This window comes from Mustela nigripes, chromosome 8 (genome assembly GCF_022355385.1).
Source record: "Mustela nigripes isolate SB6536 chromosome 8, MUSNIG.SB6536, whole genome shotgun sequence".
Lineage (NCBI taxonomy): Eukaryota > Metazoa > Chordata > Mammalia > Carnivora > Mustelidae > Mustela > Mustela nigripes.
In genome coordinates this window covers 68165696-68272586 of record NC_081564.1, presented here as the reverse complement: position 1 = coordinate 68272586, position 106891 = coordinate 68165696, and the positions used below count along the sequence as shown (strand labels likewise).

General features: G+C 40.5%; 1 protein-coding gene across 1 annotated transcript; it reads right to left on the bottom strand.

Annotated features, from left to right (window-relative positions):
- Positions 1–8655: 8655 nt before the first annotated feature.
- On the bottom strand, positions 8656–65216 carry ME2 (malic enzyme 2). The gene is made up of 16 exons (XM_059409687.1): positions 64914–65216; positions 57090–57209; positions 47243–47376; positions 41842–41991; positions 39446–39521; positions 38185–38346; positions 37765–37868; positions 36609–36718; positions 36197–36294; positions 35564–35677; positions 33050–33164; positions 30109–30251; positions 23456–23558; positions 15410–15480; positions 14650–14748; positions 8656–9553 (listed from the first exon to the last, which is right to left on the bottom strand). Exons 2-16 carry the CDS (start codon positions 57195–57197, stop codon positions 9371–9373), a joined length of 1770 nt encoding a protein of 589 aa, XP_059265670.1. The 5' UTR covers positions 57198–57209; positions 64914–65216; the 3' UTR covers positions 8656–9370.
- Positions 65217–106891: the final 41675 nt, after the last annotated feature.

Genomic DNA, 106891 nt, shown 5'->3' with positions numbered 1-106891 from the left:
CTTTCTTTCTTTCTTTCTTTCTTTCTTTCTTTCTTTCTTTCTTTCTTTCTTTCTCTTTTTTAAAGGATTTTATTTATTTATTTGACAGAGAGAGAGCACAAGCAGGGGGAGCAGAAGGCAAATGGAGAGGGAAAAGCAGGTTCCCAGCTGACGTGGGAGCACGTCCATGTCCTGCCTTGATCACAGGATTCTGGGATCATGAACTGAGCCAAAGGCAGACGCTTAACTGTCTGAGCCACCCAGGTGCCCCTCATTCTGTCTTTTGTTAGCAACTTACCAGAGGACATTTTTCTTCAGAGCCTCACTACCACTAATGTTGTCAAACTCTGGGATTTTTCTTTTCTTTTCTTTTTTTTCTTTTGCCAATCTACCATCTTAGTGGAGTTCAAATGTGCATTTATCTTTCATAACTGAAATATGTTGAGTATCTGTTCATAAGTTTAAGGATCATTTGACTTTCTTTCTGTGCACTTTTTGTGCATAACTTTTGCCTAACTTTTCATTGTAATGGTGGTCTTTTTCTTATGAATTCTTAGCTGCTTTATATATATTAGGGATAATAACTCTTTAACTATGATGGAAGGTGCAAATATTTTCCAGATTTGTCATTTTTCTTTTTACATTGCTTAACAACACAAACTTTTGAGCCAAAAGATTGTTTGAGTCCTGATTTTGCTCCTTTGTATTTGGGTGACCTTGGCCAGGTTATTTAACTTTCCTGAGCCCCTGTTTTTCCTTTGGTGAAATGAGGATAATAATTGCTCTTCTTGCCTCAAACTTTCGTTATAAAGACTAAATGGTGTTTGTTGAAATGGTTTGTAAAGTGTTATTCAAATATGAGTCATTCCAGAGTGATACTTAGCACATCTAATAATATAATTTATACAGGTATGAGAAAGCTGGCCTCTCTTTTCTCTCCCATTCTCATTTTAGATGTGACCTAGATATAATACACTGGTGGTCTTCTCAAATCAGTAAATGAACCAACCTATCATTACATCTATAATAGTAACCAACCTGGAATAAGAGAGAAGGATAATGGCTCTAATCACAAATTAGTAAAACCGGTGGGTAAATTTCAGGCCCCAAAAAGCAATAACAGGGCAGACTCCATGACTTTATTTTTCTCATTCAAATTATACTCAGAAACTTTTTTGTTAATCATTCAATTATTTGGAATCAATCACTGCTTAAACCTATATAGAGAAAGAGCGCTGAACGGGGTGAGGAAGAGATTTTGAAACTATACAAAATAAACAGAAAACATGACCCAGTCCTTGATTTGCTCAAAGTATTGTTGGACAGGCTAATATTTACATACTTATAAGTAACTGACATCTTAATTCAATATCAATCAGAATTCTTGGTTATAGCATAGAAATCAATTTTAGCTAATTTAAGTTGCAGATTGAAAGGAGATTAGAGAGCCCACAGAACGGACAGAAAACATGAACTAATGGAGGTAGCACAGCCAAGGTCTTGCCTCTGTATCTTCTTAGGGCACCATCTTTTTCAAACTACCACTTGATACTTGCTGCTGTTTAGGGCAGCCACGAAGTAGGGAGATAGAAGCTTTCCCCTCACTAGCTTTGGCTTCCACAAAGGAAAGGAGAACATTCTATTCCCTGCAACGCTCTACACAGAGGGGAGGTGATAAGTTCAATGGAGAAAAATAGGGAGGAGAGAGAATGCTGGGGACTCTGGGTTGCAGGCTTGAAAAGGGTGAGTTAGAGAAAACCTCGCTGAGAAGTGACATCTGTGCTAAGACCTTAAAAAGGTGAAGCAAGCAGCAGAGATCCTAGGAATGTCCCTGCAGAGGGTACCACAAATGCCAAGTCCTGTCTGGAGTTTGCCTGGTGTGCTCAGGACAAGTAGGGCTGAAATAGAGCAAGAGAGCAGGGACAGCAGCAGATGAAGGCAGAGAAGTAAGTGGTGGCAGTGGTGGCGGAGCATGTCAGGGCTTTTGTGGCCCTCTAAGGACATTGGCTCAGCTAGTTAGGGTTTTGAACAGAGGGACTTGTTCCGTTTTAGATTGAAAAGGATCGCTCTGGCTCCTCTGCTGAAAATAGCCTGTAGGTGGCCGGGAAGGGGGATGGGGAGAGACCAGGTGACCATGATTCTGGCTAGGTCTAGGGAGTCAGCAGGGGAGACGTTAGAAATAGTCCTGTTCTCAATATACTTGAAGGTAGAGCCCACAAGAATTGCGGATGGATTTGATGTGAGGTGTCAGAGGAGATGGAGTCAAGGATTGACTGGAGGTATTTCTTTATGTACACTGGGATCCTAAAAGAGAAGGCTTGGGGAGGAGGCACTGACGTTCAGAATGGCCCTGGTGGATGCTGGTGCTCTGCGAGATGGTTTCCATTCCACAGGAGAACACCAAGGCCGAGCGTCGAGTTCCTAGTCCCCGCGAGGCTGGCCAATGGTGTCAGGCCAGCTGCTCTAGTCGCTGCATCTCACTTTCCCACTTTCTCACGGAACCTGGGGGGATGGGGCGAGGGGAGCTTGAAGACATCCTCTTGTGACTGTTCTATTTTCCTATGAAACAGGAAGCAGGACTGTCTGCCCAAAGTGGGGATGCAGGAGGATGTCCGAGGTCGGATGCAGGGAAGGCGTCAGAGTCCTGGGGCCCGCAATGCCGGCAGCGTTACAGGTTTCCTCCAAGTTAGTGATTATGGCGAGTGAGATGGGCCGCAGCCACGCTCTGCTGCACAGGCTGTGCTCACTGTAGGGAGAAGGTAGTTTAAACAGCATCAGAAGCAAGAGGTCTGAATCCTCACTTTGCTGGTTTGGGTAGCTTCATGACTTGAAGGGCTCTGCACCTCACAATCTGCAAAATGGGGGAAATGTTAGCACGTACACCTTAGAAAGTCGTTGTGAAGGTGAAATGAGAAATGAGCAAATAGACCTCAGGGCCTTAGAACAGAGCCTGGCTTGAAGCAAGCACTCGGTAGGTATTAGCTGTTGTACCATTTTGTCCATTTACCACAAACTCAACATACAGTCTTTCCTGACTTAGTGTTCTAGCATTCGGGTGGAATGTGTATGTGGTGAGAAGAGGTGAGGAATAGCTCCTTTACTGCTAGGATTAAACTAAATGAGAAGAGAAATAAAGTAGGAAGCTGAACAAAAGGAAAGGAAAAGATGGGGAGCATGAGTAGTGCTGCACATCTTGGTCTAACCACAGAGCACTTCCAAGGGAGCAGGTGCTCTGGGTGGGGGCTAGGGGCCGGGCTGTTTTAAGGATTGAGATAATACTGAATTTTATTTTTTAAAAAAGATTTTATTTATTTGACAGAGAGAAATCACAAGTAGACGGAGAGGCAGGCAGAGAGAGAGAGAGAGAGGGAAGCAGACTCCCTGCTGAGCAGAGAGCCCGACTCGGGACTCCATCCCAGGACCCTGAGATCAGGACCTGAGCCGAAGGCAGCAGCTTAACCCACTGAGCCACCCAGGTGCCCGAGATAATACTGAATTTTAAAAGTGCCCTTTATACAGCACCCTCTAAAAACAAGGTCATAACACATTTTTATATGCATGGGAAATTTTACTAAGAAAATATACACATCTCATTACAACTTATATATCACAAGAGAAAAAAACAATTCACATCATTATGGAGCATTTAGACAGATTCCTGGAACTATCTATGGTAAGTTGATCTAGTATAATACACTCTATGCAAGGCACTTCCCCTTATACTGGCATTCCCATAAGCAATTATCACAAGTCTGTTTATTCCATAATTTAATCTTAAATGCACAGGTGAGAAAGGCTAAGCAGTGATTTTGCAATCTGTGGTTTCCTCGAAGTTAATAATTACTGCTGGGATATTATCAAAAGGAACACAATATCCATTGCAAAAATATGGTTTTCATTTCAGTTAATTTTAAAGGTCATTAGGCAGGAGTGCCTGGGTGGCTCAGTTGGTTAAGTGTCTGCCTTTGACTCAGGTCATGATCTCAGGGTCCTGGGATGGTGCACTGCATCAGGCTTCCTGCTCAGTGGGGAGCCTGCTTCCCCCTCTCCCTCTTCCTGATGATCCCCCTGCTTGTGCTTGCTCTCTGTCAAATAAAATCTTTTTTTTTTTTTTAAGGGTCATTAGACAAAGTATAATAAAACATTAAGCAAAAATATTTGTCAAATAGCTAAAATGTGTCTCAGAAATTCCTTATTCCACATATACATTTTGTATTTTTTAACTGTTCTCACCATTTTTTTTTTTTTTTTTTTAAATAAGCTCCAGACCCAACTTAGGACTTGAACTCACAATTTGAGATCAAGAATTGCATGCTCTATCACCAAGCCAGCCAGGCACCCCAGCTCTTCTACTTTTTAATGGAAGAAGTTATATGCATGCATACAATACAAAAGCTATCATTGTATCAGAATATCATTGTATCAAGATAGGGAAATACATCTTACAATTCACATTGACATTGGCAGAGTCACAAAGTATACAAGCATTATTGAAACTGGTTTGGATAGAAGTGATAGCAGTAAGTAGTTCTGGAAAGATTACCAAATCTAAAGATGTTAGGCAGCTGGCTATTAAGAATCGTTGGTGTAATTTACCAAATTCAAAACCAAGTCTTTTATGTTTACATCCAGCACTTAAAATGCTGAAGACTAATGAATAAAATACATTGATATTCTATTTGAATTACAAATGGGAACAAAGTAAAAAAAAAAAATCAAATAAACTGCTAAAACACATTAAAAAGGACCTACGCCTTATAAGAATAGTTGAAGACTTTTCATCTGAAATAACCTTTCTTTATTTACGATCCAAGTAAAATCACCTGTCACCGAGGCCCTTCTTCCTCGAGAAGAGCTAAGGTTAAGAGCACTGGCTTTGCTACTCACCAGCTAAGATCTTGGGCAAGGCACCTAACCTCCCTGTGCCTTTGGTCTTCTGTAAAACAGGTGCAGTGACAGGAGGGGATCTGAGAATTAATTATGATGATGCATAAGAGGTGCTTAGAATAAGGCCTCATTCTTGTCTATAAAGTTTACTTCAGCATCATTTGCTAACTGTACATACCTAGTACATTAGTGACCATTCAGTGACTCTCCAGGAATCCATTTGCTAGAATATACACTTAAAATTGGGAGAGGGAAAATAATTTTTCTAGGGCATAAAAGGACATACTGAAAACTGGGGAATAGATATCCACAAATTTTCCCTAGTCATAAAACTTTAAAAAGTGTTCTGAAGTAAGGATGACTTCCCACAGAAGTGGCAAATAAGCTTTTATTTGGGGAAAAAAAAAACCCAAGATTAATTAGTCATATGAAAAAGTGTTTATTGGTAAAAACCAGTTACATATACAAACCATCCAAAGTCATCTGACTTAATTTGTATATTGTACACAACTAAACTATGAACATATTTCTATATTATAGCATATGTTACTTTTCTCTTTGAGAGACACAATTTTACTTTTCCAAGAAAGGGGGGAAATTATTATTTTAAAATCTAATCACCAGTTTACCAGAGAAGTTCCTGGCAATAATTATGCAATAAGTAAGTGTCTTATCCTAATTAGGCCCTGTTTAATTTATTCAAATTTGAAACAAAGCATTGAGCTTTTTCTCTGCTAATATTAAAACATCCTCATTTCAGATTGGGGGGGAAGGTGTCTGTAGTTAAATTATCTTGAATATTTAAAATATCAAATGTTACTTCATTCAGCTTGGTGTAGAGAATTCATTTCAACATTTAGATGCACATTAAAGTACAAATCACACATCAGTTGAGAATCAAAATAGATAATGAATCTGTGTTTTCTATAAAGTCAGCAATATGCCTGCACATGAACATGTGTGGTCTTATTTTGAGTGGACATATGACGTTGGTGCTATTTCATTTTTTACGGTAGTTTCTGTAAAGGGAATCCCAGTAAAGAGCTTTGTTACTTACACTAATGTTCTCAATTGTCATTTGGGCTCAGCAGAGCTGATTCCATTTTGGTGAATCCAATAGAACCCTGGAAATGTTCAAGAATATAAATTTCTCTTTGAGGGACACCGAATGGGCTTGGGAAAAAAGCTACAGAACATCTGAGGAAGGCACAACTTTTCCACTCCCCTCACCCCCTGGGCTCTCAGTTATCTGAGAGCAAGCAGTAGATAATGCTCCACACCCCTTAATAATTATGCTTTCATCTTAACTCATTAGCAACTCCTTCGCAAAGGAAAATGTAGAGTCATCTTTCTCCAGAAGCTGGTAATTTTAGAGAAAGAAAAGACAAAAGATAGGGTAAGTCATATTAAAAGACAACCAATAGAGAAGAAACAAGTATCCATTTGATAGCTAACCTTTTCAAAAATGAAAACTGGTTGCTAGGTTTTACTAATATGTGAATTTAAAAACAATACTTGAAAATTGAACAGTATTCTAGTTACATATTTTCAGAGAAATCTGTTTAAAAGCTCTGTATTTTTGTGCCTATGACCATCCCATAAAAACCAGATATAACAAAGGCAGATGAAACCAGTTCCATGTAAGAAGATACTTTCAGTTATCTTTTTCATATTAAAGTACATACTATATGAGCACTAGACAAGCTGCACACCACGCTCAGTCCTCGGTGCCTTCTGTGTGCAAGCAACCTGCGCAAAACCCAGGAACGGGTAAGAAATACAGCCTCTGCAGCCCTACCCCAGACCCACTGCTCTCCAGAGGAGTAATCAGCTCTCCAGATGATTCGGATATCCACTTTAGGGCAGCCAGTGAGAGGCAGGGGAATAGTCCCCTGGGAACCTGCTGAAAATTCAGCTGCCAGCGCTCTGCCCCTGCTGGTCCAGGGGGCCTGGAGGAGGAGGCAGAGGCATAAGCATGTTAAAGAAGCTTCAGGGGGATTCTGAAGCAACTTCCTGGTTAAGAAACCATCCTTTAAAACGATTTTAAAATCTTTAACATGGTTGCCAAGTTAAAGTCAATAAACCTTACCCCACAATTCACCCAGTTTCTTTTCACACCATGGGTGCTGGTGCCAGATTAGAACATGTGTTCTCACTTCTCCCTACTAAGCAATTTCTGACAGACTAAACCTACAGATTTTCTTCCCTATTCAAAAGAATGAAAATGACTCTCCATTCTGTCTTTAAAAATAATTACCTTCTTGCTCAGTAAAATTTCCATAGAAGATCTGAATGTTTCTTTTCCAGTCTGATACGGTCATGCCACCAACCTCTTCCCACCATGCTGGTAGCTCCTGCCTGTATTCCTGTTTTGTTTTGTTTTGTTTTTTCAATTTATATCCAACAGTCATTTCTTGTTTGGTGAAATACTGGTTGGTAAATAGCACACCAGAGCAGGTGGATTTCAATAAATACACATTATATATATATATATATTCTAATATATTTGTTATATATCTCATACAGTATGTGTAAATGTATCTTACTTCTCCAGATAAATATGTGCTCATTAAAACCACCTATTCGCATGTGTTATTTACCAACCAGTACATTACTGGTTATATAAATAAGCAGGCTAAATGCCAGTTGGCTTTGTTTCTTTCTTTAAAATATAATTTCCATGAAGACTGTACTAGGCATATTTACTAAGCAAACATCTTAGTAAAATTACATTAACTCAGCATGTGATCCTGCCTTCAGTAAGCACAAAGCAAAAAACAGGATTTGTAATTATTATACTTGTAATGTTAAACTAAAATCAAGAGAGTATTTTGGGGGGCTATTTTTGTTTTGACAAAGGTAACATGAAAAACATAAAACATGCATTTTTAATTAAAAGAAACAAATAGTGACCCGATTGCTTATATTATATAATAGGTTTATATAACAGACTTCTGACTTTACTCATCTGTTAAATGGATTAATCAATTGCATTTTAAAATACTCCAAATGGCAATGCCATTTCAAGCATTCTTAAAATGTTAAATTATATCCCAAATTAGTATGAATCAATCTCTACCTCTACATAGGACATATGAACATACAAATGATGTCCTTTTCCCCCTATAGAATATCACATCTAACATATCAAGGATTGTGGAGAGAAATATAAAATAATGTTACACCCTTACATGTAGCTAAGAATAACTTTTTGTAGTTGATCTTCTAGAAGGAGCACTTAAAGTAAGATTTTGTTCCTTCGAAGCGATTGTGTTAGGCACATAAAAAGGAATACGACTAACCCTCCAAAGGCTTTTGTGTTTCCCTTTAGAACCCTCCAATCCACAAGCCACATAAGAAAACCAGTCTTACTTGCCAATTGTTACCCATTTTACTGGTATTAAAAATGGCATTTCCTGGTCTGTATACCTACCTCACTCATCCCCCTTAGCCCTAAATTAATTTTAGTGGTTTCAAAAAATTAAATCCATCTTCAGGGGGAAGAGTTATCACTAATGGTATTCAAAGGAATAAAGACATTCCAAAATTATCCAAACAATAAAGAGCACCACTATTGGAATAAGGGGTATAGCATCTCCAGTTAAATATGCTTCATTCAAATGTGCAACAGGACTCATGGGTTAAAAGTCACATGATGTCAGTTATAATTTATGCATTATATCCCCTCCTTCGAATTATCTAGAAATAAGTAAAACGAAAATAGGTGTTTTTCATAATAAGCAAACCTAAATTTCTACTTGGGCAATAAAATCACATTAATTGAAGCAATTAAATTTAAGATAATACCTTTATTAAATAAAAAAGTTACACTATGATTTTTATACACTGTTGAAACAATGACTATTTTGTTTATCTCTCTAAAGACAGCGGTACTTCCCATTTCTCTCTCCTGATGTTATAGTTGGGCCTCAATTTAGGTCCAGAAAATAAATAACAGGGTAGATTTTTCACATTTCTCTAGATTTATCAGCTGGAAAGGAATTTCAGAGCATGAAGATAAAATAAGGCTGAAATAAAAGAACTTTTAGACACTGACAGTTTTCCTTATAATCTGGTTAAATTTGGCTTCTTAAAACTCTATACTCATATCCACAGAAGTAAAATTTCTTAGTAGCCCTAGAAGAGCTGGGGAGAGAAGATGATTACTGTTAATAGTAAATAGCAAATACTCTGGCAAGCATGAACAATAGCACAAGTGAAGACATTTACAACTACATCTGTGACATCTCTTTGATGTGCTATGAGCTAGAATCAGAAGAAAAGCATCATGGTTATTTTGACTGCAGGGTGCTGGTGGGCATTCACAATTATAGCCAACATGTTGATCCTCTAAGGAAGTACAGATTCATGGAAAAAAAATAAAAAGTCAAGCAAAGCAGTGGGGGAGAATAAAACACATGAAAAAACTCATACATTTGAGATTATCTCTTTTTCTCTGGAAAAAAAAAATAAGGGGTGTTCCCTGAAGCATTGAAAGTATTTTTCAGTGGGTGTGCTTCTCTTCCGTTATCAAGGGAGGGCTTAGTGGGGATTCTGGCCAGTCATAGACATCTGGCAGCAGGGAATCGTATTCACTTCGCCAGATTCTTTCTCTAATGTATTTGGCCTTGTCTTCAGGTTCTGGGTATCGGAAGGCCATTTTGTTAGCGTACAGGTATTCTGTGACCTGAAAAATAAATAAGATTGCTGTGTATGTAGAGTCTGATAGTAACCGGAGAGAAAAAGTACTATTAAAACACAGTGGAATGAATGTATGATGTTTTTCTTTCTTCAAAATAAAAAAAAAATAACATTACTTTGACTCATTTCAAAACATTTGGAAGCTATTAAAAACTTGAAAGATGAAATAAAAATAATCTGCCATCTCAATGTGTGTTTTAAAGTTAACCCCCCCCCCCCATTATAGACATTTCCTTAATACTTCAAGCTAACAAACAATTTTAAGCTCTGCTTTGTGTCAGTCAGGCAGTCCTACCTGGGTGACCCGCCCAGCCCCTGTCCTTCTCCCACTTTCTTTTCTTTTCTTTTTTTAACCTTTTATTTATTTATTTGACAGACAGAGATCACAAGTAGGCAGAGAGACAGAGGAAGCAGGCTCCCCGCAGAGCAGAGAGCCTGATGCAGGGCTCGATCCCAGGACCCTGGGATCATGACCTGAGCCGAAGGCAGAGGCTTTAACTCACTGAGCCACCAAGGCTTCCCTTTCCCCACTTTCAAACAGCATGTAAGAGAGTCTGCGTCCTGTCCATAGCTGACTGGACTGGGGTGAAAACCTAACCTAAATACGAGCCAGGTGTTTGTGCTCTAGAATTCAGATTAAGAGACAGAGAGATTACTATAAATCAGGTGTTGGACACAAGAACTCTAAGGTCAAGTAAAGTGAGGGCCGGGACCTACACATGGCAACTCACCACCACCATCATGGAGTGCCAGGCATGTTCCATGTGCTTTACATGTACAGCTTATTTACTCTTCACAACAATCCTATGAGGTTAAGTATTGGTAGTATTATCCTCATTTTACGTAGGAGGACGCTAAAGTATGAGGAATAAGTAAGTAATAATAGTAAGTAACAAGTTACAAGTAAGTAACTTGCCCAAGGTAGTTAAGTGAGAGCTGTGTCTCAAACCTAAAGCATTCAGACTACAGATCCCAGGCCCTACACAGTGAAGCCAGATTACTTCCCATCTCATTTGGCTTGAATGGATTTCTGATATTTGTAACCAAGCCACACACCATGACTGGTGATGAGGATAAGCCCTGAGTTTTGAGGTGAAATGAGGTAGTAGGAAAAGTTTCCTCACAGGATAGCACAGTGTTTACTATATAGTAAATTCTCAAGTTATGGTTTCATTTTAACTTAAAAAAATATTATAAAACATGATTAAAGAATTTCAATTTTGTCTTTCTCCTCCTACTCTAATTCCCATTTAAACGGTGACCACTATTCAAGTTTATTTCAGCTTTCTAAGAAAAAAATTTAACAAAGAAATGAAGGTCATTAAAAATAGCACTCCATTCCAGGGGCTCAACCTTACTGTATTTTGTGATGAACATGTAATTCAATTATTTTCTAGCCTATTATAAGAAACATATTTGTACCCACAGAAAAGGCTGAGGCAAAGCAAGAGAGATCGGAGATGCTCAGTGGCCGTGGGATGGGGTGAGGGACAGAAACAGAGCACTGCTAGTCTCCTGATCCCTTGCTCTTAAAAAGGCAAGTCTTAAGATAATAAAGGAGCAAATTCTCTACCCTGGGGAAGGGAGAAGAGGCATCAACCTGGGGCTACTCTCCTGTACCAGCCCATAAGCACAGGTCTCTCTTTCACATGACCTTTCAGCTTGACACACTGGTAATGTGACTGATAAGTTCCAAAATACGTCCCAAATATAGTATCATTCTATAAATTCCAAAACCGAGCACTGTTCATCCTAGTTCTTGGGCTCTAAAATTCTTGGCTGTTTTGCAACAGTAAGGTATTTAGACTCCTTAGCCTGGCATTTGTGTATCTGGATAAGCTGGCCTCAAGAAAACTTGCAAATCCTCTCTTGTGCCTTTTCCTATTCATACTTTAGTCCAGCTCAAGTGGACTGGCTGTTATTTATTTTTTAAGATGTTATTTATTTTTAATTTTTTTTCAACTTTACTGAGATAGGATTGACAAATAATCCTGTACAATGAGATGTTCTGATGTATGTGTACACTGTGAAATAATTCCCCCAACCAAGCCAATTGGCCTCTTCATCACTGCACATACTTACTTCTTGTGTGTGTGGCAAGAGTATTTAAGATCTACTCTGTTAGCAAATTTCATTAAACCATGCTGTACATTGAGATTTCTAGAACTTAATCAACTTATTATAGAAAGTTGCACCCTTTGATCAGCATTTCCCCTTTTCCTCTAGTTCCTTCTTTTTTAAGGCTGAATAATATTAGTGTGTGTGTATGTACATGTATTTGTGTATATATGCCACTTTGAGTGTTGATGGACTTTGATTTGTTTCTGTGTCTTGGCTATTGTGGATAATGCTGTAGTGAACATGGGAGTGCTCTTCAAGATTATGATTTAATTTCTTTGGGATATATACCCAGAAATGGGGTTACTGGATTATGTGGTAGTTCTAATTTTTGGGTTTTGAGGAACAGCCATACAGCTTTCCATAATGGCTGCACTAATTTATATTCCCACCAACCATGCACAAGGAGGAATCCATTTACGTTTAATAGCTTAGTATAGCCCATAATCGAAAAACCAACTTTGGGGCACATGGGTGGCTCAGTCATTAAGTGCCTGCCTTCAGCTCCCAGGGTCCTGGAATCAAGCCCCACATCAGGCTCCTTCCTCGGCAGGAAGCCTGCTTTCCCTCTTCCACTCCCCCTGCTCATGTTTCTGCTCTCGCTGTTTCTCTGTCAAATAAATAAATAAAATCTTTAAAAAAAACAAAAACAAAAACAAAATCAATTTTGAAGCCAAAACTTAAAACTAAAGTAATCTCTACACTCATCATGGGGCTTGAACTCGTTACTCCAAGAAGAGTCGTCACATCCTCCATTGACTGAGCCAGGCAGGTGCCCCTGGATTGGCTGTTCTTTATTTTTTTTTTAAAGAATATTTTTAAAGATTATTTATGTGAGTGAGAGGGAGAGCACGTGAGAGCATGCATGCGTAGGGGGAGGGACAGAGGGAGAGATCTCAAGCAGACGCCTCATCAAGTGTGGATTCTGATATGGAGCTTGATTTCATGACTTGAGCTGAAATTAAGACTCTTGATGCTCAAATGACTGAGCCACGTAGGCACCTCTGGCTGTTATTTCTTAAACACATCACCCTCTAATTTCCAATCTTTAGTTTATGAGTGTTAAAATAATCCAATAACATTTATAGTCAGAGGAGTAAAAATTTTACGATCATCAGTATACAGTTGAAAATATTATTAATAAATTCTAAATCTAATCCTGATGTTTACTAAGAAAATCTTAGTAAACTAGGGATGAAGATTATTTCTTTAAAAAGATAAAAGAAAATTTATTTCAGCCAAAAGCTAGTATCACATTTAGTATTAAAATACAAGGATGCCCTTATCTACTAAGTTGCTTAAAACTGGTCTTAAGGGGTGGGGCGCCTGGGTGGCTCAGTGGTTGAGCCGCTGCCTTTGGCTCAGGTCATGATCTCAGGGTCCTGGGATGGAGTCCTGCATCGGGTTCTCTGCTCAGCAGGGAGCCTGCTTCCTCCTCTCTCTCTCTCTCTGCCTGCCTCTCTGCCTACTTGTGATTTCTCTCTGTCAAATAAATAAATAAAATCTTAAAAAAAAAATGGTCTTAAGGGGGAAAAAAAGTAATACATAAAAAATGAAGAAAAAGGGACACCTGGGTGGCTCTGTTAGTTAAGCAGCTGCCTTCACCTCAGGTCATGATCCCAGTGTCCGGAGATCGAGTCCCACATCGGGCTCCTTGCTCTGCAGGGAGCCTGCTTCTCCCTCTGACTCTGCCTGCCACTCTGTCTGCCTGTGCTCGCTCTCACTCTCTCTCTTTCTGACAAATAAATAAAATAAATAAAATCTTTAAAAAAAAATGAAGAAAAAAATTACTTGCAAATGATTTAAAACTCAAAATTCCCAAAGAGGTAATTTAAAGAGTTAAGATTACTCAACAAATTAGTTACCAAGTAAACTCACAAAAATTAATACCTTCCCTATATGCCAGAAATGACAAGCGAGGATATGGAAAGAAAAATCTTCACTTATTTAAAAGAACAAAAATTTTAAAATCTAGGAAAATAAGTATAAGTAACATACCATGTTTAAGGAAGAAAACAAAAAAATTATATTAAAAGACTTAAGAAAAAAAACAGACAGCTGATTGGGAAGAGGTAGCTAGGGAGGGAAGAGCGAGTACCAAAGAATCATTTTCACTAATTTAATTTATAAGTCTGATAGCTTCATTCATAGATGCAGGGTTTTCTTTGAATTCAAAAAATTGATAGAAAAATTCCTCCAAAACAATACATAGTTTGAACAGATAAGAAAATACTGAAAAACCATAGTAATGGGAAACATAGTATCAAATAATATACATTATATATACCACAATAATTATTATGTAAGATTTTACTTTTGAGAATCTTTATACCCAACTCATAACTCCCAGATCAAATTGCACTTTCTGACTGAGCCAGCCAGGTACCCCCATACCACAATAATTTTAAAGGTACATGGGTGTCCCCAGGGGCACCTGGGTGGCTCAGTGGGTTAAGCCTCTGCCTTTCGCTCAGGTCATGATCTCAGAGTCCTGGGATCTAGCCCTACCTCAGCCTCCCTGCTTAGCAGGGGAGTCTGGCTGAGATTCTCTCCCTCCCCCTGCTCTTTTTCTCTCTCAAATAAATAAATCTTTAAAAAAATATAACGTGGGTTATATTCTGGTAGTAAGAAAATGTGTGATTTAAAGTTTCTTCTTTGCACCCTTGAAATGTTTCAAAATTTTCTCTAATAAACTTGTGCTACTTAAGAAAACATCATTAAGGGGCACCTGGATGGCTCAGTGGGTTAAAGCCTCTGCCTTCAGTGTAGGTCGTGTTCCCAGGGTCCTGGGATCTAGCCCCACGTTGGGCTCTCTGCTCAGCAGGGAGCCTGCTTCCCTTCCTCTCTCTCTGCCTGCCTCTCTACCTACATGTGATCTCTGTCAAATAAATAAATAAAATCTTAAAAGAAAAAAAAAGAAAACATCATTAAAATCTATGTGAAGAGGTATACATTAATACTTACTTTAATAGCAATGTTAATAGAAACTTCCTGAATGTTAGCAAGTGGTGGGTAAAGTCTCCCTTGAGCTAGCTCTTTATCTGTCAGCTGATTTGTCAGAGCCTGAAGAGAAAAACAGCATTTTATTTTTAAGTAACACAGAATAAGGACCTAATAAAATGGAAAAGGAGTTTGGGGAGCAGAAAATAATATAGGTAAGATAATTCTTCTTATTTTTAGCAGGAATATGCACCACAGAGATTAAAACTCTTCACCACTAAATAAGAAATAACCAGATTGAAAGGTTTATTGACATATTCTACTTAACACATACAAAGTGTGGCATAATTACATTAGTTACTATGAAAATAAGCATGAAAATCTGTATTAATTTGAGTTCTTCAAAACTCATATTACAGTTTGGCACTCTAACAGACCAGCGCACTCCAAATAAACCAGTATTTGTCCATTAAAAAATGAAGGTGTTACATTTTATCTATGCCGTCACAATATAGTACCTTCAGATACAGATACACAACAGGTACAGTATGTGTTATAAATATGAAAGGATTCATAGCTTAACATTCAAACATTTGAAAAATCACGATATAAAATTAATCTTATGCAAAAGTAGAGAGCCAAATCAAAAAAGCAACAGATGAATAACTTCCTTTCCATTCATAAAGCAGATTTAACCCATTTTCTTTCTCTGCTTTTAATTAAGATCCATTCATCTTTATAATTCATACTAATAAAAGAGCCAAACAATATTTAAAACATTTACCTTTGCAGCTTCTAGGAAAACATGATCACTGATATGCCGGGTGTTACAGAGAATAACAGCTAAAGCCACGCCTAAAAAACATTTTAAATAGTTTATTTAGTAAGATCACTTTTCAAATTACGAAAGGAACCAAATTCCAGACTTGAAGCAAGTTAATGGTGACGGCTAGCCCCAGATGGCCGCCCCCCCCCAAATTAGCAGCCAAGGGAAAACAGAAACCTGAGAGTTAAAATCAAATGATCTTTGTTAACTGTTAGAATTTTTACCTCCTAGAATAACTTGAGAAATATCAAATGGCTTTTCTCAATTTAGCTTTTTACAATTAGCAAAATAACAATGCATACAATTCATCAACACTTGCTATAAGAAACTTGCTATAAGAAACATCAGCCCACCTCTAACCCTGCCACTTCTTGCCCTATAAAGGCAGCTACATTCAATTCTTTTAGCTGATTATTTTTATATTTCTTTCTCTCAAACAGCTTGCTTGTATTTCTCCTGACTGAATTCTGAGTTTTAAATATCACCCACTCCTTCCTGTAGGAATTAAGTACTTGGCTTTCCTTCCCATTTCCAGCCTTGTCCCTTTGCCGGTATGGTTAGGGCACCATTTTGGTTGAGTCAATCAGTAGTCAATGTTTATATTATTCTGACTTCATGAGTGTTACTTCCAGCAGAGCCATTATTAACACTGTGTCGTGTCGTGATTATTTCTCCTCTTCTGCAAAACTTCTGGTTTTCCCTGAAGTTACTATCCTATTCTCCTTATCTTACTTTTTCAGTACTTAAAATTATTTCACATTGGAACAGTCATTCGTTTGCCTGAATCATCCAGTAACTCAGTCACCTCATGTACTCTCTTCCTTCATCCTCTAGAAGAATCCTCTGCCGCTGCGACCATCTGCTTTCCACCCAGATCCTGCTGTCCGTCCCAGATCTGGAGCAGTCATCCTGCAAAATCCCTTATCTTCATAGGGATTCCCTTTCTTTCTTTGAGTTCACGTCCTAAATCCCACTTTTTCCTAGTTTTTTGTTACTCCCTCTTTTTGGTCAGACATGTTTTCCAAAGATGCCCCTCCCCCCCATTTTTTTTTTAAACTACTGTCCACTTATTTTTGATAGTTTGTTTGGGTTTAGAATTCTAGTTTGGAAATAATTTCCCTTCAAAATTGTGAGTCATGACTTCAATACCTTTTAGCTGTTGGCACTGTTGGTGAGAAACCAGTGCCAATTTGATTCCAGATCCTTTTTGGTGATTATCTTTTTACTGCATTTCTGGAAATATTAGGAACTTTTCTCGTCCCGAATGTTCTGCAGTTTCCCAGGGATGGGCTTTGAGGTGCATGACTTTCACATATCATATCACATACGGCACTCAGTGGGAGCCCCTTCCTATCTAGAAACTTGGGTCTTTCAGTTTGGGGAAATGTTCATGAAATCTTCGATAATATTCTTCCTTCCACTTACCTATTCTCTCTCTCTCCAGTTCTTTTTTCTGATATTGTACTTTCTGGACTAGTCTTCTAATTTTCTTCTTTTGTTTTCCATCCCTTGTTCTCTGCTTGTTTTTTAGGTGATTTCCTCAGCTTTTTTTTAAATCCTTCTGCTATCAAACTTTTCATTTTCAAGAGCTCATTTTTGTTTTCTAATTAAAAAAAAAATTCTGTCCTGTTTCTGGAACATATTATTTTCATCTCCATGTGGTTACTGATAATTTTTAATCTTTCCTTTTCCCCACCTAATCAATCCCTGCTTCTTCCTAAACAACTTTTTTATTTCCTGTCTATTTTAGTCTCTCATGAGATAAATTGTTTATATAAGAAATTTCCTTAGTTAACGAGTAACATTTGAGTGTTTTTCATATGTAAGGGTTAGGAACCAAAAGAATGATTGGTAGCCATGAGGACGAGGATGGGGCTTGCCCACTCTGAACATCACTGTGGTGATTTGGCTGTGGTGACAATGACCCTACTTTCTGACACCTCCTTCCTCAACTCTGTCTGGTGTCTTCCAGTCCAGAAATTCTGTTTTACAGTATTCAAAGAGTATCCCAATAGTCCTTGGCCAGGTGGGGCACTACAGTTATCCAATTAATCAAGGATGAGAAGAAAAACAGATGGTTAATAGATTCCTTATTTTAATCTAGCCTCTAGATAATAGATACATTTCAGAAAGTAGAGCATTTATTTGTTCCATCTATAGTTAATATAGTCGCTTAAATGATTGGAGCAAAATCTATTGTCCTCTTATATTTGTCTTGTCTATTCCATGTTCCTTCCTTTCCTCTTCATTCTTGACTGTCAAATTTTTTTTTTTTTTTAAATCATTTCATTTCCTCCCTTAACAGTCTCTAACCATAGTTGGGAAGTTCTTCTAGCCTTCTAATGATTATCTTAAAATTTATAACCTGTACCCTATGAAAACTCCATGGCAATCTCTAATGTACTCTCCTGCCAGACAATGCATGTCCCTTTAACAGTTTCAATCTGCTTAACTGATAAACTGTTATAGTTGCTCCTTTCAAGGAAATCCTTTTGCTCTGCCTGCATTCATAGTCTTCTCTTTGTTATTGTTTGCTGAAGGCTCACAACAATGTTCCTAGATGTGGCCTTTTATTTATCCCACAGAGGTTTCACTGGTTTCATGTCAATATTGAGTACTGACTTCATCCTTCAGGTTCTAAGACATTCTCAGCCATCGAGACACAAATATTGCCTCTGCTTCATTCTCATGTTCATCTTCTGGGACCATATAATAAAGTATATCAATTAAAGGTATATATCTGTTTTTCTGTATTTTTCTTTTTTTTGGTCTCTTGATCATCTCTTCTGACTTTACAGTTTAATTCTCTTTAGTCTAATCTGCCATAAGCCTCATTAACTGAATTCTTAAATTTATTTTATTTTTCAATTCTACAATTTAGTGTTACTTGGCTGAATCTTTCAAGCTTGGCTTTTATCTCCATAAACACAACAAGCATATTTGTTTCACAGCACCTGTTTGATAGCCAGAATTCCAGTTTTCCTGTTGTTTCTGATACTTTTGGCTTCTGCTGTCTTGTCTCTGTACGTGTGTCTTTATCTTTAATTTTTTAACTGGAGGTTTATTTCAAAATTTGTGGAAGTAACCTGAAGAAAAGGATAGTGTTTATCTTGTTCCGTAGAAGATTTCTGTTTGCTTCTGCCAGTCACTTGTGGATGCTGGTAAGCCAGAACAAAGGCTTGAGGTTTTCTAGATCATCCACACGACAGTGCAAACTAGACCCATATTCCACGGTACAGCCTTTAGGGCTACAGCATGAGAGGTTCACAAAGAATCCCACTCTTGGCAGATGCCAGACTCTGACGCTTGTCCTCCTTCTACCAAAAGCACTGTTGTTGGACTGCTCAGCCCCCTCTTGCTGATGAGAAAACACTTCATGGCGAAAAGCCTTCACATACTGGTTTTTGAAGCTCAAGTTCTCCCCCTACTCTTGATCCAGAATTCCCGAGTATTTTATTAGTCAGTATCTTATTAGCCTTGTGACCCTGTTAAGATTTTACTTTTGTTGTTACTTCATCCAGTTATAACTGCTGGACCAGGTAATTCAAACATTATCAGAGCCTTAACTTTTTTTATCAACAGACTTTGGTCACCTGCTTTAAAGTCCATTTTTACTTCTACTACCAAGTCATTTTTACATCTGTATTTATAGTGCTGGTAATGGTTAATAATAAAGTTAGGATTTTGTGGTGTTGTATAAAAATAATCGATTGCCAAATTCCTTGTTAGTCAAATAAGATACAGAAGATGACTTTGTTAAAATGAGCAGAAAAGTATTCTTTTCCATACTCTTATGCCTTTATGCCACAGGAATACTGCTGGATAGAATGGATGGATGGATTCTGAACATTATCAAGTTCTAGAAAGAGATCATGGGTGATGAGAGAGTTTCTATTACAGACACTAGGTCTCAAGAGCCAAGCATGGTACAATTCTAGACATGAAACAGCTACCCAGGAGGAAAAGGAGGAAAATTCACACACAAAAGCACTGGGGTATTCACAGGCTAGAAGTCGTCTTTACTTTGACAACAGTTAAAATGCGCTTGTTTGATGCTAACCTATGTACTCTAAAAGTCTACCTGTCATGAAATCGTAGCGCCTACTGTCAGCTCCTCAGGAAGAGGCCCACAAGAAGACAAAGGAAATTCAGGTCAAATCCAACAGTCTTTCATTAAAATGAATGAACAATTAAGGATCACCAGAAATTTATAGAAAATGAACAGCAAAAAGGAAGAAATATTTAAAAGAATCTAAGTTCTCAGAAGAAATTCAAAAAGATCCTGCAACCTTAAAAAAAAAAAAGTGGCTATTAAAAAAAGAGTAATTTTAGGATAAGATAAAGGTATTGGGAATAAAAAAAAATATTTGAGCCTACTGAACTGATGATATGTGATATCAAACAAATGTTCATTTTATGTGGTATGATACGAGTTTTACATTTAATTAAAAAAATTACTGAAAAAATAAAATTAAAAAAAATTTCTATCAACAGTAAAAAAAATTACTTTTTAAGAGATACATACTGTAGTAGTTATGAATGAAATTATATGATCGCTCTGATTTGCTTTAAAATAACGCAGTGAGGAAGGAATGGGTAGGGTTACATGTTAGTAACTGCTGAAATGCGGGAGACAGGAACATGGGCCTTCATTCTTTTCTCTGCTTTTGTGTATGTTTGAAAATTTTTATAATTAAAAAAAAAAAAAAGACATTTTTTGTTGTTGTTTTAGGTTTTATTTAAAGTAGGCTCCACACCCACACATGCGGCTTGAATTCACAGCCCTGAAATCAAGAGTTACATGAACAGAACTCCCCCACATTACAGAATTTAAAAAGGCAGAGTTGAAAATGTAAAATAAAAATTACAAGTCAAGGACAACAGAAGTATTTGACCATGGTCTAATATAAGTTCTGAAAGAGAAAAACAAATAATGGAAGGAAGGAAATAAGAAAGAAAAAAAAAGTTAAAAAAATCATTTGGAAAAAGAATATATAGTGACCTGGCCCCCACACAGATAGGCATAATAAATGGAAATAAGCCCAAACGTGGATGCATCCCAGTAACCCTCAGAAATCTAAAGATAAAGATAAAATTTTAAGTATTTTTAGAGAGAAAAAGCTAGTATGGATAAAGAAATGAGAATCTCAATGACATCAGATTTCTCACAGCAACACTAAAAGTGGAGAAATATTTTCAAAGATCTGAGGGAATGGGCTTTCTCAAACCTCTACCCCACCAAACTATCAAGTGAGAAGACAAAATAAAGACATTTTTAAGATATGTAAAAACTCAGGAGGTTTTCATCCATGCTTAATGAAAACATTTCTTCAAAAGATGTACTCCTGAAAAATGAGATCAAGATAGAGAGGAACAGTAGCAAGACAGAAATAGCACATGCATGAGAGGGAGAACAACACGGGTTACAAGAAGTAGTCTGCTGTGCGGGGCACCTGGGGGCTCAGTCGGTTGAGCATCTGATTTTTGGTTTCAGCTCAGGTCACGATCTCGGGGTTTTAAGATTGAGCCCCCCATTAGGCTCCCTGCTCAGAGGGGAGTCTGCCTGGGATCCTCTCCCTCCGCCCCTCCCCTGATGCACATGCACACTCTCCCTTTCAAATAAATAAATCTTAAAAAAAGAAAAAGAGAAAGTAGTCTGCTGTGGAGCAGGATCCAGAAGAAATGAAGAAATGAAATGATTGATTCATGATACTTGATACTTGAAAGACTTTTACTTTGAGTTTCAAAAATTTTGTAATATAGAATTACATATTGTACTATATTTATCAAATCATACCGCTTAGACATAAATAGTCATGTAATTTCAGAATCAATCCACAAAGCACAGAAAATAACAGAGCACAACCTACATGTCCAAAACCCCTCTCTACAATGTAGAAATTTTTTTTAAAGATTTTATTTATTTATGACAGAGATAGCATGAGGGAACACAAGCATGGTGGAGCTGGAGAGGGAGAATCAGGCTCCCCACTGACCAGGGAGCCCAATGCGGGGCTCGATCCCAGGACCCTGGGATCACGACCTGAGCCAAAGGCAGATGCTTAACCGACTGAGCTGCACAGGAGCCCTACAATGTAGAAACATTAACTAACCAAAATTGAGAGATGGAATAAGAACAGATACAGCTAAATACCAGATTTTTCAACAGTGGCAAACTAATAAAAACTGTCGTAAGTTGCTAACAAAAGTTTTTTAGATGTGTTATATAAAAATAAAGGTAACTACTAGGAAAGCTAAAAATAGTAACACAAATTGAAAGGTAGAGAAGCAAAGTATTAGGAGGTATGTGTACACTATTATATTTAACAGTGGGAAGTTCATACATACAGTCCATGGCTAGAATCAAGGTAAGGGAAGATAAGGGTATTAGTCGTGATGGTAACCATCAGAAAAACTCAAAGCAAACCACTGACAGTGGTTATAGCTGAGAAGTACAATAAGGAGGTACCAAGGGGACACTTGGGCTGCTTACACACTTTGGCTATTGTAGATAATGCTGCTATAAACATTGGGGTGCATGTATCCCTTTGCATTAAAATTTTTGTATTCTTTGGGTAAATACCTAGCAGTGCAATTGCTAGATCATAGGGCAGTTCTAGTTTTAACATTTTGAGGACCCTCCATACTGTTCTCCAGACTGGCTGCACCCGCTTGCATTCTCACCAGCAGTGCAAGATGGTTCCCCTTTCTCTACTTCCTCACTGACACCTGCTGTTTCTTGTGTTGTTGATTTTAGCCATTCTGATGGGTGTGAGGTGATTATCTCATTGTAGTTTTGACTGTTTGTCCCTGATGACCAGTGAGGATGAGCATCTTTCCATGTATCTATTGGCCATCTGTATATCCTCTTTGGAAAAATGACTATGCATGTCTTTTGCTAATATTTTAGTTGGATTATTTGGGTTTTGGGTGTTGAGTTTTATAAGTTCTTTATATATTTTGGATACTAACACTCTATCAGGTATGTAATTTGCAAATATCTTCTCCCATTACATAGGCTGCCTATCAACTGGTGAATGGATAAAGAAAGTGTAGGCCAAGGGCGCCTGGGTGGCTCCATGGTTAAGAGTCTGCCTTCAGCTTGGGTCATGATCCCAGTACCCTGAGATTCAGCCCCACATTGGGCTTCCTGCTCAGTGGAGAGCCTGCTTCTCCCTCTCTAGGTCCCCCGTGCTTGTGTTCCCTCTCTTTCTCTGTCAAATAAATAAATAAAATCTTAAAAAAAAAAAAAAGAAGATGTGGTATATATATATACAATGTACTATTACTCAGCCCTTAAGAAAAAAAAAAAAAGGAATGAAACCTTGCCAGTTACAATAACATGGATGGAGCTAGAAAGTATTAACCTAAGCAACATAAGTCAGTCAGAGAAAGACAAAGATTATTTGATTTCACTCATATGTGGAATTTATGAAATAAAGCAAATGAGCAATAGGAAAAAAGAGAGGCAAACAAAGAAACGGACTCTTTCTATAGAGAACAAACTGATGGTTCCCAGGGGAGGGGTGCGGGGGTGGGTTAAACAGACGGTGGGATTAAGGAGCACTTGTCCTGATGAGCACTGGGTGATGGATGGAAGTCCTGAATCACTATATTGTACACCTGAAACTAATACTGCACTGTATAACTAACTGGAATTTATTTTTTGGAATTATTTTACTAACTGGAATTTAAATAAAAACTTAGGAAAAAAAGAGGTACTGAAGGCAGAGACTAAATAATTTTATAACATTCTGTTCTGTTTGCATTTTTATATACCACGTACTACATTATTTCTATAATAAGAACAAGCTTAATGGAAAAGATGAATAAGTACATTTACAGGGAAAATAAAGCAACCTGGATTTGCTGAATTCCTTGAGTTTCCCTGTACAAAATTCTATAAATACTATCATTCTTTTAATCTTAAATTCTATGTAATTTTGTTAAGTATTTTAATTTAATTACCTATTGCTCTTTAATATAAATCATGGTGGCACTTACCTGGGAAAATATACACATTGTTGCCTTGGCCTGGTGTAAAGACTTGCCCATCATTGAGTTTCACTGGCTCAAAAGGACTGCCACTGGCAAACAAACACCTTCCCTGGTAAGAAATGAAGTAACCTCAATTTGTAACTTAATGTGGACCAACACTGAGGTGAGTCAAAACACAATTAAATCCCGTACTAAAACAGACCAACGTATTACTTGCAAACAGTCATAATTAACAATATAATATCATCTTTCATTAGAATTCTTATCAGAATGAGTTTTTATGCAGAGCACACATTCAAATAAAATTGAAAATTGTCCATCAGTAAACTAAAAAAACTCACACTTCTACTTCCTTTATTTTATTTTTTTAAAAGATTTTTATTTATTTATTTGACAGAGATCACAAGTAGGCAGAGAGGCAGGCAGAGAGAGAGGAGGAAGCAGGATCCCTGAGGAGCAGAGAGCCCGATGTGGGGCTCGATGTGGGCTCAATCCCAGAACCCCGGGATCATGACCTGAGCTGAAAGCAGAGGCTTTAACCCACTGACCCACCCAGGTGCCCCTTCCACTTCCTTTAAAAAGTTTAAAATGTAGATGGGCCAACAAATACCATCCTGAATAATAAAGATTGCTATAAACATCTGTGAATGAAGGGGAACATACCAAAGGTTAAACTGTGGTCACTGACCATACATCTATTAATTTTGGCTCTGTACCAGGTGTTTTGTATGTGTTCTCTCAGTTTAGCCTGCATAAAAAGCCTTATGAGATTATCATTATCTCCACCTCACTGATATAAAAAAAAAAATCTCAAAAAACTAGAGCTTAGATTTCCAAGTACTTCGTAAAAAGTCACATGTTACAATTGTAGTAGAAATAATTGACCTGAGCCAAAGGCAGATGCTTAACTGATTAAGCCACCCAGGTGTCCCCATGTTCAATATTTCTAGGAGAATTAGATACCTGTGAAATTGAAAAGTACCTGAAAGTAAATATTTGAATCTCTTCTTTTCTTTAAAGACTTTATTTGAGAGAGAAATAAAGAGAGAGAAAGTGAGAAAGAGAGAGCATAGCCCTGGGAGGCAGCAGAGGGAGAGGAAGGAGGCGGCTCCCAGCTAAGGAGGAACCTAGGGCTCAATCCCAGGACCCTGGGATCATGACCTGAGCCCTGAGCCCAAGACAGACGCTTAACCAACTGAGCCACCCAGGTGCCCCCATAAATCCTTTAAATATCATTTCCCCACCACAAATCCCATCTGCTCCACTCCTCTTTGGCAAAAAACCACAAAGAGCAAGAAAACAGTAGTTCTCAAACAGGATAATCTATCTTGGAATGCTTGAGGTATGACTAAAGTAAGTATGTTTATTTCTTTTATTTTTTAATTTTTATTTATTTTTTAAAGATTTATGTATTTTAGCAAAAAAAATTTTTTTTTAGAATTTTATTTATTTATTTGACAGACAGAGATCACAAGTAGGCAGAGAGGAGGCAGGTAGAGAGAGAGGAAGAAGTAGGCTCCCCACGGAGCAGAGAGCCTGATGTGGGGTTTCGAACCCAGGACCCTGGGATCATGACCTAAGCCAAAGGCAGAGGCTTCAACCCACTGAGCCATCCAGGTGCCCCAGATTTATGTATTTTAGAGAGAGAAAGAGAGTGAGCGAGCGCACAGCGGGGAAGGGCAGAGGGAGAGGGAAAGCCAACCCTAAGCGGACTCCATACTAAGTACAGAGCCTGACACCGGGCTCGATCCCACAACCCCAAGATCATGAGCCAAACTGAAATCAAGCTTAACCGACTGAGCCAAAAGTCAGGCATGTTTGAACAGCTACCTGGATTAAGTAAGAGATGGTTTACAGAAAACTGAACTATCTCCACACAGAAGATGGACAAACTGACATGGTACCTGAACACTGGACAGAATAATAAGTGTTTAGACATTATTTTGTCTTCTTTTTTCTAGATCTAAAAATGTGTATTCTATAAAGGCTGATTATTCTCTGAAGTATAGTGAATCCTTGGCATTGGTGGATTTAACACTCAACAGTTTGAACCTTTGGACCACCTGAAGGTCTACGATATATATTAATTTTTACTTTTACAAGACATACTTTCAGTTTCAAAATGAACACAAAGTATAGAAGCTATCTAACTATGCTAGTGTTGGCCCCAGGTGACTACCCTGACGCTACAATGTCAGGCAGCTGGATCATTTTCTACAGAGAGCTATGATCATTCTCTACCTGTTCTAAGCACAGAGACTGTGATGAAATTGTGTTTCTTTTTTTTTTTTTTTAAGATTTTATTTATTTATTTGTAAGAGAGAGAGAGTGAGAGCGAGCACAGGCAGACAGAGTGGAAGGCAGAGTCAGAGGGAGAAGCAGGCTCCCTGCGGAGCAAGGAGCCCGATGTGGGACTCGATCCCAGGACGCTGGGATCATGACCTGAGCCGAAGGCAGCTGCTTAACCAACTGAGCCACCCAGGCGTCCCTGAAATTGTGTTTCTTTGAAGATTAAAGTCAGTTCATGGTTAATGTCATCTAACATTACAATGATAATGCATATAATAATTACTTTTGTAATACCACTAATTTTAATAGCTTTATAAAATGGCCTATATGATATAAGCTCTTTATAGGAAAAATGTTACATTCTCATCATATTAGTAAATTTTTAGATTTAGAAAGATCTTGGGTATTTTCTCTAGAATGGCAAGATTCTACAGCAGTTCTTCAGGATATTTTTTGTCTTTCACGATCAATCAAATATGGCTGGATCTTTAATGATAACCAAGTTGTTCTCATTCTGAAGCTCAAGAATTAAAAAGAAGTATTTTTCTCACTAAGCAGCAGAGGGTGTTAGAGTAACACTAAGACTTCTCTCTACTGAAAACAAAAGGACACTAAAAATTTAAGAGGTGACTACAAATATGTAATTTATGCCATTATTTTATGTAAGACTAAGAAGGAATTTATGTAAAATTAAACTATGACACAATGCTTTTTTATCATTTTTAGGAGGTAATACAATATTGAGAAAAAATTTGCAGCTCAGAACTGATAGACAATATATCAAACTAGTCTCCTTGTTGGATTTTTATTTTTATTCATTCTAGTAATACACAGCTCTCATGACAGTATTTATTCAAAAAATAAAATTCTTAAATGTTTGGGCCATCTTCCAGTGAAATGCTACCACTGCCCAAAACATTGACGTATTTTGTATTTCTAAAATGCCAAAACCTACTGACAAATTGAGTATATTCTTCAGTCATTGTATCAGACTAAGACTTAATCTTGGGGGCAATAACCATTAATTTTAAGTAGTAAAGACTGGTAAATAGGATACCATACTTTGGTAAAAAGATAAGGCAGTATAATAAAAGAGACTGATTTTCATTTATTTATTATTTTGGTATCTGGAGGCTGATTTTGTGGATGATTTCAAAGAAAAAGATTTCAGTAACTAGAAGTTTAGAAGTTTCAGTGATTACTATAACTTGGAAACCAGTAGTCAGAATTCATTTTGACTAAACTGAGCGGCACTATGAAGCAAAAGAAATTTAGAGGGGATGTATGTATCAAAATAAATACTTTGGCAATGAGAAAAAAAGAATGCTGAAGACTTAAGGAGCATGAATATTAAGTCTGGAAAATTCTGAGAAGGTTCTGCTTTGGCAATGATCTAGGCTGTTTCACATCCAGTCTCCCTCTGATAACAATGAGAGAAACTGGATAAAATACATTAAAAATATCCGTTAAGAAAGCAGCAGTGCAGGGTGCCTGGGTGACTTATTGGGTTAAGCTTCTGCCTTCAGCTCAGGTCATGATCCTGGGAGTCCTGGAATAGAGCCCTGCATCGGGCTCTCTGCTCAGCAGGGAGCCTGCTTCCCTTCCTCTCTCTGCCTGCCTCTCTGCCTACTTGTGATAAAATCTTAAAAAAAAAGAAAGAAAGAAAGAAAGAAAGAAAGAAAGCAGCAGTGCTATCGAAATCATGAGAGCTTGGGTGTGGGGGATGCAGAAGAGGAGGAAAACAAGATACATGTGATTCCAGCACTTGAAGCTTTCCCCCTTCATGAGGATTGCGGATTTCAAAAGAAGCGGTATCTGTGGCTGAGAACCCAAGCAACAAAGCTATCAGGAGCCTCAAGATGACAGAGGAAGAAAAGTTCAGGGCCTGCGGGGGATGATGGCTGCTAATAAATAGCCCAGGACTTGTGATTCATGTGAAAGGGTAAACCGTGGAAAGACAGCAGGCACCCCATGGACCGCATCCTGATTAGATTAAGGTGAGCTGCTCCAGACCAACCCCCACCACAGGAAAAGGGAAGACCCCCTCCTCTAGAGCCTCAAATTACCGCTACAATAGTTTACCCACACCATCTAGCACTCAAGAAGGAACCAAAAAACAAAAATAAAACGAGGCTTACAAAAATACAAGACTGCATAACCAAGAAAAAGAAAGAGGATAGAAATGGATTCACAGAGAGTAAGGTATTTCCTGCTATCAGACATTAACTTTCATCATGATTCATATATTTCAGAAATTAAATAACAAGATAGACTATTTTAGCAGAGAACTATAAGCTACGTAGAAAGATGAAATAAGTATTTGAAAAATACTGTTAAAAATTGTGAGGTGTGGTAATGATCCCATGATTATATCTTTAAAAGAACTCTTAACTTTTGAGAGGTTTACAATGAAGCGATGCGATGTCTTGAGATCTGTTTAGGGTGGGAAGGATGTAGAAGAAACAAGATTGAGAAGGAGGTGGTATTTCCACAGCTGGTACTGGCATATGGGAGTTGACTAGACTATTCTACCTCTGTATATGTTTGAAATTTTCCGTAATAAAAGACATTTTTAATAGAGTGCAGAAAAAAGCATTCGTCACAGATTGGTTACCTATTCTGAAGTATATGACCTAATAATTTCCTGTTGGGTGTCACTGTAAACAAGCCTTTAAATACTACTTCCTGGGGCGCCTGGGTGGCTCAGTGGGTTAAAGCCTCTGCTTCCCAGGGTCCTGGGATCGAGCTCTACATCAGGCTCTCTGCTCAGCAGGGAACCTGCTTCCTCCCCTTCTCTCTCTGCCTGCCTCTCTGCCTACTTGAGATCTCTTTCTGTCAAATAAATAAAATCTTTAAAAAATAAACAAACAAATAAATAAATAAATACTACTTCCTGGGGTCACTTAAAGACCACTTACAAGAACAATACAGAACGTGATTACATTGTGGAGATTAAAAATATATCACTACAGAACAGTGCGGAAAACCTAACTGTCCTAATGGTATATGAGCAGACACCTGTAATTGGGATATAGTCCTGCGGCAGTGTCAAAGAATTCAGAAGTACTAAACCTTAAATGATTTGGATGAAAGTAAAAACTTCCTGACAGCTGTCAGATGACTGAAAACAATGGCTTTCATGAAGACAAATACCAACAGTGAAGCTATGTTGGAAGAGTAAAAAGAATTGTTTTATTAAATGTGACGGCAAGGAAGTAGAATTTATTTATGAATTGATTATTTCTATAATATGCCATTGTAAGTCTGTTTCACTAATTAGAAAAACAGTCAAACTGAAATTCTACAAATGAAAAATACAATAAAATTAAGAGCCTAGCAATAGATTAGCATAGCTAAAAAGAGTGCATGCAACCGGAAGATACACCCAAAGAAAATATTAAAATACAGCATGCAGGGGTGCTGGTGTGGCTCAGTGGGTTAAGCATCTACCTCTTGATTTCAGCTCTGGTCATGATCTTAGAGTCATGGGATCAAGCCCTGCATTGGGCTCTGCACTCAGCACGGAGTCTGCTTATCCCTTTCCCTCTGCCCTTTTAAAAGATAAAAATCTTTAAAAAAAAAAAAAAGAAAGAAAGAAAGACTACACAGTATGCCAACAGGATGGAATATGCAGAAAGCTGTATAAGAGATACCTGAGATAGGAGAACAAGTCTGACACTCTCCAACCGGAGACCCACAAGAGCAGACAGAGAATGCAGCCAACCCAGATATTTCCAACATGGGCCACAAAAGAGGGCATCAAGATACAGAGTTCTACAGTCCCAGCTGGAATAAATACAAACTCAACTACGTCCATTATAGCAAAACCCAAGACAAAATAATGTATCAAAAGGAAAACAGACGTCAGGAAATAATAGCATACTATCTCCACTGACTTTTACTTCTATACATAGTAAAAACTATCCTTCAAAATGAAGGCAAAATAAAGAGATTATTAAGAGAAATTCATCAGACCCATACTCAAGGGAAGTCCTTCTGGTAGAAGGAAAACGACCCAAGATAAAAGCACAGACATACACGTCAGACAGAATGGCAAGAGAAGACATTAAAATGTATCGAAATATATCAAAATCAATTATTTTGTGTTTAGAACAAGACTGTCTTTGGGGATTTAAAATATAATTAAAATGTACAACAACAGCCCACAAGACAGAAAGGTGTTAAAATGGAGATGTATGGTAATTATGTTCCAGAATTCATACACACAATAGTTTATACAGAACTTGATTCAAGGGTGCATACTGTAATCTCTACAGTTAACTATGAAAAGAATTATGCAAGAATGTATAACTAAGGCCAATGGAAGGAAAATAATGGACATAACCAAGTCAGACAATTATGAGTAGTACCTCTGTAAGTGTATATGCTTCTTCAGCCGTGCACTCAGCCATTGCTGTAGGATTGCTTAATGCAAATATTACAGGTCTTTCATTGATTTCAGCCATGGCTTTGATTACACTAGGAGTGAAAAGTCGGCCAGCTCCTGCAACTCCTATAATACATAAGGAGGGGGAAAGCAACTTCCTTACATGTAACATAAAACAATTCTTATCAACAGCATTTCTGCAATAGGTTTAATACAACAAAACACATATTTTGTATTGCTGAGATAATGCCATAGGAACACAGTCTCGAATCTGAAAACAATAAAATGCTGAAAGTTTTTACTAAAATATTGTTTACCCCAAACATAGTAAATTCTAGGAAATTAAAAAAAAAAAGAGTATGACTATCTCCATCACTGTCTAATTAAGATAAAACTTGCTACAACATGAATGAACCTTAAGGATATTATGCTAGGTAAAATAAGCCAGTCACAAAAGGACAAATACAAATACAAATACTATGTGATTCCACTTATATGAGATACCTAGAGTAGTCAAATCCATAAACACAAAAAGTAGAAAGGTGGCAACAGGGGGCTAGGAAAAGTATTTGTTTAAGTGGTATGGAGTTTCAGTTTTGCAAAATGAGTTTTGGAAACCAGCTGCACAACAATGTGAACGCACTTAACAACTACCTAATCATACACTTAAAAAGGGTTATGATATATACAATTCATGAATTACTGAACTCTACATCTGAAACTAATGATGTACTTACTATATGTTGGCTATATGTTGAATTTAAATTTAAAAAATGGTTATGATGGGTGCCTGGGTGGCTCAGTGGGTTAAGCCGCTGCCTTCGGCTCAGGTCATGATCTCAGGGTCCTGGGATCGAGTCCCACATCGGGCTCTCTGCTCGGCGGGGAGCCTGCTTCCTCCTCTCTCTCTCTGCCTGCCTCTCTGCCTACTTGTGATTTCTCTCTGTCAAATAAATAAATAAAATCTTTAAAAAAAAAATGGTTATGATGCAGGGCACCTGGGTGGCTCAGTGAGTTAAGCCGCTGCCTTTGGCTCAGGTCATGATCTCAGGGTACAGGGATTGAACCTCGCATCGGGCTCTCTGCCTGCCTCTCTGCCTACTTGTGATCTTTCTCTCGGTCAAATAAATAAATAAAATCTTTAAAAAAAATGGTTATGATGGCAAATTTTATGTTATGTGTATTTTACCACAATTAAAAATGAATTTTAAAAAGTTAGAAACTTGCATTTCAAATGTTAAATTGTTAAACTCGGGTTTAATTAAACAAATAATAGGAATTCAGAAGGGATAAAAAATCATCTGACTAAAGCAATCTACTTTCTTGATGCAATTTAATGACCTTTTCTTTAGTCCTTAGAATGTCTCAGACACTGCATTAGGCCACTGGGATATAAACATGAACACAATGCAACTTACAGTGGAGAGAAAAACAAAGTAGGCAGAAAATGAGAAAACCTGTAACAGGTGCCAAGTATGCAGTGTTACAGAAGCATAAAGAGTACTCAGCCTATGATAGGAATCTGGCGATGACCAAGCAAAACCTCAGCTGAGTCCTTTTCCAGTTAATCTAGTAAGATGACTTATATTTAACAATCAAAATAGTTAATTTTCAATTCTACTTTAAAAACTGGTATGTAACAAAGAATACTAGTCTGGAGACTAGAGTTCTGGTGTTCTCTGTCAGTCCTGGCTATATGAAATATTCACAAATCTTGGGCAAGTTGTTTAACATCTCAGTGCTTGTTTTTCTTATGTAAAAAAGGAATTTATAATCAGTGTTTCTCTATAGGGAAATGTATGGACATATTTTTAGGAGTCTATGAGTTCTAAAGGAATTAAACTTTTTCAATTTTTGTTTCCTTGACCCTCCAGAGAGAAAACTGGTGGACAGATTCTTAGGTTTTCATATTGAATTTTGAGAGAAATTGGGTGATCTTCAAGATGTCCTCTTGCTCTAAGAAATTGTGTGTTCTAATCAAAGAAGAAGCTAACCACCACAGAAACTTACGTTTGTGACTGTTTTCTATTTAACATTCAATAGGGGTTCTACAAGAAAGTGATAAAACTATTAAAAACGTATGGATTCAAATCTCACACCTATATAGGAAATGAAATAGCTCCTCTTTTAAAGACTTTTACATTTTCTGGGGCACCTGGGTGGCTTAGTTGGTTAAGCATCTGACTCTTGGTTTCAGCTCAGGTCATGATCTCAGGGTCCTGGGATTGAGCCCTGTGTCGGGCTCTGTCCAGGCACAGAGTCTGCTTGTCCTTCTGCTCTTCCCACCCCTCCTCCCCGCCCTACACCCTGCTCTCATCCTCTCTCTGTCTCTAAAATAAATAAATAAAATCATTAAAAAAAATAAAGACTTTTTGATGGACTTTGGGGAGGGTATAAGCTATGGTGAGTGCTGTGAATTGTATAAGAGTAATGAATTACAGACCTGTACCCATGAAACAAATAATACATTATATGTCAATAAAAAAATAAAAAACAAAATAAAGACTTTTACATTTTCAGGGGTGAACCCAATACCATTGTGGCATACTCTGAAGTCAGCTATGCAATGCTTTACTCTCAAAACATAACAATGCTTTCTGCTTTGTTGCCACTGCAAAGATTTGACCCTGCACAGGACTTCTTGGTTTAGTCTATCATATGACCTTGGTCTTTTTCAGGTTTTGAGCACAGCAGTCACACCAAGTCTAAAAGCAAAGCATGATCAATTGTACAGCTTCCCACACTTAAGATCACAGGCAACATCTGTTAACTGAACTTTACACATAAAGGCTATCACAGAAAAACACATTAGATGCTGAAAGTTAGATAAAATAGGTCATTTCATTTTTAGTACTCCTGCATGGTACTGATGACCAGCAACATATTGTAAAGTGATATGACGACATGTCAACAATTCTACTTACCAATTATAGCTGAAGGCCTGAGAATATTTACTGCATCTTCAAAAGTATCAGGTATATTCCCTGGGGCTGAGTGAGCAAATGGTTCCTGATGACTGTCTATTTTAGCTTTCCGCCCCTGAATTTTTGAGAAAAAATACAGTATTTTTTAGTAAATGCTTACTGAGGATTAAGGAAAAGACATCATTATGAGTCATATATTCTTTCTACAATAGAAATGCCTTTTCATTCTCATTTACTTTCCTCTTCAGCCACTATCTTCCACTGTCCACAAAACCCAGATATAAAACAAAAATCCCACCTTAACCAGAGACTTTCTAGTCCCTGTCAAAAACTCATTTACTTAGTGAAGTGCTTCTAAATCCAATAAGGCACAAAGGCTTAAAATCCCTTATCTAGGCTAGATGTAAAATATTTTCATACTTTAGAAATGTATTGTGGTAATATATCAAATATTAAAATCCCCCAACATGGCACCCTAAACTGAAGAAAATTTAGTATACTAAGTACAAAAGGTCAAGACTACAAATACCTCTCTGGTTTTGCTATCAGATAAGTCCAAGTCAATCAGATTTGTTATCAATTTCAAAAAAACTTTGAGATTTCAGAGCTCTTAGGATTTTAGAATTGCAGAGAGACATCATGGACTTGTACTAGCAAGAGTTCTGAAACAAGAGGAACAGGGAATTCTGGTCCAAGATAGCTGAATGGAGAAACATGCTTTCCTCCCTAAATCCCAAGCCAAAAACTATAAAAATTAAATCCTTAGTGGTGTTATAAGGCCAGAAGACATACCACTGACAAACTAGAACAATGGAGAATTTTTCAACAATTTAAAGCAGTCAAAAATATATCAAATGCAAAATCCAAGCAGGCTGAGAAATCCGTATCCTTATTTTGGCAAAAGAAGAGAACCCACTGCAGAGGTGAATTTTTCTATCAGAACTCCAGAATACCCCCAGATAAGAACTAGCAGGGTCTGGGAAAAGCAGCAGGCCATAATCAGTTAGATGGGAAGTTAATTAAAGAACTGATATATAGCCTCAACAGATTCAGGTTCTCAGAACAGTGGCTTCTTATACTTGCCCCCTGAAGGACCACAGCTCTCCAATATGTAGGTTCAACAGGAAACTCTCAGAGTCTCAAAAAGGAGGGCAGAGTTTGGGTCAGCAGGGGAGTCCAGGCGCCTAAAACCCATAAGTCATGCTATTCACACACCCTAAAAGAAAAATATTCCCCGAACTAGCAGATATTCAGGGATTCACATTTATGCTAACCAACAGCATATTCATTCTAGACTTGACTTGCCACAAATATAAAAAAGAAACACAAAACATATGTGAAAACCAACACCACAAAAAGAAGCACCAAACTGTGTATGTATGTATGTGTATAAATATGTATTCTGCCAATGGCCTTCTAAAAGTACAAAGTTTCTAATCCTTGTATCTTAGATACAAGGAAATACAGTGGTGACAGCTCACTTGGAAGGCAGCACAGCTTCATGGTCAAGAGCACAGGCTTCATAGTCGGCTTGGATGTGTCTCTCACATCCACTACTTATGCTAATGACCTTGGAAAAGTCACCTGCCCTTTTAAATCCTAAATTTCCTTATTTGTAAAACTTCACAGAAGATTAAACAAGATAATACCTGCAGAATCTTATCATAAGGTCTGGTACATTTTAAACTACTATTTTAAATTATGTATAATTTAAGCACTCAAGATTTTTCATTCAAACACTTTTTCATTTTATTTTCTGTGTCAACAGTTGTGAGTACTAGTTAAGAAGAAAAGATTTCAGAACTGAAACAAAGTATGTTCAAATAAGCTGTGTCTGAAGAGGTATATTTCAAGTTATTGCTGTATGTCATTATATAGAGCAAAAATACAACAGCACTGTGTACTGTAGGTTCAACTGCGAAATAGTTTACCTAATGTGTTACACAGTGTAAGATATAATGCATTCCTTAAGCTACTAAAAATGGTAATCAGTGCTAGGAAAGCAGGCAAAGGATACTAAATTAATCTGGGTTGGAAGCTCTTCCTTATCCATGAACTGGCCTCAGGAAAGGATGCATGGATTGCTCTCAGACTGTTACAATGGACTATGATCTCTAAATGGCTAAGGAACTTCTGCTCAAATGTCAGATGTCCTGCTAACAATTTAATTAGGAACTTCTGAGTTCCAATAAAAAACCTAGTTTTAGAAAGGCCAAGTACAATCTTATTTGTATGGTTACTTGATTTCTTAAGAATCAGAGAACAAAGCAAGAAATAATATGTCTGGTGCCAACATGGAGATTATGACTTGAATATGAAGCAAGAGTCTTTATAAAAGACAGAAAGGAGACTGGAGGATTTCTGTTGAGAAGACACTGGAAGGTCTCCAGTGGTACAATCTGGACAGTCCAGTGCGATACAGTATTTTAGGAATTGATAATATTTTAAAGAAGTCAAACTAAAAGTATCATTTTAACAACATTCTTTTGCTTCTCCAAGATTTAAATACCTTACCTTAAATAACAAACCAAACTTGTCAAACATCCAAATTTTCTTTTGTGCCTCTTCTTCTGAGAGGCCATTTTCAACCATAGCCATAACTATGAGATTTGCAATTCCAAGAGCAGCCTGTCCAACAAAACATAAATTTAAAAAATAAAGACCAGGGTATAATACAATGCTTGAATTACTTTATATATGAGGATTATGCATTATGAGGAATATTTGGTTTATTCTCTAACAAATTACATAAAAACTCTTTTTTTTTTTAAGATTTTACTTATTTATTTGACAGAGAAAGACACAGCAAGAGAGGGAACACAAGCAGAGGGAGTGGGAGAGGGAGAAGCAGGCCTCCTGCCAAGCAGAGAGCCCGATGCAGGGCCGGATCCCAGGACCCTGGGATCATGATCTGAGCCAAAGGCAAACCCGTAATGACTGAGCCACCTGGGCACCCCGCAAAAGTTGATTCTTTGTGATATTCTCTCTAAACATAGTATTTCTAAACATATGTTAAATTACCTACTTTACAACAGAGATCTCCTATTCATACAAGATCACAACAAAATTCGAAGCTCATTATGTCCCATTTTTCCAATTTTAAAGGAGAGTTTTAGTTTTAAATGCTCAAAGCGCACAAAAACATACCTCTCCTGCTCCAAGGAATAGGACTCTGTGATCTGACAGTGGTTTACCTATAACTTTCTGTGCGGCGAGAAGACCCGCTAGGGCTACTGCAGCCGTCCCTGTAAGATGAAGAAGGATGTTTTGTGAATGATTTATTTATTTTGGGGAGAGAGAGTGCTGGCGAACAGGGTAGGGGGCAAGGGCCGAGGGAAAGAATCTCCAGAAGACTTCCCACTGAGTGCAGAGCCCACGTGGGGCTCCATCTCACAGCCCAGAGACCATGATCTGGAGTCAAGATCAAGAGTCAGACGCTCAATTGACTATGCCTCCCAGGCGCCCCCACAAATAAAGATTTTCTAAGATAACAAAAGGGAAGATTAAACAGGTTTAAAGAAGGTAGGGCTCAAAACCCGAGGTTTTCTTTTTGCTTTACCTTGAATATCATCATTGAAGGTACAATACTTTTCTCGATATTTTCTCAAGAACCTGAATGCATTATGATTTCCAAAGTCTTCAAACTGAATAAGTGTGTTCTGTCCATATCTAAAACAGCAAAATCCATAACGGTGGTATTGAAAATATCATTATTAAAAAGCTTTCCTGTCTAATATTCCTTATGATTCCATTTTGAAATAATGTCTCAAGTCAGTCCATTTAAGGCCACCGGGATATTTTTAGAGCCTCTGAAAACTGGAGTTGAAATGCAGAAATCTATTACTCATTCAGAAAAATATGAGGGGGAATCTATGTGATATTAATCAGTATAAACTATTTCCAAGTGCCTACAAGGTTGCCCAGCACATAAAAGCATGAAGTAACTTCCTAAAAAGAGATTTTTATCTGAGTCTCATAAAGTATATATCTGATATGTGTATTCTCACCATATTAGCAGTTAAACAGCAACACAGGAAAGTATATATTAAATAAGAGGTTAAAAAGTAATTTTGTAAGAGTTCACTGGCATTCAAAAAAAGACCCCAATCACCCTGGTGAGCTGAGGTAAGGGAAGGCTTGAAAAGGAGGTAAGACCTTATTTGGGCCCTCAAAGAACAAAAAGTAAAGAGACAAGAAGAAAAACAAGGTATATTTTGGTGACCCTGAATTTTCAACAGTCAGGCTATATATTTCAGGGTTTATGTGAGAAGATAAGAAGTTGGTTATGGTAGGTTGGGGCCAGATAAGGGAGACTCTTGAATGCAAAAGTAGGGAATGGGGCCTTTATTCTGATCAGATGCTGCAGAAGTGGAGAGAGAAGAGGATCTAAGGTCAGTGAATCTGAAACATGAAAGCTGCCCAAGAGTCCCAGGAACGGTGGACGTGAGCCCGGCCGCCAAGGGCGGGGAGAGATGAGCAGTGAGGCTCTGGTAGGAGCGGGGAGTACAGACTTCCCGCAGCAGGTCAGACAACTCAGGAGAGCAAGGCAGAATGCGAAGGGTCTCGCCAGTATCAGCACACCTAAGCAGGCAGGACAGAACCCAAGCTCTCAGAAATGTATCTCTTTCCATGCATCTTTTCCAAGAAAAAACTGTGGTTCCTTTCTTTTATTAATTAAAGATGTTTTCATTTATTCCAACTTAACAAAAAAATACCTGTCAGTAATGGCTTTCATAAACTCATCAATCAGGTCATCATAACGTTGCGATCGATCTCTTTTCTGATACAAGCCCATGTAAAATGGATCTTTTAAGAGTGCCTATAACATAGAACAAACGCAAAAATAAAATCATTTTGTTACACAACCAGCTTAACCATATTCTATAAAACAAAAACTGCAAAACAAAAAATATTTACTACGGTAACTTTTAAAACCTTACTACATTTTTTCAAGAAACTCTTAATAGATTTAATTTACTGTTATTTGTATAAATATTAAAAGCACAGTTTAAGAAAAGATTAACTTTAATCATGAAATTTTCCCATCTTATATTATCTTCAAGAGAAGAATGTTGTAAAGCTTTTGTTTTTTAAATATGGGAGGAAGATCAAAGGCAGAAAATGGTTTTACTCACTGGATTATCAGTTCCTACATCAATACACACAGGCAGGCATCTATCAGGCCGTATTCCTGCACACGCTGTATACAAACAAAGTTTTCCTACTGGAATTCCCATTCCATAGACACCCAGATCTCCAAGACCCAGAATTCTCTCTCCATCAGTCACCACAACAGCCTTAATTACAAAAAATATATATAAATTAAAAGTTGTCAAAAGTGGGGTACTAAAAAGCATTTGAAAAAAGATTCTCTTTGTGTATTTTCACTCTCACTTTTAAAAATAAAATTATTTCTTGACTAACTTCCAAAGTAAACCAACCAAGCGTATTTAAAATTCTAGGATTTCTAGAATCTAGGTGTGAAACAAAGATGAACTAGATCTGATTTCCCTTTGTCTTTGGTTTAGAACCAGAATGTTTCTGACTGGAGGCTCAGTGATGTATCTTCCCAAAAACTAAACTGGGGAGAGGCAGGCAGACTTCTGATCGAGAGTCACCAGAAGAGAAAAACAAGGTTAGAATGGAACCATATGCTATTCCCACATAATGACCTAGGCCAAACAAGAAACACCTTAACAACAGTGGGGGGAAGAAGACCTAAAATAAAAAATATACCTATCTACAAGGTCTAAAGATCATATTAACAGTTTAATTATCTGGCCAAAATTTTTCTAGATTATTAGAGCTCATGATTATTCATCAAAGATTATTTTGGTGAGGAAGACATGTTATAAAGGCAAGTAAGATTACTGCCTATAACAAGAACTAAAGCCTGCCAAAAGACCTTAAGTAAATCACTGGATTTTATTTTATGAAAGACAGCCACATGGACCAAGATTTATATTTATTAAATTTGAAACTCTACAGTGTTTTATATTTGCTTAAGGATCTAAATCCATCTGAGATTTAGAAGAATAAAGTGTCATCAATCCTCTCACCACCCACAAAAATGAAAGTTTTTATGGCATTTTAATGTGTTTTCTCTACCTAGAATAATATTAAAAAGGAATAAAGAGAAGGCAAGAAATACCATGGTATCAACAGTGACAGGTTCACCTTGTGAACTAACCCCATTTCGTTCCCAGAGTCCAGCTCTGTACTGGGGACCCATTTTGCAATTATTACTGTCATGATCTCCTCAGAGCACTAAATCTGCATATATGCAAGTGCAAAATAAATCAGAGCAACAATGAAAACTATTCTTGGAAATTCAGAGGCAACTTACAAAGAAGGAAAAAAAGATTATGAAGAGGAAGGTTGTGCTATTAGTAGTACCTTAACATGATTTTCTGGCCAGTTATCCACAATTGATCTAACATGACCTCTGTCTGAGATTGAAATAAATAATCCCCTGCAACAGAACAAAAACACCTTTGCATTTCACAACAGTTTTTTCTTTTCTCCTAAGTTTTGTTCATAACTGGAATATTTAGGTATTTTAATAAAACATCAAGAGACAGTTATCATTTCCAAGCAGATTTAGCTAAATCACACTGGATTATTTTCAAACATTTTCAACTACTCCAAACTGTAACTGCATCGCGCACACAGTAGCTGCAACAAAGATCATTATTAAATGACATGACTGTTTTACCCAAGAAGAAACTCGATACACCTGCGGTAAAAAGCAGTATAAAAATAAACCACCAATGCAGGACAGCATGATAAAGCTATATAAACTACTATTAAAATTCACCAAAACTGAAAATGTGAAATTTGAAGGAGCAGGAAAGGAAAGAAGAAAAGTACAGTAACTTCGCACAAAAGAGGATGTCTCTGAAGCATTAGGAAAAAGTGAAAAGTTATTTTAAATACACTGCATATTGTTATCCAACTGAGATAAATCTAGATTTTTAAAAAGGAAAAGAGGAAGAAAGAAGGGGACGGGGTAGGGGAGAAACACAGGTTGTAGACACGTGTTTAGAAACACAGGGTTAGGTAGGGATGAAGGCCAACAGGTCCCCAGTGCCTTCAAACTGACTCTTACACTTGACTTTCTCACTAGCGTCTTAGCTTTGGCACTGCTCTCCTAACTCAAATCAGTTTGAACAGTTCCTCAGCTGTAGCTGCATAATAGAATCATCTATTATGGGCTTAAAAAAAAAAAAAATGCCAGGGGTCCCAACCCCAGAGATTCTGATTAAACTGACCTGGAGTTGAGATCAAGATTTACTGACCATCTCCTATGCAAAAAACACAGTATCTGTGTCGCCCCAAAGCCCGGCTCTTTTTGCTTCATGTCGGTTCTGAGAGCAGGGTACACATCAGAATGACACAGGAACTTTCCTGAAACACCTACTTGGGGGCCCAGCTCCAGACTGACTGAATCAGAACTTCTACAGGTGGGGCCCAAGCATAAATATATTTTTAGGTTTTTCCTTGTTCTTTAATATGGATTGAGAACCACTATTCTGAATGAAAAAGAAACTATAAGAGAACTAAACAGTCGGGTTAACTTAAGGAATGTTTAACACACATTAACTGATGGTAGCACACAGGACAGAGACTGCTCTCAAAGTGTCTTCCAGGGAACACCTGCCATACTGTCACCAACCGCGTTCATTAAAATCCAGACCTCCACATCTTTCTCTTCTTCATTAGAATCTTAGGAATGGGAAGGACAGGAAGGTTGGCTCCGATCAGCATTTTAAGTCCCATGGGTGTTTTGTACACACATTAACATCGGAAAGCCACGAGGCTGGATGAAGGGAGACTGGAGACCGATGCTATCATGCATTGCCTGAATGTCTCCACCATTTGCATCAATATCTAAGCAGGACATGGGAAAGGGGTGAGGACTGTTGAAAATGCTAATAGGTTAGAGGAACACGACAAGAAAACACAAACTAATCGTAAAATTTACAAAGAACAGTTCCCATCAGTTCTTCATCTGACCTTCTCTGCTGCTCTTTAACAGGCACTAGCATCCCTATTTTACAAGAAAACAGATTCAGAGGCAGAAAGTAACTTATGGAAAGACTTAAGTAGATGCCCATTCTCCTACTCTTTGTTTAAAATACTGAGGCACTAGGGACGCCTGGGTGGCTCAGTTGGTTGGACAACTGCCTTCGGCTCAGGTCATGATCCTGGAGTCCCGGGATCAAGTCCCGCATCGGACTCCCAGCTCCATGGGGAGTCTGCTTCTCTCTCTGACCTTCTCCTCGTTCATGCTCTCTCTCACCTTCTCTCTCTCAAGTAAATAAATAAAATCTTTAAAAAAAAAAAAATACTGAGGCACTAGAACTATTTGATATTAAAATTTGGAGAAGCTCATAAAAAAGAACAAACAATAGAAATTAAAGCCAAAAAAAAAATGAGAATCTTTAAATTTGGGCAGATTGTCAAACTGTTATTAATGATAATTCTGGAGAACCTACCACCAAAATCAAGAGTAACCCCCCCTTTTTTGTACAGAAATGCATGGTTCTTCTACTAATCATAATAACTTGCAGAAGGTTAGGAATGAACATTGCCATTTCTACTACAACAAGATATGAACACGCTGGGTTTTTATTAACCCCTTCTTGTCCAAATTAAGCTTTGATGAGGAGGGAACGGTGATTGACATAAGACGGCAATATATAAAAGAGAAATGTAAGAGCTGTTAGGGAGTGCCATTCTTCCCATATGATAATCATTTACAAATTTATGTCTTTAAAAATAAGCCTTACTTAGGTCTCCTAAAGATGTGTCCATATTGGGAGCAGGCAAGACCCACTGTTGGTGTGTATACAATTGGCATCAGACTTTCAATATCATCTTGCAGAATTCTATAAAACAACTTCTCATTTCTTTCTTGTATTCCCATTATATAGATGTATCTGAAATTAAGCACAGTAAATAATGTCTACATCAGTAAGCATTTACACTCAAAGTTTTGGCTTTTAGAATAAGAAGTTATATGTAAACATCTAAAACAGGACTCCCCTCCCTACCAGAAAACAAAACTCTAAATTATCATTATTTGACACCAAGGACAAAAATTAACAAAAATAAAAATGTACTTAAACAGTCGATGATGATAACGAAGAAGAGGGGAAGAAGGAGAAGAGCAGAAACAGCAGCTAACATTCACCGAGCCCTCACTGTGAGGCAGGCTCTATACCAGGCACCAGAAATGCAAAGACCACCATGACACCACCCTACTCTTAAGAAAATAACCTTTGGGCACCTGGGTGGCTCAGTGGGTTAAGCGACTGCCTTCGGCTCAGGTCATGATCCCGGGGTCCTGGGATCGAGCCCCGCATCGGGCTGTCCCTGCTGCAGGGAGCCTGCTTTTCCTCTCCCTCTGCCTGCTTGTGCACGCTCTCTCTCTCTCTTCCTGTCAAATAAGTAAATAAAATCTTAAAAAAAAAAAAAAAAAGAAAAGAACCTTCAAGGTTATTGACATGGAAATATGGAAGCAAAATAAAGTGGCATTCATTCAAATATTTACTAAATACTATGTGCCAGGCACTATTTTGGGCTCCCAGGTTGTAAGAAGTGACCCCTGTCCTTGTGCAGTCAGAATCCAGTAGGTTTGAGGCATTAGAGGGTCTATACAGAGTGCAGAGGTACCACAAAGGCAATGGTCAATTAGCACACATATATAAATAATGCCTTTTCAAGAATAAAGTTTAGAAAACTGGGAAATGTTCACTCGAAAAAACCAGTGACTGGGCACCTGGCTGGCTCAGTCAGAAAAGTGTGTGACTCTTGATCTGGGGGGTTTAAGTATGATGTTGGGTAGAGAGATAACTAAAATAAATAAATAAATAAAATAAATCAACTTAAAAAAATAAAAAGTCGTAAGGGGCACCTGGGTGGCTCAGTCTGCTAAGTGCCTGCCTTCAGCTCAGGTCACGATCCCAGGGTCCTGGGATCTAGTTCCACATCGGGCTCCCTGCTGAGTGGGAAGCCTGCTTCTCCCACTGCCTGCCACTCCCCTGCTTCTGCTCATGCAGTCTCTCTCTGACAAACAAATAAAGTCTTTTAAAAAATAAATAAAAATCCGTAGATGATTCTCCTATTAGAAAACAAAGAAAAAGAAAAAAAGCCACCAATCATCTTGAATTAAATATGTGTAAAACAGACTTACTACTTTTTACTCAAACTTGTCTGTCCTCCTGTTATCATCTGACCGAATTTGAATCTGAGATCCCATTCCTGATTTCTCGCTCACCCACTCTGTCTTACCCTAGTCTAATAAATCAACAAGACCTACAGTGTCCATCAGCTAAATAGCTTTCAAATATATCTATACCCCCCTTCTGCCCTCACCCTGTCCAAGCCAGCATCATTTCTCACCTGGGCTACCTCAAGAACTTTCTTTTTTTTTCTTTAGAGGTGGGGGCAGAGGGAGGAGAGAGGATCTTAAGCAGGCTCCACACCAGCACGGAGTCCAACTCAGGGCTCAATTTCACAACCCTGAGATCATGATCTGAGGTGAAATCAAGAGTCGGACACTAATGACTGAGCCATGTAGGTGCCCCACCTCAAGAACTTTCTAACTAGTTTTTATATACACAATTTTGCACCCCCCTGCTCAAATTTATTCTTCTCTTAAAAAATAAATGCTAATCGGGGCACCTGGGTGGCTCAGTGGGTTAAGCCGCTGCCTTCGGCTCAGGTCATGATCTCAGGGTCCTGGGATCGAGTCCCGCATTGGGCTCTCTGCTCAGCAGGGAGCCTGCTTCCCTCTCTCTCTCTCTCTCTGCCTGCCTCTCCGACTACTTGTGATTTCTCTCTGTCAAATAAATAAATAAAATCTTTAAAAAAAAATAAATAAACGCTAACCATTTCTATTCTCCTTGAATGTCTTCCAAACACCCATTAAATAGGCTTCTGCTTCTAAAATAGTTACCAAGATCTCTGCCTACTTCCTAGCTTCATCCTCCTACTGAACTTAACATCAGTTTCTCAAACGCCCCACATCTCTTACCTTGGTGTCACTGTACACAAGACACCCTTTGCCTGGCTCACCCTCTACCCATGCACAGTCCCATACTTACACCCCCTGAGTGCAACACAGGTGGCATGCTCTCCCTTTCTGCCCGTTTCGGTCCCCCACCACGCATACATACACAGATTTTCCTGTTTTCAGGTCCCTCAACACCCTAGTCCTATTTCTGCAATTCTCAGTCCACTTTCTGACTTTGTCTTCCCCTCAGCCTGGATGAGATTATGAGCTAGGGACTACTGCCTTATATAAATCCATTATTTCCAGTAATTAACAAAGTAAGTGCAATGTAAGTGGTGTGCAAATATTTGGCGAATAAATAGGGAGAAGTGATTCCCTTCATAAAAGGAATAATATTTTCTATGTAGCTAGTGCAGGCAGAACTAACAGCAGCAGGTAGCAGACGGAAGGAGACGGCTCCTCAGGCTAGGGAAGAAAACAAACTATGACGACGGACTAGCTTTATGACACAGCAGAGACGTCAAGAACAGATGACTTACCAGGCACATGTGATTCACTTTCACCTTCCTTTCACTTTGGTCACTCCTCTGCATGCTTCCCACTGGATCTTGTCCTCACTGAGGACTGCTACAGCTCAGCAATCCTGAACGCCACGGACGCAGTCCTCTGATCGCAACCCTCCCCTCTTCAGCTAGCTCTACGATGCCGTGCCTCACAGTTCTGACGGAGAGCCCCGGCTCCTGGATCGCTTCATTTTCTCTGGTTCTATTAGGCTCCCTGCTGGCATCTCTTCTTTCCCCACTCTAGATCCCGATCAAGCCTCTCCCCCTCAACAAACCCTGACCATTGTGGAACACCCCCACACCTTTATCACGGCACCACCCTGCCATGAACTTTTCCAGCCATGAACTCCCTGAAGGCAAGGGCTGGAATTTCTCATTTCTGTAGTTCTAGAGCTTAAAACAATGCCTGGCACATAGGAGCCTGGAATGAATATGAGCTGAATGAGTGAATGAGTTAATGTAGCATTGTTGTCAGCCCAGCAAACCCCATTACATTTCATCTTTTCTGAGGAAAAAATAACATTGCTGGGCAGTTTTATTTTTTTATCAATAAAAATAAGATTATGCTATTAGGCCTTCTGGGCTTACCCAGGCCTTTAATCTGTCCTTGTTCAGCTTCACTTTTGGCTAAATGGCTATTCTAAACATTTATCATGGTCCTCACCAATTCTGTTTAACCTTGACCCTTACAACTCTTAGCCAAGACCTTCATATTCTACATCATCGAAAATCCAGGTCCTCAGGTGGGGTGGGAGCTCACAGGCTCTGCCGCACCACCTGCAGGGTTACCCCTACCTGTGCCTGTATTTCATCTCTGCTCTTGCCTCAGAGAAAGAGCTTTTCTTTTTTCTTGTTCAAGGCCACCCTCTACCTCTGCACTTGACCCTACGCCCTCTATCTTTGCCTTTGACCCTATGCGCTCTACTTTGCACTTGTCCCTCTGTCCCTTTCCATTCTCTGGGATCTTGTTCTATCAGTTACCCTTTCTTCTGGGCTCATTCCTCACAGCGTGAGCACCTTAAACCTCCTTCTGGCCTGAAATATACACCCCCAAATATAGTCCCCAAGCAGGACTAGAAACCCAAGTCTTGCTTTACTTAGTGCTCAGTGTCCTTCCTATCCCCTTATCTAACTTCTTGAAATAGTCTGGATTTCCTTTCGTCTCAATCATTTCTCAGTCTACTGTTCTCTTCCTTTTGCCCCAACAGATCAAAGAAACTACTCTTACTTTTCATCAAAAAATAATCTCCTGTACTTAATAAACCCCAAAGATATATTTTTCAAAGATTTTATTCATTTATCTAACAGAGAGAGAGAGAGAGAGAAAATAAGCAGGGGGAGACGGAGAAGCAGGCTCCCCACTGAGCAGGGAGCCATTGCAGGGGGCTCAATCCCAGGACCCTGGGGTCATGACCCGAGCGGAAGGCAGACACCTAACAACTGAGCCACCCAGGTGCTGACCCCCAAAAGATTTTTAGGATTTTATTTATTTGTTTATTTATTTGACAGAGAGAGAGATCACAAGTAGGCAGAGAGGCAGGCAGAGAGAGAGGGGGAAGTAGGCTTCCCACTGAGCAGAGAGCCGGATGCGGGGCTGGATCCCAGGACCCTGAGATCATGACCTGAGCTGAAGGCAGAGGCTTAACCCCCTGAGGCACCCAGGCATTTCCCAAAAGATATTTTAAACTCTGCCTTCAGACTGGTCTCTCTACACAGAATACCCTGCCCTTCTTTCTCATGTTACCTGTCTCTTGTAACGTACTGCTTAAAACTCAGCTCAGGCATCACTTCTCTAGGAAGCTTTAATGTACTCTTTAAACTCGGTTAGTTACTCTTTAAGTTCAGAATATCCTCTGCATGTACCTTTTCTCTGCTGCACACTGCAGTATAGGGTATGATGATGATAACAGTATAACTACTGATGAACCCCTAGAATGCAGGGCTGTGTGCTATGGGGTGGCATACACTCTGTTTCACCTGGGACAGTTTCAGTTACTTCTCTTTTTCACTCCCCTGGATTGGATGACATATTAACTGATCACCTATCTTTTAACTTACTTTACAACCTCAGTGACTAGTATAGTGACACACACAAAGTAGAGGATTAATAAAAGTTGTTGAAGAGAAAGGGTACAAATCAGATGACAGCTTTTGCTTCTAATATTCCAATCAAGGCTGAAATGTTCTGTGATTTTAGGCTTAAAAAAATAGATTTCTGGGGCGCCTAGGTGGCTTGGTGAGTTAAGCCTCTGTCTTTGGCTCAGGTCATAATTTCAGGGTCCTGGGATTGAGCCCTTGCATGGGGGGGGGGTCTCTGCTCAGCGGGGAGCCTGCTCCCTGTCCCCCTGCCCCCGGCCGGCTGCCTCTCTGCCTACTTGTGATTTCTGTCAAATAAATAAATAAATAAATGGATTTCTGCTAAATTTTACAATAGTGAACACAATATTCAGTGAAATAAAGGAAACGTAATCATTATAAAAATAACAGTCAACTGCCTAAAACACAAACTTCATTATAAGACTGCACATTTCTTATACACAATAACCATAATGTTCCCAATTTTACTGATCAGAGCATCAATAGAGAACTAAACATTTAATTGATTCTTACTTTTCCAAAGGGCCATTCAATTTTTTTAAGTTTCTATGAAATCGTAAAGCTTGAATATCTTGTGTCTCTATTTTGGGAGGTAGAAGTCCTTGAAGACCAAGCATTTGTCGTTCTTGTAATGTAAATGCCATTCCCTAAAAAGGAGAAAAGGATGAAAAATTATTGCTTAATGAGGTTGCAAGGGTGCTATTCTACAAAATGTAATTTAAATGTAAAAAAATCAGTATGATACCATTTTGCCCACACTGTCAAAAATCTGTAAGACTGTTCATGTCTAATAATGGTAAGGGTGTGGTAAAAGAGTTACTCTTACATATCATTGCTGGAAATGTAAACAGATTTAAGTTTTTTAAAAGACAACTTAAAAATATTTTTAAAATCTAATGCACATACACTATATCTAGACAGCCTTCTTAGAGAAATATTCATACATAAAATAAAGACAAGTATACATAAAGACTATAGTACTGTTTCTAGTTTTCTTGACTATTACAAACTTACTAAAAGCCCATTAATTATGGAACGGTTAAGGAACCTATGGTATTTCCATACCATGAAATACCATACACTTAAACACAGATCTCCAGTTATGTACAATTACCTCCCAGACATATAGTTAAGGAAAAAAAGCAAGTTGCAAATCAAACACTCACTGTTGACTGTGATGTTCAGAAAACCCACATAAAGTACATATACACAGATACGTCCATATGTTAGAAATGAAATTAACAGAATACAGCTTGAAAGAACATAGTCCAAACTGATGATAGAGTTACCCTCACTAGAAAGAGAGGCTGAGTTAAAGAGGGCAAAGGAAGCAATGGTACTTAGGAAGAAATTCATAGGAAAATTCATAAGAAAATCTATGTCATAAAATCTTTTTCAATTTCTGATATTCAGTTGTATGTTAAATTCTTTTCATCGAAGTGATGTCAGTGAAAATGCCAGAGTAAGGATTTCCCAAATCTTTTCCTCTATAAAAACGGTAAGAACATTGGCCAAGTGATCAGAATAAACTTCTTTGGAATTCTGGAAACTAACCAAAGGCTTCAGCAATCAGGGAACATTTTACTCAAGAAAAATAGCTGAATTCTCATAAGAACAGCAAGCTTCTTGACGTTTTTATTTGCCTTATTCCTATGCTTCCCTCCCCAGCTCCACAGTAGCCTAGAAAACAGCAATCATTATGAAACAATAAGCTTTGAAAAACAGAGCCTGGCAGCTACTAAAGAGAGGTTGGAGATAATTCTACAGTCCCATACTCAGGAAATTTGTCATTATTTGGCCTGTCTGGTGATTTAGTGGATGACCCCATTTGCAAGGCTTTATTAAATATGATCTAGAGTTCACACAGTGTGAACAGGTTTTTCTCCAGAAGAGCTTGTTGAAAACAATCAGAAGTAATTATTTAACATGACAGCTGTGGCAGTGGATAACAGCTGAGGCAAACAATAGGCTAACCAAAAAGCTGAAAAGGAAAAGCCGAGGAACAAAATGTCCACAGGGTGGGTGGGAATTTGAAAAGCTTCAAATATTCCCAAGAATCTAGATGATCACTGGGAGCTATAGGCAATCCAGGAAAGACTTGGGAAGGCCCTTCGCTCCCATCTCTGGCTAATCTTGAGGCTCTGTGTAAGCAGGAGGTGAAGGCTGATGTGTAGTTGTAAACTGCTTAAGTACGAAAGGCACGCCCCACAATGTACACATTGCCCTTAGGTATTTAAGTCTCTGTCTAATTACTAGTTGATGACTAAGCCAACAAAGCAGACTTTAGTGGGCATATCAAAACAAGACAAAGATTTTAAATAGTTCAAGTATACTTTACACACCTTAAAAGCATTAGTTCAGAAATGTCACTAAATAGACAATAGCAATAGAAGAAACCCTGGGAGGAATATCCGGTTTCCAGAGAAGTCACATTATTGAGTATGTCCAGTTTTCAACAAAAAATTGTAAAACATGCAAAAAGACAAAGTCTGGCTCATACTCAGGAAAAAGAGTAGTTAGTTAATAGAAACTGTCCCTAAGGAAGCTCAAACATTATACTAACTAAAGACTTCAGTTATTTTGAATATATTCAAAGACCTAGAGGATACCACATCTAAAGAACTAAAGGAAAGTACAAGAATGATATCCCACTAACTACAGAATATCCATGAAGGGATACAAAAAAAGAACCAAATATAGAAATTCTGGAACTCAAAGTACAATAACTGAAATAAAAAGATTCAGAGGGATTAAACAGCAGATTTGAGCAGGTGGAAGAAAGGATCAGCAAACATAAAGAAAAATCAATTGAGATAATCCAGTCTGAGAAGAGAGAAAAAGCAATGAGTAAATATGAACAGAGCCTCAGAGACCTCTGGGACACCATCAAGTGTGCCAACGTGTGTGTAATAGAAGTCCCAGAAGGCAAGAAGAGAAAAGGACAAAAGAATATTTGAAGAACTAATGCCCCCAAACTTCTCAAATTAGGTGAGAAATATTACCCCTAGAAGAAACACACATCCTAGAAACTCAACAGTTCCAATCAGGGAAAAAACTCAAAGAGAACTACATCTAGAAATATCATGTTCAAACTGTTAAAAGCCAAAAGAAGAAACTTGAAAGCAGGGAGAAGTCACTCAACATGCACAGGTGACCTTCAAAAAGAAGAGCAGCTAATTTCTTTCTTTCTTTTTTTTTTAATTAATTTATTTTTTTCAGCGTAACAGTATTCATTGTTTTTGCACCACACCCAGTGCTCCATGCAATCCGTGCCCTCTCTAATACCCATCACCTGGTTCCCCCAACCTCCCACCCCCCCACCCCTTCAAAACCCTCAGGTTGTTTTTCGGAGTCCATAGTGTCTCATGTTTCACCTCCCCTTCCAATTTCCCTCAACTCCCTTCTCCTCTCCATCTCCTTATGTCCTCCATGTTATTTGTTATGCTCCACAAATTTCTTAACATAAACTACAGAGGCCATAACACAGTAGGATGACATATTAAAAGTGCTGAAAGGAAAAAAAAGCTGTCAATCAAGAATTTCTAAATCCTTACAAAGTTATCTAAAAACAAAGAAGAAATTTAGATGTTTTCAAATAAAGATAGAGTACTCATTGTTGGCAGGCCAGTTTCACAAGGAATATCAAAGGGGGTCCTTTAGGGTGAAAGAAAGACACTGGAGAGTAACTCAAATCTACACAAAGAAATAAAGAACACAGGTAAGATCACCATATAGGTAAATATAAAAGTCAGTATGAATGTATTTTGTTTGTTTTTTTGTAGCTCTTTGTCTCTCCTACCTGACTTAAAAGACAACTGCATAAAAAAATAATTATAAATCTGTACTGATGATCAAACAATGTACAAACATGTAATTTTTATGACAAAGCAGACAAAAGGAAAGGATGGAACTATACAAGAACGGTTTTTATGTACTATTAAAATTAAGTTGGAATCAGTCTGAATTAAATTGTTATGAAAATGGTAATTTTCATTCCCTGAGCAAACCACTAAGACAATAATTCAGAAAAAGGCAGTAGAAGAAATGACAAGGGAATTAAAATGGTTTACTAGAAAATATGGTTTAACAGAAAGGAAGGGAACAATGGAGAAATAGAGGAACAAAAAAAGACAAGACATTTAGAAAACCAACAGCAAAATGACAGCCATAACTTATATCCTATCAACCACTATATAATGTAAATGGATAAAAATCTAAAATAATAAGGCATGGATTGGGGCACCTGGGTGGCTCAGAGGGTTAAGTCTCTACCTTTGGCTCAGGTCATGGTCTCGGGGTCCTGAGATCAAGCCCCGCATTGGGCTCTCTGCTCAGCAGGGAGCCTGCTTCCCTCTCTCTGCCTCTCTGCCTACTTGTGATCTCTCTCTCTGTGTCAAATAAATAAATAAAATCTTTCAAAAAAAAAAAAAAGGTATGGATTGGCAAGATGGAGAACACAATCCAATTTTATGCTGTCTACAGGAGACACAGTTTGATTCAAAACACAATTAGGTAGAAAGTAAAAGGATGGGAAAAGATACACCATGTAAATAGTAACCCAAAGAGAGCTGGAATGGCTAAATTAATAACAAACAAAATGATTGTGAAATACACATTGTTCATAGAGAAGAACATTCTATAATGATAAAAAGGTCAATCTATTAAAAAGATGTAACAATTATAAATATATATGCATCTGTGAAAAAAGCCCAGAATACATGAAACAAAAACTGACAGAATCCGAGGAAGAAAGACAAGTTGGAGACTTCTATACCTCATTTCCAATACTGGAGAAAACAATTACACAGAAAATCAAAAGGAAACAGAAGACCTGAGCAACACTATAAAGCAACTAAACCTGACAGACTCGTATGGCACATTTCACTCAAGAGCAGCAGGAAATGCATCCTTCAAACCGAGTGTCCATGGAATTAAACAGAAAAATTACCCATTTATTTAAGTAAACCATAAAACAAGTCTCAATAAATTTAAAAGGATTTAAATCCAAATATGATCTCCTACCATAATGCAATGAGATTAAAAATCAGTAATAGAAGGAAATTTGGGGAATTCACAAATATGTGGATTTCAAACAACACACTCCAAAATGACCAACTGACCAAAGAAGAAATCACAAAGGAAATTAGAGATACTTGGAGATGAATTAATACACACATACCAAAACTTATGGGGATGCAGTGAAAGCAATGCCTACAGGGAAATTCATAGGTATAAATGCCCACACTAAAAAGGTTGAAAGATCTCGAATCAATAATCTAAACTTATACCTTAAGAAACTACCAGGGGAGGGCACCTGGTTGGCTCAGTCAGTTAAGTATCTGCCTTCAGCTCAAGTCATTATCCTGGAGTCCCAGGAACGAGTCCGGCATTGAGCCCCTTGCTCAGCAGGGAGTCTGCTTCTCCCTTTGCCCTTCACCTTGCTCATGCTCTCTCTTTCTCTCTCTCTCAAAATAAATAAATAAAAATCTTTTTTAAAAAATGGAAGAAAGAAAAGAAACCAGCAGGAGAGAGAAAGAGCAAACTTAACCTGAAGTAAAAAGGAAGGAAATACAAAAGATCGGAGTGAAAATAAATGAAATAGATAACAGAAAAAAACAACTGGAAAAATAAATCAGTGAACCCAAAAGTTGGTTCTTTGAAAGGATGTACAAAATTGACAAACCTTTAGCTATACTGGAAAAAGGAGAAAGGGAGAAGACTGAAATCTCTAAATCTTTGCAACTCATGTTTCTCGTTCTAAGATTTCCTCTAAGGCTGGGATATATAAAAGAAGTAAAACCCAGGGGCGCCTGGGTGGCTCAGTGGGTTAAGCCACAGCCTTCGGCTCAGGTCATGATCTCAGGGTCCTGGGATCGAGTCCCGCATCAGGCTCTCTGCTCAGCAGGGAGCCTGCTTCCCTCTATCTCTCTCTCTCTGTCTGCCTCTCCATCTACTTGTGATCTCTCTCTGTCAAATAAATAAATAAAATCTTTAATAAAAAAAGAAGTAAAACCCAAACTTTCACCCTTACTTCCTTTTCCCACTCTAGTACAAGACTAAAGTGGAAAAGCTAAACTTTATTTATTTTTTTAATTAAATTACCCATTTATTTAAGTAAACTCAGCACCCAATGCAGGGCATGAACTCATGACCCTGAGATCAACAGTCACTTGGTAAGCCAGCCAGGTGCCCCTAAAATTTAGATTTAAATGAACTAATTATTTCACTTAAAGGTACCTTACCTACCCTACCACCAAAGGTAAATGACTTGGCTACACAAGGTGTCACTGCCTATCTCCTATTGAGGTTCAAGGGACACTCAAAAGTTAGGTTGAAGGGACACTCAAAAGTGTATATTTGGGGGTACCTGGGTATCTCAGTCAGTCAGGTGTGCAACTCTTTAGATTTTATTTATTTCTGTACTGAAAGAGAGAGTGAATGGGCAGTGGGAGAGACAGGAGAGAGAGAATCTCAAGCAGACTCCAAGCTGAGTATAGAACCCGACGTACGGCTTCACCACATGACCCTTAGGATCATGACCTGAGCCGAAATCCAGAGTCGGATGCTTAACAAACTGAACCTCTCAGGAGCCCCAAGTGTCCAACTCTTGATCTCAGCTTGGGTCTTGATCTCAGAGTCATGAGTTCAAGCCCCACGTTGGATAAGGAGCCTACCTCAAAAAAAAAAAAAAAAAAAAAAAAGTTAAAAAAGAAAGCATTTTATTTATAATGCAGGGTAGAAATTAAAATGATTTAAAAAACACTTTTGTATAGTGAGTATTTAAGTTAGTAATTGATCAAATGCTTACATTTGCTAGCCTGGTATTAACAAGTGAAGCAAGCCCATAAAGCTGACATTAGCTTCAAATGAATGCCTCGATCAGTTCATTTTTCCTCCTCCTCCATCTCCCCAGGTCACCTATCTCACCATGTCTGCCCTTTTCTCATCTATGCCACAGCAATGCCCTCCCATTTAGCAGCGTGGAAGTGTGTCTTCTTTGGCTGATCCTGAAAGATCCCCTAAGCTATTTTCCTCTAGAAACACTCAATTTCTTCACATAAGCCAATATTGATAAAAGCCCATTAACTAGATTTGAACATACAGGTGAACATACTGTGAAGAAAGAAAAAGCCCCTTCTATTTGCTTCCCTTGAAGTGTAGTTAGAATAAACCGTCAGGAATTAAGAAGTCACCAAATACCTACTTATAAAACTGCTAACTAGTAACTAACGATGCATAATGTCAAGACTGAAAACAATATTCGACAATAGCATCATGACTAACCAAATTCTAAAACATCCCCCGAAAGGAGTAACTCACACTTACATAGAATTTACAGTGCCTAAAGTAGCTTTACAATATTCCTTTTTCTCCACAACAGTTCAGATGAAGAAACTGGGATCCGGGAGGTTGTATCTACTCTGCAGATCACACAGCCTGTCAGGGTCAAGCTGGGTCTCTCTTCAGTCTCTGTGAGTCCAGATCTACCTACTGGACTGTGATGCAGCCATTTATAGAAGGCTTATGACGCATCATAGGGATTATTTGTAAAATACTCTTCCCAGTAGGAAAATGGCATGTTAAATTGTATCCTATGATCTTCAAAGTAAATATACTTTTAAGGGGCTTTGGCAAAATAAAAACAGATGATCTACTCGGATGGTAGGAATGTGATCTTTCTTTCTTTTATTAGTTGTAATGTAATTGTTACTTATGCAAATAAAAAAGAAAATTTTGAATTACTTTATTAGAGGTGTAGCCAGGGGAGTTAAAATAAAAACAAACAAAAACCCTCACAGAACCAAGAACCATTAGACCAGAGCTCCAGGCTCCTGCATACTTCCTATAGGACAGGATGCAGAGATGAGGTTCAAAAAATTATCTAAAAAGTTTACCAAGTGAGCATGAGGAGAGAAGGGAAAATCCAACCTTCCACATGCACAGCCTTTTGAACATTTCAAAATGTATCACCTACATGATTTAAGTGAGTAAACTGAGATCTGAAGAAGTTAAATAAAGACCCAAAGTTTCATGGCTAGTGAAATCAAATGCACACCAGAACACCTGCTTATAACCTAGCACAATGATGTCTACTCCTTTAACGAATAAGGACTTCTAAAAAATGTCATAAAGAATTTCATATTCATACTAGAATTGGCAAATCTATGGAAGAGAAAACAGATTTGTGGTTGCCAGGGGCTGAGAAGTTAGCGGCGGTGGGGGGGCAGGGGGCTGTGACTGTGGAATGGCTTCTGGGTTTCCATTTCAGGGGATGGAGGCACCACACTGAATGTTCTTAATGTCATCGACCTGTACACTATTACCACACTGAAAAAGCCTTAAAGACATAGTAACAGTTCTGCCTTTAGTAGACAGTGATTACAGACATCTTAAAAGATCACAATCTTAAAAGAATTCGATACTGTCTAAAATTACTATTCTATTAATCATAGAAGTAACATATTCTTTTTTTTTTTTAAGATTTTATTTGTTTATTTGACAGACAGAGATCACAAGTAGGCAGAGAGGCAGGCAGAGAGAGAGGAGGAAGCAGGCTCCCCGCAAAGCAGAGAGCCTGATGCAGGACTCGATCCCAGGACACTGTAGATCTGAGACCTGAGCTGAAGGCAGAGGCTTTTATCCACTGAGTCACCCAGGCGCCCCCTACAGCAACATATTCTTAAAACATTTAGCCTACAAAATTTGAAGCACAAACCTGATGTCTTTAAGTCCCCAAGGATTTCATGATCCTCAAATCAGGAATTATGTCCCCTCTTAAACACGCACAACAAAAAACTCTTCCTGATGTTAAAGGGGTTTCCAAAAATTATCCTTCAGTGAGGTAACCTTAGAGATGCTATCCAACCAGCGAGATCTCAGAGGCCCAGAGCATTATCAGATTTACTATCTTTGCAGAAGTACTATGATGCATTTTAGACTACCCTCCTCCTTAAAATTAATTTGCCACTTAAACTACTTTATACATTTCTCATAATTCCCTCATAGTACATTTTAAGTAGTTTCTTTAAGGATAAAAATAAATAAGACCAACATAATTAGCAAATATTTACTATACCCATGGCATTGTAAAAAACATAAAATTTTGAATGGTCGGTCCCTGACCCAAAGGAACCTGAAATATAGGTAAGAAATATAAATTCATGAAAACGTAAATACCAACAATTACTTCAATGACAACTTAAGGCATGAAAGGAAGCACACAGCAAGATGTTGATTACTTGCTACACGAACAGGAAGACAAAACTGCTATAGGGCTTCAGAGAAGGGAGCCATTATTCCAGTCTATGGTGTACGAAAAGTTGCTACAGGAGAACTGGACTTTGAATGAGTTGCGTCTTGAAGATCAAGCAAGATTTGGGGAAGTGAGGCAAAAACAAGAGAGCATTAGAATATCCCTCATTAAGCTTCATTCAATTCACTACTACCTGCTGAATTCTCATTCTAAGGTACAAAAATGCAAAAATAAGGCAGTCTGGGTGGCCCCTAGTCAATTTCCCTTTGTAGGCCTGAAATCCTTCAAAACATATCATACTGTACAATTAGTTATCCTCAACCCCCACCATGGGAAATAAATAGCATTGGTAAATTTCTGATGACCATTGTTTTAAAATAAGTCACACCTTAACCTGTATGCATTATTCCCAAGAGGTAAATTTCACCCATTACAATGAACTCAGTGTATCCTCTTATAGGCTTTCAATGAGAAATCTCTTTCTAGAAATACATATACTTACTAATTACTATCTCCACTAGAAAATAAAGAGGGACTTGCCCACTGAACACAGCTTGGCCATGGAGTAAAGGCAAGACTGGGTATCAATAATGCCCATCACTTCTACCCTAAGAGTATAAAGAGGGGGCTGGAAGTCTCTCCACTATGAAGCAGTACTGTGAGATTAATGGGCAAAAGCACTTGTGTGCAAAGGTCTGTGTCCAAGAAGCTGGGGCGGAGGTGCAGACATTAGACAATAGTTCATTTTACAATTTTAACCCCATCTTTCAAGGGCTCCGTTGGATTTGAGCTGGGTAAATCTCAGTATCCCCCACGGCCTGAAAGTTCTGGGCAGACTGCTATTCTAGGGATGTTTTTGAGCTGAAAGCAGGAAACAAAGTCAATCTTTTTCTGGTAGTAGAATTTGAGTGGTCAAACAGACCCATCAAGTAGCTGTGATTCTTGCCATGTGGAGAAAAGTGGAAAGTCATACCGAAAGAGCAAATACCTCTGAACAGTTTTAGTATAAAGCTACAAAATTTTAAAAGTTCATACTTTATCAGCCTAAAATATATCAAACCTTTACCAGGAAGAGAAAAATGTTATGCTAGTATTAATGTTACTAACCTTGTTTGTTCTTGGGTTCAACATGAGTGTCTTGCCTTTTTCTTTTATGTGCATATGACGACATGCTAGAGTATAGGGAGTAGCGACTATTCTTAGCCGGGACAACATCTTTCCTTGCACCTGGGGAAAAGGCAGCAGATAACGGATGAGAAACATATTACAGAATACATGCACATTAGGTATCAGTTTTCAAAAGCAGATACAGAAAGCTTAATTTTCCACACTTGAAAAAGCTTTATCAAAGTACATTTATGTTTCTACAGGTTGTAACCATTGTAAAAAAGTAACTGGGTGAAGACAACGACTGACTTTTCCTGACAATACTCTAAGCCCCTGGTTAGTCATCATTGTTATTTTGTATGTACTGTATACTACAGTGTGCTTAACACTTATTCTTTTTCTAAGCCACAAGTGTGGCAAGGTATGTATCTCTTGATTGTGAGAGAAAGAAAGAAATCTAGCAATTAAGAAACAAGGTAACATCTAGTAAACAAAGACATATGGTATGGTCCATGTAAATGCATATGGGAGTTTAGGTTGAAAGTGGAAAAGTAAGTTACCAGGAAAGCCTGGAACATAAACATCCAGAGGAAGAGAAGCCATTCAAACTTTTAATCTAGCTTATAATTTTAATGTATTAATATAGTCAGTGTTTAAAGGTAATATACTAAATATTTTTCTTTTCAAAAAACCTGTTACTTAATATAAAAAATACACAAATTAGCTAGAAAACATGTTTTTGCCTTTTCATGACCATCACAGACACATGGAAATTTTTCAAAATGGAAAACTCCACATAATACATTGCACATTAAATATTTAAAATAAGAATACAATAGATTCTTCTGCATATCAATTCTCCCACCCAAAATGAACTTGCAAAGCCCATTTATCTTAGTCATTACAAATCATTGCAATTATCCCACAATAAGTTTTTTACTGGAATTTTTACTTGCTTAGAAATCAAGGTTTGTATACAGAGTGCAGCAAACCATTACAGTGAGATTATTTTTTAAGTTAATTTTTATGGAAGTGAATTCACACAACAAAACTTGCCATTTCAAAGTGAACAACTGAGAGGGATTAGAAAACCCATAATGTTGTGCAACCCACCTCTGCCTAGTTCCAAAACATCTTCACCATCCCAGAAGGAAACACGACCCATTTAAGCAGTTCTTTCCCTCCTCCAGTGCCCGCAACCAGCAACCTGTTTTCTGTCGTTATGGATTTACCTATTCTGGATATTTCCTATAAATGTGGTGCATAAATGTGTCCACAAAAACAAAAAATTTATATGATTACAAGGACATCAAGAATCACGAGAGGGGCGCCTGGGTGGCTCAGTGGGTTAAAGACTGTGCTTTCAGCTCAGGTCATGATCCCAGGGTCCTGGGATCGAGCCTTGCATCTCCGCAGAGAGCGTGCTTCCTCTTCTCTCTCCCTGCCTGCCTCTCTGCCTAATTGTGATCTCTGTCAAAAAATAAACAAAATTAAAAGAAAAAAAAAAAAAAAGAATCACAAGAGATGTGGACTGGGGGTGGGAGGACAGGACAGATGTTTAAAGATACAAACTTGCAATGAGAGTCCTAAGAAATAATAAGTCCTAAAGATCTAATGTGTAGTATAGTGAATATAGATAACATTGTATTATAACCATCAAACTTTTTAAGAGACTAGGTCTTAATTGTTCCAACCATTTAAAAAAAATGGTAATTATATAACATAAGAGATGACAATTATCACTACAATGGCAATCATATTATAATACATAAATATATCTAATTAATGTTATATGCCTTAAATTTATACAATGTCATATGCCAAATATACTTCAGTAATAATAAAAAAGAATTATGAGAGATATACAACAAAATAATTGGGTCACTTTAAAATGTTAGTGAAAGACAAACACTAAGGAACTATTGCAATTTAAAGAAGACTGAGCATATGACAACTAAATGCAAAGCCTGAATAAAAAAAAAAAATGCTATCAAGGACACTTATTGGGACAACTGGAAAAACTAGAAGATATACTGTAGCTTAAATAAAAGTACTGTAAAATTTTAAATTTTCTGTATTTGATAACCATATGGAAGAGATATACTTGTCCTGAAAACACAGTGAAGCATTAAGGGGCCAAGAAGTATGACATATGCCACCAAAGCCTTTCAGATCATTTCAAAATAAATTTCAAAGACTGAAATGGTAGCACTGATTATGTGTTTGTGTGGTTCTTCCAGGACAGACAGCATTATCTGTCAACACTAAAACTTTGTTACCAAAAAACTGGATTAGTATTCTAGTATACTGGTGAGGTAGGCAAATCTACGGTATAGTATAGAATACTTTTTACTTTAAATCAAAGACAATCTGAAAAAAAATTATTTTGTCATCAGTACTTGTGGTATGATGAGAAATATATCTTGGGGGGCTCAGTCAGTTACATGTCTGACTCTTGATTTCTGCTCAGGTCATGATCTCACGATCCTGAGGTCGGGCCCCAAGATAGGCTCCAGGGTGGAGTCTGCTTCAGATTCACTGCCTCTCACTCTCCCTCTGCAACCCCTCTATGAATGAATGAATAAAATATTTTTTAAAAAAATAAATATATTTGGTTTTTGTCCCCAGTTCCTGCAACAGAGCTCCTAAAAAAATCTTTGGAATTTCCTGAATGATAGAGGAGTATTTTTTGTGACTCATAAGAAGACACTTTTGATCACATTTGAGTTTATGCTTATGAGGTGACCTAGGGTAGACCACTGCAAAGCCTCAGATTGAGCTGGTCACCAAAAACACCAAGTCATTAGAGAGTAGAAATTTACTGCCCCGCCTCCAGAACCTCCAGAAAGGGAAGTGGGCAGGGGCTCTTTTTAACAAGCTCTATTGAGCTTTCATGCTGGTGAACACATCTAGGTGCTGGGGGATGGCACACTCAGGTAGCACAAGTAAGCTCTATGCCTCTCCACCCCTACCCCCATCAATACCTAGTTCTATGTATCCCTCCCATCTGTTCCTGAGTTGTATCCTTTTATAATAAACCAGCAAATATAAGTAAGTCTGTGTGCCATTATAGCAAATCATCGAAACAGAGGGGGTTGTGCGAAGCCTCAATTTATAGAGAGTTGGTCAGAAGTATGGGTCACAACCTGGGACTTAGGATTGGCATCTCAAGTAGGGGCTGTCTTTTGGGACCTAATCCTTAACCTATGGGATCTGAAGCTATCTCCATATGGACAGTGTCAGAATTAAGTTACATCAAAGCAAGCCCAATCAGCATCTGCTGAGAACTGGAGAATTGCGGAAGGGGACGGGAGAGAAGTCCCACACTTAGTGGCCAGAAGAATTGACACTGCAAGTAACGAAGATTAAAATTTTTCCTCTTAGTACTTAAGAGCAGCATTCTAATACATGAAATCTATTTTCAGTTCCTGGTTAAAGTTTTGCTTCTACCTAATACTGAATTTAGTCTGTATAATAAAGATAACACCACTTGTCAAATCCACCTTATAGATAACCATGATGATCATATGAGACTATATGCAAAAAAGTATTATAATTAAAGAATGTTTAATCACTAAAATTACTTTGTTAGTGAGTGATAGAGAATAAAATAAATGTAAAGGTAACTTTAATAGTGTCTTGAAAACAGTGGTCATAAGTTAAAAAAAGAATTAAGGAAAAAAAAATTTGCCAAAACTAAAACCAAGGAATAAGAGATAGACAGGGAGGCTTAAATACCAGTAATAAGAACAATGAGAGGCAACAAGATAAAACGCTGTTATGCAGGTGGGTTGGAAGGAGAACTCTCAGAATGAGTGAAGTAAAAATAGGAACCAAAAGGCAGCGTTTAATTTTTAATTGACATGTAAAATCAAGCTGCTTGCTTCCTTGACAGCTTCTGGAATACTGAGATCTGCCTCTGGTGTCCCCCCCCCCCCACCACCACCGTGTGTCTTTCACATGGCCTTGCCCTGGAACTTACTCTCTGGTGTTTACAAGCTGGACCAGGACAGAAACTGCTAGGCCACTGGCTGCTGGGGACAACTCTCCCTGGCCCCCTACTTGGGGTTAAAGGAGGTCACTGCAAGGGAGACAGAAATTAGAGGTCGTGACTGAGTGCAATGAGCACAAGCTCTGCAGTCCAACTGGGATAGGAATCTGGACTCGGCTCATCACCACTTTGGATGCGGCTGTGTCACCCAGGCATTCCCAACGGCTTCTGAATTGGTGTTAGCCTGGGACACATTTCTCACTGTTGTGTGGCCAATTGAGAAAAACTGAACAATGCAACATAGTCCTTCATAAAACAAAATTCTCTTTGTTTTCCTATTCTAATTTTGATCTTCTTAGCTGTTTGGTGATAAAAACGTCTTTTCTTTTATGAAAAGATGGTGATAGTAGATTGCAATAGTTCTTAAAAGAGTCCTTAACCTTAATAGAATTAAAAGTTGGCAGGGGCGCCTGGGTGGCTCAGTGGGTTAAGCCGCTGCCTTCGGCTCAGGTCGTGATCTCAGGGTCCTGGGATCGAGTCCCACATAGGGCTCTCTGCTCAGCAGGGAGCCTGCTTCCTTCTCTCTCTCTCTCTGCCTGCCTCTCAGTGTACTTGTAATTTCTCTCTGTCAAATAAATAAATAAAATCTTTAAAAAAAAAAAAAGTTGGCAGTGTATGTCTGGTCCCAATTGTCCCCCTACACACACTTGCCCATCAAGTCCAAAAGTCTCAGGACTGCCTCAGAAGTCTCATTTCTCTCATCAATGAAACAAGGGAGAGGGAACTCTGGTTTGCAGAGCTGTGTAGTAAGGATGATATTTACAAAGTATCAAGCAATTAAGAGCTTTATAATCATCATAAAGAGCCTGACTACTTGACATGAAAGTTTATTCAATAAAATCCATATCCAGGCAGTTTAGCAGAGTAGTCAAAGGCAAGCTCTGGAATCAAACTACTGGGTTTAAATCCTGGTTTGGCCAATTCTTACTCTGATTTTGAATAAGTCTGTTGCAGTTTTCTCATCACTCAAATGCGGATAATAACAGGACCCGCTAAACAGTGCCATTTTAAGATTTTAATTAGATCATCTGTGTAAGATGCTTATCACAGTGCCCTCTAAGTGCTCTATAAATGTTAGTTCTTTAAGCACTATTAGTAGTAGTGACAGACTGTGGTGCTCAGATGTGTTCTGAATGCCTGTTAGTTTCTGCATCAATATCTTCTACTGTGAAATCCTTGAAGCTATAAGGATACTCATGGTTAGCACTTATTTAAACTATTTCGAATTAAATCTCTAGGTCAAGTAATTAGAATTTGGATGGTATACAGAGCCAGGCAACATCAAATGTCATTCTGAACAACATCTACAGAATCAATATAGTATTTTTCATTACTTTTGCAATTTGTACACATTAAGCAAAGGAAATATAATATATAGCCATATAACTAAAACGATGACTTTAAAATAAAAGTTAACTTTTTATAAAATAGATTTTTAGGAAATTAAATGTAGAATGATTTTGATAGTATGAATTTTGTCCTCCTTCTAAAAATGATCCTCAGTAAACAACTATAGGTTTCAATTATTATTTATGTTTTAAAATATGACTAAATTTGGGGTGCCTGAGTGGCTTTGTCGGTTAAGTATCTGTCTTGATTTTAGCTCAGGTTTCAATCTTAGAGTCGTGAATTCAAGCCCCAAGTTGGGTGTGGATCCTACTTAAAAAAAAAAATAAAGGGCGCCTGGGTGGCTCAGTGGGTTAAGCCGCTGCCTTCGGCTCAGGTCATGATCTCAGGGTGCTGGGATCGAGTCCCGCATCGGGCTCTCTGCTCAGCAGGGAGCCTGCTTCCCTCTCTCTCTCTCTGCCTGCCTCTCCATCTACTTGTGATTTCTCTGTCAAATAAATAAATAAAATCTTAAAAATAAATAAATAAATAAATAAATGAAGTATGACTAAGTTTGTCGAAAATTCACCAACATAAATTAGAATTTATTTTAGTTTAACTTAATATAAAATTTAATATAGTTAAGAATAGCTTATTTTTATAGGAAACTTGATACAAGTTATACATGAGCAGCTTTATAGGAGTTAATTTGCAAGAGAAATTCTTAAACGGTAAATAAGGTTTTCTTTTATGAATTTTTGACATATTTCCATAACAAGTGTATTTTAAAAGACAAAAACACCCTGTAAGACGAACCTGTGAGTAGTTCTTTTTCAGAAGTAAGTACTGAGCAAGAGTATATTTAATTCTCAAGAGAATGAAGAACTTCTACAAATGCATAGCCCAACATTTCCTTAATATATGATAAAAGTTCTATCAGCATATCTGGGCTCTATGCTTAACTTTTAATTAAGTCTTTATAACTACCATAAGATAGCCAAACACTGATTGTAAATCAAAGTTCAAAGCTAATTAAAGGTCCAACATTAGAAGACAAGAGTTAAGTTGTTTTTTCTGTATTTCTGCAAACCATGTAACATAGTATCATGTAACTTGGTTTTAGTAGTTACACAAGAGATTTTACATACACATACAAATACACACACAGGGGGAAGGTGGGGAGAGGAAAGTGCAAGCAAATGTTTCTTCTCTAACTTCCAGGATGCCTGGAAACTAAAGAATAAATTCATGAGTAAAGATTAAGAGTAAAATTAATGAGTACAACATTGCAATTACTTGAACAACAGGAACAATGCTTAAGGAGCGACTAAGCTGGAGCTGTTTTGTTAAATTGCCTGAGTTCAAATCCAGACTTGGCCACCTATAAAATCTGTGATCTTGTGCAAGTTACTTAACCTTCTTAAGCCTTAGTCTCTTCATTTGTTAAGTAGAAATAACAGTACCAACCTCAAAGAGTTATTTTGAGATTATTCATGTACAGAACAATGTCAGGCCCAGAACTGACAATTAAAACGTGCTTCTATTGTTAGCAATTGCAACACTAAAAGAAACAACAATGCTATTAACTATTCTGCTTAGAAGCAGCTGCCACAAGCATTAGGAAAATAAATCAGATAAGGAGATAACGCATTTTGTAAGGAAGCACTACTGCTAAGATGTATCATTTTGATCATGCTTCTCATCAAAAGGCAACATGTTTTCTAAAATTGTTTTTGTAACCATGAAAGAAGTCAATTCCTGGACCGCAAATCTAACACCACCACACAAGCAGAGGTGGTCATCACAGTGTCCAAGAAACACCTGCCAGTTCTGGTCTATTTATGCCATTTCACACGAATAGGCAGAACTGTCCAAACGTAGAACTTTCTAGCTTGTAGCAAACTTCCTTTAAAGAGAGGAACGAACAAACGCGCGCGCGCACACACACATACATACACACATGCACACACACAGAGCCTAATTCCTGTCATTAATTCATCCTTGCAGAAGGAGATTTAATAAAAGGTATCAAGCCACAAAATCGTTCTTTAAAGGGCGCAGGGGAGAGCGACGCTCGCGGTCTGGAAGCCACAAGACCTCATCCCAGGGCAGCAGGGGCGCCGCCCTGGGACCGGCGGGTCGAGAAACGGGAAAGTCGCGCCCCGAAACCGTGCCCGGGAAAAAGCCGCGGGCGCTCGTATTGGGGACCGCCGCGACCTGACCGCTCCCCCGCCCTCCCCCGGGCTCCGGGAGCCGCTTCCCTTCGCCTCGCCCCGCCCATCCGCCAAGCGGGTCCTTGCCCGCCGCCCGCGCGAAAGCCGGCGGCGGGTCCGCAATCGGGTGGGCGGGCCGGGCGGGAGGAGGCCGCCCCCGCTGCGCCCCCGGAGCCCCTGCCCCGGCCCCGCCACGCCAGGCCGCCTGCAACCGCGTGCTGCGCGGAGCCTTACCCGAAGTCTCGGCCCGCGACAGGTGGTGCTGCCGGCGGAGAGGCCGCGGCCCTGCCGCCCACTCAGGCGATGCTCAGCGGCGGCCGAGTCCGCCCCCCTCTTCCCTGAGCTTCGCGGAGCTGGCGCTAGCTCAGGTCCCGACAGGCAGGGGCGGCAGACAGCCGGCGAGGTAGCCAGGCAGGCGGCGTAGTGAGCCAGGGAGGCGGGCCGGCGCGGCCCGGCGGAGACTGACAGGCACGCGGACCAATGCGGAGGCGGAAAGTCGTCCCGGGGGCGGGGCTCCGGCCGCCACTTCGCGGCCGGCGCGCCCGCGTCCCCCCCCCCGCCCCCCTCCCCTCCCCAGGACCTTCCTGGATCTGGTTCTTTGAGGTTACTGTTTAGAGGCCGGCGCGCGCCCGTGGGGACGCGATCTCGAGAAATGCGAGAGGGGTCGTATAGAGTTGAAGGAGTCCGTAGCAGACCCAGGTGACGCCCGTTGTTCCACGAAAGGAGCGGGGCTAGTTTACCGCGGACCGCGCATCCCCCGAGGTGTCGGGGTACTCGAGGGGGGATGGCTACACGTTCGCGCGAGAAGAGGCTCTGCGCAGGCGCGGGCGGGCCCGGGAAATCCGCGGGTACCAGTCTCCGAGCCCCAGGGGACGAGAGGAAGGCTGGGAGTTTAGGTCCATCAGGGGCAGCGAGCGGAGGCAGGAGGAGATGAAGGAGAGATTAGGAGCTGGATACAGGTCAGGTGGCTGGAGAAGCGGAATAGGTGGGACCGGGAAATGTGAGGCCTCTGCACTTAAGGAACGCTTTCTATTTCTGAGCTATTTTTGTTTCTGTGCCGAGGCCTCCATCTTCTGCAGAATTCTTTGCCACTCTCCACGCCTGCTGGCACAGTTACCGGCCCGCAGGGGATTTACTAATCTCTATCATCACAGTCACCATAAATAGATGTTCAATGTCCTCTCTCAGAAAAGCACTGGAACACTAAATTGTCATCTTTGAAAGCAGCGAGGACTGTACCTTAGTACCCCTTGACCCACCCACTCACGGTTATGACATTGAAGGATTTTTCTTCACTCTTGTTTCAGAAAAATCTTATCATCAAAAATTTTTTGCTATAAATGAGTTTGTGCACTTTTAAAGTATGATAATGATAATTTTATTATTTTTTTAAGATTTTATTTTTAAGTAATCTCTACATCCAAAGTGGGGCTCAAACTCACAACCCCTAGATCCTGAGTTGCATGCCCCTGGACTGAGTCAGCCGGGCGCCCCTGGTAATGATAATCTTAAGGTGAAGATGTAAAGGATGCAAAAAGAGTCAAGGAACATGGAATAAGAAAACTGAAAGTGATGGGAACGTAAAATAGAGAAAATTGAGTGGAAGTAGAGAACAGTGCATTGCCCCTTCCTAAACACTGGCAATTACATAAAATCTGGAGCAACCAGGCCACTGGGAACATCAAAGGGCGGGCATGTTTGGGAACACTGTAGTTAGATGATAAATGATAGGTATGGCTGCTATAGTCAGCACCACAGTAAAAAGGACTGTATATAAGCATCACCTCAGATAACCCTGCTCGCCAGACATTGTCAAGAACATCAAACTGAATGAGGGAAATTTCAAAAAGTACAAGCATCATAAATACTTCATTAGGAGTGGTAAAATTGTTTTGTCTTTGAAAGCCAGTTTGTCCTACATTTGAATAACCCTGGTCTGAAGCATTGTAGCGAGCTATCATGGATGGGACTGATTTTGGTTAAATTCAGGTCATTTCATTCCTTAAATGAAGTATTTGCTACTGTCAAGAAGGCAGATACTGCTATTTGGATGGCCCACCCCAATTCATATATCCTTCTGAGACACTTCGGTGATTGGCCTGAGGCTTCCCACCCAAGACAGTAACATATGGCTATTGGGCACTTGAAAGGTAGCTTGTCTAAACTGAGATACAGACTGACTATGAAAACAATACAAAAAAAGAAGGTAAAATGTGTATCTTGATTTGATTTTTAAAGTATTAGTCATACATGAGAAAAATTGGGGGTTATCTTTGGTTAAATCTGTTATTGAAATTAATTTCCTCTCTTTGACTTTTTTAAAACATAGCTACTAGAAAATGTAAGATTTTATATGTGGCTCCCATTTGTGGCTTGCATTATATATCAGCTGGACAGTGCTAGTCCAAGAGGAGCCTGTTCAAGTCCCATACATGGAAGCTGCTGGGTGGGACTTACAGAAATGCTTTAAAAAATAGGCTCAGCTGGTGTGTACTTTGGCTTTTTGCTTCATTCCACTTCTTGCCTGAAAAGTTTGAAGGCATGGCACTCATCATTGGACCATAAGATGACAAGCAAATGGATGAAGGTATATACTCTAAAGATATTGGCAGAATTAACGACCTTGGATCCCTGGTAGTATTGTCAAGTCACATTCAGCCTTGGCTCCTAGCCTTATATTTCTTATTTTGTGAAATAAGCCTCTGTGTAAACCAACTCAAATAGGGTTTTCTGTTGTTTGGGGCTAAAAATAATTTCTAACAAATACCGTTAAAATGCACAGAGATCTTGTTTCCTGCCATAATATCTTAGTTCATACTTTTTTCTTTAGAATAGCTCATAACTCAAATGGAGGATAGCAAATCTAAAGTAGTAGTAGCAGCAGTAGGAGTAATGATAATAATAGGTTTTCTACACATCTGTTTTCAGTTATGTGGAAAATTTGCCACCAGTTACAGAGTAACAGCCACGTCATGTAACCTAGGAGCTGTATCCTTCACAGTAGTTCTCACCTGTAGAAACCAGTAGAGGAAACCTTGGGAAGTTTTAGACTTTATGTCTCTATTAATGATTACTCATGTTTTCCAATTACATTTGTTTTCCTACTCTTGTATTGTCCAGACCAAGAATATAATACACATAAGAGGTCACCAAGTATGTGTTACATGAAAGAACATGTTAATTGCTATATTAACTTTTCCATTTTGTATGTGTGTGTTGAAGAAGAGAACTTTCTTGTTCCAACTTGCCTAGTTTTAGGTTTTCCATTTTCTGGATGTTCCTTAAGAGAATGAAAGAACTTCTCCTAAAGGCAGGGTTCTCTCCAGTAAATGGAGTTATCTGACAATCCTTGACTAGAAATATAGCTGAATAAGAAATGTAGCTCCTGGGGTGCCTGGACAGCTCAGTCAGTTAAGCATCTACCTGCCTTAGGCTCAGGTCATGATTCCAGGGTCCTGGGATCCAGCCGCACATCGTTGGGCTCCCTGTTCAGCAGGGAGTCTGCTTTTCCCTCTCCCTGTGCCCCTCCTCCCAGCTTGTGCTGTCTTCCTTTCTTTCTGCTCTCTCTCAAATAAATAAATCTCTATAAAAGAAAGAAAGAAAAGAAAAGAAATGTAATTCCAAGCAGAGTACAGATTATCCGCCAATTAAATGTCCCCCTTATGGATAACCTGGGAATGACAGAAGGAAGATTGTTGAGATTCTTAGGGACCTCTGTCTCGGTAAAGTGAAGTATGTGTACAAATTAGCTGAACAAATGCCTCAGTTCTTCAACATTTTTTTGCTTTTGTTTTTGGTTTTTGTTTGTTTGCTTCCTTATTTTATTGAAGAGTTTGGGACACTTTTGGAGTTTGAAATACTGGAGTTCACGTACTATTGCACTCTTTGAGAAAGTCACTCCACAGCTTTCTCCTGTCATATAGGCGCTATTAAACTTTCTCTCCCTATTGCAAAGGTCACTGGAAGGAGGAAGTGTGATAAAAATATACAGCAGCTTTGGGGTGCCTGGGTGCTAGGGTGGCTCAGTCGTTAAAGTCTATCTTCGGCTCAGGGTCCTGGGATCGAGTCCTCTATGGGCTCCCTGGTCAGTGGGGAGCCTGCTTCTCTCTCTTCCCTGTTCATGCCGTCTCTCCCAATCTATATCTCTCTCAAATAAATAAATAAAGACTTTTAAAATATACAACAGCTTTGTAAAGTCAAAAGAATACAAATGCAAAGTATTCTCATTGTGGTTCCCTGCCTGGCATACAGATGATGTTCAATAAATAATGATTAGCATTCATTGAGCACTTATTTGCTAAACATTATTCTAAACAATGTTCCTTATTTATACTAAGATCATTTAATTGTCTCGACAATACTATGATGTAGGTATAATTATTATTCCCATTTTACATATGGGAAATCTGAGGATTTAGAGTTTGATTCGTCTAAGAAAAAAAGGACGCAAACTGTGTTGTACAAACTCTGAATATTTTTTAATATTTTTATGTACAAGTCAATGTCCTGGAAAGACCAGAAAAAGCATTTGGAGCTTTATGCCACTGCAGCCCCCCCCCCCCCCACCTAGGAAGTGGGAAGGCCCTTCCCACTTAAGCTTTTAAAAGCTTCTTCATAAGTCAAGGACAAATTCTAATCTCACCTCTTCAGTAAAGCCTAGTGTGATGGTATGTAAATACACATTGGGATTACCTGGGAACACTTAAAAAAAAAAAAGTCTATTCTATACTAATTAAATAAAAATCTTCTGATATGGGACTCCAGCACCCATGTTTCTTAATAATTCTCCTATATTTCTTTTTTAATTACTCATATAGTAAAATTTCCATGAGAGTAGGGGCTTATAAAAACTATAAAAAATTATTTCTCCCTCTATTCCTTTCAAGCCCTCACATATGATTGTTTGATTAACTAATAGGCAGGTTTGGAAATGTCAACATCTTCCTTGTTCCAAGGAAGGAGTTCTCAGAGTATGAATCTAGATCACCATCATCCTAACGGTCACCACCACTACCACCATCATTTGGGAACTGGGGAACTTGTTAGAAAGGTGACTACTTGGGCCCCACCCCAGGTCTACCAAATCAGGAATTCTGGGGTGGGGGTCCAGCACTATGTGTTTTGACAAACCTTCCAGTTGCTCTGGATACACACTCAAGTTTAAGAACCATTGTCTGCTGCCATGCATTGATCAAGAATCTAATTTATGTTTTTGTGTAGCATTTCCTACTGAGAAGAGCTCGCTGGGAAACAAGAATGAAAAAGATACAATGCTTGCCCTGGCAGAGTCTACATTATAATACGGAGACAAAACATTTACTCATGTAAATGTAATTTAATAAACAATGTGTTGTTAAGTATTTACAGGTGAGGTGACAGGATCATGATATCTTGGGTTTGTTTCAAATGATTCTAGGGAAGGTTGGCTGGGTGGCTTAGTCAGTTAAGTGCCAACTTTTGGTTTCGACTCAAGTTGGGATCTAAGGATCCTGGGGTATAACCCTGCGTTGGGCTTCAGGTTCAGCACAGGGTCTGCTAAAGTTTCTCTCTTCCTCTCCCTCTGCCCCCACCCTGTCACTCACTGCCTCTCTCTCTCTCTCTCTGTCTCTCTGTCTCTCTCCCTCTCTCTAAAATAAATGAATAGATCTTTAAAAAAATTATTCTAGGGATAAAAATAGGAATTGATGAAACAAGACTGGCAAAATGATATTATTGAGGTTTGGTGATATCTTTAAGGGAGTTTATTATACTATATTCTCCACTTTTTGTATAATTGAACATTTCATTATAAAAAAATTTTAAGGCGGGGCTCCTGGGTGGCTCAGTGGGTTAAGCCTCTGCCTTCAGCTCAGGTCATGGTCTCAGAGTCCTGGAATTGAGCCCTGCATCAGGCTCTCTGCTCAGCAGGGAGCCTACTTCCCCTCCTTCTTTCTCTGCCTACTTGTGATCTCTGTCTGTCAAATAAATAAATAAAACTCTTAAAAAGAAAAAGATTTGTTTATTTTAGAGAGAAAGAGAGCATGAACGGGAGAAGCAGAAGGAGAGAGAGAAAGAATCTCAGGCAAACTCTACACTGAGATTAGAGCCCCTCTCAGGCCTCAGTCTCATGACCCTGAGATCATGACCTGAGCCAAAACCAGGAGTCGGACATTCATATGACTGTGCCACCTAGGTGCCCCAAGAGGTTAGCTTTAATGGGGGAGTTGGGGTTGGCTGAAAAGAAACAAGGGAGCATTCTATATCTCAACCTGCATGATGACTACACAGGTGTACATGTAGGTTAAAGTTTACCACACTTGAATGAGGTGCTTTACACACCTCACTGCGTCAATTTTAGATCTAACCCAACCCACATATAAAATAAACTGTTTTCTTTGTGCATTGCTTTTCATTTTGATGTCAATGCCTCTGAACTTGGTTGTGAATCTTATACCCTCATTTTGGGCTTCTTCCTTGGTGTCCTCCACTGGACCCTCTCAGAAAAAGCCAGGGACCATTGCTGGCTGTCCGGAGTGTAGCTCACCAGGCCTTGCAGCGTTGTCAAATGACAGACAACATACAAGCCTGGAAAGAAGGCACAAGCTCTTCCAAGAAAGGTAGGTTACAAAGCAGGGGATCAGGGAAAACTAGGTGCCAACACTCAAATTATTGGAAAAGTAGGAGGAGGAAATAGGAATAGGGCTTGGTCACTAAACAAATAGAGAAGGACATGGGTGTGGCTAAGTTTGTGTGAGTCCTGTGGTTTTGGAAGCTGAGGCTGCCATCTCAGGCTTTGTCACAGGTTTGGCCAGTTCACCTATGAAGTGGGAGGAGCCTTAAAGGGACAGACTTCCAGGGCACACCTGGTCAGGTAACTTCCTTATAAAGCTCTTCAATAGACAGCTTAAAGTGTTATATATGCCAGTTATCTCAAGATGGACACATGTTTGCCCATCTTTTTCAAAATTAAAGGAAGATGCTTGGAAAAACATCAGGACCAATTACCATGAAAATAGAGCAACTTTATCTCATCTAAGCACAAGTGTGTTTTCTTAAGGAAAATCCATATGATTGAGTTTTCAGAGAGTTACAGAAGGTCATTCTCCTTATAAAGAGAATATATGTGGTAGACGCGTTGGTTTTAGGTTGGCACATCGTCTAGAGCAAAAGCGGATAGATTGTGCTAATCACATGTTTAGGTTTACACAACTCCATCTGCCTTAGACTAGAAAACATTAATAATGAATGCTGACTGCACCACTGGGAATTATCTTACAATAAATTAGGGTCATTAAAAATGCAAACTCTGAAAATACAAGAGAAAATAAAGAGTGTATCTGAAGGCATTTATGCCAGACACTGCAGAAACAAGCTTCCAGTCAGCCTAGTTTGGAAGTGACACAAGCATTTGATGCTTAAAAAAAAAAAAAAAGGCATTTGGTATAGGTAAGTACTATCATTAAAAAACAATGATATTTTAAAATACAATGAAGTACCAATGATAGTAATTACTGCTAAAAAGCAGTACTATTTAAAAAATAATTAATATAATGTAACTTATCAGGCTGTCTGCTAAAAGAGTAAACTAACACCATAATAAGCAGTAATTAATACCATAATAAGCAGTCCCTTCATTACCAAAATATCTTAAGGAAATTTCTAGAAACTTTTGTGAAAAACAAAGAAGTTACCATCATAGGCTTATTAACAATAGAAGAATCTTTACTCCTTAAAGAAAATAACATTTTGGTTTTATAGATAATATTTTACCTCTTGATTTTCCTCTAGGACTTAGGTAATCTGGAGAGAGTAAAATTTGCTAGTGTCATGTCATTGTGGAAGTACCTTCTTTCTTTTATGAAGGTGATTCAGTCTTCCTAATGCCACCTCTAAAATTTTCTAAAGCCAATGGCAGCTCGGTGTTACTCATTCTAAATCCTAGTCTGGCTCATCATCATCTATAAGCTCTAAGGAGAGGACTGGAAGAGCAGCAACATTGGCATCACCAGACTGTTAGAAAAATGAAATCTAGGTCCTACCCAGACCTACTACACCAGAATCCATCCAACACAGCCAGGTGGTTCCATGCACATTAACATTTGAGAAGCACAAAGAACCTCTGAAGTTCTAGATTCTGTTAATTCATGTTGCTGTGAATGAATTTTTGTTTCTAGAAATCTATGAAGCTTTATCCTCAAGAAGTTCCTGTGCCAAGGCAAATGTAGTTGTTCTTTCCTTCCCGTACTGAGAATATGTTATGTTTAAACCACGGGCAGCACAATTCTATTCTTCATTCACCAGATATGTAGTTATGGTCTAGATACCAGGTAGAAATGTGTACCAAATAGAATGTAGGCAAGGTCTCTGTCTGATGTCAGGAGGGGAAAAAAATCCCAGAAATGTTTGCCTTGGTCACCCAAATAGCATCCCTGTTATCTTGAGCATTACTGTACATACAGTAATAGACCTTGCACACTTCATAGTTCTTAGACCACTTGGGATAAAAATGTACCTCTGAGATTCTATCTCTTGGGGGCAGTACTGGGACATTTTTCTACAAAGTTTTCAAAATTTCTGTGGCCAAGAGAGTAGCTATGGGGCACCTGGGTCCTTAAGCATCTGCTTCCACTCAGGTCATGATCTCAGGGTCCCGGGATTGAGCTCCGCATCGCGCTCCCTGCTCTGTGGGAAGCTGCTTCTCTGTCTCCCATTCTCCCGGCTGTGCTCCCTCTCTCGCTGTGTCTCTCTCTGTCAAATAAATAAATTTAAAAAGAGAGAGAAAGAGAGAGTAGCTACAATAGATACAGTAATTTAAGAAAGCCATGAATTAATAAATTGGGTTTGATTTTCCTGTATATTTTCCTACTGGACAGTAAATGGTGGATTCTTTGGCACAAGGGATATTAGGATCCTAAAAACAGCTTTAATATTGTTTAGTTGAAGATTTCATATCTTTTAGGTCAACAAGGTGTGGTCTAACCATAGAAGAAATCTGCCAGGCATGCCTTCCCACCGTTTACTATTTGACTTTAGACCTGCTAGTTTTCTGAAATGTTTCTCAGAGTGAATCATCTGCCCCGCCAGCTGCACTCCTCGGCTGGGAATTCTTTCAAATGTCCTTTCCATGGCCACTGGTTACCTCATGAATGTCTGGGGACCCCAGGGCCTCCCTGTCACTTGACTCAGTGCTTATGTTTCACATTAGAACTTGGCCATCCTGGGGTCTGTACCAATTCCAGCAATTAACTGGAGAATTCTGTGTTAATAGGCATCCAAAGGGAAGTCAAAAATCTTTTCTTCTTTGCACTTGAACCAAAAGTATATTGCAGAGAAGAATAGAGAATAAGGGACACCTGGGTGGCTCAGTCAGTTGAGTGTCTGCCTTCTACTCAGGTCATGGTCCCAGAGTCTTGGGATCACCCCCAAGTTGGGCTTCCTGCTCAGCGGGGAGCCTACTTCTCCCTCCACCCTGCCACTCCCCCTGTTAGTGCTCTTTCTCATACAAATAAATAAACAAAATCTTAAAAAATATATATAGAGAGAATAAAAGATTAGTCCTAAACAACACAACTTTGGAAAATTATATCTAGATTCCAGCTTATTAAGGGCACCAAATGGTGCAAACATAATCTCTTGCTCATATTTTTGTGCCTGCAGCTAGAAATAAATGAACCATAAGCTTTATTCATAAAACACCAGATCAGAGTGTCTTCATCTTCTTTTACTCAATGGACATTACCAACAGTCTGGTGAAGCCTAGAGACTCTTCAGAATTTTTTTTTTAATTTATCAAATAAAGCATGTAGAATAACCAAAGAATCTAATTACAATAAAATAAGATCAAAATATTTTTAATGATTGTATTTATTTGAGATAGAGAATGAAAGAGAGAGAGCACGATTTGCGGGTAGAGACAGAGGGAGAAGCAGGCTCCCTGCTAAGCAGGGAGTCCGTCTTGGGGCTCCATCCCAGGACCCTGGGATCATGACCTGAGCTGAAAACAGATGGTTAACCTATTGAGCCACCCAGGCACCTCCAAAATATTTTTAAATTCTAAATTCCTGATACAATAATGCACATACTACTTTATAATACATTAAATAAAAATCTAGCAACTAGTAATATAACTAGTCTAGTTATAGACTAGTAATATAACTAATCTAGTTATAGACTAGCTATATAGACTAGTCTAATAACTAATAATGATGAATATAAATGATATTTGAAAGTATCTGCAACAATTGTAATGTGGTATGAAAAATCTGGGGCTTCTGTTAATCCTAGCTGTTTGTTGCTTTCATCTATAATTGAACAAAATGCTAAGTTCCAGTTAGAGATAGTGAAAATAAACATTTTTTTCTCTTTTTAAAAAATTTTATTTTTCCTTTATTTGAGAAAGAGAAAGAGAGTGAGAAAGCACAAGTTGTTGGGGGGGGGGTAGAGGGAGAACCAGACTCCCTGCTGAGCAGGGAGCCTGATGTGGGGCTCAGCCCCAGGACCCTGGGCCTGACTTGAGCCGAAGGTGGATGCTTAACTGACTGAGTCACTGAAGTGCCCCAACATATTTTTCTCAATCCAAATTCACCTACCACCTGTGGTTAGGAGCCCCTGGAAGGGTGCCTGGATGGCTCAGTACTTAAGTGCCTGCCTTCGGCTGAGGTCATGATCTCAGGGTCCTGGAACGGAGCCCCACATAGGACTCCCTGCTTCTCCCTCTCCCGCTCCCCCTGCTTGTTCTCTCTCTCTCTGTCAAATAAATAAATAAATAAAATCCTTAAGAATTAAACAACAACAACAATAACAACAACAACAAAAGAACCCCCCCCCCCTTTCCCCCACTACTCAAGCTCAGCTAAGAACCTCCTTCTACCTGTCAGCAATTTAGGAGTTCAACTTCTGATACTGGAAAATAATTTCCTGTAGCAGTTTCTTTTGTCAGAGCTCCAGTTTCAGGGATATGCGGAGACAGACATTCCCTGTCAACAGGTCTTTTGTGACAGTGAATTATACAGTAAGTTCTACTCCATTTCAATTTATTGAGTTATACCTGGGACAGTGGCACCTGGGCTTTCCTGTGGCCCAATGACTCACCATTATGACACAAACTTGGATGTACCTGGTTCGCGTTGCAGAGGTTGCTTTCAACTTGAAAATTGGCCAAATTTCCCAGCCTCCCAGGTTGATAATTTAGGAAACTTCCCTTAGTCATCTTCTGCTCCTCGTTAAGAGGAATTTGTTCATGTCTCTCCTTCTGCCAGAGGCACATACTGCTAGACCTGTTAAGAAAGTAATTTACTACTGACATTCTCACTCTTGGAGTAATTGTTCTAGAATACGTTTTTGGAAACCTGCCATGAGGATTTTTTTTTTAAAGCATTTTACAATTTTTTTCTTGACAGAAAAATGTATCTTAGCTCCTTTTGTGAAGAAAAATGACTTGTTCATATTTTTTATTTCATCCACATTTTTGGAGTAGACATGAAAAGCAACTATCATCCTTCTGTAAGTTTGGAAAGGGATAGAATTTTATTTCACACCAGCTGTGAAAATAACATTCAAAAAACATTATGCCAACAATGAGAAAGGAAAACTGAACTATTTGGTCATGAATTCAGCCCATTCTGTTCTTATTAGGGTGGAAAGGAGAAGTGAGAAGAAAATAAGAGAAGGAACGTTCTGGTACACATTTTACTCCACCCAAATGGGGGAGCTTGACTGGTCTCCACAGTATTCAGCCATTTCAACGAAGAGTCTACAGCTTTGTTTGCTCCTATGAAACCAGTCCCTTCCCTTTTTTTTTTTTTAATTTAAATTCAATTAACATAGAATATAGTATTAGCTTCAGAGGTCAAGTTTAGTGATTCATCAGTCTTATATAATACCTCTTATGGTTTCTCTCCCTCCCCAAGATATGGTTTCATCTTGTTTTATTTTCCCCTCCCTTCCCCTACGATCCTCTGTCTTGTTTCTTAAATTCCACATATGAGTGAGACCACATGATAATCGTCTTTCTCTGATTTACTTATTTTGCCCAATATAGTGCCTTCTACTTCCATCCATATCATTGCAGTTGACAAGATTTCATCTTTTTGATGGCTGAGTGATATTCCATTTTATATATATATATATATATATGCCTCATCTCTTTTACCCATTCATCTGCCAAGGGACATCTAGGCTCTTTCCATAGTTTGGCTATTGTGGACACTGCTGCTATGAACATTGGGGTGCACCTGCTCCTTCAGATGATACATTTGTATTTTGGGGATAAATACCCAGTAGTGCAATTACTGGGTCATAGGGTAGCTCTATTTTCAACTTTTTGAGGAGCTTCCATACTGTTTTCCAGAGTGGCTACACCAGCTTGCAGTGTAGGAGGGTTCCCCTTTCTCTGCATCCTGGCCAACATCTGTCATTTCTTGACTTCTTAATTTTAGCCATTCTGACTGGTGTGAGGTGGTATCTCATTGGGGAAACCTTCCTGATTGTGTATAGTCTGGCTTCCTTCTCCACAGCTTTATTAAAACTGCAAAACTTGCTCTTTTTTACCACTAAAAAACCTTTTAAAAATATTTTATTTATTTGTTTCTTTAGAGAGACAGAGAGCGGAGGGGGGGAGGGTCAGGACAAAGCATGGAGCCAACACGGGCCTCAATCCCATGACCCCAAGATCATGACCTGAGCCAAAACTAAGAATCAGATGCTCTACCCACTGGGTCACCCAGACACCCAAGCCCTTTTTAAAATCCTCAACTTTCTTATTCTTCAAGCAAAATTTGCCCCAGCTGGCCTTCACCCCCTTCTTGAAATCCTTCCTTTGGCACCTGTGGCACAATACTCTCCATCATTGGCCTCACATCTGCCATCTTTTCCTCCTATTGCCCCATAATGAAGGGTGATCTCTGAGGTTCAATACTAAACTAATCCATCATGAAGGCTTACGAGTCTGGGTCATTTGCTGCACATTTTCACCTTTGATCCTGGCCTTTCCTCCCCAAGTTTCTGTTCATTCAGAAAGCATTTTTAGAGTGCCTACTTGCTTTCACACAAAAAACTGCCATCTAGGCAGCTGTGTGAGTTCCAGGCAGGCAAGAGGAAAGTCTGACTGGACACTGAGGAGGCTGTGAGGTGGACAGGGGAACCGAATGAAGGCCTGAGCTGAGACAGTGGTACGGACAAGGCAGAGGGGACAGAGAGCACTTCAGAGGTATTTGGGGGGTGAAGGAGTCAGTGAAGTGAGGAGGACCCCCCAAGGCTCCCTTGCAGAAACGAAGCCACCAGCTGAGAAAGGGAACAGAGGAATAGAAGCAGGCTGAGGGGAGAGATAACAAGGCCCATCTGTAGCCTGTTTCCTTCAAGAACTACCAGGGTGGAGCTTTCTAGTCCCCAACTGAAGGGACAGTGCATCTGAAGCTCAGTCAGAGGTCGGCACTGGGTGGGCAGATCGGGGTGTCAGCACGCACAGGTGGTGGTGGGAGCTGTGAGAGCTCAATCCTAGGAAACTGAGACCACTCCCGGGAAGTAGACTGAGGGAGAAGAGTGGACCCAGGGAGGAGCCCCGGCTGGTCCTTTGTGCCCTGTCACTCAGCCTCCAGTCACCCTCTATGGTGCTCTTAGAGGCCATGGCCAGAGTGGCAAGCGGCTTGCTCCCTAGTCTCCCTTGCCAGGTGGATGCCCTCTGCCTTCTGCCCACAGAGCTATGAAGGGAAAACAGGAAGGTATGAGGAGGACAGAATGGACTCTCTTCCTGCTTCTAATTGTTGTCATTGTCACTCAAGTCACAGAAGATGACCACAGTGCCAGCCTCAGACTTCTTCACTGACTCCCAGCCCTGGCCGATCAGAACTACCAGCATCTACAGGCTGAGGGCCATGCGTGAGGGTCCAAGGACCGCGCAGCAGAGCAGGGCTTCCTGAGAGCCTCTCGTCACCGGCGTCGGTGGTGAGGGTCATCCTCACTTTTCCTTTGTTGCCCAGCCCTGTGGGAGCAGCGGCAGTGACTGGCCGCGCAGTCACTGATTTGGGCTCCCTCAACATTCCCCTTCTTCCTCTGTCAGCTTCCCTACATCTGTGGAGCCAACAGCCCACCGAACACCCTCTCTTTGGAAGGTGGTTTCTGTTTTTCTAATTGGATGCTGATGGACACAGACCGCTAGGGCAGGCGGAGGGAGACCTTGGAAGGAAGGAAATGGAGAAGGTGGGAGAAGGAAGGCCCCAGCAGGAACCGGAGTGAGAATGAGGACAGTACCTCGTGGCAACAGTGTAGCAGAGAGCCTCAGGAAGGAGGAAGCGATAAACTTAAAAAAAACGAAGGAGATGATATGATCCAGCAATACTGCTTCTGGGTATGCCTCTGAAAGAACTGAAAACAGGGTCCCAAGGAGGGGTTTGTATATGTGTGTTCATAGCACACAAGTGTCCATGAACAGATGAGTGGAAACACAGAACGCGGCCCATCCCTACGGCGGGATATGATTCAGCTTTAGCGAGGAAGGACCTTCTGACACATGACAGGATGGATGAACCTTAAGGACATTATGCTTATGAAAGACAAAAAGGTACGTAGAGCAGTCAAATTCATGGAAACCAGAAAGTAGAAGGTGGTTGTCAGGGCTGGGGAGAATGTGGTATAGAGTTAGTTTTGGAAGGTGGTTATGTAACAGTGTGAATGTACTTAACCTTCTTAAACTGACACTTAAAGATGGTTAAGACTGGAAATTTTCTGTGACATGCATTTTACTGCAAAAAAAAAAAAAAAAAAAAAAAAAAAGTAGAGCAGTGAGCTCCAGGAAAATAAAAATTAGACATATCAATTTGTAGGAGAGAGGCTCTATGAGTTAGTGGAGGAGAAAGTCCGATGGCTGTGGGTTGAGGAGCAAGTGTGAGATGAGGCAGTAGAGACTGACTCTTCTGGGAAGTTTGGACAAGCAGGGGAAGAGAGGTTGGACAAAGGCTAAGAGGACTGTGAGGCCAAGGGAGGTCAAAGAAGAAAAGGTGGAGAATGTTTAGAAACCGAAAGCAGGGGGCGTGTAGAGGAGGAGAGGTGACCTGTGGTGCTATGAGGGAGCAGAGGAAGATGGGGCCTGGCCTTGGGGCCTTGGGCAGAAGGGATGGCTGATTCTCTGTTGTGGGAGGACAAGCAGGGAGGAGGGGGGCATACTGATACATGTATAGATGGCAGGGACATGGGGAGAGCATGTGTGATGGTCTGGAGGTTTTCTCTACAACGTAGGAGGCAACAGAGAGGGACCCTGGGCAGGTGAGTTTGGGATCACAGGTCTGTAAGTACTCTCTGCAAGGCTGAGAAATTTTTCTCTGGAAACTAGCTAAGCATGAAGGTGGAGGATAATATTGAGCCAAGGTTGGGGTGTTGTCTGAGAGAGGTTACAGAGAGAGAGAATACAGGGGAATCAGAAGTGCTGGTAAGAGCAGGATTTAGATGATCAGCCACGGAGTCTAGGGTGACTTGGGGAGATGGAGAAACCTGGGAGAACTAATAAAAGGTTGAAAGAAAAGAAAAAGGTCAACGGACTGATGTTTCCAAAAGGCCGAAGTCATTTGTAATGGGAGTAAGAGAACTGGAAGCTGGGGAGGCTGGAGAATCACAAGCAGAAAGTGGGCTGGGGAGGGGCAGAGCATTTGTCTGAGATGGTAGGATTGGTGCCATTCAGGGGGACAAATGCACTGGGGGTCACAGGCCCTATTGAGGGGCTGCGTTAAAGAGTTGGGATGGAAGGCAAGATGGAGCCAAGTCCACAGAAAACATCTCCAACTGGATGGATGTCTCACTGTGGCTCATATTTGTGGGTCCAACATCAAGCCCAGCATACTTCCCCTCCATGAACCACTCCTCTCAACTGTGCCACTTCTGTAAATGCCTCATCTCTCTAGAGCCATCATGTCATGAAGGAAACACGGGTCTAGGAGTTAGGACAGCTGGATTCAAATTCCACACTTATTAGCCTGAGACCATAAATGATTCTCTCAACATCTCTTATAGAACTTAGCTCTGCCTGGTTGCTCTGAAGACCAAACTAAATGGGCATGTGAGAGCACCCAAGTGTGTAATTAGAAATCTGATAAATGCTCAGTAGATAACAAAGGAACCTGCATATGATTTTACCTTCACCCCCTACGTTGAATGCATCACCAAGGAAGACCCAATCCCTGCCCTTTTCGACCCTGGCCCTTATGAATTACCTCCCCTACCTTCTCCACTGCCCTCCCCCTCAGCTAACTGGTCACGTTTTTGTCTCCCTCCTCTTCCAATGCTCATCATTCTTACAAATGGCTGCCTAACTTATCTTTCAAAAACAGCACTGATGTCATATCATGCCCTCATGTCAGGGCAGTGGAAGGAAGCAGTCACCTTCAAATCAAGAGTCTAGCAAACGTTATTTCTCTCATTTAGGTTCTTCATCTGCTGGGATCTGGGGAGGTGCTGTAAGAAACCAGCGCTAGTGAAAAGCCAGCATGAATTTCAGGAGCTTTTAGTCCAGAAGGGGCCTAGAATCTATCCCCTATCCAGATCTATAGTTGGAACATTATTGCTGGGGGCCCTGAAATATTTTATTTAACTCTAGTGAACCTGCTCACTGTCTCTATATGTCACCCAACTCCTAGAGTCCTCACTGGGAGGCTCAGATGAGGTAAGGGAGGTTCTGCCCTCTTATCCCTTTCCTCTGTCAAGGTGAGATTTCACAGCCTGACTCCCCAGACTCTCCACGAGGTCGCCTCATTTTATTCCTTCCCTATTTTATTCCCCAACCTAGATATTAATTTTCTTTTTCAGGTGTGGTAATTTTTCCCTCCCCATTTGGGCTCCAAGCTCTTCCCCCCCACCCTCTTCCCAGGGAGGCAACAAAGGTACTCACTCAGTGTGTCCGCTCACCGAGTGAGTGAATTCCTACAAATCACAGCCTTAGAGCCAGAAAGAGCCTGTGGTTCCCTAAGTCTGACATCCTTACCATTCTCTGGAGGTGCAGTAAGACTCAGACAAGTGAGTGAATGAGTCCCCTGAGAACCCGCAGTGGGCAAGACCAGCTAAAACCCAGCTGTCCTGACTGCTGGGCCAGAACTCTCCCTTCCACTGCCCACAATGACAGGCCGGCCATCTGCCCACGAGCTAGCTGACTTTGGCCTTGTGTGTACAATGCTGGCTGAATCTTACTGTGTTTTTTTTTTTTTTAAGATTTTATTCATTTATTTGACAGACAGAGATAACAAGTAGGCAGAGAGGCAGGCAGACAGAGAGGAAGGGAAGCAGGCTCCCTGCCAAGGAGAGAGCCCAACTCGGGGCCGATCCCACTGAGATCATGACCTGAGACAAAGGCAGAGGCCTCAACCCACTGAGCCACTGAGGCACCCCCTTACTGTGTATTAATCAGCACCTTCATGGCTGACTCACCAGCTGCTCAGAGAACCCTACCCCAGGGACTCACCCGAACCTTTCCCCCAGCCTTGCAGTGTTCTCTATCTAATCTCTGCCCTCATTTACTGGGGACCTTGACTGTGTTCCTCACCCATCTGGTCTCCTTCCCTCCCCGACGCACGAGGAATACCAAGGAGTTGGTTCTTATGTAGAGGGTTAAGTAGGCGTGACACAGTTATCTGGACTAGAACTCGCTTGGATTTGTAATTAAAGTCCATCCCCATATGGACTAACCTCTGGACTGAGAGCAATGATTACATAAGAAATGATTAACATAATTTCCTGATAAAATATACATAAATTCAAAAAGGTGGTAGGTGGAAATTGAAGCTACCTACCTATGAACAAAAGTTGTTAAGTAAATTTTATGAGGAGGAAATGTGTGAGGCATTGAAAGGGATATAAAAATCAATACACTTCCCTTGACCTTATGGAGTTTGTATTTTACAGAGGAGATAGAATGCGTACGCCGATTACTGTAACACTAAGCGTGAGGTGACAAGTACTGGGGAGGAGGTGTGTGGGAGTGCCGTGGGCCCCCGGAGTCAGGGAGAGCATTCCAGACAGGGAAAAGCTAAGAAGGTTTGTGTAGCAGGCTTCATTTTATCGGAGCCTTCAAAGATAGCTAAAGGTTTTTGTTTGTTTTTAATGGACTATTTTTTTAAGAGCAATTTTTGGGTGGGTCTGTTGGTTAAGCGTCTGCCTTCAGCTCAGGTCATGGGTCCTGAGATCCAGCTTCACATCCGGCTCCCTGCTTGGCAGGGAAACTGCTTCTCCCTCTTCCCACTTATGCTCTCTCTCACTCTCTTGCTCTCTCTCAAATAATGAAATCTTAAAAAAAAAAAAAAAAAAAAAAAAAAAAAGAGCAGTTTTAGGTTCACAGCAAAATTGAGAGGAAGGTACAAAAAATTCCCATATAAGCCAATCCCTTTACCGGCACAGTCTCCACTATTATCCGCCATTATAAATAACACGTGGCACATTTGTTATGGTCAGTGAGCCTACCTCTGTATCGACACATGACCAGCACCTGAGGTCAAACACCATGGAGGAAGTTCAAAAGATTGGTGTGGACTTCCTATGGACTCAGACAATAAGTAACATGCACCCCCCATCATAGTACCATATAGAGCTACTTTTGCTGCTCTTAAAATTCTCTGTACTCTTGCCTAATCATCTGCTCACCCTGCCCCACCCCATCTTGGCAACCACTGATTTTTTTACAGTTTCCAAAGTTTTGCATTTTCCAGGTTGCCATATAGTCCGAATCATACAGAGAGTAGCCTTTTCAGATTGGCTTCTTTCACTGGGGGACATGAGTATAAGTTTCTTCCATGCCTTTCATGGCTTGATAGCTCATTTCTTTTTAGTGCTGGATAGTGTTCCATTGTCTGCAGGTACCGGCTGATCTACCCAGTCGCCTACTGAAGAACGTCTTGGTTGCTTCCAGGTTTGGGCAATTATGAATAAAGCTGCTGCCAACATCCGTGTGCAGGTTTTTGTGTGGATGATTGCTAGGGTGTTACTAGGTAGACGCGCATTCCACACAGAGGCGCGTTTAAAATCTCAGAGCTTGTTCCATTGGCAGGAATTTAGAGTATGAGAACGTAAGAGTAGACTGGCAGGTTGAGAGCAAATGTGGAAGTTTGACTACCATGCTAAATAATTTTGACTCTGCTTTGTGAGTAATGGGCAGTTACTGGAAGTTTGGGGAGGGAGTAAGAGTAGTGACATGACCAAAGTGTGCTTTAGAAGTATCATTCTAGAGTGGTATCAGAAATCAGGTGACCAGTTACGAGGGTAGAGCAAGAGCCTGGACGAGTTAAACCATGAAGAGGGCCAAACCCAGGACAATGGGATGGGAACGGAAAGAAAGGGGTAGAGAAGAGAGCATTACAATTTTGAGAGGAAGAGGGAAGAGTTATTCTAAAGTTTTAAGACTGGTTAGTTTAAAAAAAAAAAAAAAGGTGTTAAGAAAATGTAAAGTGATCTTTACTGGTCAAGCAGAGTCCCAGAAAGAGAAGAGTCTTAGAAATACAAACCACCTGCTTGAGAGAGGGCAGTTCTATTCTGTGAGCCTTGCACACTCTGGGCTGAAGTCAGGCCAGAAGAAAGGGGAATGGTGAGGTCTGGGGAGTTTTACTTTTGGAAACAGAGATTGGAAGCCCCTTTAGACTATGACCTTTTGAATTCTATAAACTATGTGTTGCTTTCTTACAATGAACTCTTTCCTGTGCCATGGGAGTGGCTATAAAACTCTTCCGAGGAACAGTCATTCATTTTTCTTTGACTTAATTTTGGCTTTGGCCACAAGCCTGGCATGAGGAGGGGAGCCCTGCCTTCATGCCTGGAGTTTGCTGCAAAGATGCAAAGATGCGAGAGGATTGCCGTCTCTGAGTAAGCCCAGGAAAGAGGGAGCCTTGGGGGCTGGGCAGTAGAAAGATCTGAGACTTCCTGACCTGGGAAATTGGTATGTTTAGCAAAGACTGAGAAACCAGGAAGAAAAGCATACCTGGTTTGTGAGGAGGTGAAGGGTTCCATTATGGACAACTTGGGTTTGAGGTGCTGGCTCTAGGAGGACAGTCTAGTCATGGGGAGCCAGAACTGGACTAAAGGGCTCAGTGGTTGAAACCAAGCTAGGGACAAAGGAAAATAAGCTCTGGATTGGGAGGGGTGGCCAGAGAGGCCTTGTGTGAGCGACGTGACTTCTCACCCAATCAGAGAAAGAGGGTTTGCCTACCGCCCCTGCTGACTCAGGCTAAGTTGATTTGACAAGACAGTGTCCCGGGTTGGGGAGGAACAGCCTGGCATAGGTTTCCTTGATGAAAAAGGAATTTGACTGAACAAGATGTTCCAGTGATTTCGTTGCAGGAACAAATCTGTGCATTTGCAGTGGAGAAAAGTTTCTGCTTCTGTCAGTTGATTGCTCTCAGAGAGATGACGCTTACATTCTAGGGAAGGAATTAATCTGTCTTGTTGGAGTTTAAGCCTGCCTGTGGTTATAGCATCTCGCTACCTCTCACCCCCTTCAGGGCAGCAAGTACTCATTCAGCCAGTGGACTTGAGAGCAACAGGTTAGGGAAGAAGGAAAATCAGATTATAAAATAACCCCCATAACGATAACACATTCCCAGACAGCCCCTCACCCCAACCTCTGCCCCTTTGCTTAGGCGTAATCCCTTTCATTCATGGGTTGGCTTTTAACTCAGATCACTTTCATTTTCAGTTTCCCTTTGTCTTGAACATTCCCTTAAAGGTCTTTTCCAGGTAGGAAGGCCTCTCCTATATATCACAGACTTTTTTTTTCCTTCTTCCTTTGCTTCCTTTCCTTTTTTTTTTTTTTTCATTCTTCCCTCAATATACAGGGAATCTGATTCCCGCAGGATACTCTGCTAAATGTGTTTGGCCTTACATGAACAGTCCAAGACAGCTCTGGACACCAAGGACTTTGCAATCAAATAGAGGAAATAAGATTTTCACATATTTTACCATTACACAAAGGTAGAAGAAACCAGAAAGTAGTACCATAAGACATGGTCAAACACCATGGAGGAAGTTCAAAAGATTGTTTCTGGCAGGAGAGATGGGGAAGACTTCCTGGAGGAGAGGACATTGCGCTGAACCTTAAAAAAACAGAGGCAATTTCAACGTGCAAAAATGGGGCATTTTATCTGTATTATGTCAAATGTATACGCTTAACCACTTTCATGTTTCTCAGTCTCATTTCAGAATGAGTAAATCACCAATAAGGGATTTGTAAAAGGGAAGCTGTTGGTAAATAAGCATTTGAAAGCATAGCACAGAGAGAGAACTGCCCAGTTGTCAGCCGTCAGTTTGCATAACTGTCTATAGTGATGTAGTAGAAAGAACATAAATATCTTCCTGATGGATGGCTGGATCCAATTACCCTTACTTCTGTTTAATATACATTCCAGTGCTGAAATTTGGGACTTTATCATCCTTGTGGATGATAAAATGGTGGATTTACTCATATCCCTATGTTGCAGTTGGGGAAGCTGGGTTTATTACAACCTAGGTCACACAGAGGAATCAAAATGATAAGTCTAGATGACAACGGATTATCAGTCTGTGACAAGGTTGTCACCAGTCTGTGGGGGAATGAGAAAAATAAGGGGCTGCAATGAATTTGGTATGAAACACAAGGATTATCTTTTACCCAGAGATTAAATTGCTGGTCTTAAAATGGCTTGATAAAATGAGATGATGGTAATAGTTGATAGGATGGAGGTATTAAAACTAAAAACCTTCTTCCTTGTCAAAATAAAAGGCTCTTCATTTTATGAAGAGTCCACAGAAAATCGGGGGAGACAACAGCATTTTACTGGCCCATGAAATCTTAAGACTAAATGCTCCAAGTAATAAACTTGCTGCTTTAAGGAGCAGAGGGGTTTTTGTTGTCATTGTCATTTGCTTGTTTGTTTTGTATGTAGAATAAAATAAGAATTGAAGGGAACATGGAAATCATCTGCTTTGCGTAACCTCCTCATTTTACACACGAGGAATCTGCAGCTCAAAAACATCCAGTGGCTCGACCGAAGTCACCCGTCCTGGTATTTTTATGTTTTCAAGTAGCCCTATTTATAGTGTTTCTGATCTCTGCATAAGTGTTCATGATAAAAAAAAAAAAAAAATAAGGTCCATGGGCTCTTATCAGACAGGATGTTTATAATAACCACAAATTATGTATAGTAAACTTTAAGACATTTTTTACATCGATTCCTTGAGTCTAGCTGCTATTTATACATACTCACGAAATAATTGTGCTTTATTGTTCTCACTCAAGAAAGATCTCAAGAGCTTACAAGATGAGGCAAAGCATTGACCTGTCAAAATGCCCTTCTCATGCCTTCTCACCTGTACAAAAGCAAAACATTCATACCACTCATCAACTACTCTGCCCTAATAGTTATTTTGAAATGGGTGATATAACCGGCTCCATGGGCTTCAAAGTTGTTGGTTCATTGGGCTGGAATTTACTTCCTGCCTCCTCCATGTTCCACACTGTGCCAGTTCACCATGGGGATCAGTAAGACCAGCCTTGTCATCTAGAAAGTGGAAGGCTAATGGAGAAATCTCAGCGGTGGGTTATAGATGTTGGGGATGCGAGAGGGCTGCCATTCTTTGTGTTTGGCCTGAGGAATGACCCAGTGAAGATGGCATTTCAGGGATGCCTGTCTGTGATGTACGAAGCAGATGGGACAGAGAGGACCCAAGGGTAGGGGTTGTCATAATCAGCACGTGATTACTGAGCACCTGCCCTGGCTGAGGACAGAAGGGAGCATGTGAGAATTTGCAAGGAAACAGTGCCTAGAAATTGACAACTTCAGCGATAAGGGACATAAGAACAGTGAGTCAAAGATCCCCCCCCCAGGTTTTGGAATTTTAGGTGATTGAGAACTGGTGATAGCATTAGACAAGACAGAGGAGTTGGGAAGCAAGCCACCACCTTGCTGTACCCGTTGGGGTCCTAGTACAGCTTGCTTCTTGGTGTAAATCTGTCTGTACTTTCAGGATCCTATATGTCAGTGAATTCTTCTGAGAGCCGATACCAGCTCTTTTTTTTTTTTTTTTTAAGATTTTATTTATTTATTTGATAGACAGAGATTACAAGTAGTCAGAGAAGCAGGTAGAGAGAGAGGAGGAAGCAGGTTCCCTGCTAAGCAGAGGGCCCAATGTGGGGCTCGATCCCAGGATCCTGAGACCATGGCAGAGGCTTTAACCCACTGAGCCACCCAGGTGCCCACCGATACCAGCTCTTATATGGTAGCTTCTTTTTTTTTCTTTTATTAATTATAGACAATTGCATCATAGAGAAGCAAAAATGATGTTGTCAATTTCTGCATTATCCTTTTTGACTGCCTCGGTCAGGCGTTGACAAGGTTTACATTTGTTTTGGCCGGCAGGAGAGGCCTAGAGCCTGGGTGGAGGCAGGGAAATTTGCAACATCCAAGTCTCTTTCCAGAATGAGGGTGGCTCGCGTCGCTAGTTCTATTCTTGGACATAAGAGCTGGAAATTTGGGTGTGCACTGCCTTGTCAAGCCAGAAGCCGCATGTACTGGAACGGGGTATAACAACAACTTTGACCGTGCTCTGACTTACGACTGAAGAGATGTTGGGCCTCTTTCCAGATTTTAGGCCTGGAAAATCTTCGCACTGCAAAGCCAAGCCAGAGTGTGATGATCGTTCTTTCTCACTGGCAGGTATTGGACTCTGATAATTGGGCTTCATTCAGCCTTCGTTCTATAACCCTTTGATGTGTCTTAAACGTTCTAATATAGTTAAAGAAGGACTAACAAAGCATAGTTGCATTTATGATAATGCAGAATATATTATTCCTAATTTTTTTGAGGCCCTTATATCTAGTAAACGAGGTTCCACAAAAAAGACATTAGCTTGGTTGAAAGGCACTCACTTTCACTTTTATCAACATTTACCCCACACTGAGCTGTGAACAGCGTTTCCCATATCTTGTAATTTTTGTCTCCTAGAATGCTTTCTTTTATGGGAAACCCTACCACCCCAGAATTAACCTTACTCATTTGTTTCATTTGTTTATTTTATAGAACAGTCGTATACTGAATACGCGTCTTCAAACCACACGGTGATAATGCTTGAAATTTATAGGACTGGAAGTCTGAAGGTAGCCACTGACCCCTCTGCTTGAAGTCACTTTAGTGAAAGTGAAAGTAAGAGTAACTAAACGTCAAAAGTAACCTGCAACTTAGGGACTCACATAACTGGAAGGGAAATTCCCCCCTCTCCTTGTGTTTTGCTTTTTCAACCCAGGAACCATATACCCGTCACATACTTTGTCTTGACATTTCCGATTGTCTTTTCTAAATAACATAAACAAAAAAGTTGATTTGTCTCTTCCATGTGGGGATATTGTGGAGGCATTTCTGAGCAATTGATATCGTAGTTATTTGCTGGCATTCGTGTTAGGAGCTAAACCTTAGGTGTATGGGTGAAAAGTGAAAACTTCTAGCTTGGATAACTTCACTCTCTGAGAAGGGTGTTCTGCGTCTATTTCTCAGGGGTAATAAACATTATGCCAGAATATCAGGTAACATGCTGATGAACTAGAATAGAAGAAGCACATAACTAGCAGCACAATCATCCAGTTGGTTCAGCCGTGAGATTTATTCACAGACGGGAGCATTCTTGGGGATATTCTTATTTTGGCACTTAAAAAAAAAAATAGCTGTCCACTCTGTGGTACCTTGATATGTATGGCAGCCTGCGCTGGTTACTTTTACGTGTCCACTTTGGCTGGACCACAATGCCCTTGTATTTGGTCAAACGTTATCTCGAACATTTCTGGGAAGGTGTTTTGGGGATGAATTAGCGTTTGAATCCTCGGACTTTGAGTAACCTCCTAGTGTGGGTGGGCCTGGTCCAGCGAAGCCCTGCAGAGAACAAAGACTGACCTCCCCTGTGGGAGAAGGAGTTCTGCCAGTAGACTGTCTTTCGGTTGTAATTCTTCCCCAGGTTTCCAGCCTGCTTATCAACTCTGCAGATTTCGAACTTGCGCCTCCACAGTCATGTAAGCCAATTCCTGAAAATTGATATATAATCAATCAGAGAGACACACACATGTCTGTTGTTTCTGTTTCTCTGTGGAGAACCCTAATATACTGTCCTAACAAGCTAATACTGTATGTTTATTATAACTCAAGAAAGCTGTTTAAAAAAAAACCAGAAGATTACCTTCAAAATGTTAACAAGAATTACTGATTTGGAGTGTTTTAGGTTTATTATGAGGTCAAGCTCATTCGGACTTGTGATTTTTTTTTTTTTTTTTTTTTTGTGACTGTGTTGTAGAGGCTGCTTTTAGGCAATGGGCTTGACTTATGGAAACTTGAGCAAGGGACATGGGCCCCCAGGAACCCCCCAGCTGAACACAAATAGTCTCATTAAGTGCCCTACCTGGAACTAGCCAGAGGCCCTGACTAACCAATGGGCTACTTACAACCAGGCAGTGACCACAGAAGGGAAGATTCCATAGGTTCCTGTATTTCCACACTCGACCCTCTAGCTGTGGCCCCTCACCCCTGCCCTGTCACGGACAGTCCCTCCTTAGTTGTCCTACCTGCTGTTCCCTTGTGGTGTACGCAGTAAACCTGGATCTTTTTTGTTCTGCCTTGGGTGAGTTCTTCCACAGCCCGCAGCCCCGGCAGCCACCCTATCAGCAGGCCCCCCGCACACATGTATTATCTGTATAATGATTTAAGAAAAGATTTCCATTCAGAAGAATGTTTAGAAGCAAGGTTAGATAACACAGAACCCAGAGGATCTAAGGATCTGGTGGACTGCCTCAAAATACCACTTACTACAAAGACTTGGGTAAACAGAAACCAAATTACATCTCCTACAGTGAGAAAACCTCAGCGTACAACAGAGAGCTCACAGTATAATGACTAGGGTTGCCCCCTGGAACACGAGCAATGGAAGAATTTCACTTTTCCTACCAACTCTATTTCTGCCATTTTCAGTTATTCTTTCATTCCATCATCTAACAAGCCTTTACTGAAGACCAATTGTGTCCAAGGGGTACAGGAAATACCCGAGACTGAAAACGAACAAAATAGACTCATTCTACCCTCCTGTGGAGGAGACAACGTGATACAAGGTAATAAGGACGCCCACAGGGTAAGAGAATTGTTGGTGCCCAAGGGAGGGGCTGCTAGCCCCGGAGAGTTGGGAACAAGATGAGGCCTCTTAGAGTTAATTAGAACTACTCCATTCTGTAGTTGAGTGGATGGAGGCTCAACGAGGTTAAGTAATTTGCCCATATTTCTCAGGAATAAGAAAGGAGTGTGAATTGCATGTTCTTTCCATCATGAATGTTCTATGGCTCTAATGCATTGTCATGTGGACAAGCAAACACGTAGAATACGCAGGAATATCTGAAGTTAGGACCCAACTCTATATACTCTGTATCACTTGTCTCAGTCTTAACTACCCTGTCGCACTCATCCCTCGGTTCGCTTCTCGCACGTGCTACTTACTAATAGTAACAGCAATAGTTAGCATGTATTGTTTCCTAAGTGCCCCCTGCTATAGTCAGCGCTTAGCATAGGTCCTCTCAATCAGTCCTCATTACAGCCCAGAGAGGCAGGCTGTGGTCATGTCCCTATTTTATAGAGAGGGAAACTGAGGCTCCAAGAGTTACGGAATGTTAAGTGGCAAAGCTGAGATTTGACCCCAGATCAAATTCCAAGGACAAGTTGTTGTTGTTGTTGTTTTTAAAATATTTTATTTATTTATTTGACAGAGAAAGACACAGCAAGAGAGGGAACACAAGCAGGGGAAGCTGCAGAGGGAGAGGGAGAAGCAGGCTCCCCGCTGAGCAGGGAACCCCATGCAGGGCTCCATCCCAGGACCCTGGGATCATGACCTGAGCCAAAGGCAGATGCTAAACGACTGAGCCGCCCAGGTGCCCCCATCAAGGACAAGTTTTTAACCATTTTGCTGCATGCCCAAAACCAAGACAGCTGACAGCTTAAAAACTCCTTGCTAGTTGCTGAATTTTTTTAATTAGAAGAAAATTCTCCAGTGATCAGAACTATCCTCTTCAGGTTCTGAAGAAGAGTTCCTTAAGGGAGTTTCAGCAACTCTATTTCATCTAGAATATTTGAGTATTGCTGCATCCACAAGTGGGCCACACGGAGGTTCTAGAACCCAGGGTTGCCCTGAGAGACAGACGCCGGCCTGCTGCAATGTTTGGATTTGGAACCAAAGGGACCCAGATAGAGCCTCTGCAGATTCTTTCCTGGTAGCAGGCTCGGGCATTCCATTCCACAGAAGCCACACCTGCTGCTGTTCTCTGCTCTCCTCCCTGGAAGGCCCGGACTCTCCACAGAACAAACCAGGCAACATCCACAGTGACGAGCCCCCAGGGGGGGAATTGTAAGGGACGGAAGAAAGGGCAAGTTGTGTTTCCTTGGACAGTTCTGCCCCAGCTGCCTGTGGACTGGGATGCTCTTTTCCTGACCCAAGGTGGGAGTGAGCTCACACGAGAGGCAAGCACGGAGGTCCCTGGGACTCCAGGGGTCTGGGGCAGTCAAGGCAGAGGGGAGGAAGGAGAACCAGCCCTCCGCCAAGGGTTTGATTGGGGACGAGGTGGATGAGGCTGAGATATACCCGTATGGATCCACTAACCTTCGTGTAAGGTGGATCTGGTAGAGGGCGTCGGAAAAGATGACTTTCAGAGTGTTGATTGTTTACTGTGAAAGCATTCACCCCTTGCCTGTGTGCCAGGGGGCCAGAGAGTTCAGGAATGGAACAGTCTAGAGCTAGCTGACCTAAGCTTCAGGGCTTATGGTGATATGACCTTCAAAGGCAGAGTGGGGATGTGATAAGCCCCTGCTCCAGCCAGCGCTCACACAGGCTGTGGCAGAAGCTGTGAAACCTGAGAGCCCTGGTCTCTTCTGGTGGGCACAGGTGTGTACATCTTTTAGAGGGGGAAGGATGGGGTGGGGAGCCCTGAGAGTCTTGACTACCCCCCAGGTTGCTCACATAGCTATGGATCATCACGATGCCATGCCCTCTGCCAGGTGCAGTCGGGTCAGAAACTATGTCGTAGTGGTCACTGCATTCTTAACACTCAATGCCTCTGCCACCACTGGGCCTGCTTGTCTGCGGCAGGTGGAGGCCTTGGGCACCTGCCGGAGGATTTACCACGTGCAGGCAGAGAGATGGAAGAACAGATGGTGCTGGGCCAGATCTGACAAGCTCTAGTCTCCTGGGCACACACAGCACGGGACCCTCGGGGGCTCATCTTGAGCACCGAGAACTTCGATGGCTCTGGACAGTGGGGGCTCTGCCCACAGACGGACAGCAAGGATGTGGCTTCCAGGAAGAGCAAAGCCTCTGCTGGCAGTGCTGGTGGGCTGGGGAGTCATTATAGCCAGAAAAGGTAAGCACTCAGCACCCAAGACCTGAAAAAGAGCACTGGGGACAGGAATCTGAGAGGTCATCTCGGCCTGGGGCAAGGACACTGTGCAGACCGGCCCCAATTGACCTTGATGGAAGGGTTTGGACAGATGAGGCTCTGAAGGCCGTGTTTGCTAAGGCCATTTGCACCTTCTGTTTTCATAACATCTTTTTTGACTATCATTTGGAGGCTTTGGGGTCTATTTTGTACAGTAGGTGGGGGTTAAACCAGGTTAAAGATTATGAGGCAGTCCTAGTAAAAAGAATAGGCAGCCCATTGCAGGGCTTGAACTCAAGACCTGAGATCAAGAATCTGACCCTTAACTGACTGAGCCACCCAGGTGTTCCCAGTAAAAGGAATAATTTATCCCTGAAAAAAGAGCATTTATGGAATTTTAATGAAATGCTAGTCAGGGAATGTGGGACTTACAAAAGTAATTCATTTGCGCCTAGAATAAAAATATAGTGTCCCCAGATCAATGAAAAAAATACATACAGGTCATCCTTTAAGAATCACTGAAATGTACAGTAAAATGACAAACAACTCACAGAAAAAGGAACTCATGTTTACTGTGTTTTGCCACTGGCCTGGCTCTACACCACAAGTCTTTCTTTACAAGTACTCCACGCAAATCTCACAAGAGGTATTCTCTTCTCTATTTTGTGGATCATAGACCTGACCTTTACAGCTGCTAAAATAACTGTGGCCCAAGGTCACACAGAAAATTTTAGAGCCAGGAATTAGGCATAGAGAATTATTTTAATAATCTCCAAATGAATAAAATTTTATTTATTTTGCACTAAATTGAAGGGGATCTGAATGAGAGGGAAAAGTTCACTTAGAAGATATGTAAAGGAAATGGATTTTGATTACTTAGAAGTATGTATGGGATACCTCAGTGAAGGTAATACAAGTCTTAGCAGATTACCTTATGAATCTTGCTTTGATAAATAGGTAAGATTTGTTTCTTAATAGTACACCAGTTAGGGATGCCTGAGTGGCTCAGTTGGTTAAGCAGCTGCCTTCGGCTCCGGTCATGATCCTAGCGTCCTGGGATGGAGTCCCACATCGGGCTCCTTGCTCGGTGGGGAGCCTGCTTCTCCCTCTGCCTCTGCCTACCTCTCTGTCTGCCTGTGCTCATGCTCTCTCTCTCCCTCTATCTCTCTCTAACAAATAAATAAATAAAATTTTTTTTAAAAATAGTACATCAGTTATTTTTTGGTAAAGGGTATCCCAGGCATACTTAAAGGTGCTCAAAAAACATTTGAGTTTTAAGATATTTAAACCTCTCCCCATTCAATCTGCTCGTCTATTAATTGCTGCTATTTGTCAATAGCAAAAGTCAAACCTCAGATTCACCCTTGTCTCCTTAAGTTCCAAATTATGAGCATCAATTAAGTTTTACTACACACAAAAATATACTGTCTAGATAAAAAAGAGCATATCTAAAGTGAAGAGACAGAAGCTAATTAGCTCAGGACAGCACAGGACATCTTTAAAATAGGCTTTCATTCTCTAGAGCCATCTCTTCTTGAACGTAAAGCCTTGTGGACGGGTGCCATTGTGATGATGATCTTTAATGAATGAACAATGACAGGGAGGCTGAACCAAACAAATGCCATTAGAGTGATGGGGAGACCCCTGGGCTGCCCAGAGTAGGATTGGGTCTGGGGGGAGATGGAATGTGTACAGAAAACGGACCATGGAGATGAGGTTGGAGAGAGAAAATGGGGCAGAGCCTGGAAAGTTTTGGTCCTCAGTATGAGGATCCTGAACTTGATGTTGAAAAGTTCTGGAAGGTTCTGGAGGATTAGTTAGAGTCACACTGCGGGATAATGTGAAGTGCACAGAGAATGAAGTCAGAGAAATTCGTTTTGATTTTTGAATCTGTAAACTTCTCAAAAGCAGAGGCTTCATCTTTATGTTATCTATATGTTATGTACTTTATGTACATCTATATGTTATACATACGTGTATAAATCACATTGTGTCCAAGATATGCACTCAAAAACTGTTCCTCAAAATTGTTTATTCAGCCTAAACCAATGAAGTGACAATATTACAAAGAAAACATGCTCAAGGAAAATTGCAAGGTGATTCTGGAATTTTTTGCAAACCTTTGTAGGAGGTCTCCAAGAACACATGACCAACAGTTGGGATGGGTTACTTGGTGGCAGTTGACCTGTACCCGGCAGTTACTCTCAATCTAGTAATTTTGTGATAATCCTAACTTTGGGTTGTGAGCCCACTGAGGCAAAGAATAATGGAATGTGTGGTGGCAGAGACAACGTCCAAGACAGGGGGCGAGCTCATCTTCTTTCTGTCATTACCAGTTCAAATGAGGGACATCTGTATAGATTCCCCTTTATCACCTTCTCTATGGCTCAGGTCTGTATTTAGGAAATCTGAGGCTTAAAGAACTAACTGGCTGGTTGGCTGGCTGGCTTGCTTGATTATTTGGTGTTCCAATCCAACTTTACTAGTGGACACTGAAATTTAAGTTTCTTAGAATTTTCTTGAGTCAATATTCCTTTTTTTCACTACCTTCATCCATTCCTCTCTCTGATTTCTTTTACTCAGCAAAATGGCCCTAAGGTCCATCCACATTGTTGCAAATGGCAAGGTTTCCTTCTTCCTTCGGATAAATACCAAGATGTGAAATGGATCATGTAGTGGTTCTCTTTTTAATTTTTTGAGGATCCGCCATACTTTTAGAAAGCCCTAAAGTCAAAACTTGGAAGGCAGATAAAATCAATGATTCTTCATTTATATTTCCTTTAACACAGTCAACTCCCCCATTAACTAATTTTTTTTAAATCTCATTGATCTGACAGAATTTCAGTGTTTGCCCAGCTAGCTATCCAGAAGCCTAGACACGGAGTAGTGTGAGTTTCTCTTCATTTACCCTCTAGCTACAACACAGCTGCATTTCAAGTCACATCTCCTCAGTGTATGCCTGGACTTCCAAGGTTGAAACGTTCCTGGTTGACAGTGTCTGCTTGGATTGCAGTAAAGTCACCACAGACCAGAAAATCCTGCCATGTTCCACATTTAGCAGGTGGAGCTCATTCTAACTTTTACACATCTGAAGTGGAGGGGGTTGACGCCTCCATGTGCAGGGAGGAAGTAGAAGAAACATATCACAAAGGGCTTTGGTAAGACCTTCCAAGAACGATAAGGGTTCATTCAGTACGTTGAATTTACTTGAAATGTTTTACTGGAGTTGCTATAACTCCAAGCTGCTTTGTGAAATCACACCATGAAGACAAGTCTCATACAACAGGTCCTTTCAGGCAAACAGTAAGAAGAGGGAATGGCTACTCCCTAGTTCCAGGGATTGGACAAATTCAAGCTTTGGCCATTAAATCAGTTCCAAGGTGGATTTCACCAATGCTTAGGGTGAGGTTGATCCTGGGACAGTTTTGATAGATAATCTCTTCCATGGCCTTGTATAAAGCAAATGGAAGTAAAATTATGCTAAGTGTCCCAGGCCACGGACTCCTCTGGGAGACTCTTGGCTGTCATTAAGACTTGCCTGACTTGAACAGGGTCCACAGTGTCAGCCACTATCAGAAGTCATTCAGAAGCACTGTCGCCTGAGGAGTGGCTGTGTAGTTCTTTACGCAGTGACTATCTTGTATGCAGAGAAGAGAAAGCCTATTGTCATTACAATCAAACCACAACTCCTGCCCTCCCCCTGCCTCCCCTGCCTCCCTACACACAAACAAAATTAGTGCTAAACAAAGTGTCCATTTACTTGGGCTACTACTGCACTTAATTAGCTGCTGGAAAATACCAAAAAATAACCCCCCCCTTTTTTTAAAGCAAACTAATTCATTGTAATTCCCATTTTGCTTCTGTATAGTTAAATTTGAGCATCGTGAATGTCTCCAACCAATGTTTGCTTTTGTTAAACACTAAAAAAATGTGCTGAAGGCTATAACGATTCAGGTAAATGGGGAAATCATTTGCTGAAAGCCCACTCAATGGACCGAGTGTGTGTGTTCCCCCCAGAATTCCTATATTGAAACCCTGGCTAAATGCCTTTGGGAGGTAATGAAGTCCTGAGGGGGGCGGTGGGGCTCGGGAACAGGGTTAGTGCCTTTACAAGAAGACACCGGTGAGAGCACCCTTCCTCTCTGCCTTCTGCCCTGGGAGCACCCAGCCAGAAGACAGCCATCTGCAAACGAGGAAGTAGACCCTACCAGACCCTGCATCCCCTAGCGCCTTGACCTTGGACTTCCAGCCTCCAGAACTCTGAGAAATACATGTCTGTTGTTAAGCCCCCCAGTCTGTGTTTGTTTGTTCTAGCGGCTGCAGGGACTAGGACACCCACCCTGTGCAAACACTGTGCTGGGTTTGGAGTGACATTCCACAAACACTCACAACTGGGGGTGGAGGGGAGGTGGGTCCCTATATAATATTTTGAATACTAACAGTGAAAAAGGTCGTAGCAGGAGTGCACGAGCGTGGGAAGAAATGGATCAGGCGCTTAGGTCTGGGGCAGACTTTCGGAGCGGGGCTGGGGGGTTGGGGAGTGGGGGGGTTTTGAACACTGACCAGGATGGCTTAGAGGGAGAGTTGCATAGCTCTAGGCATTAAAAAAAGACCCCGAGGGCAGACATTTTCAGGGAAGTGCAAGGAGCTGAGCTGAGGGCCACCGTGTCAGTAAGTTGGAGGAAGGGCAGGCGGCCAGGCTAGGGGACTGGCAGGCCAGGAGGAGCGTGCAACCAGGAGCCCTAGAACTCATCATTTGCCGAGGCCCTCCCTCTCAGGCACCCACCTGCACTGACATACTCCTGAGAGGGAAAGTCTCCTAAAATTTTGTCCCACATTTCTCTCCCCTTCCTTTAGCCCAGGCCTGGATTGTACTGAACAAACCTCGGGATGGACGTTGGACGAAAGAGCCCATGGCCTGGCAGCTTGTGAGCTCTCTGAGTGCAGGGGTCATATCTTTTTATCCGTATAGCTATCTTTATATTCCCTCATGCCCTAGTGTTGGGCTGAGAGCCTGGCACTGAGGAGACTCAATAAATGTTTATTGAATGCATAAATACTTGCTTAGTGACCCAGTCAGGGCAACCAAGGCAAACAGCAAACAAGGTAAGCAAACAAATACTGGGGCTCTAAATAATCAGTCTCCAGACAGAAACTCAGCGAGGTATAGAAGGGTATTTATTACATCAGTAATAAGAGAAGACCTTGCCCGGGAATCAGCTCAGGATTTAAAACCCATTTCCCAACGTGTGGAAGAACAAGAACGCACGTAACTTATCATCAAAATATGTATAACTTGTAATCAGAATCAAGGTCTAGTACCCTTGACACTGGAACAAATGCATGATTCAAAATACAAAGCCCCACAGTAAAAAAAATACTCTGTAAAATTTATAACATTCAGAGGGCTCTCCTCCTACATCCGTTCCTGAAAGGAATTTTTTTCTTAAGAAAGACAAATAGTTCTTTTTTCTTTTCTTTTCTTTTTTTTTTTTTTTTAAGATATCAAAGTCCCTGTACTGTTAGATTTGGGATTGCTATGTAACTTAATTAAATTAAATGTTGTTTCTGCTCATCAAAGATGAAATCTTTCTTTTCAGACTCTTGTTTTCGGAATAATGTATGTGCAGCCTAAATCAATATTCATTTGTGGGAATAGATTCTTCTTCTTTTTTTTTTTTTTTAAGAAGAATAGATTCTTTTTTTAAAGATTTTATTTATTTATTTGACAGAGAGAGAGAGATCACAAGTAGGCAGAGAGGCAGGCAGAGAGACAGGGGGAAGCAGGCTCCCCGCTGAGCAGAGAGTCCAATGTGGGGCTCGATCCCAGGACCCTGAGACCATGACCTCAGGAGAAGGCAGAGGTCAACCCACGGAGATACCCAGGCACCCCAGGGAATAGATTTTTAACATAAAATTTGTCACAACAAATTAAGCTTTACTTTTATTCTAACATGTTTAAAATTTTAGGAACAAATAGAAAGCTAGAATTTGCTTTTCTCTAGGGATCAAAACCAAAGAGAAAGACAGCTAATCTCATTCTTCTACCCCCTTTAAGTACCATAGGGTGAAGGAAGCACACAATGAGTAGCTTTCTAACAGATCCCTGGCAACTCCGGACGGCCTGAGTTTATACTCAACTAGACCTGAATCAATAAAAGAAGATGAGATTCAAGATACTCTTGTTCTGTGATTAGATACATTAGTTGTCTAATGGAAACAAATTCCAAACAAGAACTAAAAGTTGGAAGCGCACCGAGAGGGCTCTGCTCTGCTGCTTCTCCACCAGCGCTCTTCCTTCTCCTCAGCCCCTTTGCTAGAAACAAACAAAACCAAACAACAACGACAACAACAAAACCAAAGAAGAAAAAAAAGGAAAAGAAACGAAAAAAATCACCACCGCCACCACCTACCGACAAAACAACCAAAAACCCCAAACAACCAAAAGCCAAGAAAACTGCGGTTTATTTTTAAATATATTCTGTTGGGAGATGTGCACAGCAATTAAAAAACATTTTTTAAAATAAAATAAGATAAAAACAGAAAGGGAGGCAAACCACAAGACTCTTAAATATAGAAAACAAACTGAGGTTACTGGAAGGTTAAGGAGGGCACTTTTTGGGATTGTACTGGGTGTTATATGTAAGGGATGAATAACTAAATTCTACTCCAATACTACACTATATGTGAACTAACTTAATTTTTAAAAGATGTAAAAAAAATTTCTTGGATTTTTTTCATGCTTAAAAGTGCAAGGGAAAAAAAGATTATTCTGTTTATCTCTATTCTTTTTTTTTTTTTTAAGATTTTATTTATTTATTGACAGACAGATCACAAGTAGGCAGAGAGGCAGGCAGAGAGAGAGAGGGGGAAACAGGCTCCCTGCTGAACAGAGAGCTCCATGTGGGGCTCGATGCAGGGTTCGATCCCAGGACCCTGGGATCATAACCTGAGCAGAAAGCAGAGGCTTTAACCCACTGAGCCACCCAGGCACCCCTGTTTATCTCTATTCTGATTGTCCCTGTTGATTGTTTAAACTGGAAGTAATAAATGCTTTTGGTAAGAAAATTCAAACAATGCAGAAAAGTATACATTTGAACTAAAAGCTCTCCTTCTTGCCAGTTACTCTCCTCCTAGAAGATTCCTATTAATGATTTCTTGAATGTCTTTTGAGAAAAAAATGTCTTTTGAGAAAAAAATTGCTGATAGAGCCAAATTTTCCTCAAAAGACATTCACATACATTGAATTATTAATATATTCTCCTCTGCATCTTACTTTTTTCATTTAATAATATACCTCAAATATCTTTTTGTATCAGCATATATAGGCCTACTCTGTTTTTTTAATACAGCTCCCTAGTATTCCATTGTATAAAGGTACCCTACTATATTTATTTAACCTGTCCCCTGAGGATGGACATTTGCAACAATTTTTTGGTATTACAATAATGGTTCTATGAATACTTTTTACACATATTTTGTGTCATCCTTCATATGTATTCATAAGGAACTGGAGCGAACATAGACAGTTGCATGGGTTGTACATTGAACAAAGCACTTCATCTATGTGGGCAACAGTATCTTTGTAGATATCATAATTTTAAATACTTATTATGATAATTTTCTGGCAGGTAGTATAAAATGTCTTAAGGAAGGGTTTCTTTTCCTGATTTGCACAAAATCACCACAGCACCTGGGGCTAGATGACTATCAACAGAACTACTATGTCAAAGGGCATATCCACAAGGACTTTTGATAGATATTGTCAACTTTCCCTCTAAAATGTTTGTACTAATAGGCATCAGTTTTGACAGAGAGAGCAGTGGATCCTTTTTTTCTTCTTAAGACTTTATTTATTTGACAGACAGAGATCGCAAGTAGGCAGAGAGGCCGGCAGAGAGAGAGGAGGAAGCAGGCTCTTTGAGTAGGGAACCCGATTCGGGACTAGATCCCACTCCCAGGACCCTGGGATCATGACCGGAACTGAAGGCAGAGGCTTTAACCCACTAAGCCACCCAGGCGCCCCTGAAAGCAGTGGATTCTAAGGTCAAAAACTTGCTGTGTTGTTTTAAGCCATGATCAATGTTCATTTGCCTGAAATTATAAGAAAGAATGAGAACAGGAACACTTAAAAGCTACCCAAAAGGAGTGCCTGGGTGCCTCAGGCACTGAGTCTGTTAAGGGTCTTCGGCTCAGGTCATGATCCCAGGGTCCTGGGATTGAGTCCCACATCAGGCTCCCTGCTCAGCGGGAAGTCTGCTTCTCCATCTACCCGTCCCTCCTTCTCACTCTCTCTCAAATAAATAAAATCTCTTAAAAAAAAAACAAACTACTAAAAAAAATCCCAGTGGGTATTAGGTGATTTGCTTATTACCTACTTTTCCTTTCTTCTCTGGGGACAATCTAACGTCTAGTCTCTGAAAGGCACGGAGAGATCGGTGGGAGAGAGAAGCAGCTGCTGGAGACCGAAGGCCCACAGAGTGGATTCCTGTCTGTTGACAAAACTGTCTTCTCGTGTTCTTTTCTGGAGGAATTAAATGAGCCATGCTGGGAAGACACAATCAGCTGTGATGGACTCGCGGTGAGAGGCGGGGATCGCAAGATCAAAGACGGGATTGGGAAGCGGGCTGTGTCCAAGACGTCCTAGGACGCCAGCCTCCTCCCATGGCTCCAGGAAGCGCCGGCGCTCCCAACCACAGACTGCGTTTCTCATGACAGAAGCACACATTGTCAAGCCCTTCTGGACATGGGCGCATTGTTCTGTTGGTAAAAGTGTGCCTGAAATCGTGTCATAAAATGCTGACACATTTGTCACTCAGTGGGATTCTACTGTAAGCGTAAATGCAATCCCGAGACTGCCCAGTTTAAGAAGAAGGACTATACTAAGCCGTGTCCACAACGACCCGAAAATGGACACCAGAAAGGGACAGCAGGAAAGGATGGAAGCCGTCCCGGAAGGAAGGCCATGGAGAATAAGAGTGGCCTCTAGAGGTGAGTGGCCAGACGCGTGGAGCTGCTAGCTGGTCAAGGCAGGAGAGGAAGCCAAGCATGGAGTCTCCAGTCCCACCAACTGGCTTTGAGACTTTGGGCAAGACCCACTCACTCTGCCTGCCTCTCAGTTTCTCTGCTGGTCAAGGAGGCATGAGAATGACCCCCCTTTCCCCCAGGACTGTGAGGACAACACGACAAATAGCTTAACAATGCCTCGGGCCATTAAGAGCAGGGACAAAGTGACACCTAGTCTTACTAGTGGAACGGATTTGGCCTCTCACGGTGATGTCTGCTGTTCCGGTTCCCTTCACCAATAGGTAGGCACACGTAGCTTTCTCAGGGGGGCCCTTGAAAAATAGGAAACTAACGTAAGAATCCTCAAAGTTTGCAAAACAGCACGGCCCGAAATGTATCTCTAGCAATTATTGGGGAGTAGATAGCCTAAAAAGGTCTTATTATGTATTTCCCTCTCGTGATAAAACTCCAACTCATTCTATGTTTCATGTTCAAGGACAAAACGCAGCTTGGCCCGCCCCACGCTTGGTTAGAGGACTGGGATGTTCCTGGGATTAGTTACATTCACCTCTGGTCAGGATGAGGTCTGAGGCAGAAGCCAGTCCCGCGGCGCTGCTCACCGCCTAGCTCAGGTAAGACCGCACAGAATGTCTCCTGTATTCAACCGATTCCAAACTCTACAGTTCTATGATTGCTGTAGATTTAACCAGTTAGCTCGAAAGATGTTTATGTACATTTATGATTATTTTTTGGAAGTCGGGGCATTGGTGATGATGTGGGCATAATTCATGAGTCAGGTAGGAAAAATGTTTATGCTTGAACCTTTTTTTTTAAACCTTTAGTGGCATTTATCTTATGCTGAATTTACTCCTGGGCCATCAATTTTTGTTTCTCCAGTTAATTCTGGGGTTGTCTTTTTCTTCGGTGCAATAATCTGCTCTGTTTCAGTAAGGGTCATCTCGGCGGGCAGACGAGCTTAGGGGGGGGGGGGGTTCATCTGACCGGGACTTCTGAAATCCCGAGGTGCAGCTCTGGGGACTTGTTCATTTAGATGAGCCCAGTGACTGATGAATCAAGGTCTAAATTCTATTTTTTTTTTAAAGATTTTATTTCTTTATTTGAGAGAGAGAGAAAAAATGAGTGGGGAGAGGGAAAGAGGGAGAGGGAGAAGCAGCCTCCCCACTTAGCAGGGAGCCTGATGCAGGGCTCGATCCCAGGACCCTGAGATCATGACCCGAACTGAAGGCTTAACCAACTGAGCCACCCAGGCACCCCTCAAAATTTAAATTCTTAAGTTCAGCATTACTCTCTCCATTTTTAAGCACATGCAGCCAAAACTCAGCCCTCTTTTGGGGCCACTGACCCTGTGCCTAACACCATTATTTGGCCTGATGTCTAAATTCTAAATAGAATTTAGACCTTGATTCATCAGTCACTGGGCTCATTGTAATGATGCAGGGCGCATGCATGGCTTCTGTAATGTGACATCTTTCAGAGACTTGGTGGCTTTTCAGAGACGCATACCTTTGATCTTCTGGGCTGTTTCGTGGATGTTCTTAAAGTAAACACAGAGAGTTGAACCTCTTGATTTGCATGATTGGTCAGGGTTTTTTGGGCCGAGTAGAGAACAATTTTCAGAGATCGAGTAGAGAACAATTTTCAGAGATCATCTCAGGCTACGTAGGGAAGAGCTGGAACTTTTCTCATATTCCAGTACTAATAATGCCTGTCAAGTAATAAAGTCCAAAACAGAAGGCAGGACATCCAGACAGTGGGTTAGACAAGCAAATGGCTGACAGCAAGTTTCTGATCTTCAAGGTTGTCAGGCTGGAGAATCTTCACTCCACTCCCCCGACCTGGGTATCAGGAGGCTTCTGCTTCCCTGTGCAAGAGGGAATTTGAAGCCAAGGAATAAACTTGGTGCTTCTCCCTATGGCATTTACTTATTCAAAGATTTGAGACAAAAAGACCATGGTTTTTATGTGGGGGAGAAAGAACCCAGATGCATAGTAGAGTGGGAAGCATCCAGTGCTGAAGTTTGAGAAGAGCCTCTCACGGGATAGCTGCTTGCAGCAGGAAGCTCTGGGCTCCAACACTGCTGCAGGTGGCTTCTGGAAGAATCTGAAAAGGTGAGGTTCCCTGGCTCATCTGGTTTGTCCATCTGGGCTCCTAAACCCATCCTGCACCTGCCTCCTAGAATGCCTTTCTCTTCTGTCTGCCTCTGCTAATCTCTGTTTTCTGGCAAGCCCTGGGACAGATGCTCTTTCCCTTACAAAGGACATCCTGATGGACTAGGCTTTGACTCAATCTCCTTGTCCGCTCCTGTCTATGGCACATACGGATTCCTCCGAACAAACCAGACCATGTCTCAACTCCTCTCTTGGTTGGCTCTCCTAGAGAGCACAGCCTGAGAGTTGTGCCACCTGGAGACCACGGTGCTGTGTTGAGAGTAGGACCTCCGTAAACATTTGAAGAACGAACAACGGATGAGTGAGAAGTGGGTATTGTCCATTAGTGACTGAGCAAGCAGCTGATTTTATTTCTTTCTGGAAGTGAAAACCAAGGGGACAGGGGTTGGCCTGAGCTTTAAAGGATTTCCTAAAAGAAGATGAGAGGGAAGAAATGGAAAACCATCCCTTTAAGACAAGCTTCTCACCTAGACAATGCACTGACACAGAAGGAGGGAACTCTGAAAATGCTCACACTGGAGAAAAACCATTAGATCGTGACGATTTGTCCTCATTTCCCAAGTCTAAAGGGAAGGCGAACTGTTGCTGATTAATTTAGTGCTCCCTATTGCCCTTTTCATTAGTAATGCAGGCCAGGTCATCATCCTCTTTGATTTTTTGGTTACATCAGCCCCAGTAATGGACTTTTGCTGATAAGGAAATATTAGTTGAGAAGGAAAATGGAGTTGTTGAAGCAATAAAATTAAGTAAAGATGGCGCGGGAAGGACATTGTGTCATCAGTGTATCAATATGTTGCAATCAAATTATCAGATACTTCCTCTCTCTAATTCCCTTTAGAACTGTGCTGTGTCCTAAGGCCACGTTAGGAGAAGCTTAGCTCTGCTGGGTACGTTAGGAGAAGCTTAGCTCTGTTGGGTAACACATCCTAATGCGGAGGTTTCCCAGCTTTGTGCTGCGTCTGGAACTCGCCGAGCCTATTAGCTGCACCTATGCCCTTTGTGGGAAGTGTTTAAAAGAACTGGAGTTGGATCAGTGAGTTTCCTGGGCACCGGTTCTGTTTCTGCCTGTGATCTTCTCTGTGGCTTTAAGCCAAACAGGGAGAACTCGACTGCCTTTTAATTTTCCCCTTTGGCAGGCAACAAGGACAGTATTTATCTGGCAAATGTTTTAAAACCTGAATAGAAAGCAAACTTAAAATGTAAGGGGTCATGCATTGTATCCGCTGTGTTCCTGTCCGTGCAGTGGGTAAATTTCAGTCCTGGTTCCGGGGCGAGATTTGGCAGGGAATCCACACCCTTACAGGGCAGTTTCCCTTCTCCAGCCACCTCCATTGTCTGGTTTAATTTTCTCGGCTTTTTGGTCATTCTGAGCTCTCTGTGGATTTGTTCACCAGAAGAAAATGTCCTCCCAAGTCTTATTGCCACTCCTGGCAGATAACCCGACTCTGGTTTTACTGAGAAGATTAAGGCTCACTTGGAAGAATTAAACTTACTCGTCTCTGCGGCTGCCTCCCAGTTTTGGATGAAAGGGGGGACCTCTCTCTCCCTTTTCTGCAGAGCTCACCCTTGCCCCTGTGTCCTGGATTGACCTCCCCTGGGTTTTATGGTGCTTTTTGGGGGGTGTTTTTGTTGTTTGTTTGTTTGGTTTGGTTTGGTTTTGCCTCTTCCTCTTCCACTTTCCAGTACTTGCACGAGCCGGGTCTCCCTTGCAGCCGCTTTCAAATCCGCCCAGTCTCCATTCTGTTCTAAAAAGCACACAAACACCAGAACGCCTTAGCTTGACCTTGCTCTCTCTTCCAGTCTATTTATTGCCTTCTTCCTCTAGCAAGACATCTCAATTTCCTCTTCCCAGAGGTTAGTGCTGTGGCTTCCTTTCTCTTTCACTGCTGAAATTGCATTCTCAGAGGTCACCATGGGTACCCGGTGGGCCCAGGCCAGAGAGGGTTTTGTGTTAGCCTCATCCTTCTTGTTTTCTCAAAAGCATCACTTTTCTTTCCCTCTACTTTTTCTTTCACACTTTCACTCTGACCTACTTCTCTGCTTACACTGTGTGTGTCAACTAATGGTGTTTCCTGAAGTTGTCCACCACACAGCATCGTGGCGGAGTCTGAGCTCTGACATTGACCTAAGGTTGAATTCTGACTCTGCCACCAGTTAACTGCATAACATTTGGCCAAGACATCTCCCAGTGCCTCAGTTTCCCCATCCTTAATATGGGGATCATAATTAGAGTACTTACCTTAGATTTGTGGTAAGAATCAAACACGATAGTCTACGAAATATTTACCTGAACGACTGGCACGTAGAAATACCCAATAAACATTTATTAGCATAACAATAAACTCCAAGAGCTTTGAAAATGTGACTTCTTTTCTCTTAGGACATAGAGCCTGCCCACTTTGCCAAACACACGGCCAGACAATAAATAATTAGGGATAAATAGATTTATAGGAAGTCCAGGGACGGAGAAGTGAGGGGAGGAGAGGAGGTCTCCAAATTTGCAAGTACAATTAATTCCCAGTTCTCTTGTTTTGTTTTACCAATAAATCAACAGTTTTGTTGAGAGTTTAAATCTGTCCTCCTAGCACCGATGGTGTTTGTGGAGCAGAAGGGGGCGTCAGCGTTAAAGCTGTAGCTGTGGGTGCACCAGCCAA

What these genes read in the sequence shown, in the direction of transcription:
- ME2 (XM_059409687.1), bottom strand. Translation starts at nt 57,197, where the DNA reads ATGTTGTCCCGGCTAAGAATAGTCGCTACTCCCTATACTCTAGCATGT. An exon ending in CACATCTTTAGGAGACCTAA is followed by an intron (nt 39,522 to 41,841) that starts GTAAGGCTTATT and finishes GTTCTGTTGCAG; the next exon opens with GGGATTATTTATTTCAATCT. An exon ending in GGCCAGAAAATCATGTTAAG is followed by an intron (nt 38,347 to 39,445) that starts GTACTACTAATA and finishes TTTGTAATTAAG; the next exon opens with GCTGTTGTGGTGACTGATGG.